Below are 140,853 nucleotides of genomic sequence, written 5' to 3'. Positions count from 1 at the left end.
TAAGGAATAAACACATGGTCTGTAGTGGATTTATCAGGTTTATTTCAAAATGTGGAAAACCATAAATGTGAAATCAGAGGTTCTATCTTCTCTTTGTGATTAAAAAAAAAAAAAAGGCTATATTTCTGTCAGCCTTGGAACAAACCCTAAGAAATATTTTATATTTATGTCATTATTACCATGTTTTTAAATAATCAAAGTTGAAGGCTAGAATACTGTGCATGTTTTATGATTATTAATCTGATTTGGAATTTTTCAATGAAGCACTCTTATAAAAAGCAAGCAGCATTGTGAAACTCTACTTTTTATTGAGCTTTTCTTAACTTACGATATTTAAAAATTTATATGAAGGTTAAGAAAAATCTCTACTCAACATTTAAAAATGTGATTTGGCACATTTCAGGGACATTTCTGCTCTTATATGAATAAATTTATGTTCTTTTTATGCATTTTTATAATGATTACTGTGGATCTAGTTATGTTGCACAATATTAAAAATAATGCTTAATATAATAGAAAAGAAGAGAGTGTATCAAATCAATGAAAATATGCTACTGATGACAGAGATCTATGAACAAGTCTTGCCTTACCTCTTACTCTGTCACTTTACATTTGCTATTTAAAAGCTCTGAGATTCAGTTTATTTATCTGTAATATGGGGCTAATAATAATCAAAACCATAATAATAAAAAATAATAACACATTGACCTTGGCACTCACCATTTTTATGAGATTTATTCCTCAAGTACCTAATCATCTATATACACACAGTAAAATAGGCTTTGAGTAATTCAAGTATTTAAGAAAGTGAGCTTTTCATAATGGTAATAATCACTTCCACATTTGCTTGTTTTGGAAACTGACTTTTCCTGCTGGTTTTCTCAGATGGAAACAAAGAACCTTGCACCCCTGTTTTGTAGATTAGAGTGAGTTTCAGTGAGGAGTGTGATTAGGCAGTGAAGGGCTATCGAATATTATCATTGTTCTGAGAAGGTACACACAATGATACCAACATCCAAATACGTGTCCCTTCTATCTATATATAGCAAGAAATGCATGTCCTGTGTCAAGATGCTAATTCTAGCAACTGACACCAGGAGGCTTAGGGGGAAATGGTTGTAACGCATTGTTAAAGGGACTGTCCCTGGAACTTGGGGGCCGGGAGGTTTGGGCAGCACTGTATGGTAAACTCCTAGGGAGTGAGATGGCTTCCTGGCCTTCGTGTTTAAGACACGCATGCTGCCACACTTCTCACTTGCCCACAGGTACTCTGTGTTCCTGAAAACTGGCGCGGGGCTTGTGGGCCTTTGACTGTGACTTTTAACATACACTCTTGCAGTGATAAGCTATATAATGCCATCTACCCCACAAGGCCATTACCATATTCCCTTTCAATATATCCCCTTATTCATAAAAGCCTTATCAGAGCACAGCTTTATCTTTGCCTCCGGAGCAAAATGGGGCTGTTCACACACCTTGGAGAACGCTACTTTGTTCTGTTCTGTTATTCTGTAGTTTAGTGAGTGGTTCTGTGTACCTCACTCTGTTTCATTTTTACTTTAGGATAGCTCAGATTTTCTTCTCCTCCTTCCCCCCTTTCTACACTTGTTCGTTAGTTTGGTCTTGGGGGCTGTTATTAAAAAAATGCACATTTTATTTCAGTTGGGTATAAAACAGGGTAGAAAACTGTGAGAAAAGTATGCTTTTTATTTTAGTGTGCTTCCTAGCACTTTGATAATCGGTTGTTTGTATTTGTTGTGCTTTCTATTGCGGTGGTTGTTTTCTCCCAGACTGAGAAACGACTTAAACTGAGTCAAATGTGTTAGCGCTGCCTTCCATCAGTAGCGCTGATGTCACAGGCCCCTGGGAGAACCTGCACTGTCGACATCACTGTCATTTTGTTTCCACGCGGAGGGACAAAGGCAAGTGACGAGAAGGTAGTTTTTAGTAAGACAGTGCTGTAGATGGCACACTGAACTAATGAGGGCAAAAAGCGGCAGTATTCTGCCCTGGCTCCCGGTTATACTTACCACTTCATCAACAGTGTCTGGTAAAGAGTTTGCCACGTAGAAAGCACACACCAAATATGTGCTAAATGTTCTGCCAAACACTGGTGACTTATTATTGCCTAACACTGGGTTAGCAGTTACTTCCTGTCTCACTTAACTAAAGGCTGATTCAGTTAAAACTTAAGGTGAATTTTAAGAAAGCGAGTTGATCTTTCTTTCTTTCTCTCTTTTTTAGAGCAAAGCTCTTAATTTTCAACATCACGAGAGACATTTCAATGCATCTAAGAGAAAGAACTCTAAATTAAAAGAAGGCAGGGAATTTCTATTTTAGCCTCAGATCTGTCCATAACTTTGTGAATTAAGGCAAATCACTGAAATGCTTGCACTTTAGTTCCCACCTGTGTAAATGCTGCTCTCTACTTCCCACCATTGTGAGAATAAAACAAGAGCATAATTATGGAAATTCCTTGAAAAATAGTAATCACTGTACAGACACAGTACATACTAATAGTATCATACTTCTGGGATATAAAATGAACATAAAGCAACTGTCCATTTGGTTATCTATGCTATAAATGCAGAGATTTTAGTATACGCAGAATGTGGTGCTAGGCCGCTCAAGGCATGCACACCAAGATGGCTGGGACATGCAGCTCTAGTCCTGAAGAAGTTTACCATCTTGCAGAGAAAAATAAGTAGCAAAGAGGCCCAAATTTGGTAAGAGAGATAAGACATAAGTAGGCTACAGAAGAGGGGGTCAGAGAATAAAAGACTCATACAGATACACGTTTGAGTTTTTAAAAGAGAGATCAGTTTTACATTAGTGGATAATCGAAGTATTTTGAGTCCTTTACTTCTAATCTTTTCTAATTCTAACCTCTTACATATCCTAAATTGATAGTGACTTAAGGAGACTCTCACTATTCTTGGTATCTTTTTATATCAATTGAACATAATCATAATCAAGACTGTATAACAGAGCTTCATATTGACAACCAAAGTAAAACTTGAATTATTGAAAATTCAGTATTCTGCTCTTTCTGAAAAGAATCGCGCTTGTTGTATGTTTTGATTTTTGAAGTTGCTAGTGTATGACGTTTCCCCAATTAATAGTTAATTATGAAAAAGAGCATTTTGACATTATCTGTTATGGGAAAATTATAAGAATTTGATGAATAAAAACTACCATGTTAAAATTTTAAAATTTCAACATAAATTCATTGCCATTAAGAGATACATTAATACCCCACTTGCATTCAGATCTTTTATTTTTTACATATCAAAATTGACTTACCATTTTGTTCAAACAATTTCAATATAAAAGTTAAGCTTAGTGATTCTTTCAGGAAACTAGAAAAATGTGATTATTTCTGCTAGACTTAGATTTACCTCTAGTAAATAGTGTCAGTCCAGGAATAAAACACTCTGATTTTTCCAAAATGGAATGTCTACTACCATATATTATATGCAGCTTAGTTGTAACTTGATTTGAGGATTTAATGTGCAGTTACAATACAAATAAGGCACATTTCCACATTTCCTTCACTTGGGCTATAATTCAAAACTGTTAAAATCAAGTTGAGTTTTGAGATTTGGTGCAAATGTTTGGATGCAGTTTGGAATGTCTGGGTAATTCTCCAGTCCTGAAGATCTGGAGCATCCAGGGTCAGGTAAGTGAATACTTTCTAGGGGGCTTTCTTTTCTGGGTACTCAGGATACAGGAGGGCTTCCCAGATGGCTCAGTGGTAAAGAATCTGCCTGCAGTGCAGGAGATGCAGGAGACATGGGTTTGATCCCTGGGGTCAGGAAGATCTCCTGGAGGAGGAAATGGCAACCCACTCCAGTATTCCTGCCTGGGAAATCCCATGGACAGAAGAGCCTGCCAGGCTATGTGCAGTCCATGGAGCTGCAAAGAGTTGAATGCAGCTGAGTGATTGAGCACAGGACACAGGAAAGAGCATAATATTTCACCAGCTAATATGAAGGTATTTTGCTCTGTTTGAAGGTAAAATTTACAGACTTTGTCTTACATTTGATGTCAGGTGTACGAGGTGGAGAAAGATAGAGCCTAAACTACCAGAAGGATAGGGTTGCCATCAGCTGAGATGAAAAAGGTCCCAGAAAGAGCAGGTTTAAAGAGGAAGAACAGGAGTTCAGCATGGATCATGTAAAGCATGAAATACCTGTTAAAATTCAAGCAAGAGGAAAGGTTAAGGAGGCAGGTGGATGTGAGTCCACATTTAGGCAGGGGAGTCTGAGCTGGTAATACATAAAGCCGTGAGGTTTGGATAAATTCACCAAATGAATATACAAAGGCATAAAAATGCAGGCATTCAAGGGATTAGCCTTGTGCTAACCAAAGTCTCAGGATAGAATAGAATGCAAGCTTGGGGAAGAAAAATATTTGCAGCAGGAGAGAGCAATTAACTGTATCAAATTCTGTTGCCAGGCCAAGTAAGATAAGGACTAAGAACTGACCATGGGACTCAGCAAACTGTCAGTTTGTCTTCTATTCCAGAATCATCTCCCTAACTGACTTCATTCCAGAGGTTTTCCATCTTTTCTCCCCCCTTCTTCTCAGTATAAAAGACACAGGGTTCTTACATTGAGGGGCTTTTACGACCCACGTACAATTTCCTTAAATTTAGGAACATTACTTTCTTTACTCCAGAGAAGGCAATGGCACCCCACTCCAGTACTCTTGTCTGGAAAATCCCATGGATGGAGGAGCCTGGTGGGCTGCAGTCCATAGGATCACAAAGAGTGGGGAATGACTGAGCGACTCCACTTTCACTTTTCCCTTCCATGCATTGGAGAAGGAAATGGCACCCCACTCCAGTGTTCTTGCCTGGAGAATCCCAGGGATGGGGGAGCCTGGTGGGCTGCCGTCTATGGGGTCGCTGTTTCTCTCTGAGAAAAATCTCTCAGCTCATTTTGTTTGTCTCGCTTTGTGAAAAAGGGCCATTGATCTATTAAAATCAGTTCTTTTAAAGTTTATATCAGCAGCTACTTGAGGATTAAAAGGATGTCAAAAAGCAGAAACTGAAGTAGAATTGAAAACTGTTGTATTATACTTCCGAAGAAAAATCATCAAACACAGGAGAAGCAAACACAGTCCTGATGTTCGAGGTGAACGTCAGGACTGTGCCATGGTGACCGCCGTGCAAGAGGATTTCTTAGGCTTCTTAGAATTTTGCTGTGCTTCACGGCCCTTACTTCCAGCTTGTCCTGAGAACTCACTTTCCATATCGCTTCCTGTGATATAAGATCATCAGAAAGGAAAGCTCCGAGATTCTTTGAAATGGGTCAGTCTCTTACTTCTTGGGATCCTCTTTCTCAGCTGAAATATTGAAATTAGGCTTGAAACTACATGAGCTTGAATTTCTCTTTTAAGAATCTGTAATGTTATCATTTCATCTTCTATAGCCTGAATGTTTTACTTTCAAAGTTTCAGATCCTGCTAAAGTATTTCTGTTTGTGATGCGTGCCATCTCTTTGCCTTCTATCTAAATTAGATTTTAAAAGGCTAATTAATTCTTAAATAAGATTTACATTGATTTCTTTCACAGTCCTAAGTTATTATTATTTCTGAGTAAACTAGATGACATGTATCCCCTTTGAACAGCACTACACTCATTTATTCACTAGTCATGTGTTTATTTGCTATTATGTTCCTGGTACATTGATAATACTAAACAAGGCCATTTTTAGTATCAGTTAATGGAATAGATAAAGAGATGACCAAAAGAAGGTGATAAACAGCCTCCAGGAGAGGATAAGAGTGTGTCACAGAGAAGATAAAGGCTTGAGACTTGAAGGATGAGGTTTTTTTTTAATAATCTAAAAAAAGGACAAGTATTCAAGGCAGGAAAAAAAATGCACATTGATCTAAAGGAAAACACATACATGGCGGGTAATTGTGAATTACCCCAATGGGGAAAGGGAGGCCTGGCGTGCTGCAATTCATGGGGTCGCAAAGAATCAGACACAACTAAGCGACTGAACTGAACTGATGGGTAATTGCTGGTCACAGAATGCAGTGGGAAGGAAGCCTGCAGTAGACAAGCAGGAGACTTAGGCAGGAGTCATAATATGTAGGGTGTTATATACTGAACTAGGGGAATTCAGGATTTTATTTCTTCTTCTAGGGCAGTGGAGATGAGAACGGGCTTTCTCTCTGGGGTGAACTAGTGTATGTGGTATTATTCACCAGAATCTCAAAGGCTGTGTGTATGGTCTGAACATTTTGAACATACACTCCCTTTCAATATTCTAATATAACCTAGTCGCTCATCCTTCCTTCCACAAAGATGTAAGCTTCAAATGCTAGGGAATGAGTCTATCCTGCAAGCATCTGAGTCTGAGAACTGCCCCAGCAAGAGGAAGCTACAGGAGCATTCCAGGCAGGACAATGCCCTGATCTGATTTCACAATTTTTCCTCCCTTTTCTCATTTTGCAGATATTTAACCACTAAAATTGAGATGTAGATTTTGTTCCAAATGAATAAGAGGTGCTCTGTATGCTAATGGACCTGGAGCACCAGCAGCACAACATACACCTCAGCATTGCCTTGGCAGGAGCAGTCAAAAGGCTCTTTACAGTTTGTTAATCCATTTGCTTTACTTAAAAATGTAATTCATTTTAAGTGGTCTGCAGTAATCTTTTGAAAAATACCCACAAAGTTTTGTATTTTCCACTCCAAATCTGTCAGACTTGAGATTGAGAAAAAGACAGAAAAAGACAGAAACTATGAAACATATATGTTGTATTCACAACTAGACCTAAACAACAATAAAAGGAAAATTTCAGTTTATAGTTTATTAAATAACTTAAGTAGCAAGTTATCCTCATAATTTGATGTATATAACTTTAACCGAGAGTTCCCCCAAACTTATTTTATGTGTAGTGAAGCTCACAAGTGCTTTAGAACCAAAAACATTTAAAAATGATAAAGATAATAATAACAAAAACACAGTTTTAGGACTTTAGTTGAGCAGAATCTTCTTCTGGTGTTGAGACTAGGTATTGGAGATTGACTTTTATAACCACACAGTTGAATTATCATGTCCTGCCTCCACACTCACACTCTAGCAATGTCATAGGTCGTCAGATAGTAAAGTGGTTCCGTTACTTGTAAAAGAAATTATTCACAGCATTCTGGTTTTGAATCCAAAGAGTTAGGAAATTAATGGAGCTTTTTTTCACAACAATTGATAGCCTTCCCTCAGCTTTCCACTATCTAGTGAGACTCTTCTTGAAGCGCTGTTTAAGTATACACTTTGAGACATAACACCTCCAAGGAGTTGAAGGAAGCCTGTGGGTCACAGATACCAAGTCGCTATTGATTGAACGATTGGTAAATAAAGCCATTTTCTAAACGGAGGTGTTTCAACAAAGCAAGCGGAAGCGGAAACTGTGTGGAAGACAGCGCCACCTAGTGGGAGGAGAGTCACACAAGAAGGCTACTTAGGGATTTGCTTTCCAATTCTGCGTTTTGGCTCAGATGGTAAAAAATATGCCTGCAATGCAGGAGACCCCAGTTCGATCCCTGGGTCTGGACGATCCCCTGGAGAAGGAAATGGCAACCCACTCCAGTATTCTTGCCTGGGAAATCCCATGGACAGAGGAGCCTGATGGGCTACAGTCTATGGGGTCATAAAAAGCCGGTCACATCTTAGTGACTAAATAACAACAAATCCTCACAACATTCCTGCAATGTAGGAGGAAGGAAGACTTTCAAGGAGGAAGCAAAACTTAGGGGGCTAAGTAAATTGCCCAGGTTTGCATGGCTACTAGGGGCAGAGCTACAGTTTTAACATAGTCAGGCTGGCCCACGTGCTAGAGGCCTCCCAGGAATGTGACTGAGGGTGTGTGTGAGTGTGTGCACCCAAGCTCTCATGTGGAATCACTGCCCTCTCCATTCCCATAGTGGAGCAAGAGATGTCACTCAGTGACTGCACTACAGAGTAGCCCCTGCTCAACTGGCCCAAAGCAGAGGCAAGCTTAGAGCTATCCCTGTACCCAGCAAGTTCAATCCCAGCAAGTTTGATTATACTGTAATTGCTTTGTTCAGTAATTCAAGCAACTCAACCAAATAGCGAAACCACATTCTTACCAAGCACTGCAGTGGAGACCCAAGGGTTTGCTATGCCCCTCAAGTCTTCCCTGGCTCCCCTAGCTCAACTTGCTTGCTCTCTGATCAGGCTCTGCACATTCTTCCCTCTGGGTCCTACTCACTCTGTGACCTGTCTCAAAGGCCCTCAGTGCCACTCCCTGTTTCTGCCTGCAGAGCAGAGGTTCTGCTCGTTTAAGACCCAGCCTAAATCTTCGCTCTTCATCTCTATGAAGTTCTAACCCTGTCAGAGCCCATCTGTTTTTCTTTTTTATTTTCTGATGATGTATTTTTTGTTTGCCTTGAATTGTAGTCATTTATGTACATTTCTTACATCAGCTGTTATTTGGAAACTCTGAGGACAGAAAATATAACACATGGGATTTGAACAACACGGGTGTTCAATAAATCTGAATTGAATTGAAGGCCTGGGGACCTAAACAGCAGCCAGAGAAACCTGCAGCTTCACCATATGCTTAAGGTTCTCACTTAAACTAAATGTCTAACTACAAAGTTTGTTGGGAAAGACAGCTGGGAGTTTCAAGGCAAATCCACAATGCATTGCTAAACATAATAGATTTGTTTTTAATAAAGACCTTGTAAATAATTTAATTAGTGTGATTTGCCATAATTAACTCAGCTTCCAAGAGCTGAATGAGTTATAGATTTGCAAAGCCCTTGGTATCAGGGAGTTACAAACCAGTTCTGAATTGATTTTAAACTTCTATTTTGACTACAATTACCTTTTTGGCCCTCAAGCTAAAGCCAGGTAGGGTTAAAAAGAAGAAAACAAACAGAAAAGCCATTCAGAATATTTTTGAACATATTTATGGAGGATTTATTTTGCATAAAAATGGATTGGTAATAAAAAAGAATTCAGAGAACATAACTATTATAACCTCTTCAGTGAGTACATAGCAATGTAGAAATTTAACAGTAGATATTCATTTAAAAAATAAACTTAAGATCCTTATTCTTCAATCCTAGCTAAGAAGATATTTTTCATCTAAAATTTTTCCTCATTAAGCTTTGAAATTATCAAAGAAAACATGCTGTTACTATGGAATCAATGTACTCAAATATAATTGGTAAAATAAACACGACTCACATTTTTATATATTGTATAACATCTACTATTAACACTGTTACTTGATTCTTAATCTTTACATATAAAATACATCATATATAAATTGTGTTACCACAGATTTACACTAAGGAAAACAAAAATTGTATTTTTCAGAAAGGAAATAAGAGGACCTAGAATTCATACAGTTTCCAGATGACAGTGATTCAGTTGTCCACAAGGAGGAGGGAAGACCATAGGATAGAAAATTCTAACCAAGCAAACAAATTTGACTGAGAAAGGAAAGGGTGAGGCATTGCAAGAAATTCCTGGGCTTCATAGCAATCTCTTTAATGAGCTCAGATATTAAAAGGGCCTGTATAAAAGATGACAAAGGCCCCTATAATATGGATAAATATAAAGACTGGTGCTAATAATGTTAAAAGCTAAAGCCTCAAATTAACTGAGATGGCATAAATGAAGGAATGATTGAACAAGTACTAAAACTACGGAATTTTTTAACAGTTTAACAGTTTATTAAAGAGAAAGAAGTAGAAGCAGGAAAGAATAGTATGTTCACAGTTTTGTTGTTGTTTAGTTGCTAAGTGGTGTCCGACCCTTTGCAACCCCGTGGACTGTAGCCTGGCAGGCTCCTCTGTCCATGGGATTTCCTAGGCAAGAGTACTGGAGTGGGTTGCCATTTCTTTCTCCAGGGGATCTTCACAACCCAGCACTTGAACCCACATCTCCTGCATTGACAGGCGGATTCTTTACTGCTGAACCTATGTTCACAAATCAGGTAAATGGCGAATATTAAAATGACAGGTATCTAAGCTGAGGGGAGTTATTTCCTGTAGACTGAAGAACAGTCAGTTTGATCAAAGAACTACTTTTAGTAAAGTCTGAACAAGACAGAGAATGAAAAAGGCATCAGGAAGCTTTGGAAGGGAAATTGCCATGATTTTTTTAAGCTGATGCAAAAATATAAGCAGATGGTTTGTGAGCAGTTAGGTCTAGATTATCCAGTATGGATTGTGAATAATTTTTATCATTTGAACTTGATTTTATTATTCATATATCCATTTCTTCACTCAGTATTTTAATAGCAGTTTCTATGTGCAAATTATATATGCTTGGCATATGTATCACGGCATATAATCATGGCTGAACATCAGAAATTCCTGACACATATAAGAACCAGCATAAATTCAGATGAGATCTGATAATAACCTATAGAGAAAAAAAAGAAGTGTCTGAAGGATTAAATCTGCCAAACAATAAATGACAGGGGTAAACATGGCATATGGATTAGCAGTAATGGAGGTCAGGGCAGGATGCCCCCAAATATGCCACTTTGACATGTTGATTATTTTGAATTAAAGTTACTTAAGAAACAGCTGGTGTGAGGAGGACCTTCTGACTCTCTTTTGCTCCCTTGAAAGTAGGAAATAAATCTCCCCTGTGAAAGGAACCTTCTCTGAACCAGAAGGCAAAGAGACATCCTGATCTCCAGAGATATGAAGTTCAGGGCCAAGAAGGCTGTATAAACAAAATATGTTACTTCTTTACCAATTTACTACCTCAAGTCCAAACTTCTTTCTCTTTTCAATTCTTCACAAATTTATTGTTTTTTTTTGTCTAAAAGGTGTAATAGCTGCCTGCTTTGGTCACTTATTTGAGTCTATATTTGTATGAACTCCTGTACATACAAAATTATTTCTTTCCCCTGTTAATCTGCCTCATGTCCATTTAATTATTAGACCAGCCAAAATAACCAAGAGGAGTAAGGAAAAATTTCCCATCCTTGATGGCACAGAATATTGAAAAAATATATTGACTGTAGAAAAAGAAATGTAGGAATTAGGATGACAGAATGGAGTGTTGATATTATATGCCCTGACAACACAGATAGGAGACAATTATTTGGAACATAAATTTGGGACAGAAAGGAAAAGAAGGTAAGTAGCAGAGATTGCTTCCTCTGGTGTAGCTGGGAGTTAAGTGATAAAAAGCAAATCTGACATACCAAATGTCAGAGTATAAAAATATTTAACATGTGAAGGTGAACACTGAGAAAAGTAATTTTGTGTGTGTGTGTGTGTGTGTGTGTGTGTGTGTGTGTGTGTGCTAAAATTGAATAGGAGAGGAAATGCAGAGCAGAGGAGACAAAAAAGAAACCTCATAATTTTATCAATTTTTCCTAGTAGAAAACTGACAGTAAAATTGTCTATGAAATTGTCTAGGAAAATTGGAAACCAAGAGAGACACATAATAATATTATAAACGTAATCATGAAACAAAAACTAAAGTCGTCTTCCTAAATATCTGAACAACATAAAAAACAGAAACAGATTCATAGGAAAAGATCATTTTAAAAACTACAAAAACCAGAACAAACATATCTGTTATTCATTAAATGAAAATGAGCTTACCATTGATTAAGGAAAAGAATCAGTTTGACATATTTATGGTGGTTTCTTACCTTTCTCTCCGTATTTTTTTAATGTGTCTTAAATAGAGTCCAAGGGAGCAGGCAGGAAATAGAGTTGGATCTAAATCCAATCAAGTCTTCAAGACTGAAACAAAAAAATAAAGTAAAAGTAAACTAAAATAGGGGCTTTCCCTGGTGGCTCAAATGATTAAGCATCTGCCTGCTGCTGGTGCTGCTACGTCGCTTTAGTCGTGTCCGACTCTGTGCGACCCCATAGACGGCAGCCCACCAGGCTCCCCTGTCTCTGGGATTCTCCAGGCAAGAACACTAGAGTGGGTTGCCATTTCCTTCTCCAATGCGTGAAAGTGAAGTTGCTCAGTCGTGTCTGACTCTTCTCGACCTCATGGACTGCAGCCTACCAGGCTCCTCTGTCCATGGGATTTTCCAGGCAAGAGTACCGGAGTGGGATGCCATCGCCTTCTCCGAAGAATCTGCCTACAATGCAGGAAATCCAGGTTCAAATCCTGGGTCAGAAAGATCCCCAGGAGAAGGGAACGGCCACCCACTCCAGTATTCTTGCCTGGAGAAGTCTATCGGGTTGCAAAGAGTCAGACACGACTGAGTGACTAATACTTTCAAAGTAAACTAAAAGAGTCCTATGAAGGACAATGAGACTGTAAGAACTTAAACACGTTATATATAGTCTGTTCCTGGATAAGAAATGAATTCACTCAAGAAAAAATATTGAAGAGGTACAAGGTACAAGGTCTTCTGAACAAAACACAGTAGGTGAAGGAATCAACTGTCTAGCTGTCTGAATGAACTGCTAGAGCAAATAGAGATTACTAAAAAATAAATAAATAAAAATTAAATAGTGCAGCCTCAGGCCCAAGATGTGTTTGTGAAGAATAGAGAACAGCTTATGCCCAAGCTCCGGAACACTTCTTCAGAGCCTGGATGAATATTTTCCTTCAGTGATCTTTAAGCCTGAAATACTAAAAGTAAAAATAAATACTGATGGTAAAACAACAATGGTTCTCCAATCTAAGTTTCTTCCATCACTTACAATTGCTGAGGACTCCCTCAAAGCTTCAACAATCTATTCATTAATTTAGGTATATTTGTTAGGCACACCTACTTTCTGACTAGCTCTGTAGAAAAATGTAATGGGAAAGTGCAAGTAGTAAAAATCATGCTTTCTGCTCTCAAAATTAGGAAAGAGCAAGCAGAAATCAAACTATTTTTAAGCTGCATGGTACTAACTTAGGAGTACAAAGGAAATCAAAGAAGTGAGAAATTAGCACGTTAAATAAAGTTAGTGGTGTGCTGGTAATTTTTGTTTTATTGATGTATAATTGACAAAACTGTATAAATTTAAAGTGTACAGTGTGATGATTTGATGAACGTATATACTATAAAATGATGCCATAAGCTAGTTAACATACCCATTACTGATCACTCATACAGCTACCTTTTTATTTTTTGAGTGAGAAGAGCCTATACAAATGATAAAATGCATGAAAAGATGTTCAACATCAATAAACCTTTAAGGAAATGCAAATTATACCCACAATGAGATATAATTACACATCTATCAGAATGACAAAAAAACAAAAACAAAAACACAACAAAACCAAAAAACGGTAACAACACCAAACACTGGCAAAAATATAGAAAACTGGATCCTTCATGCATGGTTGGGAGAGATGTAGAATAATATAGCCACTCTGGAAAATAGTCTGATAGCTTAACAACTTAAACATATAGCTATCATTCGACCCAGCATATGCACTTCTGAACATTTATATGGGATCCATGAAAACTTATGCTGACTCAAATATCTGAATACAAATGTTCATAGCACCTTTGTTTGTAATGGCCCAAAACTGGAAACAAGCTGGATATCCTTTGATAGGCAAATGGTTAAACAAACACTGTATATCCATAGTGTGGAATACTACTCAGCAATAGAAAGGAAAGGATTATTGATACACTAACACTCTGGATGAATCTCTAGAGGAATATTCTGAGTGAAAAAAGTGAATTCCAAATGGTTACATATTGTATGACTTCATTTACAGAACTTTCTCCAAATGAAGGACAGATTAATGGTTGTCAGGAGCTAAAGGGCGAGGCGGAAGCAGGGTGGGGGGTGGGGAGATGGGTGTTGGTGAATGAGAGAGAATTAGGAGTAGTTACTAAAAAGGTAACCTGAGAGATCCTTACAATAATGGAAGCTCCATATCTTAACTGTATAAATGTCAACAGCTTGTATAAATGTTAACATCCCTTCCACAATTAAAAACAAAAACAATACTGAATAACATTCAAAATTATTCAGAGTTTCTCTGTATAGGAGCAATGAACTGTTCCCTAATAATCTGACTTTCACGAACCACAGCACATAGTCACTTGCTGTGCTATTGGAGGAGCTCAAATATTTCCATTTTAATGAGAAATTTAAAAGAATTTTTATTACTTAAAAATATAAATTGAAACAAATATCATCATAACATATATTGATTGGAATGCCCGGGAACACAGTTTGGAACAGCTAGGGATTCTACCACTACTTGCTAGGAAATGAAGCCCGAGACCAACCATCATGAGCTTTATAGATGGAGATACTCGTCTGGATCCAGAGAAGAGAAAGGATCTTCCTAAATCAGAGCTGGGCTTCCTTGGTGGCTTGGTGGTAAATAATCTGCCTGCAACGTGGGAGACTTGGGTTCGATCTCTGGGTCAGGAAGATCCCCTGGAGAATGGCACGGGGACCCACTCCAGTATTCTTGCCTGGAAAATCCCAAGAGCAGAGGAGCCTGTCAGGGTACAGTCCCTGGGGTTGCAGGGTCAGACAACTGAAGTGACTGAGCACGCACAAAGGTCATAGAGCTGGTAAACAGTGCAGCCAGTATTCCTGCTTAGAGTTCCTTTCAGTTCATAATTATTTTGAGTAAATGGGTGGGGTATATGTTTCAGAAGGAATATATAAATTTCAGTGGGAATGGGGAATGGGCAGGGCTGAAGAAGTTAGATATATAGCTTACTTGATTCTTCCAAATTAAGATGGGGAGAGAGAAATTGCTTTGGTAACTTTCTTGTGTTGTGTCCCTTGCAGAATTAATTGCTGGTTAACTAAAGGACTCTACAGTCAATCTGCTCAGACCATAATTTGTCGAGGTGTATTAGTTTCAGCCAGCAGGTAAAGATGAGCAGGCATGCCTATTGCAGTAAATGAGTACATGGAAACCCAGTTTCTTAATATATTCAGCTTTCCTTTCCCATGCCTAGAATATCCTTCAAATAAAGGTCGGTCAAGAAGGCATCACGTGACTGCAGACATGTGTTCTGTGCCAGCAGCAGTCCTGACAGGTCTCTGTGGAAGGTGGACAGTCTGGAGGTTGAGGATGGAGATTATGCGAATAATTATTTTTACTCCCTTTTGAAAATAATCACATTTGGTAATTCTATTTATGAATCATCTTATATGTTTACTGTATGTCCAGCCACTAGAACAAAGCTCCTTGATAACTGAGACCTGGCCACCTGGTCCACTGACAGACCCTAGGACCCATGGTAGCTTCTGATACAAAGTAAGCAATCAATATACATTTGTTTAATGAATCATTATTTTATTTTCCTGTTGCTTGTCCAGTTTTTAAAAGCAGTCATATGCTTCTTCTCACATTTCTGAAGTTCTTGCTCTGCTTTAGTTAGTGCCTCCCTCCCCCACATTTTATCTTGGTTATTTTATTTCACTTAATTTGTCCTTTTACTTTGGAAGAACTAGTTAAAAAATACAATGTTGATTACCTTTTCACCATTTTCAACTTTTTTCTTGTACCTCATTTTATCTTCCTATTTCTAAATTGTGTTAAGAAATTTATTTTTAAAATAGTTTTATTACCATTTTTAGTATATTATTACCTTTTATATTAATAAATACTTATTTTAGTCTCAAACAACAGTTTTTTATCTCCTTAAAAAAATTCGTTTTTCATCACTTTTTTACTTTCTTTCCTGCTTTTAAATAAGAAGTGTTAAGTACACACTTAAGTACACAGACATGCCCCCTCAAACATCTTTATTATTCCTTCGTCCTGTAGGTTCTCTCTATTTTTCAATGGAGATATGCAAAGAGTCAGACACGACTGAGCGACTGAACTGAACTGAACTGAGCTGAACTGAACTATGTTTAATCTCAGTTGTTAAGCTTAATTCAAATCTGGGTGGGAGTGTTGTGTTAGTCATTCAGTCATGCCTGACTCTTTGCAACCCCATGGACTGTAGCCTGCCAGGCCCCTCTGTCCATGGAATTCTCTAGGCAAGAATACTGGAGTGGGTAGCCATTCCCTTTTCCAGGGGATCTTCCCAATGCAGGGACTGAACTTGGGTCTCCTGCATTGCAGGCAGATTCTTCACTGCCTGAGCCACCAGGGAAGCCCAGGTGGGAGTGTTGGATGGTCCCATTCTGACATGTTCGATAACTCAAACATCTGGAAGCCAATAGCCAGTCAGATAAAACTGGGTAATGGCTTTAATTTGACTTACAGCCCAATTTAGAATGAGGTTCTAAAACCCACCATACCAGAAACACCTAATTATCTGGTTACAAACACTTTTTAGAAGTATCCATAGCACAGATAGAGAAGAAGACAGGAAGAAATCCGAATTGTTATGGATGGAAGCATTAGAGATGGATAATATCCAAACTATTAGGATTTTAACACGTCAGTCTGTTCTAAGAACTCACTTGAGAAAAATGACCTTTTTTTGTTACAAAGTTAGAAGAGGAGAGAACACTCCCTAAATGGAATTATTTTCGCCCCGTTCCTGCCATGAGAACTAAGGTGAGCATGCCCAAGACAGGCCTCATCATTTCTCGATTTTGAAGAATGAACTCCTCCTGCTCTGAAAATTGAGGTGTTTTCTTCTTTCTCAGTCATTTGGTCTCATGGTTCTCTCAAGTAAGAGGTCCCTGAGCCATATCTTCTAAGGAAATACTCTAACTTTGGTAAGATCCAGCCCTCCACACAAGAGTTCTGAGTCATTAAGAAGCAGCGTGCGTGCACACGTGCTAAGTTGCTTCAGTCGTGTCTGATTCTTTGTGACCCCATGGACTGTAACCCATCAGGTTCCTCTGTCCATGGGATTCTCCAGGCAAGAATACTGGAGTGGGTTGCCATTCCCTCCTTCAGGGGATCTTCCCTACCCAGGGACTGAACCTGTATCTCTTATATCTCCTATACTAGCAGGCAGGTTCTTTACCACTACTGCCACCTGGGAAGCCCAAGAAGCAGTGTAGGCGGTTCTAACTCTCTTAGTTAATTAATTTTAGAGAAATAAGACCTTCAGACACGACTGAGCAACTTCACTTTCACTTTATTGGCTAGGCTAGAGTTCCTGCAGAGCAAACTGTGTTACAGATTTTAGCTCTAAGTCACCTGGCCTGCTAACTTTATTTGCTGAATAACTCCGCAACATCTATCTCCAATATTTACCCCTCTGGGAACTCTTACCCGAGAATATAGTGCATTTGATGCTCTTGCTACTCACAATAAGATATTCCCAAATCCCCTTCTGATATCATAGATGTCAAGGTTGATTTCCCTCTGTAGCTAAATCTACCGCCACCAGCCATGGGACACCACTATCAAACCCCTTCAGGCATAGCCTGGCAAAGGGTTAGTTCTGAAAATCTACACATTTTCCCACCACATAGAACTGATTAGCTGTGCAGTACCTTAGCCAGGATCAGCTAGGTCTGTTTAGCTGTGGTGTCTTTAGCAAAGGTGATACAGCAGAAGCCCAAACTCAAAGTTACAACCAATGAAAACACATGCATCTTTTATAATCACATGATTCTACATTCTAGAACACACCCTACAATGGTGAAAATTCTTAGAATCTGGAGGGACAGGGAACAAAGACTGTGACCTCATAAACTTCTATGTATCTAAGTTCCAGTCACTCTTTCAGCATTATCTGGTTTGAAAAAGGACATTTCCTCTTAGTCCTAATGCTGTTTCCTGAATCTAAACTAGTATGTCCAGATATACGTGTTACCTTTGTAGGAGCAAATGTGTGCATCAGGTGGTTTGTTCCAAATCAACAGTTTCTTTACATTTATGTATGTGTGTATGTCCATGCACATGTGTCTGTGTATCTTTAAAATGCCATTATTCATGCATATTTGTTTCTATGTATTTCCTCTGTCCTGAACGGTAACTGTGGATGATTTAAATACTAAAATATATGCAAAACCTATGATTGAAAGCTATTGGTGAATCTGAATTGTGTCCCCTCACCTCAAAATTCTGTTTGAAGTCCTAACCCCCACAACATCATAATGGGACCTTATATGGAAATAGCAACCCACTCCAGTACTCTTGCCTGGAAAATTCCTTGGACTGAGAGGCTCCTCAGAGCCTGGTAGGCTACAGTCCATGGGGTCGCAGAGTCAGACACGACTGAGCGAGTTCACTATACTGTACTATATGGAAATAGGGTCATTGAAGATGTAATTAGTTAAGCTGAGGTCATGGGAGTGGGCCTCCCAAAAGTTGGAAATTATGATGGAAGTTATGGTAAAGCCTAATTCTTGTGTGCTTCCCTGGTGGCTCAGTGGTAAAGCAACTACCCACAATGCAGGTGATGTGAGTTTGATCCCTGGGTCCAGAAGATCCCCTGGAGAAGGAAGTGGCGACCCACTCCAGTATTCTTGCCTGGGAAATCTCATGGACAGAGGAGCCTGGTGGGTTACAGTCCATGGGGATGCAAAGGAGTTGGATACAATTTAGCAATCAAGCAACAAAATAACAAATTCTTGGGTAATCTGAACTAGAAAGATTATATCCCCCTAGCTCATGTGTCTAGGAGCAGCTATCCTTTCAGAGAAGAATCATATGATTAAACTAATCTATTACTCAGTTTGTAGGTTTGCTGTAACAAAATACCACAAACTGGCTTAAACAGAATAAAAATTATTTGCTCAGCCATCTGGAGGCTCCTTGGAAGGAAAGTTATGACCAACGTAGACAACATATTAAAAAGCAGAGACATTACTTTGCCAACAAAGGTCCATCTAGTCAGGCTATGGTTTTTCCAATGGTCATGTATGGCTGTGAGAGTTAGACTATAAAGAAAGAATTGATGCTTTTGAACTGTGGTGTTGGAAAAGACTCTTGAGAGTCCCTTGCACTGCAAGGAAATCCAACCAGTCCATCCTAAAGGAAATTAGTCCTGACTGTTCATTGGAAGGACTGATGTTGAAGCTGAAAGTCCAATACTTTGGTCACCTGATGTGAAGAAATGACTCATTGGAAAAGACCCTGATGCTGGGAAAGATTGAAGAGGGGAGGAGAAGGGGAGACAGAGGATGAGATGGTTGGATCTCACCGACTCAATGGACATGAGTTTGGGTAAATTGCAGGAGCTGGTAATGGACAGGGAGGCCTGGTGTGCTGCAGTCCGTGAGGTTGCAGAGTCGGACACAACTGAGCAAATGAACTGAACTGAACTGAACTGGAGGCTGAAGTCCAAGATCAAGGAGTCAGCAGGGTTAGATTCCTTCAAGGGCTAAGAGAGAGAATTCATTCCTGGCCTCTCCCCTAATTTCTCGTGGTTTTCTGGAGATCTTTGGTGTTCCTTGGCTTGTAGAAACATCATCTCGGTCTTTGCTTTCATCTTTGCATGATGTTCTCCCTGTGTGTATCATTTATGTCCAAATTCCCCCTTTTAATAAAGACACCAGTCATTTGGGACCAGGGCCCACTCCCATGACCTCAGCTTAACTAATTTACATCTTCATTGACCCTATTTCCATGTAAGGTCACATTCTGCTGTTGTGGGGGTTAGGACTTCTAACAGAATTTTGAGGGGACACAATTCAGATTCACCAATAGCTCTCAATCATAGATTTTGCATATCTTCAACTAACTCCTGCAAAATTATTCCCCAAAGTGATTATACTAATTCTCTCCCATCAGCAGTGTATGAGTATTCCTGTTGCTCCACATCCTAGTTAACAATTGGTCCTTAACTTTTGCCCATAAGACAGCAGTGAAATTATTACTTCGCATTTTCCTTTTCATGTCTATTGACTGTTCCTGTTTCCATTTCTGCCAATGGTTTATTTCTTTCTCTTGCCTATTTTTTCTATTGTATTCACTAAACCTGTATTAACTGGGTGTCCATTATGTACTAAGTACTATTTCAGGCCCTTGAGATATGGTAGGAAAAAAAATTCCAACCCATACATGGCTTATATTTTAGAAAATGATGATACATAAAAACAATATAAGATAACTAGACAGCATATTAGAGGGTGAAAAGGGCTACAAAGAAAACTGCAACAAAGAGGGTAAAGAGTGTCTTTGTGATGATTTGCAATTTTAAATCTCAAAGCCAGGACAGGACACACTGGGAAGGTAACAGTGCGCAAATATTTGAAAGAGGTGAGAGAATGAACCAGGCACCCATCTGGTGGAAGAGTTTCCCAAGAAAAGGGTTAGAAGAGCAGCTATCTGGGTAGGGAGAGGGGAATAGGAGGTTAGGTCTGAGGGGAGAAGGGCAGAGGGAGCAACAGTGCTGGACAATGGAGGCAGATGCAAGGAATTTGGTTTCTACACTTTGAGTGAAAAATCACAGAAGAGCAAAATACTTTCTAAAAGGATTAGTCTAGCTACTGGGTTGAGAATAATAACAGCAAAATAAAAACACAGTCACCTGTGTGTTGCTATGTTCCATGCATTGAGCCAGGCCCTTTATATATTTACAAACTCATTTGATATATAATCTCCCTCTGACGAGAGAGAGAGGCAAGAACTGAAGCAGGAAGACTTGTTGTGGTTATTAGTTCTTTTCTTGCTGTTTGAAGAAAATTCCTTATATATTCTAGGCACCACTTATCTTTTGGTGATTGTATGTGGTTGCAAATATCTTCTCCCATTCTGTGGGCTGTTTTATTATTGATGCTTAAGCTATATGCAGGAGAGGAAGGGGACGACAGAGGATGAGATGGCTGGATGGCATCACTGACTCAATGGACGTGAATCTGAGTGAACTCCGGGAGTTGGTGATGGACAGGAAGGCCTGGCGGACACGACTGAGTGACTGAACTGAACTGAACTGAAGCTATATTTAGTCTCAATTTTTTGTGCTCTTCTCTCATTGACTTTTTAAGCAAATTCCCCTTTTAACAACAGTAGCCCTACAATTTTTAGTCATTTCCTCTTACCTGCTACCACTGCACTTGGCACAAACCTCTTTTGGAACACTTAGCCCATTACTTATTAAAGCATGTTTTGGTCATTGTTCTGTGAATTCCGGGATGTGAGATCCTGTTGTACAAAATCTGTCCCAGAAACTAACACACAATGGGTGTTCAATAGATCTTTGTAAAGGTACAGGAACTGAGACGAGAGACATCTAAGAGAACTCTTTCCCTGATTGTGCTTGATTGAGAGACTGGTGCACTCCTTACTCAGGCATCAATTTTCCTCATAGGAGTGGGCGGTGCAGCGCCTTTTGCTCCCCGGCAGAGCCTCAGGGGGCGGGGCCAAGCTGTTTCCAAGGTGACGGAGCGGCGGCCTCGGCGGTGGATGGAGCGGCGGCCTCGGCGGTGGATTGAGCGGGTCTGAGAGAGGTTCCCAGAGGGCTGCGCGTCCCGGCTTCTCGGCGCCGTCATGGCGGGCTTGCTGAAGAAGGTGAGACGGGTGGAGGTCACTGCTGGAGTTTAGACTGGGGGAATGGAGTCAGTCCGCGGGTGGTGGCCTGAACTGGTGCGGGCTAGCGATACTTCTTGGAGACTCATTTTGCTGTGCCCCTATGGGTGACCAGTTTAGCGGCCTCGATTGAAGAGGCAGGAAAAAACTCCGAACCAGAGGTTCTGAGACACCGGTAGCTGGTTTTAGGCCAGTTTTAGCCAAGACAGTGATGGTTTTGCTTTTCTTAGCGTGGGAACCCTCAGAATTGTAGTTAACAGCATGACTCTTGTTTGGTTTTTGAATAGACCACTGGCCTGGTGGGATTGGCTGTTTGTGAAACTCCACATGAGGTATGTACCTCTTTCCTTCCTTCTTGAGTTTCCAAGGAAGCCTAGAGCCCTTCTTTATTGAGTGGTTAACGGAATACGGAGAAGGCAATGTCACCCCACTCCAGTACTCTTGCCTGGAAAATCCCATGGACGGAGGAGCCTGGCGGGCTGCAGTCCATGGGGTCGCTGAGAGTCAGGCACGACTGAGCGACTTCACTTTCCCTTTTCACTTTCATTCATTGGAGAAGGAAAGGCAACCCACTCCAGTATTCTTGCCTGGAGAATACCAGGGACGGGGGAGCCTGGTGGGCTGCCATCTATGGGGTCGCACAGAGTCGGACACGACTGAAGCGACTTAGCAGCAGTAGCAGCAGCAACGGAATACGATGTTTCCGGCTCCGGATTTCAAGTCGGCGTGAACTCTTAAGACAATAGCGGTATTTAGTGCTTCGTTGATTTGGTGCCACTTTTTATTGTTTTTGTTGCCATGATCTCTTTCTCAAATCACTTTTCTTGTTGACTTTTTCCGTGGCATTCTCGTGTTGTCACTTGTACTTTTGTGTGTGTTCTCCCGAGTCTAAATCGCCATTTTTCCACCTTTCTCCTCTGCCTCACTTAAATGCCCTAGATTCTATACACTTTCGATTACCTAAGATAGCACTCTAGGCGGAGAAGGCAATGGCACCCCAGTCCAGTACTGTTGCCTGGAAAATCCCATGGATGGAGGAGCCTGGTAGGCTGCAGTCCAAGGGGTCGCTAAGAGTTAGACACGACTGAGCGACTTCACTTTCACTTTCATGCATTGGAGAAGGAAATGGCAACCCACTCCAGTGTTCTTGCCTGGAGAATCCCAAGGACGGGGGAGCCTGGTGGGCTGCCGTCTATGGGGTCGCACAGAGTTGGACACGACTGAAGCAACTTAGCAGCAGCAGCAGCACTAGCACTCTAGGAATTGCACCCTTTTGTCATCAGTTTTCTCTTCTAGTGGGACTTTCCTGCTAATATTGTCATGCTTCCATAAAAAAAACCCAAAAAATAAACAAAAAACCTCCCTTGATCTTTTTCCTCCCTCCATAATCACGCCATCTCTCCTCTTTTTTTCCGTTTCCTGCTGTCATTACCAGTTTGGTCCCTTGTTCTTGTTTAGAGAATTGCAGCAACTTTGTTACTGGTCTTCTTTGTTGCTCCTTTATCATTTTATTTTAACTCACTAGTGCCAGATTAATTTTTCTGAGGCACACATCTAGTCAGAATTCCCAAAAATCTTTTAATTGCCCACAGAATAAAGCCCAAATGCTTTCTGTGACATGCAGAACCCACATACAACCTGATTCGCTTTTTCTCTAACCTTATCTCCTAAGCATTTCCTATGTGTACTAAACTCTAGCCTCATGCTGTCCAATGAAAATATAATGCGAGTCATAAATGTAAACTATGTTTGTATTAATAATTCCAAATTTTCTAGGAATTACTTTTTTAATAAAGGATTAATATATATATATTTTTAACCAATATATCAAAATATTGCCATTTCAATATGTGTGTGTGTGTTATTTGCTCAGTCATGTCCAACTCTGTGCTTCCCGGGACCTGTCAGGCTCCTCTGTCCATGGAATTCTCCAGGCCAGAATACTGGAGTGGGTAGCCACTTCCTTCTCCAAGGGATATTCCCCACCCAGGGATCGGACCTGGGTCTCCAGCTTCACAGGCAGATTCTTTACTGTCTAAGCCACCACGGAAGCCCATTTCAATATATAATCAATATAAAAAATTAATATTTTATAGTCTTCTTTTCATGCTAAATGTTCGAAATCTAGTGTGTAGTTAACAGCATGTTCAGAATCGTCACATTTCAAGTGCTCAGTGGCCAAATTTAGTTAGTGGCTGCTATCTGAGCGACTGAACTGAACTGAACTGATATTGGACAACACAGTTGTAGGGAAGTAGAGCTAGGTACTAATTACTTAAGGCTCCCTATATTTTCTGCCATTCAGTCTTTGTATGTATGCTGTGTGTAAGATTGCCTTTTCTGACATCTTCAAGTGTCTCAGTCCTGCCATCCCTCCAGTCTGTCTCAGATGCTGCCTTTCCTAGTAAACCTCTGATATCTACTGATGGACTCTCTTTCCCCAATAGAATAAAAATGCTATTATTTATTGAAACTTAATGTGTGCCAGGTACTGCTCTAAGTTATACAGTATCCTTTGAAATTGGTGATATTAATTCCCCCATTTTAGAACCTAAGTCTCTTACAAGACCTTGTATTGTCATGCCCTTAAATTAAAAAATGAGGCTAAACCGCCCCCCCCCCCGCCCCCCGCCACAACACAGTTCAGATTATATGTTATCTGACAAGCTCTACGTTAGTATAGTAAAATACTATTATGGAACATCATAGTCAAGTATAAACTCTAAATATGCAGAGTACTTTTTAATAAAAATGATTCTTAGAGGCCCTCAAGGTTGGTTTTGTTTATTCATATGTATGGTGAATATATATGAATGAAATTAGGTATTGCACCTATGATGTTACACAATTAAAGTAAAACAAATTTCAAATGCAAAGAAATAATAAGGAAAAATTTTTCATTGCTTGGTATGTTTATGATTTTACTTACTATTAATGTACTGTTGTGAATTCGGATCTTCTAAATTAACTTTCCTGTGGCTCAGTGATAAAGAATCCACCTGCCAATGCAGGAGACCAGGGTTTGATTCCTGGATGGGGAAGATCCCTGGAGGAGTAAATGACACCCACCCCAGTATTCTTACATGGGAAATCCCATGGACACAGCAGCCTGTGGGCTACAGTCCAAAGGGTCGCAAGGAGTTGGACACACCTGAGTGACTGAGTGGCAGCATCAAAAGGGTATAGACAAGCATAAAGGAGAAGAAATTGCAGCAAGGAATAATTAAATGCTTTCTTTAAAAACAGATGTGAATTTTTTTATTTTTTTTTTAGTGTCATCTGTGAAACTTTTAAATCTTTGGTGATATTTTAAACTGGAAATATGTATGTTGTCTTTTCAGAGGCTAAAAATATTGTATACAAAAATTCTTGATGTTCTTGGACACATCCCTAAAAATGCAGCTTATAGAAAGTATACAGAACAGATTACAAATGAGAAGCTGAGTATTGTTAAAGCGGTAAGTAGCTAACTTGGTTTCTCTTTCTAGGATTTTTGGTATGCAGTGCAACATTTAACAGAGCAAATTAACTTGATTAGTTTTTGCATATTCTGCACACTTTCCTCTCTCATTTCTATTCTTCCTTTCGTGTGTTTCTTCCATTGTTTCTCCCTTTCATTCATCAGACTCCTGTCTATCTGAATACTTTTTATATCACAAGCACTACTAAACACAGGATTGAAAGAATACGATCAAGTCCCTTCCTTACATTAACATTATAACTTTCTTTTACCTCTGTTACCTGTCGAGTCCTTTATTGATCTTTACCTCTTATCTATCGATACGTCAATCTTTATTTCATGGTTTTAGTTTTAGAGTAGAGAAGAATGAAAGCAAAACGGAAAAAAAAATATGTATGTTGTGTTTAACACCTGTCAAGACTAGCTATTTTAAAAAGGGCTTTGTTACCAAAAAAAAAAAAAGGACCAAGTTAGTTTCTTAACTGCTAGAAATTATATTGAGCATTGTTATGGACTGAGTGTGTCCTCCCAGATTTGTATTTTGAAACCCCAACCACCAGTGCAGAGTAATTAAGATTAACGAGAGCATAAGAGTGGTACCCGATCCAATAGGATTAGTGTCCTTATAAGAAGAGACACCAGAGAGTTGGCATTCTTTGCCATGTAAGAACACAGCAAGAAGGTCAATGTGTATAAGCCAGGAAGAGAGCTCCCACCAGAAACTGACTCTGTTGTACCTTGGCCTTGGACTCCAGTCTCCACAACTGTGAGAAAATAAATCTTGTTTGAGCCATCCAGTCTGTGTGTGGTATTTTGTTATGGCAGCCCAGGTAGACTAATAGAAACATTTTGTAGCTTCTAAATCATAGACCCTAGACAGGCACACAATAGACTGCTGCCAGTTCTTTTATACCAAACTATGCACTCTTGGTAAATTTCCACACTAGCAGTTATTTCACGGACTTTTGTTATTATCCCAAGTAGTGTCCATAAACCCCCAAAGTAATTTACATGCATATAGTAAGTGGCCCTAATAAAGTTTTCTTATTATTAGATCACCAACCTCTGTAGTCCAGAGGAAATTCTTGTATTTTCTGCAGGTATATGGCAAAACAGTGGAATTTGATTTGGAATTTCTGTTCTTATCTTGGCAGGTATGAAAGTAATTTGCAGATTTTATATATCTAAGGGAGATATTAACATTTCTTTTCAATTCTTTTTAAGGAAAATGGGCTGATGTATTTTCTCCCATCTCTAAATAAGAAATTTCACTTTTTTTATTTCATGAGGTGAACCTCTTCATCTGTGTATTCTCTTTCTTTGCCTTTCCTTCTCGATAACCTTCAGTTCAGTTGCTCAGTCGTGTCTGACTCTTTGCGACCCTATGACCTGCGTCAGGCCTCCCTGTCAATCACCAACTTCCGGAATTTACTCAAACTCATGTTCATTGAGTTGCTGATGCCATCCAACCATCTCATCCTCTGTCTCCCCCTCTCTTCCCGCCTTCAGTCTTTCCCATCATCAGGGTCTTTTTCAATGAGTCAGTTCTTTGCATCAGGTGGCAAAGTATTGGAGTTTCAGCTTCAGCATCAGTCCTTCCAATGAGTATTCAGGACTGATTTCCTTCAGAATGGACTGGTTGGATTATCTTGCAGTCCAAGTGATTCTCAAGAGTCTTCTCCAACACCACAGTTCAAAAGCATAAATTCTTGGCCCTCAGCTTTCTTTATGGTCCAACTCTCACATCTGTACATGACTACTGGAAAAACCATAGCTTTGACTAGATGGACCTTTGCTGGCAAAGTAATATCTCTGCTTTTTAATATGCTGTCTAGGTTAGTCATAGCTTTTCTTCCAAGGAGCAAGCATCTTTTAATTTCATGGCTGCAGTCATCATCTGCAGTGATTTTGGAGCCAATAAAAATAAAGTCAGTCACTTTTTCCATTGTTTCCCCATCTGTTTGCCATGAAGTGATGGGACCAGATGCCATGATCTTAGTTTTCTGAATGTTGATTTTTAAGCCAACTTTTTCACTCTCCTCTTTCACTTTCATTGAGAAGCTCTTTAGTTCTTTGCTTTCTGCTATAAGGGTGGTGTCATATCTGAGGTTATTGTTATTTCTCCCAGCAGTCTTGATTCCAACTTGTGCTTCCTCCAGCCCAGCATTTCTCATGATGTACTCTGCATATAAGTTAAGTAAACAGGGTGACAGTATACAGCCTTGACGTACTCCTTTTTCTGTTTGGAACTAGTCTATTGTTCCATGTCCAGTTCTAACTATTGCTTCTTGACCGGCATATAGATTTTTCAGGAGGCAGGTAAGGTGGCCTGGTATTCCCTTCTCTTTCAGAATTTTCCACAGTTTATTGTGATCCGCACAGTCAAAGGCTTTGGCATAGCCAATAAAGCAGAAGTAGATGTTTTTCTGCAACTCTCTTGCTTTTTCCATGATCCAGCGGATGTTGGCAATTTGATCTCTGGTTCCTCTGCCTTTTCTAAATCCAGCTTGAACATCTGGGAAGTTCACGGTTCACATACTGTTGAAGCCTGGCTTGGATAATTTTAAGCATTGCTTTGGTAGCATATGAGATGATGTAATTGTGCGGTAGTTTGAGCATTCTTTGGCATTGCCTTTCTCTGGGATTGGAATGGAAACTGACCTTTTCCAGTCCTGTGGCCACTGCTGTTTTCCAAATTTGCTGGCAATTGAGTGCAGCACTTTCACAGCATCATCTTTCAGGATTTGAATAGCTCAGCTGGAATTTCATCATGTCCACTAGCTTTGTTCGTAGTGATACTTGCTAAGGCCCACTTGACTTGGTATTCCAGGATGTCTGGTTCTAGGTGAGTGATCACACCATCGTGATTATCTGGGTCATGAAGATCTTTTTTGTATAGTTCTTCTGTATATTCTTGCCACCTCTTAATACCTTCTGCTTCTATTAGGTCCATACCATTTCTGTCCTTTATTGAGCCCATCTTTGCATGAAATATTCCCTTGGTATCTCTAATTTTCTTAAAGAGATCTCTAGTCTTTCCCATTCTATTGTTTTCCTCTATTTCTTTGCATTGATTGCTGAGGAAGGCTTTCTTATCTCTCCTTGCTATTCTCTCGAACTCTACATTCAAATGAGTGTATCTTTCTTTTTCTCCTTTGCCTTTCACTTCTCTTCTTTTCTCAGCTATTTGTAAGGCCTCCTCAAACAACCATTTTGCCTTTTTGCATTTCTTTTTCTTGGGGATGGTTTTGATCACTGCTTCCTGTACAGTGTCAGAAACCTCCATCCATAGTTCTTCAGGCACTCTGTCTATCAGATCTGATCCCTTGAATCTATTTGTCATTTCCACTGTATAATCATAAGGGGTTTGATTTAGGTTATACCTGAATGGTCTAGTGGTTTTCCTGACTTTCTTCAATTTCAGTCTGAATTTGGCAATAAGGAGTTCATGATCTGAGCCACAGTCAGCTCACAGTCTTGTTTTTGCTGACTGTATAGAGTTTCTCCATCTTTGGCCGCAAAGAATATAATCGATCTGATTTCGGTATTGACCGTCTGGTGATGTCCATGTGTAGAGTCTTCTCTTTTGTTCTTCTCTGTAATGTTTTTCCCCTTTAATTATTTCTTTGTTTTTCTTTTAGTCTCCCATTTTATCATTATCTTTCAATTAACCTCAAAATGTAGCTTTTTCTTACCTTAGAGAAAACCTGTCCTTATGTTTTCTTTACTTTTGCCAATGTTAGGCAAAGAATAGTTCAGTGTTACTGCTTTCACTTAGTTCTAAAATTCTTTTCTCTGACCTGTTGTCTTATTTCAGTTGTCTTACAACTAAATTGACTGTGTATAGTTCCATCATTTTTTATTTTGGTTTACTCTGGTTTCCTGTTTGGTGTTTTCTCAAAGGCTGAGTTTAAGAATTTATGCTTGGCTGGTTTAACCATCCAGCTACGTTTATCTGCATGATGTTGCTGTACAGCCAGGTTTGGGAACCAGTGGCATAGAGGATAAAGCCCTTATCATCATTTGGAAGCCCCCTAAGATCTGGCTCTCAGTTATCTTCTCAATCTTACTTTGTCATTTCCTGTTTTGTATACTATCCTTCACTAACACAAGACTGTTGACCGTTACATGAATTCCATGCGATTATATCTTTGTATTTTCTGTTCCTCTTTCCTGTAATACCCTTACTTTCTCTGCCAGGCAGTTCTCACTCAGCTCTCCAGATCTGTCGCTTCCTCTGGGAAGCCTTTATAACGTCTCTAGTAGTCTATAAGGTACTTGTAGATTGCATTTTTCTTTTTATCTCAAAAATCTAGTTTAGTGCCTGACATTTAATAAGTTCCTTAGAAATGTTTGTTTATCCAAAGTGCCTATTACAAATAGTTTTTAAGAACATCAAGCACTGTGTATTAATAATATCTGTATTGCTGAATCCTGTTTGATAAAATCAGCACGGATTTTATACTCTCCCAATAGAGCCATAGAATCTTCACTGACTGTTGTAATGTTGATAAAGTTTGTATTTACTAAATTTAAAATGGAAATAACAATAAATTTTTTTCCCCCAGATTATACTAGGGAGATAGTAATAGCATAGTGGTGAAAAGCATTGGTTTGTGGTCTTTGCAAAATTTTAATCTCAGGTCTAATACTTACTTGGTGAGTTGGCATATGGCCCATTTTCTGTCTCAATTTCATCTATAACGTGTGTAATAATACCTTCATTCATCACTTGTTAGCACTGAATGGGTGATACATGTACAGTTGCTTAACACAGTTGCAAGCATATAGGGAGCATTCAGTCCATGGTACCTTATTAAGCTTGATGGCATTACACTGTTAGTAAATAAAAATCACATTATTGACTCAAGTAAGACAAATTTTGAATTGTTTTTCCAACACAGGTTTTTCCTGAGTTGAAAATGATGTTGAATATTCCTTGCCTTCTTTATATTCTTCCCTTTAGATCTTTACAATAATGACCAGCTTCCCTGTTTAGGCTTCGTAGCTCAGTCATTTTGAGTTAAACAGTCTATCATATCTATTCATCTGCTTTCTTTTTCCTTTTCTATTTTGTATGTATTCAGGAGACGCTTACTGCATGTCTGTCATATACCACATATGGTTCTGGGCAGGGAAGCTAGTGCCTACATGGCAATGAACAAAACATAAAAATTCCTGCCTTGGAGATTATACACTAATGATGGGAGGCAAATAAATAAATAAACAGTGAACAAAGAACTGCATTGCATAGTATGTTAGAATATAGTATAAAGCGAAGGAAATTAAAGAAGAATGATGTATAGGAGGTACTAGGGTGATGAGGGATGTTACAGTATGTATTAGTTTCCTATGACTGCTATAACAAATTACAACAACCTTGGTGAGTTAAAACAACAGAAATGTATTGTCTGGAAACTAGAAGTCTAAAATGAGTAATATCGGGGCCCAAGTCAAGGTGTCAGCAGGCCTGCACTCCCTTTGGAGGTTCTAGGATAGAATTCATTCCTTGCCTCTTTAAGGAATGGTGGACTTTTGGTTCCTTGGCTTATGACGAAGTCTTTCCAGTCTTTGCCTTTGTGGCCACATTACTTTCTTCTCTGCCTCTATCTTACAAGGACACATATGATTGTATTCATATTTAGGGCCCACTCAGATAATCTAGGATAATCTCCCTATTCCAAGATCTGTACTCACATCTGCAAAGTATTTGCCATATAAGGTAACATTCACAGATTCCAGGGACTAGTTCATGTGCATTTTGTGTGGCATTGTTCCAGCCTACCACTGTATACATTATCAGAGTACTCCCCATTAAGAAGATGTATGAGTGAAGACCTTGATGAAAGTGGAGGAACATGGCATACAGATACCTTGGGTCAGCCAGCAGATGCCCTAATACAGATGTCAGTCCTATAGAAAATAACTTTTTTTCCCCTCCCTCTTTTCATTCTATTTATTAAGGCAAGAAAATAGCGTGTTTACATTTGCACATGTATATATAGGACATGGTTTCTGACTCTCAAAAGTGTAGTCTACTAGAAAATAAATATATGTTATTGGATGTTCTAGTTACTATATTAACATCTCTCTTTACAAAACCTTTTATTGAATAATATACAGAAATAAATGTGCAGAAGTCATAAGTATAGAACTTGATGTATTTTCACAAAGCAATTCATGTATCAACACCAAATCAAAAAAGAGAACAATTCCAGAATGCCCAAACCCCCTCTTTCCCCTCAAGGTTATTACCCTCCTAAAGATAGCTACTTCTTACCTCTGATACCACAGATTCATTTTGCCTGGTTTGAACATTTTATTAGTGGAGTCATCAATATGTATTTGGTTTCTTTTGCTTAATATTATGTTTGAGAGAATTATCTGTGTTGTGTAGTTTTAGTTTGTTCTTCCTCATTGCTCTATGGTATTATATTCAAATATTATAATTCTGTTATTTATGGTCATTTGGATTGTTTTTAGTTTGGAGCTGTAATTTGTGCTACTTTGAACATTCTTGAACCTGTCATTTGGTTAACGTACTATGCATTTCTGTTTGATATCTATCTAGGAGTAGAGTTCTGGGTCATAGGGTAGCATTTATTTGTAGCTAGTGTTTAAAGGATAGGAAATACTCAGAGAATAAAGCATTATTTAAAATCTGTATTTCAGAAAAACTGAATTAAACATCATATTCTTACCCTTGATAAGCATATCATTGAATGTTTAACCTTTTTAATATTAAGACAGAAAAGCAATAAAATAGTAGAGAGACAAAATGGCTCTTCACCAGATATTTGGTGAAAAGTAGCAACAGTACAGTGAAAGAAAAGTTAATTATGTCTGTCACATTAATTGCTTATGTGCTGCTTTGTTTAAATATGTTTTTCTCTTTTCTCCTTAAATTATAGGAACCAGATGTTAAAAAACTAGAAGAGCAACTGCAGGGTGGCCAAATAGAAGAGGTGATTCTTCAGGTAAAGAAAAAATTGAGCGTTCAGATATTTGGCTTCAAGTGTGCAAAGGCACAATATATAGAGGTATAAAACTGACTTTCCAGAAAGAAAGGAAACCTAAAACTTTTAATTTATATCATCTCATCAAGTATAAGACTAGTCACACAAGAACATACATACTTCTGACACGCTTGTCAGTTAAATATTTATTATCATTTTGACTATTGAAGGTTAAATTTTTATAGCACATTGTCTTTCTTTTGTATTTCATATTTTGTAAATTATATCTTTAATGTTTTTGTTGTGTTTCTCTTTATGTTTTCTTTTTGAGTTTTTTTTTTGACTGTGTTGCATGGCATGAAGGTATCTTAATTCCCCAACCAGGGATCACACCTGCACCCCATGCAGTGTCTGTCTTTGCCTTTTGACTTCAGTTAAATATTTTCGCCCATATGTAGAGATTTTTAAATTTTTTATTTGGTAAAATCACCTTCCCCTTTCTCACCTCCCCTACAATCTGCCCTCCTTCCCAATATTATAGGTTTAGAATGTCTTCCCCTTATAAGAATCTAATAAACATTCAACTATGTTTCATTAAATTTTTTTTATATTTAAAAAAAACTAGAGCCATTTCTTATTTTTTCTTCCTTTGTATCAAAGTGTATTACCAATGATATACAATCATATATAATTGTACAGTGATATACGTGATATACAGTGATATACCAATGATACACAAATTCAAAAGAATTGTTGGAGGTGTCTCCTAAAAGAGGAATGGAGCATTCACATAGTTTTCTATGAATGTAGACTGTTTCAGTCACTCAAAGGCCTGTTGTCCTGGCCTTTCTATTCCTTTGCTGGGTGGGATATGGTACTCTAGATATAGTATTGTGGGAACTTGCTGCACGCTTATTATTTTCCTCCTATTCCTCTTTTATACCTGATTTCACTTGGATCTTGACTTTAGTTGATACATAAATTTATCATGCAATTAAAGTCTTAGGGTACACTAAATATTTTTAAGTTAGCTGTGTAATTCTCACATCTTCATGGGCATTATTAGGGTCAAATTAATTTTAATAATGTTTTATTTAAGAGATCTAAAATATCATTGAAACATATCAGCAATCTAGAAAGTAAGACACTGAAAAACGTTTTTTGAATACTAAGTGTTTAAAATCTGGGGTGTATTTTATACTCTCAGCCCATCTGAATTTGAACTAGCTTTATTTTTAGTGCTCTCTCAATAGTCATAGGTAGGAAGTGGCTACGTTACTGGACAGCCCATTTCTAGAGGGACAGTATGAGAGAAATAAGGAAAGGATGGTGTGTTGAAGGCTGGAGAAGAGGGAGGGAGTAGAGCTCCATGTAGCTGAGTTGAGCTCTGTGAGATAGGGCTGACCTCAGTGATGTTCAAGGATATGGACTTTCCCCAGCCTGGGCTTCCCAGGTGGCTCAGTGGCAAAGAAACCACTTGCCAATGTAGGAAACAGAGATTCGATCCCTGGCTTGGAAAGGTCCCCTGAAGAAGGAAATGGCAACCCACTCCATATTCTTGCTTGGAAAATCCCATGGACAGAGGAGCATGGTTGGCCACAGCTCATGGGGTTGCAAAAGAATTGGAGACAACTTCTCTGCCAAACAACAACAACCCTTTGCAGCCTGCTGTCACTTGGGGAAATAGAGAAAGATGAGTGTTTGAGAGAAACAGGCCACAGGGCAGTCAGAAAAAGAGTACTCCTTAGGGATATCTTTAATCAATATTTTCCCAGTTTCAGCAATAAATACCTCTGACCCCAGATAACTCTGGAGTTCTATGAAGACCTATAAGACTTTCTAGAACTAATAGCCAAAAAAAGATGTCCTTTTCATCATAGGGGACTGGAATGCAGAAGGAGGAACTCAAGAGGTACCTGGGGTAATGGACACATTTGGCCTTGGAGTACAAAATGAAGCAGGGCAAAGGCTAACAGACTTTTGCCAAGAGAACGCACTGGTCATAGCAAACACCCTTTTCCAACAACACAAGAGAAAACTACACATGAACATCACCAGATGGTTAATACCCAAATCAGATTGATTATGTTCTTTGTGGCCAAAGATGGAGAAACTCTATACAGTAAGCAAAAACAAGACTGTGAGCTGACTATAGCTCAGATCATAAACTCCTTATTGCTAAATTCAGACTGAAATTGAAGAAAGTCAGGAAAACCGCTAGACCATTCAGGTATGACCTAAATCAAACCCCTTATGATTATATAGTGGAAATAACAAATAGATTCAAGGGATCAGATCTGATAGACAGAGTGCCTGAAGAACTATGGATGGAGGTTTCTGACATTGTACAGGAAGCAGTGATCAAAATCATCCCCAAGGAAAAGAAATGCAAAAAGGCAAAATGGTTGTTTGAGGAGGCCTTACAGATAGCTGAGAAAAGAAGAGAAGTGAAAGGCAAAGGAAAAAAAGAAAGATATACCCATTTGAATGTAGAGTTCAAGAGAATAGCAAGGAGAGATAAGAAAGCCTTCCTCAGCAATCAATGCAAAGAAATAGAGGAAAACAATAGAATGGGAAAGACTAGAGATCTCTTCAAGAAAATTAGAGATACTAAGGAAACATCTTGAGAAACCTATATGCAGATCAGGAAGCAACAGTTAGAACCAGACATGGAACAACAGACTGGTTCCAAATAGGAAAAGGAGTACGTCAAGGCTGTATATTGTCACCCTGCTTATTTAACTTATATGCAGAGTACATCATGTGTAATGTCGGGCTGGATGAAGTGCAAGTTGGAATCAAGATTGCCAGGAGAAATATCAGTAACCTCAGATATGCAGATAACACCACTTTTATGGCAGAAAGTGAAGAGGAACTAAAGAGCCTCTTGAAAGTGAAAGAGGGGAGTGAAAAAGCTTGCTTAAAACTCAACATTCAAAAAAAAAAGATAATTGCATCCAGTCCCATTACTTCATGGAAAATAGAGGGGAAACAATGGAAACAGTGAGAGAATTTATTTTTTAGCTGGGGGAGGCGCTCCAGAATCACACAGATGGTGACTGCAGTCATGAAATTAAAAGACGCTTGCTCCTTGGAAGAAAAGCTATGACAAACCTAGACTGTATATTAAAAAGCAGGGACGTTACCTTGCCGAGAAAGGTCTGTCTAGTCAAAGCTATGATTTTTCCACCAGTCTTGTATGGATATGAGAGTTGGACTATAAAGAAAGCCGAGTGCTGAAGAATTGATGCATTTGAACTTTGGTATTGGGGAAGACTCCTTGGACTCCAAGGAGATTCAACTATCCATCCTAAAGGAAATCAACCCCTGAATATTCATTGGAAGGACTGATGCTGAAGCTGAAACTCCAGTACTTTGGCCACCTGATGCAAAGAGCTGACTCATTTGAAAAGACCCTGATGCTGGGAAAGATTGAAAGCAGGAGGAGAAAGGGATGACAGAGAATGAGATGGTTGGATGGCATCACCGACTTGATGGACATGAGTTTGAGTAAACCTTGGGAGTTGGTGATGGACAGGGAGGGCTCGCGTGCTGCACCCCATGGGGTCGCAAAGATTCAGACACGACTGAGTGACTGAGCTGAACTGATTCTTTAACTCATTGTTTGTATACATTTTGGACTGTTACCACTAAATGTATTTGCCTGTTCTGCATCACTGGCATAGAAACTAAGCACTCGTTCTGTGTTTGAATTCCTTCTCTGATGTTCTGACAGATGTTCAGCAGTGTTCTTCTAGTGGCCAGAGGTGTCATAGGTTTTTTGCTATAGAAAATGCGAAGCAAAAAGATAGCTAAAATATATTTGTTAAATATGTTATAAATTGTGTTTAAAAGGACAATAAATGTAGCATAATCTGATTAAGGAAACTGATTCAATTGATCAATAAAAATATACCTGTTGTGTTCTATTATTATATTCTGTAGCGCTCTGCTTTACAAATTGTTGGTCTAAAGTTATTATGGATCATGAAATCAATTAGGTAGACTGTGACTAGTTTGTTTGTTTTTTTTTTAACATTCATCAGAAAATTGAGTATGACAGCTAGTAAAGGTAATGATATTTTTAGTTTTGTTTTAGTTATATGTGTATGTCATGAATCCTTTACTCACCAACTAAATTTTGAACACTCTAATAGCAAATTTTAGTCAAATAGAAAAAGCCATCCTTTCTCACTCATGATGATGAAGGTAATTTATTTAAGTATGTTCCACATTTGATGATGAAACAGCTTATCAGGTATTAACATGTATGAAGTAGTTCTAATAGTTATATTTTAGTTATTAGCTATGATTAATACCTACTAAACAATCAAATGATCTTTTAAAAATCTTTTATTAACAGGCTGAAAACGAACTAAGTCTGGCAAGAAAAATGATCCAGTGGAAACCATGGGAGCCTTTAGTGGAAGAGCCTCCAGCCAGCCAATGGAAATGGCCAATATAAACAGCATTAACTAACTTATCTGTTGATAGGAGACTGATGTCATTAAATATTCTGTTATATGTTAAAAAATGTTTCCATATTATCTTACCATCAAGAAAACTGATACAGAACAAAAGCGACTTGTTAAAGTTGATGATGATGGTAATTTGTGAATTCAGTTTTTGATTTGTAGAGCATTCATTCAAATTATTTCAAAGGTAATTAACAAAAAAAGGTTGTGGGAAGATTGAAACATAATTGGAAAAATTCCTATAGATATTCAGTGTAGGGGCCATATTTGAAAGGTGAAGTATTTTAAGTAGTATCTTTTTTATTCTGGAAAAACAGAAAAGATAATTATTATTATTTAAACAAATTAATAGGTCACCATTTAAAGTGAAGTAGTAAGGAAAAAACCATCAAATTAGAATTGATCATATACTTGGAAAAATTGATTTGGTATTTGAAAGGAAGATTATAGTAGTAGTTGGAAAATCTTTTCCTTTTGTCTCATTTAAGGAAATTAGTTTTCTGGCCCTTAGTCCTTAGTTTTTTTGATAACCAAAGTATATCAGGATAGAGAGAGAATTTCTGTAAAAGAAGAGACACTAAGAGTTCCTAAAGTTTATCTGACATACAGATAGGCTTATATTCAGAACATCTTAGTTGTATGCTTATAACTTCAAAGTGGAATTGTTAAGTAGTTTTCACTAATTTTAAGTGAAAACTAAGTTTTCACTAAGTATAAGTGCAGTTGGATATCAAACAAGATAACTGCTGTTCAAAGAAAGAAGCAGTTTGGTAAGTTTAAGGTTAAACAAAAATAAAATTACTTTTCATTTGTCCTCACCTTTTGTTTTTGCTAATAGCTGCCTCTCATGTCTAAATACTTAAATTTGGTAGATCTTACTTCAAAGGTAGTATTTTTATTTTTTTCACCATTGAAGGCAACTAACATTATTCTGTGATGCTGGTGGGGCCAGGAGTGAGCAACCTGTTGGCCTCCATGTCTGAGCTGGCTTCCCTGAGGGCTCCCTGGTCCATATTTGCAAAGTGGGGCACAAGTGGGTCAACAAGAAGTTGACCGTCTTCTCTGTGGTCAACCCAGCTGTGGACCTGCCTCTCACTTGCTCCAGGCGGCTCCCTCAGGTCCACCTTGGTCTTGTCACCAGATTCTTCCCGTAGCAGATCTGGGGACCTGTACTATAAGGGGAAGACTTATTAGGTTGCCTTCAGATGTTAAGTTCCTTTACCTGCTGCTTCAGCAGGCTTTTCAAATGAGCCTTCCCACAGGACCAGCTCTTCTAATGCCTTCTGACAAGCAAGATGGTATTCTGGAGAGTCTGTCCTGTTTCATAAGGTTCTCTTCCATAAATTGAAGATCATTTTCATTATTCTCAAGAAGCCAAAATCTGTAGGTCTTGTGGGACTTAATGTTTAACTGCAGAAAGAGGACTTTAGATCCTGAACCCTTGCCAATTCTCCAGTTATCTATTAATATTATCAGATCTCAATCACTGGAAGGTAGTTGCTAATCTTTTTTTTTTTTTTTTTTTTTCCCTTCTTCTAAGGGAGAAAATCAACACTGCTCCATAGAAGAAAATTCCCACATGTAGGCTAATTAGGCTGATATTAATCAGCCTTTTCATTTTCTTCCAGCTTCTATGGTTATATCAACAAATAGAAGTTAAAGAAACCACCAGTGCAAGTGTGTTCTGGGGTCTAGGATAGAACAGCAAATCATTGAACATACCATGAGTATTTTGCATTTGAGGGCGGAATTTCCTTTGAAGCTCAGTACTTAGTGGGATTACAGCCTAAAATACAATTACAGTAATTTTATGAGACAAAAGTAAATTGAGAAGGTAAGAGTTGGTTTAAAGGAGGATGAAGAGTTTTTATTTTAAGTAGAAGTCACAAATTGTAGAGGAGTAAAACATGCTACCCCACTAAGTCTCTGGTATGCTGATTATTTTTGAGCTGAAAACAAGGCATAAAGACTCAAGAAGAAATTTTGAAGGAGGCTATCCCCATACATAACTATAATACGAACTAGGTGTGCAGACAGGGAGGAACCTAGCAAAGTCTGTTAAAATTCCGGTATCATACTCTGCATGGCCTAACAAACATTTACCAAACATTTATTTTTCTATATACTTGTGCAGTGCTGTCTTCCCCATGAAGTCCCAACCCACACCTGCAGTATCCTCTTTTGTCTTTCAGTTCAGTTGCTCAGTCGTGTCCAATGCTTTGCAACCCCATGAATCGCAGCACACCAGGCCTCCCTGTCTATTACCAACTACTGGAGTTCACTCAAACTCAGTTCCATCGAGTCGGTGATGCCATCCAGCCATCACATCCTCTGTCGTCCCCTTCTCCTCCTGCCCCCAATCCCTCCCAGCATCAGAGTCTTTTCCAGTGAGTCAACTCTTTGCATGAGGTGGCCAAAGTAATGGAGTTTCAGCTTTAGTATCATTCCTTCCAAAGAACACCCAGGGCTGATCTTTAGAATGGACTGGTTGGATCTCCTTGCAGTCCAAGGGACTCTCAAGAGTCTTCTCCAACACCACAGTTCAAAAGCATCAATTCTTCGGTGCTCAGCTTTCTTCACAGTCCAACTCACATCCATACATGACCACTGGAAAACCATAGCCTTGACTAGACAGACCTTTGTTGGCAAAGTAATGTCTCTGCTTTTGAATATGCTATCTAGGTTGGTCATAACTTTCCTTCCAAGGAGTAACTGGTGAAGATGGTATGCAATGTGAGGTTTTTAGCCATTTTGGTTGAGTTACTTGGGTGTTTCTGGGTCACTCCCATGAATACATATTAAAATGTGTCTGATTTTTCTCTTGTGTCTTCAGTCAGTTCAGTAGCTCAGTTATGTCTGACTCTCTGCAAGCCCATGGACTGCAGCAGGCCAGGCTTCCCTGTCCATCACCAACTCCCAGAGCCTGCTCAGACTCACCGTCAAGTTAGAGATGCCATCCAACCATCTCATCCTCTGTTGTCCCTTTCTCCTCCTGCCTTCAATCTTTCCCAGCATCAGGGTCTTTTCCAGTGAGTCAGTTCTTTGCATCAGGTGGCCAAAGTATTGGAGCTTCATTTTCAGCATCAGTCCTTCCAATGAATATTCAGGACTGATTTCCTTTGGGATTGACTGGTTTGATCTTGCTGTCTAAGGGATTCTCAAGAGTATTCTCCAACACCACACTTCAAAACATCAATTCTTTGGCACTCAGCTTTCTTTATAGTCCAACTCTCACATCCATACATGACTACTGGAAAAACCATAGCTTTGACTAGATGGACCTTTGTTGGCAAAGTAATGTCTCTGCTTTTTAATATGCTGTCTGGGTTTGTCATAGCTTTGCTTTCAAGGAGCAAGCATCTTTTAATTTCATGGCTGCAGTTACTATCTGCAGTTATTTTGGAGCTCAAGAAAATAAAGTCTGACACTGCTTCCATTGCTTCCCCATCTATTTGCCGTGAAGTGATAAGACTGGATTCCATGATTTTTGTTTTTTGAATGTTTTAAGCCAGCCATGTTCCCATTCCCCTGCTTCTGTGTTTATAAAAGCATGTGTTGAAATGTCACTATTTTTAGCCTGAATCCCTTGTGTGTCTCTTGAGCACTGCCACCCCATAAGAAAACAAACTTCTTGTATTAAGACAATTAGGATTTAAGGAAAGCCTATTCCAATTCACGATTTTTCTCATAATTTCCTTCACTAAGAAGTGGCTGCTGCTGCTGCTGCTGCTGCTAAGTCGCTTCAGCAGTGTCCGACTCTGTGCGACCCCCTAGATGACAGCCCACCAGGCTCCCCCCAGTCTCTGGGATTCTCCAGGCAAGAACACTGGAGTGGGTTGCCATTTCCTTCAATAAGAAGTGGCTAATAACTTCTAAATAAAAACATACAAATAAATTTCTCCAGTCCCCATCAATAATTCCTATATTACATTCCCACTTTGACTTTGTCAAGGAGGAAGACATTTTCCTCTAGTCTTCTAGGTTCTTCTGACTGGTCTAAGACTTAAAATGACATGACATGGAATGGTAGTGCTCAAGAGTCACACAAGGGACCAAGCTGAAAATAAGGACATTTCAACACATGCTTTTTATAAACACAGAGGGAGGGGAATGGGAATATGCAAAGCACATATAGAAACATGAAACAGAAAAACAAAATTAAAAAATTTGGTATATACTATAAAGCTCAAATTTAGCTTGCTATGTACTGCTAATGAATTTTCCAAGTGGTCTTTCAGCTTACATTAGCTGCTCAACTATTGTGGTGTGCTTACATGAAATGTATAGTGGATTAGCTTCCTTCTATACATAACTAGCTGAAAAGTATCTTAGGGATTTCTCATAATCTTCGAATATGTTGGTTTCTTTTTCAAGTGAACATTTTAGCCATTTTAAAAGATAAACATTACTGTTTTATGATAGAATATTTCACTTCTTTAATAAGCAAAGGAGGCTTAATTCATTTTCTTAGGGTAAATTCCCTGTCTATAAACTTCAAAAATTTTTTAAAAATGGAAAGTTTTTTCATAACTCATTTGCAAGTAAAACCTGATTGCATTGATATAAGGCTGTTTATGGTCTTTATCCCACTTTAATGTGATTATGAATATATTTTGCCACAGAAGTATTAATATATTTGATTCTGGAGTATTTCCCCAGACCCATTGAATGTTTTACAGAATATATAGTATATATCCGTGTGTGTTTTAGTCACTCAGTCGTGTCTGATTCTTTGCTACCCTGTGGACTGTAGCCCGCCACCAGGCTCCTCTGCCCATGAAATATTTCAGTCAAGAATACTGGAGTGTGTTGCCATTCCCTTCTCCAGAGGATCTTCCCGACCCAGGGATCGAATCTGGGTATCCTGCATGGCAGGCAGATTCTTTTCAATCTGAGCCACCAGGGAAGCCCAGTATATATTCATATTGCCATTCAAAATAGTGTAGGAAATGGAACCCCACTCCAGTATTCTTGCCTGGAAAATTCCATTGGCAGAGGAGCCTGGCAGGCTGCAGTCCATAGGGCCCCAAAGAATCAGACACAACTGAGCATACCAAAAAATCTGAAAGAACCTAGATTTCAAACACATCTGTCCCTTACGGTTACAGAAAAGGGACTATGTACTTCTAGCCTCTTAAGCTCATGAAGGTATAATGATCCAAATTCAGTTCATAATGATAATTTCCAAAGGATAATTTTCAGGTCCTTGGCTTAAATTCTTCTAATGCTTTTTTTCTCTAATTCAATCATTTACATCAAAATATATTTTAGCCTGATGTAACAATGGGAATATTTTGAAATGCTTGATTTCATAAAGCCACTAGATGGCATCTTTGTAAAAATAAATGTTCGTTGAATAAATAAAGGCTGAGATAAAAGTGGATTCCTATTTCATGAGAAACAGTGGTAAGTTATTTTGGGCAATAAATCCTGAGAAAACTACATAGATTTATTGTGAAAAGTAAAATGGAAAATGGTATTTTGAATTACCTTTCCATCTCCAGACTTGAGGGTCTGATTGGTTGTTTTCAGCTGGCATTTACATCTATTTTGTATAACCAAACAATCATATACTTGTGTATGTATGTATGTGTGTATATATACATGTGAAAGTGAAGTTGCTCAGTCATGTTCGACTCTCTGTGATCCCATGGACTGTAGCCTACCAGGCTCCTCCGTCCATGGAATTTTCTAGGCAAGAGTACTGGAGTGGGTTGCCATTTCCTTCTTCAGGGGATCTTCCCAACCCAGGGATCGAACCCGGGTGTGTGTGTGTGATTTTGATGTGCTTTGCAACCCAAGTAGACACCAATTAAGTTAGGCTTATATTGTAAAACTGAGTTGTATAACATTGCCTCCATCAGTTCAGTTCAGATGCTCAGTCGTGTCCAACTCTTTGTGACCCCATGAACCGCGGCTCGCCAGGCCCCCCTGTCCATCACAAACTCCTGGAGTCCATCCAAACCCATGTCCATTGAGTCGGTGATGCCATCCAACCATCTCATCCTCTGTCGTCCACTTCTCCTCCTGCCCTCAGTTCCTCTCAGAATCAGGGTCTTTTCAAATGAGTTAGATCTTCACATCAGGCGGCCAAAGTACTGGAGTTTCAGCTTCAACATCAGTCCTTCCAATGAACACCCAGGACTGATCTCCTTTAGCATGGACTGGTTGGATTTCCTTGCAGTCCAAGGGACTCTCAAGAGTCTTCTCCAACTCCACAGTTCAAAAGCATCAATTCTTTGGTGCTCAGCTTTCTTCACAGTCCAACTCTCACATCCATACATGACCACTGAAAAAACCATAGCCTTGACTAGACGGATCTTTGTTGGCAAAGAAATGTCTCTGCCTTTTAATATGCTGTCTAGGTTGGTCATAACTTTCTTTCCAAGGAGTAAGCATCTTTTAATTTCATGGCTGCAATCAACCATCTGCAGTGATTTTGGAGCCCAGAAAAATAAAGTCAGCCACTGTTTCCTGTTTATTTGGCATGAAGTGATGGGACCAGATGCCATGACCTTAGTTTTCTGAATGTTGAGTTTTAAGCCAACTTTTTCACCCTCCTCTTTCACTTTCATCAAGAGGCTCTTTAGTTCTTTTCCTGCCATAAGGGTGGTGTCATCTGCATATCTGAGGTTATTGATATTTCTCCTGGCAATCTTGATTCCAGCTTGTGTTTCATCCAACCCAGCATTTCTCATGATGTACTCTGCATATAAATTAAATAAGCAGGGTAACAATATACAGCCTTGACGTACTCCTTTTCCTATTTGGAACTAGTCTGTTGTTCCATGTCCAGTTCTAACTGTTGCTTCCTGACCTGCATACAGGTTTCTCAAGAGGCAGGTCAGGTGGTGTGGTATTCCCATCTCTCAGAATTTTCCACAGTTTATTGTGATCCACACAGTCAAAACCTTTAGCATAGTCAATAAACCAGAAATAGATGTTTTTCTGGAACTCTCTTGCCTTTTCCATGATCCACTGGATGTTGTCAATTTGATCTCTGGTTCCTCTGCCTTTTCTAAAACCAGCTTGAACGTCTGAAAGTTCACGGTTCATGTATTGCTGAAGCCTGGCTTGGAGAATTTTAAACATGATTTTACTAGGGTGTGAGATGAGTGCAATTGTGCGGTAGTTTAAGCATTCTTTGGCATTGCCTTTCTCTGGGATTGGAATGAAAACTGACCTTTTCCAATCCTGTGGTCACTGCTGAGTGTTCCAAATTTGCTGGCATATTGAATGCAGCACTTTCACAGCATCATCATTTAGGATTTGAAACAGCTCAACTGGAATTCCATCACCTCCACTAGCTTTGTTCGTAATGATGCTTCCTAAGGCCCACTTGACTTCACAAACCAAGATGTCTGGCTCTAGGTGAGTGATCACACCATTGTGATTATCTGGGTCGCATGTAATCTTACATCCTTTTAAAATATCAAACAGTGTTAGGTCAAAGGCAGCATAGAATAGTGGTTTAAAATGGAGGATGTGCTGCTGTCAGACTGCTTGGGTTTATTTCTGGCTTCCCTACCAAACATGTCTGGGCTTTAGTTTCCTTCTTAGAAAAACGAAGCTGATCACAGTTCTTCCTTAGTAAAATCTTTGTAAAAATTAAATTAGAAGTATAGGTAAAGTTCTTAGCAACAAATAACACAATAAATGCTAGCTATTATGAAGCACATGAGGTTATTTTTTGCTAAATTTACATTAGAAATAAAATTGATCTTTTCCCTCAATGATATGTGCTTCTTTAAAAACCTATAAATTCAATTGAAGGAATTTATAGTGATAGAGAATAATTCTTTTATAATCCAATGATTAACAATAGCTTTGCTTCTTCAGACTTAAAAGAGGAATTATTTAATAGCACCTATCTCCCTTTTGTCTTTGGCTGCCAGGGAAGCAAGAGCCAAGTTCTTAGTTTAACAAAAGCAAGTAGGCACCTGCTGTTGTACCTGCCTAGGTCTTCCCTCTCATTTCATAGTTACATTTCCTCTTACATTTTTCATAAAGGGCAGATTGATGTCAGTATTTGTTTTGGAGAACCGTTCCATTTCACAAGTATGAAAAGACATCTTAGAGAGCGGTTACTGTCAGAACCACTTTAGTATCTAGGTAATGAGTAGATTAGTTTGCCAAGAAAGGTCCGCCTAGTCAAGGCTATGGTTTTTCCTGTGGTCATGTACGGACGTGTGAGTTGGACTGTGAAGAAAGCTGAGCGCCGAAGAATTGATGCTTTTGAACCGCGGTGTTGGAGAAGACTCTTGAGAGTCCCTTGGACTGCAAGGAGATCCAACCAGTCCATTCTAAAGGAGATCAGTCCTGGGTGTTCTTTGGAAGGAATGATGCTAAAGCTGAAACTCCAGTACTGTGGCCACCTCATGCGAAGAGTTGACTCATTGGAAAAGACTCTGATGCTGGGAGGGATTGGGGGCAAGAGGAGAAGGGGACGACCGACTATGAGCTGGCTGGATGGCATCACCGACTCAATGGACGTGAGTCTGAGTGAACTCCGGGAGTTGGTGATGGACAGGGAGGCCTGGCGTGCTGCCACTCATGCGGTCTCAAAGAGTCGGACAAGACTGAGCGACTGAACTGAACTGAATAAGTAGGTAACAAACCCCTTCGCTCCCTCGCCCCGCCCCTCCCCAGACCTCATTCCCTCTCTCCGCCCCTTCTCTCCCTGGCTCCGCCCCTCCTCTCTGTCTTCCCCCAACCCCCCACCCTTCCAGCGCGGGTACCGCCTCTTCTCGCGCGAACTGTGTCCTAGTGGGAGGGGGTGGTACCAGGGCCGTTGCTAGGAAACGGCCGGTAACAAAATTCGGCAAGTGTGGACTCCGGTTTTTAGGAGCCAGGAAACCGCTTCCGCTGGACTAACTGCGTTTCTTGGTCAGGTAGGAGGATAGGTTCTGGCTGCCCTCTACTGGCCCGATCCTAGACCAATTCTGAGCGGGTGGCTAAGGCGCGGACTCTGAGGGCTCTGTGAGGGGTGCTGAAGCCGACTGGGCCCTGGGGACTGGCCAGTCCGGAATGTTCCACCTTTGCCTAAACAACTGTGCAAAGCATCCATCTCTTGGTTCCTTTTCTGGCTCCGGATCTATAATTTGGGAATGGAAGTAGCAGCATCAATCTAGGAGGTTACCTCCCCTCCAACCCCAAGTGCTTATCATGGTTAATAACAGAGAAGCAAGACGTGTGTGCAACCCAGGTTTCCTATTAGAAACCGTTTGTTTAGCCATCTTTGTGGCCATTTACAGCTTTTAGTAAGTAGAGCGCTTCCAGACTCTCCTCTTTCACTTCTCTCCACCTAAGGTCTTTGCTGCACTTCTTAAACAACTTAAAAATTCAACAGGCTATTTCGTAGAAGGCAAAGCTGGATCTTTGTCTTACTACTTAAGCTTAGATATATCAACGAAATATACATTGTAGGTGAAAGGGGAACGTTTTTGTATGCAGTGAGAGTATTTTTTCTTTATAAACAGTTTTTGAAATTAGATAATATTTATGCTTGAATACATAATAATACAGTAAAGTTCAAACAGTAAAGAGAATGAATAGTGAAAATCTGCCTTCCACGCATGTTCCCCAACTCCTTGCCCTCCAGTTCATCTTCCAGAGTATTCTGAGCATATGCAAATATGTAGTTGTGTCTGTAACGTTGTATATAGTGGCATGTGCTTTTGTTGGGAGTCATTGAAAGGACATGACCGCGGGTTTACTCACTACCCAAGTGGGGGCAGTTGGAGACTCTCTCCCCCTCCAGTCCTTGGAATGTACCTTCCCCCATTGTTCCTGAAGGAGAGATGTGTTATTGAGACCAATGAAACTATACTATGACTGAATCCAGTTAAGGTCTCATAAACTCTTAGAATTTTGGTGGTGGATTTTGAGATTTACTTTCTTTAGGCTGTCCAAATCAATCCTCTTTGTAAGTTTCCTTGCCACTTAACAGCCTGAAGTGGTCTGCCTCTTTCTTCAGTTATCCTTATCCGCTGTGTACCAAGCTCACTTTCTTCTTTACCCAGAGAATTCTAGAGGTTTCGAACCAAGAGCTTTGTTTTTTCCGCTTAAGGGAACCATACAGTAAGTAGTAAGTTAGAACTGGCTTCTTCATTTAGCATAATTCACTGGAGAGTCACCCGTGTTGTTGTGTGTATCAGTGGTTTATTCCTTTTTATTGATGGGTGGTATTCCATTTTATGAATGCATTATAGTATGTTTATTCATTCCTTAGCTAAGGAATGTTTGTGTTGTTTCCTGTCTCTGGTGATTAAAAATAAAAACTTTAATAACTTTTGTGTTGGGGCTTCCTTGGTGTCTCAGGGGTAAAGAATTGGCCTCAGTGCAGGAGCTGCTGGAGATCAGAGTTTAGCTGATCCCGGGGTGGAGAAGATCCTCTGGAGGAGGGCATGGCAACCCACTCCAGTACTTTTGCCTGGAGAATCCCATGGACAGAGGAGCCTGGCAGCCTACAGTCCATGGGGTCGCAAAGAATTGGACATGACTAAGCACGCACACATGTGGAGGTTTTGAGTGATTGTAGTTTTTTATTCCACCTGAGTAAAGGACACAGAATTGCTGGGTCATATGATTAATATGTGTTTAATTTTACAAGAAGCTGACAGTTACCTCAAATGCTATATCCATTTTCATTTTCACGATCAAGATACAAGAGTTTTCCACTCATATTTATACTCACCAGTTATTGTTGGGCTGAAATTATTTTTGGACTAATTTGGAATCTCATTGTGCTTTGAAGTTTCATTTCTCCACTGACTAATGATATGGAGCATCTTTTCATGTGATTGTCCTTGAGGTCAGGATTAGACACAGGAAACTGAGGCAATTAGATTGAAAATTTTAGGTGGCATTTATTCTCAGGCACAGAAATACATATGGGGCAGAGCAGATGCCTCATTTGTCTCAGTCTTGTCCTGGCCCTGCTTATTTGTGTTTTTGTGTATATTCTTTGGTGATGGATCTGCTTAAATCTTTTACTCATTTTATTTCACTGTTTTCTTTTTCCCTTACTATTGAGTTTTGAGAATTCTGTATTTATTCTGGATCATGCTTGTGTTTAGTCGCTTAGTCATGTCCGACTCTTTGTGACTCCATGGACTGTATCTCCTCTGTCCATGACATTTCCCAGGCAAGAATGCTAGAGTGGGTAGCCATTCCCTTCTCCAGGGGATCTTCCTGAGCCAGTGCATGTCTCCTGAACTGCAGGTGGATTCTTTACCATCTGAGCCATGAGAGATGCCGCCATATATTCTGGATATGAGTCTTTTATGAAATATGAGTTTTGCAAAAAGTTACATCCGAGTGTACGGTTTGACTTGATTCTTCTAGTTGTCTTTTTAAGTTCTTGATTTGTTACTATTGCCATTTAGAAGATGCCATTGTGGCCATTTTTTATAGGGAGAATGACCCACCAGATAGAAAGCATTACCTCAGATTCTCCAAAAAGGGCAGATAATTATGTTACTAGGAGTTAAGCCTTCTTTATGCTGCTTTCTATTTATCTTGTTAGGTATATTTTTAAATTTTTCTCTATAGGAGAAAAAAAATCCAAAGGAAGATTTGTGGGTGACAGCCTAAAGAGGTTTCTTGAACTTCTTAAAACCTTGTTCAGCTTTGTCTCATTTCATTTTTTTCCCTCCTTTTCTGGAATTTTAAAACTTTATTTCAGTTCTTTTATTGGTTCTTGAAATTTAACTATGCATATTTAATTTAACGTATCTAGGATTAATACTATCATATGTCAATTTTGTAAATAGTATAAGGAATTGATAATAGTTTATTCATCTTTCCCTTCCAAGGTACCTGTTTTTATTGTCTCATATTTTAATTTTCTGCTGTTTTTATTTTGTGTTGACAGTATTTACTTGGGTTTACCCATAGGTTTATGGTTTATTTGTTTGCCTTTCCTTCTTGCACTTCAGACTTATACTTGGCCCATTTTACTCCTCCTCAAGCGTATCCTTTTAAAAGTTCCTTTACAGCAGATATTTTGGTGATAACTTGCTTGTAAATGTTGTTTTTCTCCTTTAAAGGTAGTTTTGCTTGGTGTACAATTCTGGGTTGATAGTTGCTTTCTTTTAATTAGCTCATTATTGCCTTGACTTCTGTTTTTCTGATGAGAAATTTGTAATGATTTCATTTTTCTTTCCTTTTCATTAATGCCACCAGATTAATATGATTCAAAAGAGAAGATGATATGTCCTTTATCACTGTTTGTTTTTCAGATCTTTGTCTTTGTTATTCTGTAATTTAGTTATAATATATAACTATATACATAATTATAGCAATGTTATATAACATTACTATAATTTATAGATATGAATTATTTCTATTTATCTTGTTAGGTATATTTTTATATGGTGCTTCCTGGACCTGTAGGTTCATATTTATAATTAGTTAAAAAATTTTTCAGTCTTTAGCTTTTAAAATATTTTCTTTCTTTCTTTTCTTCTAGGACTCCAATTTGCCATATGCCAGATCAGGGGCTGGCAGACTTTTTCTGAAAAGGGCTTCACAGGCCACAGGCAGTCTCTGTTTTACACTTTTTTTTGTTTTTTATTTTAATAGTACAAAGCTATTCTTAGCTCAAGGCAAGATATTAATAAATGCTTAGAAATATATGCTAGACTTTGTTTCTTTCTTTTTTTCATGGCCCTTAATCTCTTATATTTTTCATATCCTCTCTCTTTGCAACATTCTACATAAAATCTTTCCATTTATCTTCCAGTTTACTGCTTCTCTCTTCAGCTTTAATGCTGTTTTCATTAAATTCAACAAGTATACATTTTTATTCTAAATATTCTTTTGCTTTATTAATTTTTCATTAAAAATTTTTTTCTCTATATAAGGATCTATGTTTAAAGTAGAAGTTCCAAACACAGCTTTCCCATCTCACTACCGTTTCAAGTTTTAATCTTCCCTGTGGTGCTGCCACAGCAATCAGCCTCAAGTTCACCTTCCCATCCCCTCTTCCTGGCAGCATCTATAGGCAGGCTCCCAGCCACCCTGGGTCCTCAGTGCTCTGATCCATCTCTTGGCTCTGAAACCTGGCTCTGGGAGGCTCTGGTCCATCCTGGCCCAACCTTCTGTATACTGTCACACTGATTCCCAAGCCAAAGCATTTGGTGGCTGTGGTTAAGGCCTTAGTGAGCTCCAAGATCAACCCACATTTGTTTGTTGATGTGTGTGTTTTGTGGGCAGAGGTCATTGGACACCTCTGCTAGAGTTTGTGAGAGCAGAGCTGTATAGAGGGTGTGTGTGTATGTGTTAGTCGCTCAGTTGTGTCCAATTCTTTGCGACCCCATGGTCTGTCCATGGAATTCACTAGGCAGGGATACTGGAGTGGGTTGCCATTCCCTTCTCCAGGGGTCTTCCCAACCCAGGGATCCAACCCAGGTCTCCCGCATTGCAGGCAGATTCTTTACCATATGAGCTACCAGGGAAGCCCAGTGTATACTTTCCAGCATATAGTTGCTATGGAGATAACAGGTTTCTTGATGCTTCTATTCAGTTGTAACACAGAAGCATAAATCCTGTGTTAGTTTTGTATGAAAAAAAAAAAAAAAAGCTTATAGAGACCTCCCTGGTGATCCAGTGGTGGAGACTCTATGCCCCAGTGCACAGGGCCTGAGTCTGATGCCTGGTCAGGGACCTAGATCCTGCATGCTATAGCTAAGAGTTCACATGCCACAGCTGAAAGGTCCCACATACCACAACTAAGACCCAGTGCTGCCAGATAAATAAACAAATATTTTAGAAAAAGTTATTGAAAAGATTTTTCGCAAGAAGAATTGATTGGTCATTGAATAAGAAATGACAGTATATTTTAGAATGTTTTAAAATTACTTTCTTCACAGAAGATTTCTCTCAAATTTATTGTTTTGAGAGTCTCTTTTTTTGGTATACATTTTTACTTTCTGTGGTGTTTTAATTAAAAATTCACCAATGTGTTTTTTTACCTAATACCATTACTAAGAGAATATTTAAATATATAATGAGCCACATTATAGTATATTATAAGTATTACAGTATACCAGCAATTAATTTTATATTTGGTATAGAAGTTTTGTGTGTAGTGAATATACTTATTTATTTTTTCAATTCAGGACAATGTCTGAGCAGGAGGAAGAAGCTGATTCTCAGAATGCTGTTGACTCATCAAAACAAACAGAGGATGCTCTGGGGTCTATCGATATTCCAGTTCCCTCAGAGTCAGATCAAACTGAAGGCTATGAATCTGAACTAGATCCATCTGGTGGAGGCCGTGAAAAACGCGTTGAGGACCTGAGTGACCAGAGCGTTTCAAGCCTGGAACTGAACGATGTCCAGCAACTCATGGACAGCGTTATGATAGCTGAAGGAGCTGAAGATGGTGGAGGCTCTCTATCGAAATCTGGGAGCGCAGTGCAGTCAGCCAGACCATATTTAAAAGCGTCTCTGACATTTATGGAAAAAGTAAAGGCTGTGAGGGAATCTCTGAGAATACCAACGAAAGATTCTTTAGCAACAGGTATTACCTAGGCAAGACAGACTAATTTTTTTTTTTGCTTGATTTTTGTTTTTGTTTTTTGCTTGTCGATTTATTTTATACTTGGTATTACTTTCCCACTCCCTTATCCTATTCTGTGGCTGAGCCAAATGAATCTTTTAATTTTGTGTGAAGCTTCTCCTCTATGCTGCAGTATTTCCTTTCCCTAAATAAAGGAAAATCAATGAATCCTAAAGTGATAGTTAATCTGTGTTTCCCAAATAAAATAGATTCTTTAAATGTTTAGGGAGAAATTTTTGAGTATAATTGTAATTCTTTTGTGTGCCATCTTGGAATTCATGCTACACAGCCAGCAACAGGTGGGATGGGAACTTGACACTGTATTTTTCTAGTTTCTTCTCCAGTGCTCATTCCATATATCTTGTTGCTCTTATGTATTTCAATATTTCTTAGTGTTAACTTTATATTCAGCTTCAGAAAAGTCATTGTTGTCTTTCATTATGGATTAATATTAAAGACATAATGTTGATGGCATGGCATTTACAAGTTATTACTTTTTTGCTGGTAGCAAAGCAGAAGGGGAGCAGCAAGAAGGTGGTTACACAGATAATTCTACTTGGGTAGTAAAACTGACATCTCCTTCTCCTCGTTGTTCATAAGTTTTGAGAAAGTTTCCATCCATAGAGTGGAGAACATGGGCCATCATTTAACAATAACAGCAGCTTAGTCTGGCTGGTAAAATGTGGCTTCCAGGGAAGTATTAGCTCTTGCATGGTGTATCCCTCAAGTAAAGAATATAAAGGAGATGGAGGAGAAAGTAATCAAGCTCATTTATACCTCATTGAAGCTGTTATCCCCCAGTTTCATTATTTGGTGTAAATTTGGGCATCATTTTTTGGTATTTCTTCAATTATGATTATAGCTTATAACAAACACGTGGTGATTTAAAGAAGTGGTCTTGGTCCTGTACTTTCTGAGACTCATAGATTCCTGAACACTGTTTCCCTTCCCAAAGCTTAGGAAATCACTGCCATGAAAAGTTTAACATATATTACTTGTAGAACTTTGAACCCAGGAAACAATTAAAATAGCCTTCTGATAATTTAACATCTGTAAGACTGTTCTTCTTGAGAAAGAGCTGTGAAAATAAGCTTAAAGAACCTTAGCATCAACAATACCTTGTTACATTTCATGCTAGGATTACTGATAAATGTCTCATAGACCTTTATGAAAACTGTCATGTCAGACATCTAGAAATATACAAAACTGTTTTTGTTTGAAATGTGAACTCTTCATTCCATCTTACTTATGACATCTTCCCCATTAACATATAAAGTTTGTAGATATAAAAGTAAACAGTTTACCTCATAATAATTTTTGTACTTTATTTCCTTCCTACAATTTGTGAACAGATAATCATTTTACAGTAATAGTTTTTCTCAATTTTTGACATGTAAGTGCCTTGATTTTTATTTTGGAGTCAGAAGTAAACTACACAATGTCTATTTTTTTGTGGCAAGTAGATTTGTGCATAGTTATTCCAGATATTTATAATAAACAGTGATTTTCTGTTTTACATTCTGCCAGTTACAGACACAGATCAATTATGGAAAGAAGAATGGACTTAGATGATCTTTTGTCATTGCAAGGTCAAAGAAAATTTTCTCTGAAAATTTCCCTATTGGTTTTTCTTAACTTCATGAATACGCATTGATTTCCTGATGCCTGTTGCCGATATGTAATCAAAGCACGTACATTTCTAAGTTCAGGTCTCAGGTTCTCCCTTTGGAATACCACACAAAAACGCTTGATTTTTCTGAGACATTCCCTATGTTGATATCTGAATAGTATCTACCAGATATTGGGAATCTTTAAAAATTTAAATGATTTTAAAAGAATCTTTAAAAGCATTTTAGTCTCATTTCCTATTTCTCGTGGTATTCTGGGTGAGGAGGTAATCTCGAACATGCACAGATCCTCATAGTAGGCAGTGGAAGAGAGAGCTGAACTTCGAGCTGGAGCTGGGGGAGCAGGCGTTGACCATTGATGCTGTTTCTTGAGATTATGGATTGATTTGCAAAGCAAAAATGTTGCAAATGAATGTTTGTTACTTCTCCTCCTAGAAAGTGAAAACTAACTCTTATCGTGGAGGCATGATGGGAGACATGTGAAAGCAACTTGAATTCCTTTGATCACAAATTGTCCCATAATTCTCTATCTGTGTGTATACTATATGATGCTGACCCTTGCATTTAACTATGGCTCTTTCTTTCTCTTTTTATCTACAGTAAAAGTCGTACTTCTTCCTGTGGGCCAGGAAATTGTAATTCCCTTTAAAGTTAACACTGTTGTAAATTGCCTGAAGGATCATTTTTCTTCCCTGTTAGGTGTCCCAGCTTTTGTCCTACAGATAAGATGTGCAGGTAAGCTTGGAGGCTAATAAAACTTATAAAGACTTCTTTAGTCTTAACATGTAAATAAGCAAGATCTTTGATTTGTAAAACTAAATATCTTGATGTTTACTGTTTGAACATTATATTGCTGCTATATACATTCTTTCATTCAACGAATTATTACTGAGGACAAAGTTCTGAATACTTTGCTAAGAACCAAAGATAGATAGAAACATGAAATAAAATCCCTATTTTCAAGTTGCTCATAGACTAGGAAGGAAGAAGGCATATGCAGTGTTTACTACACATCGTGTAAATGTTTTAATGGAGATGTGCTCAAAAAAAACTGTGAGAACAAGGAGGAAGAAAACTGGGAGATTCTAGAAAGCTTCATCTAATTAAAGTGATAATACTTGTGTTAAGTCCGAAAGAGGTGAGAAAACCTGGGTCTTTGGGGAAATGGTAAGAAGTTTAGAGGTACTACAAGTAAATTATTTATGGAGAGTAGGAAGAAATGAGGTTAAAAAAATAAATGATGAATGAGCATGTATAGAAAGAGAAGAGGACTAAAAATGATTTATCAGTCTTCTGTACATTAAGGTCAATTCAGGTTCTGATGATGTTCAAATTTATTTATATTTTGTGGGCAGTATGGAGTACCACGTCTTATATTAGCCTTGTATCATGACAGGTTGTAGTCATAATAACTGTGATAGAATTAAACAGATTGGCATAGCTCAATAAATGTTTCTGTAGACTATGCCTACACAGATCATGACATTTTGTTTTTTAAAAGTTTTCATATTAACTTAAAAAGATGCCGCAAAGTTTCTAGGGCAATAATAAGAACATTTTTTGGGGGGAAATTCTAAGTGCTAAGTAGGAAGAAGCCATACCTATTAGGTTCTTCCTCCTTGTCAAATCAGAGAAACTTCAAGATTATTTTTAGAAAACTATTATAATGAATGTACCCCAATAGTAAGATGTCAGTGTATTCAAACAACTGGTTATTAAAGTTTGATGGAGGAAAAAAAAAGTTTGATGGAGAAAACAAAGCTAAAATTTAAATAGTTATTATAACAATGATGATACTGATGAAGATGATATTGATGATGATGATGGCTAATTTAGTGAGCTTTGGATCACAATAAACTGTGGAAAATTCTGAAAGAGGTGGGAATACCAGACCACCGGACCTGCCTCTTGAGAAACCTGTATGCAGGTCAGGAAGCAACAGTTAAAACTGGACTTGGAAAAACAGACTGGTTCCAAATAGAAAAAGGAGTACGTCAAGGCTGTATATTGTCACCCTGCTTATTTAACTTATATGCAGAGTACATCATGAGAAACTTGCTGGGAGAAATATCAATAACCTCAGATATGCAGATGACACCACCTTTATGGCAGAAAATGAAGAACTAAAGAGCCTCTTGATGAAAGTGAAAGAGGAGAGTGAAAAAGTTGGCTTAAAACTCAACGTTCAGAAAACTAAGATCATGGCATCCGGTCCCATCACTTCATGGAAATAGATGAGGGAACAGTGGAAACAGTGGCTGACTTTATTTTTCTGAGCTCCAAAATTACTGCAGATGGTGACTGCAGCCATGAAATTAAAAGACGCTTACTCCTTGGAAGGAAAGTTATGACCAACCTAGACAGCATATTAAAAAGCAGAGACATTACTTTGCCAACAAAGATCCATCTAGTCAAGGCTATGGTTTTTCCAGTGGTCATGTATGGATGCGAGAGTTGGACTGTGAAGAAGGCTGAGGGCCGAAGAATTGATGCTTTTGAACTGTGGTGTTGGAGAAGACTCTTGAGAGTCCCTTGGACTGCAAGGAGATCCAACCATTCCATCCTAAAGGAAATCAGTCCTGAATATTCATTGGAAGGACTGATGCTGAAGCTGAAACTCCAATACGTTGGCCACCTGATGCGAAGAGCTGACTCATTTGAAAAGACCCTGATGCTGGGAAAGATTGAGGGCAGGAGAAGAAGGGAACGACAGAGGATGAGATGGTTGGATGGCATCATCAATGGACATAGGTTTGGATGGACTCTGGGAGTTGGTGATGGACAGGGAGGCCTGGTGTGCTGTGTTTCATGGGGTGGTGAAGAGTGGGGCACGACTGAGCGACTTCACTTTCACTTTTCACTTTCATGCATTGGAGAAGGAAATGGCAACCCACTACAGTGTTCTTGCCTGGAGAATCCCTGGGATGGCAGAGCCTGGTGGGCTGCCATCTGTGGGGTCGCACAGAGTCGTACACGACTGAAGCGACTTAGCAGCAGCAGCAGCATGTGCTAGTCCTTTTACAAAATGTTCTGTCTACGTTATCACACTATCATTCAGTCTACACAACAATCCCTTGAGGTAGATATTACTGTTACCTTTTTGAAGGGAGATGGAAGCTAAAGCTTAAGAAACTTGTGCAAATTCCCACAGCTTATGAATGTCAGAGTCTGAACTTAACTGTAGGCATGATTCCAAAAAGGGAATTTGGAACTGCTTGGCATTAACTATAAGGTGAAGTTCAAAACTGGAGAAGGAGAGTGTTTTGAGACTGGAGTAGCTAGCCAGTGGTACCTAAGAATCTTTCTTTGCATTTCATGACCTTTCGTCTTTATGTGTAAGTACCATGCATCACTGGGCTTTCCTGGTGGCTTAGATGGTAAAGAATCTGCCTACAATGCGGAACACCAGGCTTCGATCCCTGGGTTGGGAAAATCCCTTGGAGGAGGTCATGACAACCCACTCTAGTATTCTAGCCTGAAGAATCATCATAGACAGAGCAGTCTGGTGGGCTACAGTCCATTGGGTCGCAAAGAGTAGGACATGACTGAGCGATTAAGCTCAGCACAGCACTGCACATTGCCACTGGATAACAGACTTACGTCAGCAGCAATAATAAAAGCTTGATTCTGTGCCAACCATACTCTAAGATAGGTACTTTCTTCTAGTACTATAACAAGTTCAGGTTTGGTGGGGCTAAGCCTATTCTAGAAACAATTAGAAGAATGAAGAGAGCTCTGTGTTCGTTTGGAGAGGATTCTCTATTAGTTTTCTATGGCTGTTGTAGCAATTGACAAAATTATTGGCTTAAAGCAACACAGTAATTTTGGTTACAGTTCTGGGGTCCAAATATCCTAAATCAATTTCGCTTGGATAAAGTCAAGGTGTCAGCAGTGCTTTTCGCTCTCTGGAGGTTCTGGGGAGAGTCTGTTTCCTTGCCTTTTGCGTCTTCTAGAGTTGCACTTCTTGCATTCTTGAGTTTCCTCATTTTCAAAGCCGGCTGCATAGCATATTTAAATCTCTACTTGTCGTATCATCATCTCAGGATAATCTACCCCTCATAGATTCTGGGAATTAGTACATGGATATATTTAAGGCCATTATTCAACCTATCACAAAAGCCCTATAATGTTAATTTTTTAAAATTAAGAATTTAAGGTGAAATTGAAACTCAAAACTTTTTGAATGTGCTTTCTTGAACATAGCTAAAATAGACTAGTGGTATCTGACATATTTCTAAGAATGAGTAAAACAAACCTTTGCTATGTTAAATTCCTAATTGTAATTTAGGATGAACATACATTGGAAAGATTGATATAGATTCTGTCAGTATACAAAGCAGCAGCCAGTAACATTGTATGTATTTCTGTATGCCTTAAAATATAGAAATAAATTTACAGTGAATTTATGAACTAAACCAGTGGATTGAAGGTGTAAGTTCAAGCAATAAACATAAAAATAAAGTGATCATGTACCCCTTTTTTTCAGCAAGAAACAGGCTTAGCTCCACCTTGGCATGAATTAATTTATATGAATTTCTGATAATAGAAACAGAAAGGAAGGGATTCTTTAGACTCTGAGTATATACTTTTCTGCATTCGAGAGAAGGTATGTTAAACTAATCAGGCTTTCCCAGATAAGGATATGATCTATGCTTAATGTATAACACATTGTGATTCTTTTTAGAGAATCATTGCGTAGAATATGATTTTGCTCATATTATAGAATGTGTTTTTAATTTTTAAATGTTTTTAGTTGCATGGTTATTGTATATTTGTATTTCTGATGAGTTGAGAGTTGTATTTTTACTTTCCTTTTGATGCTGAATTCTTGGTCAGGAATACCACCTTAATTTTTTCCATTGCGGAGTTTTCCATGCTAACAATACAGCAAGAGATGGACATCATCAATATTTTTATTTGGTAATTAAACAATATACATTCATATAGGCACCTTTGATGTTTAACATTCCTTAAAATGAGTACATATAATCGTTTCTTTATCATAATATTTCTTATAATTTTATCTCATTTTCAGGAACAGTTCTTAAAAATCATGAGACGCTACTACAGCATGGAATTAAGCCCCAGGATGTTGTGCAAGTGGAAATGTTTTCTTCACATCCAGATCTATACCCAGTCAGAAGAATAGCTAGACCAGCTGAAGCCTCTCAGATCATAACAGTCAGAGTACAAACTGGTTTGTTATTTGATATCTTTTAGATAAATAACTCTAGAGTCTGTTTGTAGTTGAACTTTCATTTAAACTTGGTTTTATCTCCTCAGGCATTGATCAGTACCAGGAAGTAGCTGTTGAGATGATAAAATCTGATTTTCACAAACCATTTCTTGGTGGATTCAGACATAAAATAACAGGAATAGAATATCACAATGCTGGAACACAAACTGTACCTAAAAAGATTCCTGAAAAACTGAATGCTTTTTGTAGGGATACGCAGGTAATATTTTTATTTTTTCATATAGATTTTTGAAGCTGCAGAATCAGCACAGGTTATATTGTGTAGCTCTCTAAAATTAAAATCTTCTAAGGAATTATATGGTGATTAAAATAATGAAAAATACTACATTAAATATGTACAAAATATGCTCTTTGCTCAATTTATGTGTAGTGTGTACTTAATTTTTTTGTTTTTATTTTAGACAGTTTTTCAGAGAGGAAAGCTCCAGCAAACTACAAATACAACGTCCACACAGATGACTAAAATTGGTGTGTATGTATCAAATATTACTGACAAACTGGTAGAACCAGGAAAATATTTTTCAGCAGCAGAATACCATGCTAAGAGATTACAGGCGGTAAGATAACTTATTAAAAGGGAAATATCAAAAAGTAAATTTATAAGCCAGTTGTTTTTTGTGTATCTCTGTGTGTATTTCCCTAAGCACACTTGCTTATGGAACTCACATGGGTGTTGTTGTTCAAGAAAAAATTATTCTTAACACTTGTTAACGATGGTAATCAGATAATTCAAAAGGGAATATTACAATGGAGTTTTGAAATAGGGAAGAGAGATTAGGCTCAACTTTGAGTGCAATAAGGAAAAGGGGGAAAATATAATCAAGGAACAGTGTAGGAGGGGGTCAATGAATGGAAAATTACAAAGAGAAAACATCTGGGGTATGGGGGAATCCTGGTTAAACCAGTCTAATAGGCCAGAGTGATTAGTCAACTAAGGATGATCAGATGTCAAAGGTGGGATTTCTGGTTAAGCTGATTTAGTTGGTATGTGTGTGCATACTAAGTCGCTTCATTGTGTCTGACTCTTTTGAGACCCTGTGGACTGTAGCTTGCCAGGCTCTTCTGTCCCAGGGATTCTTCAGGCAAGAATTCTGGAGTGGGTTGCCATGCCCTCCTCCAGGGGAATCTTCCTGACCTAGGGATCGAGCTCACATATGTTATGTGTCCTGCATTGGCAGGCGAGTTCTTTACCACTAGCGCCACCTGGGAAGCCCGATTTAGCTGGGCTCTTTCTAAAACTGAACAATTCATTGATGAACAGAGAAGGCCAAAAATCAAGGCCTCATTGGAAGAAAAGCTGAAGGGCACTTAATTAGAATGAGATCAAGAAGAGAAAGTTGTCAGTGTGTGTGTGTGCGTGTGTGTGCGTGTGCATGTGTGTGTGCGTGTGTGTGTGTACGCACACGCTAAGTTGCTTCAGTCGTGTCCAACTCTTTACGACCCTATGAACTATAGCCTGCCAGGCTTCTCTGTCCATGGGATTCTCCAGGCAAGAATCCTGGAGCGGGTTGATCCAGAATACTGGCTCCTCCTGTCTTCCCAACCCAGGGACTGAACTCACGACTCTTACAACCACCGGTGTTGGAGAGTTTTTCTTTTTTTCTTACCACTAGCACCACCTGGAAAGCCCAGTGTGAGTCAAGTTTTAATGCTACTAAAAAGCAGTCACTGTATACAGTCACACCCCGGGATAAGGAACCAGAATCCTAAATGTTCCTAATCCTTCCCTTTCCTTTAATAAATCCCTTTCCTTTTTATTAGCTTTGTCCTCTCTATCCCTTGGCTTCAATCTTCTGTCCTTTGGCCTGAACCCTCTGACATTTGAATCACCTATATGGAACTTTATAAACTAATAGGTCAATTGGATATTAAAATTATTTTATCTGATATTAAGAAAGTCACTCCATCACTTTTATATTATTGTTTACATGATCTGTTTTTCTTTTTTTATCCTTTTGCTTTCAATCTATTTGAGTCTTTGAATCTAGAGTATATTTCTTTTAGAGAGCATATAATTGGATCGTGTCTCTTTATCCAATCTGATAATCTCTGCCTTTTGATTGGAATGTTTAATAAATTTATATTTATAATGTGACTATTGATAAGACGAGTATATCAGCCATTTTGCTATTTGTTTTCTATATGCTGTGTGGCTCTCTGGTTCCCCTGTTCATTTAGTGCCTCCTTTTATGTTAAATAAGTGTTTTCTAGTACCATCTTAATTCTTTTTTTTTAATTAAAACTTTTATTTTCCATACAGTGTGTACTTTTTAAAAAAAGTGTACAATTCAGTAATTAAAAATTTTTTTTACTATGTAACTAGAGTTATGCAACCATTACCACATCAATTTTAGAATATTCTCATCATTCTAGAGAGCTTCCCTGGTGAGTCATTTGTAAAGAATCCACCTGCCAATGCAGGAGACACGACTTTGATCCATGGGTTGGGAACATCCCCAGGAGAAGGAAATGGCAACCCACTCCAGTATTCTTGCCTGGAGAATCCCACGGACAGAGGAGACTGGTGGGCTATAGTCCATGGGATTGCAAAAGAGTCAGACACAACTTACTGATGAAACAACATCATCATCCCAGAAAGAAAGACCGCATCTAACAGTAGCCAGACCCTGTCTCCCAGTCCTTTCTGCGTTAGACAACCACTCATATACTCTCTGCCTCTGTTGATTTGGCCATTCTGGATATTTCATATGCGTGGAATCATACAATGTATAGTCTCTGTGTTGCGACATGAGGAGCTCAGATAGTAAAGAATCTGCCTGCAATACAGGAGACCCAGGTTCGATCCTGGGTCAGGAAGATCCCCTGGAGAAGGAAATGGCAATCCACTCCCATATTCTTGACATGGATAGAGGAGCCTTGTGAGCTACAGTCCATGGGGTCGCAAAGATTCAGACATGACTAGTGACTAACACACGTACATTGTATATACCCAATTGTATATACTTACTGTAGGTAGGTCAATATATATACACCACATTTTGTTTATCCATTTTTCAGTTGATGGACATTTGATTTTTTTCCCACCTGTTGGCTATTAGGAATAAAACTGCTATAATCATTCACATAAAAATTTTTATACAGATATGTATTTTCATTCTCTTGAGTATATGCCTAGGAATGTATCTGCTAGATCAAATGGTAATTCCCTGTAACTTTTTGAGGAACTGCCAGGCTGTTTTCCAAGGCAGTTTTACCATATTTATATCACACCATCAGTGTGTAAGGATTCTAATTTCTCCATATCCTTATCAACACTTTTGGATTATTCCCATCCTAGTGAGTGTGAAGTGGTATCTCATTGTGGTTTTGATTTGCATACCCTGTGGCTAATGATACAGAATATTTTTCATGTATTTATAAACAACTTGCATATATACTTTTAGGAGAAATGTATATTCAGATACTTGGCCCAATTTTAATGAAGTTTTTTTATTACTGCTTTGTTGTGTAAGAATTAAAAAAAAATTATTTGCTAAGCGGTTGCTCCAAGTATAATTTAGGCCTTTGAATATATATCTCATTTTATAGCAACATACTTCATATTAATACTAACTGAAATTCAATAAAAATTGAAACTTTGCTTCAACAGAACTTTGTTTATCCCTTCTTTGTGCTAGCTCTGCTATCATCATACGAACATGTTTATTCTTTGTATGTTTTAAGTCTTATAATTCCTTTTATAATTATTGTTTCTATGCAGTTGACTTTTATTTTTTAAGTTTAAATGTATATATTTGTTTAAACATGCTTATTAAAAATAAGAAAAGCAAATAGCAATCACCTACATCTCACTTGAGTTAAAATTAACATCTCATATCATTTTCTTTCAGTTTGAAGACTTTTCTCTATATTTAAGTACACTGGTTTAGTTGATGGTATCCTAAAGGTCTCTGAGTCTCTTTTACTTTATCATTTTCCCCTTTTCTTCAGAGTGGATAGTTTCTAATGATTTATCTTCAAGTTCATTCTTTTGCCAGTTAAAATCTGCTGTTGAGCCTGTTTTTTTGTATTTTCATTTCAGTTTTTTACTGTCAAACCCCAAATTTCTACTTGTTTTTTTTTTTAAATTTCTGTGTCTTTATTGATATTCCCTGACAATATATTTTAAACAAAAATTTATTTAATTTTTGTTTAACCCTAACTCTAACCCTGAACATAGTCAGTATGGTATTTCCCTTCTGTTTTTCCAAATAGCATTGCATTTGGAATGCTAAGTTGTGTCCGACTCTTTGCAGCCCTATGAACTGTAGCCTGCCAGGCTCCTTTATCCATGGGATTCTCCAGGCAAGAATATTCCTGACCCAGGGGTCAAACCTGCATCTCATGTCTCCTGTGATGGCAGGTGGGTTCTTTACCACTTGCGCCACCTGGGAAGCCCTGCAAATGACATTAAAGAAAAAAAAAGTAGAAAATTTCTCAGTCAGATTTTTCTTTTTCTTACTTTCCATTGGGAGATAATTATGCACAGAATTTTATAGAAGTTTCTTGTACACATAGCATTATATCATAAACATTTCTCTACCTTTTATTATAAATAATTTAATGGCATTATATTATGCCACAATATAAACAGTGTAATTTAATTACTTTTGTAGGACATGTAGACATGTTTTAATGCTCCATAAATTGTAATGTGCATTTAAAAAATACTTAGAGATGTTAGAAGTTGAATTACTAGGAGAAAAATGACTTTTTTTGAAGTCTTAAGATATTTCCAGTGTTTTTCAGAAATATTGTACAAAAATATATGCCCAGAAACCATTTATAAGAGCCCATTCCATGCTGACTTCATAGTGAAGTGAAGTGAAGTTGCTTAGTTGTGTCTCACTTTTTTCGACCCCATGGACTGTAGTCTACCACACTCCTCCGTCCCTGGGATTTTTCCAGGCAAGGGTACTGGAGTACCCTTCACAGTAGCACGTAACATTTAAAATTTTTTGTCTCCTTATAGATATTACATATATTTTTATGTTTTCTCTCAACCTATCAATCATACTTACTTTATGATGTCTTTATTGTAAAATTTATTATTAATAATATTCCCTTTTATGGTTTTTGCATTTTATATATTGTTATAGAAGGCTGTATCACCCAATAGTCATAAATATAACTTTGTTTTAAAGTTTGTGTGTATTTGTATACACACAAATTTGTGTATCTGTATTTTTTAAAATTGACATCTTTACCCTATTAAACATTTGGAATTTCAGTTAAACATGACATATGAAGCAGATACATTTATCTGTGTTACCTCCTAGCATCATTTTGCTTCAGTAAAAAGAATTGAAAGTAGTGATTTTGTTTTTTGTGTGACAAGAAACCTGGATCTAAACTGCTGTTCTAACGCAATTAGCCCATAACCTTGAGAGATGAGGCTTTACTGTGTCTGTTGACTCATGGTACTGAGGGAGACTGCTCGCCAGGGGGACCACAGGACTAACTTTATAGCTGACTTTATCAACGCCTGAAGTTATTTCAACCTAAATAATTTTTATTTTTTCAGTCGAAACTAATTTTCACAAAAGGAGAAGATGGAGCTATTACAGAGATTTGGGGAGGAGTGACATTTTGGTGAAATTTAAGTGATACAGTATTTTGATATACTGTTTTGGTATAAAACAGGTTGTGTGTAGATGGATCAACGTCAGGTCTGGACTGAGACATGGACCAGAGTCCTGTTCCTTTCATAACAAAGTTAGGAGGGAGATATGGAATGTTGTTTCTTCTCTGAAGTTCAGCACGTTGGTTGAGAATCGAGGCTGCTTCTCTCTGTCAAAATAATGTAGATCCTCCAGGCAAGAGTGGGATGTTTCATTCTTAGTGATCTAATTTCAGACAGCAAAGTTTGTGATAGATTATGATTTTAGGAAACAAAGTTTCTCAGGGTAAGAAAATCATGACTCAAATAAGGGGTTTGTTATGACATTTTATAGCTGCAGAGTGTCCTTGGGAGAAATATTATTTCCTATTAACTTTGTAGCTGACTTTATTTATGCCTTGTATTTGAGCTCGATAGATTCTTATTTTCTCAGTCCAAACTAATTATTATTTTTTGTGGCTGGTGGCTCTGTGATGTCATTAGGAACCTGAACTCTTATTACCTTCCAATCCATTAATCTTATTATTGCTTCCCAGGCAGCACAGTGGTAAAAAATCTGCCTGCCAGTGTAGGAGATGCAAGAGACATGGGTTTGATCCCTGGGTTGGGAAGGTCCTCTGGAGTAGGAAATGGCAACCTGTTCAAGTATTCTTGCCTGGAAGATTCCATGGACAGAGGAGCTTGGTGGCCCCAGTCCATGGGGTCACAGAGTCAGACACAATGGAATGCATGCGCACGTGCACGCACACACACACACACACACACACACACACACACACACACACACACACACCTTATTATCGTGAGCTTGGTACTATTGTGATGATAAAATGGTTTATCAACCTTCAGCATAATGTCTGCATCTGCAAGAAGGAAAAAGTCATGGAGCATGTCTCATGGAGGCCATTCAGCAATTTCCCCTGAAAGCCAGTGATTCAGGTTATAGCTCATTGGCCTGAACTGGGTCATGTGATTGTCCATGTTGGGAGTATGTGATAATTACATTTTTAAAGATTTATGTTGTTGCTCCTGAGCAAGATTGAAGTTTATATGGAAATAGGAGAGAAAAGCTGTTAGGTTTTCTCTACAGGTTTTCACTACAATACTTTTCAGACTCCAATAAAGTGATATTAAAGGAATAAGAAAATTATAAACATACAGGAACAAAGAATATATGATAAGAGAGAACAGTAAATGTCAGTCGATTTTTTAAAGTTCTACAAAGCAGATGGAGAAGTGTTAACTTGACTTACTTGAGCAGAGAAAGTGAAAATCTAAATGCCTGCCAAGGGGGATGGCATCAAAAACCAAATTAGTTTGCCCCATAGAATCTTGAAAGTGAATTGGAGGTTCTGTGGAAGACAGAAGTGAAATGTGAGCTGTAGACAGAGGGATTGGTTAAAATAAGGAGTAAATTTCCATTTAATAAATTCTTCTATCTTGATTGATTCCTTTCTATATTTTGTTATGTTTATTTTATTCTTGAACTTCTAATACTAAGCTCAATGCTTAGTATTTAGTTTAAATCTTTCTTGTTGTGAATAAGATTATAGTGTGTTTGACTACTGATATTTTTCTAGTCATTCTTTCCATTCATATCATTTTGCTTTTTATTTATTTATTCTTGTTTGTTTATTACCTTTTTTGATTTGACTTAGTGACTTAGTTTACTTTTTTGATTTGACTAAACTTTTCATTTTTTTGTTCTTTCATAGTTTAGAAGTAGGTACTTTGTTTCTATTTTTTAGTGGCTACTCATAAAGTTTTTAATGCACCTAAAATTTTTGTGAAAAGTGAAAGTGTCGGTTGATCAGTCGTGTCCAACTCTTTGCGACCCCATGGACTACATAGCCTGCCTGGGTCCTCTGTCCATGAAATTTTCCAGGCAAGAATACTGGAGTGGGTAGCCATTCCCTTCTCCAGGGCATCTTCCCAACACAGGATCAAACCCAGGTCTCCTGTATTACAGGCAGATTCTTTACCATCTGAGCCACCAGGGAAGCCCCAATTTTTTTATACCAGATGCATATTTAATCAGGCTGTATATTTTTTTCCATGAATAAGTCAAGGACCCTAGCTGGCTTTTTTTCATTTCTTTATCCTTCTCCTTCACTCTTCCATTCAGTGAGGATTTGATATTGGAATTACAATTGTATATATATCATTGTAATTTACAATATAATTATGACTTCAGATTATTCTTATATAATTACATTGATATTATATATGATTTTTTCAAATAATAAAGGTTATAGCCTAAAACCTTTTTTGAAAGTTTTTGTTCACTTCTTTAAATTTTCATCTTCAATTTATTGTTCTTCTTAGTGCATATTTTCTAGTAATTGTTTCAGAGATTATTATGCATTTGAGGTGAACCATGTAAGTCCTATTGAATCAACCTCATTTTGGGTTTTAGTTTGAGTGGGTATCGTAGGTTAGATTCAAACTTATTTTCAGAATTATTTTCTTTTATACTTTTGTAGCAGTTTTTTATTAAAACAGGTACAAAGATAGTGTATCTGATGTAAATGGGATTCTCAGTTCTTTGTTTCCTCTTTGTGGAAGCTTTTAGGATTTTAATCTGTAGGCCTCCCCAATGGCTCAATGGGTAAAGTATTTGCCTATGATGCAGGAGACACAGGTTTGATTCCTGGGTTAGGAAGAACCCCCGGAAAAGGAAATGGCAACCCATTCAAGTATTCTTGCCTGAAGAATCCCACGGACAGAGGAGCTTGGCGGGCTACCGTCCATGGGGTTGCAAAGAGTTGGATGGATATGACTGAATGAGCACGAACTAATCTTATTGTGATGTGCTTTAGATGTGGTGATGGTTCCTTTCTTCCTGAGTCTATCTTTAGTTTGGTGAAATGTTCTTCCATTATATTTTGAACTATTTCTCTAATCCAACTTTCCTCGTTCTGTCTGAAACCTGTATAAAACATATTTTGGTGTGTCTGCATTTATCTTCCATGTTTCTCGATTTTCCTCCATTCTTTCTAATTTTTACAACCTTTCACCCTGTGTTCTAAAAGATTTTCTTGCCTAAGTTTCTTGCTTACTGATTCCCTCTTTAGTTTAGTTCAGTTCAGTCGCTCAGTTGTGTCTGACTCTTTGAGACCCCATGAATTGCAGCACACCAGGCCTCCCTGTCCATCACCAACTCCTGGAGTTCATTCAAACTCACGTCCATTGAGCCAATGATGCCATCCAGCCATCTCATCCTCTGTCGTCCCCTTTTCCTCCTGCCCCCAATCCCTCCCAGCATCAGGGTCTTTTCCAATGAGTCAACTCTTCGCATGAGGTGGCCACAGTACTGGAGTTTCAGCTTTAGCATCATTCCTTCCAAAGAACACTCAGGGCTGATCTCCTTTAGGATGGACTGGTTGGATCTCCTTGCAGTCCAAGGGACTCTCAAGAGTCTTCTCCAATACCAGAGTCAAAAGCATCAATTCTTCGGCGCTTAGCTTTCTTCAAAGTCCAACTCTCACATCCATACATGACCACAGGAAAAACCATAGCCTTGACTAGACAGACCTTTGTTGGCAAAGTAATGTCTCTGCTTTTCAATATGCTATCTAGGTTGGTCATAACTTTCCTTCCAAGGAGTAAGTGTCTTTTAATTTCATGGCTGCAATCACCATCTGCAGTGATTTTGGAGCCCCCAAAATAAAGTCTGACACTGTTTCCACCGTTTCCCCATCTATTTCCTATGAAGTGATGGACCAGATGCCATGATCTTAGTTTGCTGAATGTTGAGCTTTAAGCCAACTTTTTCACTCTCCTCTTTCACTTTCATCAAAAGGCTTCCCTCTTAGACTCCACATATTCTGCAGATTAGCAGAATAAACTTCTATTAATAATTATTGGCTGATACTTATTCTTCTCATTGTAGTAAATCTTTAGCTGGGCTTGAAACTAGAACAGGCTTCCCATGTGACGCTAGTGATAAAGAATCCACCTGCCAGTGTCGGAGACACAAGATACGCGGATTCAGTTGCTGGGTTGGGAAGATCCTCTGGAGGAGGAAATGGCAACCCACTCCAGTATTCTTTCCTGGAGACTGCCATGGACAGAGGAGCCTGGCAGGCTGTAGTCCATGGGGTCACAAAGAATTGGGCGCGACTGAGCACAGCACAGCACAGAAGAGGCTATAATGTTGAAAACTACATTTTACAACCTCTTTTCTATGTTGGTGAAGCCTGGGGAAAGAAATGGGAGTGGAAATGACATGTGCCCACTCTGGATACTGCTCTTGAAGTGATTGGGTTGCAGTTCTTTTGTCTTTTTTCCCTTTCGACAGGCTAGAAGATGATGATAAATTGACCAACCCCTAAGATATGCAAGGAGGAAGCCACCTGTAATATTAACACAGAGCTTCTTACTGGCCCTAAACTGATTGCCAATCCAGGCCTAATCCCTAGATTATCACATGAGAAGGGAAAAACTGTTGTTTAAACAACTGGGTCTTAGTATTTTTAATGAGTTCAATAAGTTTAATAGCCCCCAAGCTAAACCCACTATACTGATTTTTTTTTTTTTTAAATTTCAAAAAGTAAACTTTGGTCACAGTCTTTTGTTGCTTCCTTTGTGTTGATTTAGTGGCTTTTTCTTTCCCTCTGAAAATGTTAACTGTCTAGTTTGGTCTTGTTTTTTGTTTCATTTTTCTCTTTAAGAATGGTTCTAAGCCTTTGGCAGGCATCAGAACATCTGGAAAATGTGTGAATATACAGAATCCATGCCTACCCCAGAGTTTCCATTAAGTAACTCTGGGGTAAGGCCTGAGAATTTTCGTTTCTAACAATTTTCTAGTTGCTGCTGCTGCTGGTACTCTGATCATCATACTTTGAGAACCTTCGTTTTAGTGATTCTCTTCCACACAAATGTAATTTCTTCTACATTAAATGAAGAACCTTTTATATTGTTGTTTCCTCTCAAATCTTTGTCTATTCTTGGAGGTGTACTCCAGAGTATTTGAAATTCCTGATGTCCAGTGTGTTATAACATATTTCTTTACTGTAGCCTAACTAACCCCAGTGGCTTTAGGGGATGGGCAAGGCTTAATTCTGGATGGCATCTGGTTTTCTGGAGAGGAGGCTTGTATTCATCCTGGCTGTCACCAGCCTTCTGGGACCCTAACCACTCTTGTGTGTGCTAGTCACTTGGTCGTGTTCAACTCTTGCAACCCCATGGACTGTAGCCCACCAGGCTCCTCTGTCCATGGGATTCTCAAGAATACTGGAGTGGGTAGCCATTCCCTTCACCAGGCGATCTTCCAGACTCAGGGACTGAACTCACGTCTCCTTCATTGAAGGTAGAGTCTTTACCATCCGAAGCACCAGGAAAGCCCACTCTTACCTAACTTAGAGGCAGATACCTCTGGTAATCTCTGTCTGAGTTGCTTTAGAGGAGCCTGTCTCTTTTGCATTTATCAAGCAGTCATCTTTTTAGTTACCCTAAGGCTCCTTCTCCTCACAGGATCCATCAATTCTGGGACTGAAACATCTTAGATACACTTCTGTGTTTTCTAGCTAGCCTCTCCGGTACATAATTAGGCTGTAGATTCCTTCAGTGTTTTCTCTCCATGGCGGATTTTCCAGTACAGAGTGGAAATCCTGCTAGAAAAATTCTGAAAGAGCCGTAACACTAATTCCTTCTTCAATTTACTCCACTTGTCTCCTTTCTTAAAGGGATTTTTTTCACAGTTTCTGTTCTGTTGGAGGACTCCTTCAGTATGATCCAGTGTCTTTACTTATTTCTGCTCCTGTAATTTTTATGTAATTATTAGGGATTAGGATGAGGGGAAAGGATGTGTCAGCCTATTCTCTACTCTCAATCTTTATCTAACCTCTCTATATTTTACCTTTTTTAAAATGAGTTTCAGTTCAGTTCAGTTGCTGTCCGACTCTTTGTGACCTCATGAATCTCAGCATGCCAGGCCTCCCTGTCCATCACCATCTCCCGGAGTTCACTCAGACTCACGTCCATCGAGTCGGTGATGCCATCCAGCCATCTCATCCTCTGTCGTCCCCTTTTCCTCCTGCCCCCAATCCCTCCCAGCATCAGAGTCTTTTCCAATGAGTCAACTCTTCGCATGAGGTGCCCAAAGTACTGGAGCTGCAGCTTTAGCATCATTCCTTCCAAAAGAAATCCCAGGGCTGATCTCCTTCAGAATGGACTGGTTGGATCTCCTTGCAGTCCAAGGGACTCTCAAGAGTCTTCTCCAACACCACAGTTCAAAAGCATCAATTCTTCGGTGCTCAGCTTTTTTCACAGTCCAACTCTCACATCCATACATGACCACAGGAAAAACCATAGCCTTGACTAGATGGACCTTAGTTGGCAAACTTAGTAAGTAAAAAACAAAAACTCTCTCACTTACGTCACAAGCTTTTTTAGACTCTAGTACTATACTGTATCTCCAGACATATATATTTTTCTCACAATTTAGTAAATACATGTTTGCTTTGGTGTTTCCACCAAGTGTAACTTATGTGCTGTGTGGCTGCGTGCTAAGTCACTTCGGTTGTGTCTGACTCTTTGCAACCGCATGGACTGTAGCTCGCCAGGCTCCTCTGTCTATGGGATTCTGCAGGCAAGAATACTGGAGTGGGTTGTCATGCCCTCCCCAGGGGATCTTCCTGACCCAGGGATTGAATGTATGTCTCCCATGTCTCCTGTACTGACAGGTGGTTTCTTTACCACTAGAGCCACCTAGGAAGCCCTGCTATGTGCTTGTTGTTCAGTTGCTCAGTCATGTCTGACTCTGTGACCCCATGGACTGTGGCACACCAGGTCTTCCTGTCCTTCACCATCTTCCAGAGCTTGCTCAAACTCATGTCCATTGAGTTGGTGATGCCATCCAATGATCTTGTCCTCTGTCATCCCCTTCTCCTCCTGCCTTCAATCTTTCCCAGCATCAGGGTTTTTTCCAATGAGTCAGTTCTTTGCATCAGGTGGCCAAAGTATTGGAGTGTCAGCTTCAGCATCAGTCCTTCCAGTGAAGATTCAGAATTGATTTCCTTTAGGACTGCACCATTTTTAAAAGATATGAGCCTAAGCTAATGACAAGAAAAACTAGAGATAAATTAATATTCATAACAAGAGTGGTATTTATTGAGGACCTGTGGTGTACCAGGCTTGAGCTAAGCACTTATGTGCACAATACTGTTATTATCACTCTTTTGCAGATGAGGGTACTAAATCCGAGATGGCAGGTAACTTACCAAAAATTAACTAACTAGTGAGTAGTAGGAAGAGGGAAGATTTAAACTAATTTTTATTCCGGAGTCTGTGCTCTTAACATCATCCTAACTGTCTCCTATGAAGGTATATAAACTGGAAATTTCTGAAAGAGATGGGAATACAGACCACCTGACCTGCCTCTTGAGAAACGTATATGCAGGTCAGGAAGCAACAGTTAGAACTGGACATGGAACAACAGACTGGTTCCAAATAGGAAAAGGAGTACGTCAAGGCTGTATATTGTCACCCTGCTTATTTAACTTCTATGCAGAGTACATCATGAGAAACAATGGACTGGAAGAAACACAAGCTGGAATCAAGATTGCTGGGAGAAATATCAATAACCTCAGATATGCAGATGACACCACCCTTATGGCAGAAAGTGAAGAGGAACTAAAAAGCTCTTGATGAAAGTGAAAGAGGAGAGCGAAAAAGTTGGCTTAAAACTCAACATTCAGAAAACGAAGATCATGGCATCCGGTCCCATCACTTCATGGGAAATAGATGGGAAACAGTGTCAGACTTTATTTTTTTGGGCTCCAAAATCACTGCAGATGGTGACTGCAGCCATGAAATTAAAAGACGCTTACTCCTTGGAAGAAAAGTTATGACCAACCTAGATAGTATATTAAAAAGCAGAGACATTACTTTGCCGACTAAGGTCCATGTAGTCAAGGCTATGGTTTTTCCTATGGTCATGTATGGATGTGAGAGTTGGACTGTGAAGAAGGCTGAGGGCCAAAGAATTGATGCTTTTGAACTGTGGTGTTGGAGAAGACTCTTGAGAGTCCCTTGGACTGCAAGGAGATCCAACCAGTCCTTTCTGAAGGAGATCAACCCTGGGATTTCTTTGGAAGGAATGATGCTAAAGCTGAAGCTCCAGTACTTTGGGCACCTCATGCGAAGAGTTGACTCACTGGAAAAGACTCTGATGCTGGGAGGGATTAGGGGGCAGGAGGAGAAGGGGACGACAGAGGATGAGATGGCTGGATGGCATCACGGACTCGATGGACGTGAGTCTGAGTGAACTCCAGGAGATGGTGATGGACAGGGAGGCCTGGCGTGCTGCTATTCATGGGGTCGCAAAGAGTCGGACACGACTGAGCAACTGAACTGAACTGATGAAGGTATACTTGCTACTAGATTTCAAAGTCAGATAGCTGTTGTATTTCTGTTAGAATGTATGTGAGAATTTATGGCATAGAGCTAAAGCTGGACACTCAGTATTTTTTAGTACTTGTTGAATTGCAATAGAAATAATCATTGTTTCTTTTCCTTGTCTAATAAGGTTGACCATATTTTATTTTATTTAATTTAACTATAGATAATCATGATACAGACTTACTACAGACGATGGCATGCTAAAGTTGTGGTAGAGGATTTAAGAAGACAGAAAATGTTCAGATTGCAATGGGAAGCAGAGGAAGAACACAGGAAGATAAGAGAAAAAAAAGAGTGGATGAAACTGGATTATTACCGGAGGCATAATCCTCAAACAAAAGAAGATTTTGAACTTCTTTATAATGCACTAGAACGTAAGTTTGAAATAGCCTTTGCATAAAATATTAATTTTTCATTAGTAGGAAAAACAAGTTTACTAAAGACAAAAGGAAGACCTTGTTATTTTAAGAAGTTGTCTGGGGAATCTGGACTAGAAAATTTTAAAATATGAATAGTGTCTTAGATTTGGGACAGGAATTAAGGCCAGAGTAAAATTGAAAATGCTTTTATATTAACAGCAGGTAAATAAACTATTCAGTTTTAGTGTATTATCTCATTTGATCCTTATCCCTGTGAGATAGAAAGTATTGTCCAGTCTGATTGTCTTAATGGTCTTAGAAATCTGTGAACTCAGAGTTGGACTGTCTTGAACCCCTCAGTCCAGCATCCTGCCTCTGATTCTCCTCTTTAGAGGAGATACCTTTTCTATTCCCCTCTACAATGATTATACATATTAATATATGTGTGTGTATACACATACATAGGACTTCCTAGGTGGCAGTAACAGTAAGGAAACTACCTGCAATGAAGGAGATGTAAGAGACACGAGTTTGAGTCCTGTGATGTGAAGAAGTCCTGGAGGAGGGCACGACAACCCACTCCAGTATTCTTGCCTGGAGAATCCCATGGACTGAGGAGCCTGGCCTGAGGAGCCTGCGACCATAAGGTCGCAGAGAGTCGGACACAACCGAAGCGACTCAGCACACACACGCGCGCGCGCACACACACACACACACACACACACACACACATACACATATGTATTCTCTGCACGTTGGATTTTTATGGCTTATTTCTTCCACAGGATGTGTGCTAGTCATTGACACAGTTAAAAAGCCTCAGTTATTTGTACAAGCCAATCACTCCCTACTTTGGGCAGGATACACTATTTTTCTTGAAGCCTTTTCTCAGTGCCCAGCTTCTAATCTCATCTTAAATGTCACCTACACAAAGGCTTCTGTGACAGAGAATGCATCTTGGATATCCAAATTATTATATCATGGTTCTCACTGCACCCCCAATTTTACTTTATAATACCACAATTAGTAACAGTACATTTTTAATGTTAATTTTTACCACTGGATTGTCAGCTCCATAAGCAAATGACTCATTTATTTTTTTATATGATCTCTTTTTTTGTACTTACCTCAACAAATATTGGTAGAATGATTAAATGAATGAATGAGGGGGAACACAAGGATGTAGCAATTCAGCTGTCTCTAGCTTCTCCTTTCCCAGCAATACCTCTAAAGTGGAAGTAACCAGAAGAGTTATTTATTACCTTAGATACTAGAAAGTAAAGTTGCGCTCTTGGGATAACAGATAAGAATTTAAAAAATTAAAAATAGCCACAGTTTTTTTTTTTTAGTTGAATACAACCTTTTTATCCAAAGAAATAATAGTCTCTGACATCTCTGTAACTGCTCACAACACTAACTTCAAGCAGCTTTTCATACTGTCACTTTGTTTCTTTATATACTGTGTGCTTGTGGGTGTCATTTCGTGTTCTGTTACTCATGTCATCCTTTCCTTTCTAATCGAATACAATTTTAGGTGTCAGAGGTTGAGTCTATTTAAGTAGCTCTATGATACTGTGCTGTTTCCTGAAGATGAAACAATTAAACACCACGTTTAACAAAGCAATAGTATTAATACATCTGTCTCTTTTATAACATGCAAAATTGAATGGCTTTGGGAATGTGACAGTATTTGGAGGTAACAGTTAAACTTGTTCCTGAGGTTTCTGTGTTTGCTTTCCCTTTTTCCTAATCACTGACCTCTGCAAATACTGCTTTATTTTAAATGTCACTTCTATTTCCATCTTCTCTCAGATGAAAGCAAAGTTTGTTTCCTAGTGTTAATAGTTAAATAGTGAGCACTGCTTGCAAGTTGTCTGTGAAAGGTCTTATTGACAAGTATAAAAGTAAAGTTGTATTATAGCAGGGCTCTATTTGAATAATATTCTGAATTTATAAGGATAGACCAAAAGGTATCATTGTTATCTTGTTTGGTTAACAGGCAACTGTGTAAACTAGTGGAAAATATGCTTAATGAGATTCTACCATTTCTACTTATTAATGGTATTTACTTGGACAAGTTACTCCTTTCTACTAAGCCTCAGTTTCTTTATCTATAAAAGGACTTAATAATTTATGGCATATCTACTTCAGAGGGCTTTATAAGTGAAAAATACAAAATATTACATTTATGAGAGTACTTAAAAAATACGAAGATATATGCATCTGTAAGTTACTGTTATACAGTAAATAATTTTATATAAATTATCTAAATTAAAGAAGAACAGAGATATTTTATATGGCTAAAATTGCAACCCTCTCCAGCATTCTTGCCTGGAGAATCCCATGGATAGAGGAGCCTGGCGGGCTATAGTCGATGGGGTTGCAAGAGTTGGACGCGACTTAGATGATTTATGTGGAAGAAAATGAAAATGGAATTTCTTACACAAAAGAGACATCTTTTAGTTTTCTTCTAGGCCTAAAATTCTGAATAAGAACTTTAAGAATAATAATGTTAAAGTTCTGCTTTTGGGGGGGAATTAAAATTCTGGTTCACAAACTAATTTATAATAATTTCATTCTATATTCTTTACTCTGGTCTTTGAAACTGTTGCCCTCTTGTGGTTCGTAGTAACAATTGCATAGTTTTGTAAAACTGATATCAAAGTTTAACTTTTCTCCAGATAACCTGTTCCTCAGTAATAAAGCAAAATAAGTCAATTTAGGAGAATGGTTTTAACTATGTAAGTTAATATGCTATATCAAAGACAAGACTATCTTCGGGCAACGTTTGATTTTTATGTCTTTTTTTTTTATACATATATAGCAGTATGCTGAGGGTGACTTCTTTTGTTATCTAAACTGTTACTGTTATCTCAGTAACAGTAGATGACTTGTAGATATCAGCCTGAGGAAATTAACGGCATGGCTTGTGCTCAGAGATCTTTCCCTTGCCCTGTGACTCTGTACATACTGTTCTCTTAACTGTCCATGTCCGTACTTTAGGGCACCAGATAGAACCTTGCTCATTAGGTCTAGGCAATGTTTGTTGAATTGACTCTTCTACCCTTTGGTGATAGAAGCAAGGTCCGATGCTGTAAAGAGCAATATTGCATAGGAACCTGGATGTTAGGTCCATGAATCAACACAAATTGGAAGTGGTCAAACAGAAGATGGCAAGAGTGAGCATCAACATTCTATGAATCCGCGAACTAAAATGGACTGGAATGGGTGAATTAACTCAGATGACCATTGTATTTACTACTGTGGGCAGAAATCCCCTAGAAGAAATGGAGTAGCCATCATAGTCAACAAAAGAGTCTGAAATGCAGTACTTGGATGCAATCTCAAAACGACAGAATGCTCTCTGTTCATTTCCAAGGCAAACCATTCAGTATCAGGGTAATCCAAGTCTATGCCCCAACCAGTAACGCTGAAGAAGCTGAAGTTGAATGGTTCTATTAAGACCTACCAGGCCTTTTAGAATTAACACCCCCAAAAGATGTCCTTTTCATTATAGGGGACTGGAATGCAAAAGTAGGAGTCAAGAAACACCTGGAGTAACAGGCAGATTTGGCCTTGGAATGCGGAATGAAGCAGGGAAAAGGCTAATAGAGTTTTACCAAGAGAACACACTGGTCATAGCAGACACCCTCTTCCAACAACACAAGAGAAAACTCTACACATGGACATCACCAGATGGCCAGCACCGAAATCAGACTGATGATATTATTTGCAACCAGAGATGAAGAAGCTCTATACAGTCAGTGAAAACAAGACCGGGAACTGACTGTGGCCCAGATCATGAACTGCTTATTACCAAATTCAGACTGAAATAGAAGAAAGTGGGGAAAACCACTAGACCATTCAGGTATGACCTCAATCAAATCCCTTATGATTATACAATGGAAGTGAGAAATAGATCTAAGGGACTAGATCTGATAGATAGAGTGCCTGATGAACTATGGACGTAGGTTCATGACATTGTACAGGAGACAGGGATCAAGACCATCCCCATGGAACAGAAATGCAAAAAAGCAAAATGGCTGTCTGAGGAGGACTTACAAATAGCTGTGAAAAGAAGAGAAGCAAAAAGCAAAGGAAAATGGAAAGATATAAGCATCTGAATGCAGAGTTCCAAAGAATAGCAAGGAGAGATAAGAAAACCTTCCTCAGCGATCGATGCAAAGAAAAAGAGGAAAACAACAGAGTGGGAAAGGCTAGAGATCTCTTCAGAAAATTAGAGATACCAAGGGAACATTTCGTGCAAGGATGGGCTCGATAAAGGACAGAAATGGTATGGACTTAACAGAAGCAGAAGATATTAAGAGGTGGCAAGAATACACAGAAGAACTGTACAAAAAAAGATCTTCATGACCTAGATAATCATGATGGTGTGATCACTCACCTAGAACCAGACATCCTGGAATATGAAGTCAAGTGGACCTTAGAAAGCATCACTATGAGCAAAGCTAGTGGAGGTGATGGCGTTCCATTTGAACTATTTCAAATCCTGAAAGATGATGCTGTGAAAGTGCTGCACTCAACACGCCAGCAAATTTGGAAAATTTGGCCTCAGCAGTGGCCACAGGACTGGAAAAGGTCAGTTTTCATTCCAGTCCCAAAGAAAGGCAATGCCAAAGAATGCTCAAACTACCGCACAATTGCACTCATCTCACACGCTAGTAAAGTCATGCTCAAAATTCTCCAAGCCAGGCTTCAGCAATAGGTGAACTGTGAACTTCCAGACGTTCTAGCTGGTTTTAGAAAAGGCACAGGAACCAGAGATCAAATTGCCAGCATCCACTGGATCATCAAAAAAGCAAGAGAGTTCCAGAAAAACATCTATTTCTGCTTTATTGACTATGCTAAAGCCTTTGACTATGTGGATCACAACAAACTGTGGAAAATTCTTTAAGAGATGGGACTACCAGACCACCTGACCTGCCTCTTGAGAAATCTGTATACAGGTCAGGTAACAACAGCTAGAACTGGACCTTGAAAAACAGACTGGTTCCAAATAGGGAGAGCAGTACATCAAGGCTGTATGTTGTCACCGTGCTTATTTAACTGATATGCAGAGTACGTCATGAGAAACATTGGGCTGGATGTAGCACAAGCTGGAATCAAGAATGCTGGGAAAAATATCCATTACCTGAGATATGCAGATGACTCCACGCTTATGGCAGAAAGTGAAGAACTAAAGGGCCTTTTGATGAAAGTGAAAGAGGAGAGTGAAAAAGTTGGCATAAAGCTCAACATTCAGAAAATGAAGATCATGGCATCCGGTCCCATCACTTCATGGCAAATAGATAGGGAAACAGTGGAAATAGTGGATGACTTCATTTTTGGGGGCTCCAAAATCACTGCAGATGGTGATTGAAGCCATGAAATTAAAAGACACTTATTCCTTGGAAGAAAAGTTATGATCAACCTAGACAGCATATTAAGAAGCAGAGACATTACTTTGCCAACAAAGGTCCATCTAGTCAAGGCTATGGTTTTTCCAGTAGTCATGTATGGATGTGAGAGTTGGACTATGAAGAAAGTTGAGCACAGAAGAATTGATGCTTTTGAACTGTGGTGTTAGAGAAGACTCTTGAGAGTCCCTTGGACTGCAAGGGATCCACCCAGTCCATCTTAAAGGAGATCAGTCCTGATTGTTCATTGGAAGGACTGATGTTGAAACTGAAATTCCAGTACCTTGGCCACCTGCTGCGAAGAGCTGACTCATTTGAAAAGACCATGATGCTGGGAAAGATTGAGGGCAGGAGGAGAAGGGGACAACAGAGGATGAGATGGCTAGATGGCATTACAGATTCAATGGACATGAGTTTGGGTAAACTCCGGGAGTTGGTGATGGACAGGGAGGCCTGGTGTGCTGCAGTCAATGGGGTTGCAAAGAGTTGGACACAGCTGAGCGACTGAACTGAACTGAAGTGACCCTTTGTTTTGTTTGAACTTGTGCTAATGGTGTTCTCTTTTTTAATTATTACCTCTTAATCTCAAGGTCCCTTGACTTCTAGCCTCTGGCGACTCCATGGGCTCCATCCATTGACAGATCTGACCCTGGGATTCAATATGACTCTTTCTTGGTTCTTTCCATTCAGGGTTCCAGTTTGTCATGAGAAATTTAAAAGCAAATGCATAGAAATTGCCAGTGATGGGGACAGTATTGTATATTCTGCTGTTTCTTGCTTGAAAATAGCAAGTTAATTCTATATCAGAAATTTTAGAGTGTGTATGGACTTTATATTTTATTACTGCCCTTTCATTTTATAGTTAAACTTGAGACCGGGGAAGATAATTGCATTCTTTCAAATGAACCAGTTGCTTTAATATCTTTTTCTTTGAGAATACTGGAGGTTACTGACATCTGTTATGGGCTGCATTGTGTTCCCCTCAAATTCAAATGTTGAAGCTCTATCTTCAGTCCTTAGAATGTGACAATATTTGGAACTAGGTTCTTTAAAGAACTAATGAAGAAAAAGCGGGGTCGTATGGGACCCAGATCCAGTATGACTTTAAGAAGAGGCCATAAGGACACGTTTGCACAGAGGGATGACCGTGTGGAGACACTGGAGGAAGGTGCCCGTTTATGAACCTGGGAGCGAGGCCCTCAGGAGAGACTGATTTAGCCGTCACCTTGATCTTGTACTCCTATCCCTCAGAACTGTGAGAAAATAAATTTCTGTTCTTTAAGCCACCCAGACTGTGGTACTTTGTTATGACAGCCCTAGCAAACTAATGCAGGATTCCAATTTTTTTGTTTGTTTGCTTTTCTTATCATTCCCAGGGAGCAAATATTTTATAAGACTAGGAAGACTCTCTCATCTTTCTCATTGTCTTCTGTGTATAGTTCTAGAAACTGTCAAATCAGTTATAAAATCAGCTTTTTATAGCTGTTCCTGGTTCCTGTGTTTTTCTGTTCCTTATTGGTAGTTGAGTTATAGTATTTTTCTGATGCCATGTTTTAAGCTTTACATGGAGGTTGTTCATCTAATAGAGAATTTTATTGGAAATAAGATCCATTATTTTCATAGTTCTAATTAGCCTCATTGGGTTGTTTCTTTTTTTAAAGTCATACTAATAATTTAAACAAAATGTAAAATCTGAATATATATGGATATAAAAGTATTTGAAAACATATATATATAGGTATAGATTCACCTAGTTAATCTAACTAACCAGCATATTGCTTTTTGAGGTTGGCAAAATAGTTTAAATAATATTCTAGTGGCTTAAATATATTACCAGTACCAAAAATTTCTAATGTAAAACTAGGAAGTAAAATATGCTTACTAATACCATTCAATTTTTATTTGCTTTCTGGGAACATCCATATAATCCCATGAGGTAAATATTCTCAGTTATTTCCACAAGCAAGCAATTTTCATCTTTATTCATATACTGCCTTTTAGTATATAGATATTGTCAAATTTTAAAATTTTTTGGTTGGTAAAATTACTCTTAAAAACTACTGGTAAAAACTACTCATCAATCATGGATTTTCTGGACTTCATAACATAATTTAGTTCTTAAATTTACAACCCTTTTGCTGAATACAATTTAGCTTTTAAATTCACAAATAGACCAAGCTGTACAGTATCTGAATAATGTATTCCTGGTAAAGGACAGAATGGATTCTTATAAAGAGCATGACTGACAAGTCTTTGACCTTAGCAGGATGATTTCAAATTGAAATTTGAGAGGAGGAAGAAATAATCTGACAAAACTGTAAACTGGATATCATGAAAGTTAGTGGTTTTAACAGAAGAGGGCCAGAAACAACACTTAACGGCTTCAGATACTTAACCTTTCGATGCAGAGACTAGTGTTAAAAGTAAACCTAAACTTTTAATGAAAGGAAAGTGTAAATTCTAATTATGTAAGTTATATATAAATGTAATGTATTCTGAAATAACCTTGCAATGCAACGTGAGTAATAATCATGCTTGGAATGTAACAACTGAGAGTACACTGTACTTAATTGAATTATATGTAATAGAATGTAAGAGGAAGTAACCTTATGTCAAAGGATATTTACCCAAAGGAAGTCTTTAAACCTAATGATGAAAAATGATAGGCTTTTGGGTAAAGATAACTGAAATGAAAAGCAAAAATTCTGTCCCAGTGGAAGGATTTTATGGTCTTTCCAATGAGCGACAGGCAAAGAGACATGTTCACTTCTTTGAGAAGGCATTATACCTTTCTCACTTTTGTATGTACCATCAAACCTTATAAGGTTCCTTTCAGATAATAACTGTTCAAAAATTACTGTTGAGTATTTTGAATTGGCAAGGAAGTGATAGGATTTAGGCAAGTATAATACCTGATCAGGGAACTAGGCTTTTGAAGTTCAGAGAAAAAATAGGTTTGAATCTATGGCCAGAGTGCAGTTCATGAGATTCTGAAGCTTCATCATTCTGACAATAAAGTAATAAATCATCTCTATGTAAATAGAAAAAATTGCATGTTAGCAAGGAGATTATATACTTTTTAAATTAGTTATTACAATAAATCAAAAGAATGTCTGGAGGTCCTAAAGATCTTACTAGACCCACTCCCATAATTTACATTTTAAGATAACAGGATTAGCCAGAAGGTTTTCAGGAAGGAGAAACTGTCCTCAAGCAGGATACATTGTTGTTATATAATCCCAGAAGAGTACAGTCTCTCAGTCATGTCCAACTCTTTGTGACCCCGTGAATCGCAGCACGCCGGGCCTCCTTGTCCATCACCAGCTCCCAGAACTTAACCAAACTGATGTCCATCGAGTCGGTAATGCCATCCAGCCATCTCATCCTCTGTCGTCCCCTTCTCCTCATGCCCCCAATCCCTCCCAGCATCAGGGTCTTTTCCAATGAGTCAACTCTTTGCTTGAGATGGCCAAAGTATTGGAGTTTCAGCTTCAGCATCAGTCCTTCCAAAGAACACGCAAGACTGATCTCCTTTAGGACGGACTGGTAGGGTCTCCTTGCAGTCCAAGGGACTCTCAAGAGTCTTCTCCAACACCACAGTTCAAAAGAATCAATTCTTCAGCGCTCAGCCTTCTTCACAGTCCAACTCTCACATCCATACATGACCATTGGAAAAACCATAGCCTTGACTAGATGGACCTTTGTTGGCAAAGTAACGTCTCTGCTTCTGAATATGCTGTCTAGGTTGATCATACTTTTCCTTCCAAGGAGTAAGTATCTTTTAATTTCATGGCTGCAGTCATCATCTGCAATGATTTTGAAGCCCCCCAAAAATAAAGTCTGACACTGTTTCCACTGTTTCCCCATCTATTTCCCATGAAGTGATGGGACCAGATGCCATGATCTTCGTTTTCTGAATGTTGAGCTTTAAGCCAACTTTTTCACTCTCCTCTTTCACTTTCATCAAGAGGCTCTTTAGTTCTTCTTCACTTTCTGCCATAAGGGTGGTGTCATCTGCATATCTGAGGTTATTGATATTTCTCCCAGCAATCTTGATTCCAGCTTGTGCTTCATCCAGCCCAGCGTTTCTCATGATGTACTCTGCATAGAAGTTAAATAAGCAGGGTGACAATATACAGCCTTGACGTACTCCTTTTCCTATTTGGAACCAGTCTGTTGTTCCATGTCCAGTTCTAACTGTTGCTTCCTGACCTGCATATAGGTTTCTCAAGAGGCAGGTCAGGTAGTCTTATATTCCCATCTCTTGAAGAATTTTCCACAGTTTATTGGGATCCACACAATCAAAGGCTTTGGCTCAGTCAATAAAGCAAAAATCAATGTTTTTCTGAAACTCTCTTGCTTTTTCGATGATCCAGTGGATGTTGGCAATTTGATCTCTGGTTCCTGTGCCTTTTCTAAAACCAGCTTGAACATCTGGAAGTTCATGGTTCACGTATTGCTAAAGCCTGGCTTGGAGAATTTTGAGCATGACTTTACTAGCGTGTGAGATGAATGCAATTGTGCGGTAGTTTGAGCATTCTTCAGCATTGCCTTTCTTTGGGATTGGAATGAAAACTGACCTTTTCCAGTCCTATGGCCACTGCTGAGTTTTCCAAATTTGCTGGCATATTGAGAGCAGCACTTTCACAGCATCATCTTTCAGGATTTGAAATAGTTCAACTGGAATGCCATCCCCTCCACTAGCTTTGTTTGTAATGATGCTTTCTAAGGCCCACTTGACTTCACATTCCAGAATGTCTGGCTCTAGGTGAGTGATCACACCATTGTTATTATTTTGGTCATGAAGATCTTTTTTGTACAGTTCTGTGTATTCTTGACACCTCTTCTTAATATCTTCTGCTTCTGTTAGGTCCATACCATTTCTGTCCTTTATCGAGCCTATCTTTACATGAAATGTTCCCTTGGTATCTATAATTTTCTTGAAGTGATTGCTAGTCTTTCCCATTCTGTTATTTTCCTGTATTTCTTTGCATTGGTTTCTGAGGAAGGTTTTCTTATCTCTCCTTGCTATTCTTTGGAACTCTGCATTTAGATGCTTATATCTCTCCTTTCCTCCTTTGCTTTTTGCTTCTTTTCTTTTCACAGCTATTTGTAAGGCCTCCCCAGACAGCCATTTTACTTTTTTGCATTTCTGTTCCACGGGGATGGTCTTGATCCCTGTCTCCTATAAAATGTCACGAACCTCCGTCCATAGTTCATCAGGCACTCTGTGTATCAGATCTAGTCCCTTAAATCTATTTCTCACTTCCACTATGTAATCATAAGGGATTTGATTTAGGTCATACCTGAACCTACTTTCTTCAATTTTAGTCTGAATTTGGTAATAAAGAGTTCATGATCTGAGTCACAGTCAGCTCCTGGTCTTCTTTTTGCTGACTGTGTAGTGCTTCTCCATCTTTGGCTGCAAAGAATATAATCAATATGATTTCGGTGTTGACCATCTGGTGATGTCCATGTATGTGTAGAGTCTTCTCTTGTGTTGTTGGAAGAGAGTGTTTGCTATGACCAGTGCATTCTCTTGGCAAAACTCTATTAACCTTTGATCTGCTTCATTCTATACTCCAAGGCCTAATTTGCCTATTACTCCAGGTGTTTCTTGACTTCCTACTTTTGCATTCCAGTCCCCTATAGTGAAAAGGACATCTTTTTGGGTGTTAGTTCTAAAAGATCTTATAGGTCTTCATAGAACCTTTCAACTTTAGCTTCTTTAGTGTTACTTGTTGGGGCATAGGCTTGGAAAGTAAAATTGAAGTAGCTCAGTCATGTCCGACTCTTTGTGACCCCATGGACTGTAGCCTGCCAGGCCTGTCCCTCCATGGGATTCTCCACGCAAGAATACTGGAGTGGGTCGCCATTTCCTTCTCCAGAGGATCTTCCCAACCCAGGGATCAAACCTGGATCTCCTGCATTGCAGGCAGACACTTTAACCTCTGAGCCACTCAGGTGGGTAGCCTTTCCCTTCTCCAGGGGATCTTCCCATCTCAGGGTTCGAACCCAGGTCTCCCATATTGCAGGCGGATTCTTTACCAGCTGAGCCACCAGGGAGGCCCATAGACTTGGATTACCATGGTATTGAATAGTTTGCCTTGGAAATGAACAGAGACATTCTGTCGTTTTTGAGATTGCATCCATGTACTGCATTTTGGACTCTCTTGTTGACTATGATGGCTACTCCATTTCTTCTAAGGGATTCCTGCCCGCAGTAGTAGATATAATGGTCATCTGAGTTAAATTAAACCATTCCAGTTTATTTTAGTTTGCGGATTCATAGAATGTCGACGTTCACTCTTGCCATCTCCTGTTTGACCACTTCAAATATGCCTTGATTCATGGACCTAACATTCATGAGCCTAACATGGACCTAACATATAATCCTTAGTACAGAGTTTAAACTGAGTTGTTTGTTGTGTAATCATCAGTTCAGGGTTTAAAGGAAAAAGTTTTATGTGACTAAGACTAAGGAATGTAGAGATAAAAAAAAGAAAAAGAGTTTGTCCTTTCATCCTGCTTGTGAATTCCAGACCCCTATCTTCTCCTTGAGAATCCCAGACCCCTCTCTCCTCGGGGACCCCCAGACTTCTTATCAGCCTGGCTAGGAATTGACTCTCTCACCATCCTCCCTGCCCCAATTCACAATGTTCAGGTGCCTGATTTAAATTTGTGCTGTGCTGTGCTTAGTTGCTCAGTCATGTCCAACTCTTTGAATCCCCATGGACTGTAGCCCACCAGGTACTTCTGTCCATGGGATTCTCCAGGCAAGAACACTGCAGTGGGTTGCCATGCCCTCCTCCAGGGGATCTTCCACATTGCAGGTGGATTCTTTATCGTCTGAACCGCTGGGGAAGCCCGATTTATATTTGAGGCTTAATTATATAAAATCCTCCCAAATTGACCTTTTGCAATTTTTATTTCACCCCATGCATTGTGATACGTAGTGCTTTATTTTATTTTTTTTAATATTGCCTTAGAGTTCTCTAGGCAAGAATACTGAAATGCGTAGCAATCCCTTCTCCAGGGAATCTTCCTGACCCAAGGATCCAACCTGGGTCTCCTGTTTTGTAGGCAGATTTTACTGTCTCAGCCACCAGAGAAGCCCCTTTATTTCCATAATGGTTGATAATCATAGCTTTTTTTGATTAAGTATTATTTTTGATAGAATTTCTTACATTTCTAAGCAGATAGGAATATATTTCTTTTTTAAACTTTGTTATTAATTGTAGTTGAATTGCACTGTGTCCAAAAAAATGCAGTGTTTGTCATTTCTGATTTTGAGGGTTTATGTTTTCTTCCATTCCTACTCCTAGAATTTATTTCTTCTTGTTGTTCAGAGTCGTGTCTGACTCTTTGTGACCCTTTGGACTGCAGCACATCAGGCTTCCTTGTTCTTCACTATCTCCTGGAGTTTGCTCAAACTCATATCCATTGTGTTGATGATGTCATCCAACCACCTCATCCTCTATTGCCCCTTCTCCTCCTGACATCGGTCTTTTCAGCATCAGGGTCTTTTCCAGTGAGTTGGCTCTTCATATCAGGTGGCCAAAGTATTGGAGCTTCAGCATCAGTCCTTCCAATGAAAATTCAAGGTTGATTTTCTTTAAATTTAGTTAAATTTTTAGAATTTACTTGAATTTATATAAATGCTTCATAGAGCTTTGAAAATAAGATTACTTTCATCTTTGATGTTTAGAGCTTGATGTATATTAATTTCAACTTGTTAATCATACTGTGGCAATTTGATTTTTTTGTTTTGGCAGTTTGATTTTTAACTCTTTATTTGACTCTCATAGATTAACTCATTTATATTCTGTTTATATAAAATAAAATATACTCACCACAGTAGTGTTTATAACTGATAGAAGTTTTGCTTTATATGGCTTGATGGGCTGTGATTTTCAGTATAAATATTCATGACGGTCATCATAAAATTGATGAAAGTCATACCTTTCATCATAAAATTATCTTCTCCAAGGTTTGAATTTTTAGTCTTTTCCCTCCTATTTTCAAAATAATATAGCTGCATCTGTTTTTTTGTTGTTGTTCATATTTATCATCCTTTTGTGCTTAACCTTAGTCTTTGGCATCACTTTAAGTGTACCTTTGGAAAATATTATGTCATTGGATTTAAAAAAATACATAACATTTTATTTTTAGTCAAAAATTGAGCCGTTTCATAGTTTTAAATGTAACCATTATGCCTGATTTGCTTCTCTCATCTTGCTTTATGCATTTTTTTTCTAATTTTTGGGTCTTTTTCTGCACAAACATTTATGATTGTTAATATTTTCTGCAATGATTTGAAATGTAAGCATTCTTTTTTTATTTCTTCTTAAAAGTTTGTCAAAGATGTTCTTAAAAGAGGTAAAAGCTCAGATGGATTTATAGCCCCCCCTTTTCTCTAGTTCTGAGTCCTTGAATTAAGGTTTACTACCTTCTGCTAGAGCGTTCACTTTCTGAGATGAGACAGCAGCTGTTTGAGGGACACTTGTGCCTCCTTGAGTGTCTTCCGGTGGTAGCTGCAACTATGTCTTAAAGAACTTCCCTGAAAGTTTCTACCACATGGATCACACCTTTCTCTGATTTCTAGTATTGCTTCCAGTCTCTCCTTCTCCTCCCCCTATTTCATATTTCTTGTATCATTTCTAGAAGAACGTAGGAGAGGGCAGCTAGCAGCCTGTATAAAAACCTTCATCTTGTCAGAAACTTGGCTTGTCATATATTAAAAAGAAACTAGACGTGGATGGGACATGAAATTATGTCAAATTATATACAGTTTGAGAAAGGGAAGTGTTTTTGTCTGGAAAAGAGAAAATCTAAGTGGTCTCCGACAGTTATCTTTGGTGCCATGTTGTGCAGAGTAGACTGACTATGTTTTGCCTCACAGGCTAGGACTAGGACCAGGGTGAGCAAATTAAATCTGTCCACACTGCTAGGAGGAGAATCCATCCACTCGTCCATGGGGACGAGTGTTGAACTGTTTAATTTCTAAAGTTCTTTCCAACACAGTTTTTCCTTTAATGTAACTTTGACATTTTTTGCAATGTTGGATATAAAACAGTTTTCTTCCCCAGATTTAGCATGTATAAGAAATGAATGTAGTGCTAGTTAAAATAAGTATATCTGAGCCCAGAAATTTGATTTGTTTAAGTTTGGGGTAGGATTTAGTACTCTGTGTTTTCTCAGGTTAATTTTAAGTCTATAGCATAATCTTTAGGTAAATTAAGTCTATAAAAATGCTATTATTTGGCATTTTATGATTTATTTTTAGAGTGTATTTCATGTAACACATTCTTTAAAAACATTTTTTTATATTGGAGTATAACTGATTCACAATGTTGTGTGAAAGTCGCTTAGTCGTGTTGGAGTGGGTAGCCTTTCCCTTCTCCAGGGGATCTTCCCAACCCAGGGATTGAAACCAGGTCTCTCAAATTGCAGGCATATTCTTTACCAGCTGAGCCACAAGGGAAGCCCAAGAATACTGGAGTGGGTAGCCTCCCCCTTCTCCAGGGGATCTTCCCAACCCAGGAATCAAACCAGGGTCTCCTGCATTGTAGGCGGATTCTTTACCAACTGAGCTATCAGGGAAGCAATGTTGTGTGAGTTTCAGGTATACAGCAAAGTGATTTATACACACACACACGCATATATATATTCTTTTTCAGATTCTTTTCCCTCTCCCCTATAGATTATTATAGAGTACTGAGTTCAATTACCTCTGCTATGCAGTAGGTCCTTGTTGATTATCTATTTTATATATTGTAGTGTGCAATACATTCTTTGTTGATAATAACTAACACTTGTAGTGTGCAACACATTTTTTATTGATAGTAACCATCATTATGCACAAAGCTGGTGGAAGTTATGGAATTCTAGTTGAGCTATTTTAAATTTGAAAAGATTATGCTGTTAAAGTGCAGCACTCAATATGCTAGCAAATTTGGAAAACTGTGCAGTGGCCACAGGACTAGAAAAGGTCAGTTTTCATTCCAATCCCAAAGAAAGGCAATGCCAAGCAATGTTCAAACTACTTTACAGTTGCGCTCTTTTCACATGCTAGCAAGGTAATGCTCAAAATCCTTCAAGCTAGGGTTCAACAGTATGTGCACCAAGAACTTCCCGATGTACGAGCTGGATTTAGACAAGGCAGAGGAACCAGAGATCAAGTTGCCAACATCCACTGGATCATAGAGAAAGCAAGAGAATTCCAGAAAAACATCTACTTCTGCTTCACTGACTAAGCTAAAGACTTTGAATGTGTGAATCATAACAAACAGTGGAAAATTCTTGAAGAGATGGGAATACCAGACCACCTTACCTGCTTCCTGAGAAACCTGTATGCAGGTCAAAAAACAACAGTTAGAACCAGACGTGGAACAACAGACTGGTTCCAAATTGGGAAAGGAATATGTCAAGGCTGTATATTGTCACCCTACTTATTTAACTTCTGTGAAGGGTACATCACGTGAAATGCTTGGTTGGATGAAGCACAAGCTGGAATTAAGATTGTGGGGAGAAATATTAATAACCTCAGATACGCAGATTATACCATCCTTTAGCAGAAAGCAAAAAGGAACTAAAGAGCCTCTTGATGAAGACGAAAGAGGAGAGTGAAGAAGCTGGCTTAAAACTCAACATTCAGAAAACTAATATCATGGCATCTGGTCCCATCACTTCAGGGCAAATAGATGGGGAAACGATAGAAACAGCGAGAGACTTTATTTTGGGGGGCTCCAAAATAACTATAGATGGTGACTGCAGCCATGAAATTAAAACACACTTGCTCCTTGGAAGAAAAGCTATGACAAACCTAGACAGTGTATTAAAAAGTAGAGACATTATTTTGCCAACAAATTATAGTCAAAGCTATGGTTTTTCCATTAGTCACGTATGGATATGATAGGTGGACCATAAAGAAGCAGAAAGCTGAAGAATTGATGCCTTTGAACTGTGGTATTGGAGAAGACACTTGGAGTCCCTTGGACTGCAAGGAGATCAAACCAATCAATCGTAAAGGAAACCAACTCTGAATATTCATTGGAAGGACATGCTGAAGCTGAAGCTCCAGTACTTCGGTCACCTGATGTGAAGAGCTGACTCATTTGAAAAGATCCTGATGCTGGGAAAGATTGAAGGCGGGAGGAGAAGGGGACGACAGAGGATGAGATGATTGGATGGTATCACCAACTCAAGGAACATGAGTTTGAGCAAACTCTGGGAGATGGTAAAGGACAGGGAAGCCTGGCATGCTGCAGTCCATGTGGTTGCAAAGAATTGTACACAACTGAGGGACTGGATAACAGCAACAACATTTTGGTGGTGTCCAACACTAAGTCATGTCCAACTCTTGTGTCCCCATGAAATGTAGCCCACCAAGGTATCTGTCCATGGAATTTCCCAGGCAAGAATACTGCAGTGGGTTGCCATTTCCTTCTCCAGGGGATCTTTCTAATCCAGGGATCAAACCCTGCTTTGCAGGTTTGCTTTTTACTGAGTGAGCCACCAGAGAAGTCCTCAAACCCGCACTTTAAAATGTTGTAAATATTATTTTAACTTAATTCATTGGTTTGAGTTCAGTGTAAATGTAATTATTTTATAACATTTGCTGATACAATTAGGATTTTGTAAAGAGATGGAAAATGGTACTAAAAGTGCTAGTAATGAAGAAAACAATTGAAGTCAACAATTCTACATAAAACTGTCAATTTGGGTACTGGCAGAAGCAGACACTAGGATGGAGTTTGAAGTAAAGATAAAGGGAAGAGAGCAGGGAAAGACCGAGAGTCTTCAGATTGAGATAGGAGTTGACACCTGTGAAAGTTGAGAGAGGGAACGAAAAGGATGGGGGATGGAGATCCTCAGACAGACAGAACTCTGAGGCAATCTGAGCCGGCCAGATGGTCAGCTCTGATATAATAACTGGCCACAGAAGATGCCACTGTTGGGCAGCCGTGGCCAGGCCCTTCTCCCATGGTTCTTACTTTTTTGACTGACAGCTTAGTGAGAAGAGTATGGCCTCTGCTCCAACATGGTGCAGATCTGAAATGCTGTAGCTGATACTGTCAGCCACCTGCCTCCTAGCTGCAATCACTCTCTTAGAGGGAAGCTGAGCAAGACGCATTCGTGGCTGCTTTACATCCAGGCTGTCTTTTTCCCAATACTGGGGGTGCGTGTATGCTTACCTGGAGGCATAATTTGACATCATCTGTCCTGATGTCTTATGACTTGTGTTTGCTTGACTCTATTTTATTGCTGGGTCTCAGCTTCCATTTCATCCTGTTTTTTCATGTATCAGGTGTACAATATGAGTGATGCTATTCATGTATAATTTTATTTAAATTGATATAAAAATAAAATACTGCTTGTGAGGATGTGATAGTAAAAAATGCTCTGTAAAGATGTGGGTGTTTAAAAACTCAAGAGTCTCTCATGTTATTCCTCTAGTCTGGCGGCAAGAAGAACTCACACGCATTAACCAATTTTTGACTGGAGCTGAAAGGAAAGCTGCTTTGTGTGAACTTCTGGAAAAAGAGACGCAGATAATTGCTTCCATTGGGAGACATAGATATATCACTTACACAGAGAACCAGGAAGCAGAGATACAAAGTTTTTTGGATAAGGTTAGTGAAGTAACATTATTTATATATGAATGTGTCCTGAGTTTAAAAATATAGAGGAATGAACTAAAGAAGACAGTTACATTGTAAGAATTTTCATGAGTTTTGTTTAGTATTTTTGGTGACATAATTTTTGAAATTTTGTATAATTTTGAAATTATTGAAATTTTGTATAATTTTTCTTCTTTTCTTATACAGCTTTAGATTTTCACTGCAGCCTAGAATAATGGTTGATAAGTAACATGAAATTAACATGTTCTTAACAAACGAGCTTTGGCTGTGAAGGAAAACATGGAGACACCATCCTAGTGACTCTGTTCATTTAGACTTAGGCTGCCTATAGAAATTAGGTGAATTGCACACCCCACTGAAATGTAGACTATAGCAGTCACAGAATGTATGGATCTGTGGTGCCCATAGTAAGCAACCTGGGCAAAGAGCTATGGATTAGTGTTTCTACTTTTGCTTATCAGGTCATTAACTGACTGAAAATTTCTAACCAAAAGGATATGTGATTATTGAAAACCATGAAAACATACAATTAAGCGAAAAACTAAAGTAATTACCCTTTTGTGGTAAAACTGCCTGTTTGATATTGGATAGCCTGTTTCCATAGTGACCAATTTCCTTTTATAAACTTGATCTCTCCAAACAATTAAAAGCCTATGCAGCCACAAGAAGAAAAGGGATGGAGTTCTTTAAAATATTTGCCGGTAATGATTCTAATAGTTATGTGATTCTTGTTATTTGAGAACATTTATTTAAAAAACCATAATTTTTGATATTATAAATGCCTCCTACTCATCTCGTATGCTCTCCTGTTTGATCTCAGTTTTTCTTTTGGCTTTAACTCCTACCTGCATCCTGGAGCTCCCTACAGTTGCAGGCCAGAACTCTCTTCAGTTCAGTTCAGTTCAGTCACTCAGTCATGTCTGACTCTTTGCAACCCCATGAATTGCAGCACACCAGGCCTCCCTGTCTATCACCAACTCCTGGAGTTTACTCAAACTCATGTCCATTGAGTCAGTGATGCCATCCAGCCATCTCATCCTCTGTGTCCCCTTCTCCTCCTGCCCCCAATCCCTCCCAGCATCAGGGTCTTTTACAATGAGTCAACTCTTCGCATGAGGTGGCCAAAGTATTGGAGTTTCAGCTTTAGCATCAGTCCTTCCAATGAACACCCAGGACTGATCTCCTTTAGGATGGACTGATTGGATCTTGCAGTCCAAAGGACTCACAAGAGTCTTCTCTAACACCACAGTTCAAAAGCATCAATTCTTCGGCGCTCAGCCTTCTTCACAGTCCAACTCTCACATCCATACATGACCACTGGAGAAACCATAGCCTTGACTAGACGGACCCTTTGTTGGCAAAGTAATGTCTCTGCTTTTTAATATGCTATCTAGGTTGGTCATAACTTTCCTTCCAAGGAGTAAGCGTCGTTTTTAGGAGCTTGCAAATCATGTACTGAATTGCCTACTCTCTTGCTCCTTGGTTGTCCCACAGTACAACTCAAGCTGACATGTCAACCCCTGCTTCATCTTGTCTTACCATTCCTTGTCCCCTCACCTCCAAACTGAGGCTCCTATTCTGTAGCACTCACATAGTTTATCTCCATGAAGGTTTCATCGTGCACTTAAGTTGCTTCAGGCAGAAACCTGGGCGTTATTCTTGATGTCCTACTTAGTCACCATCTTCTCTGGTCTCTTAGTTTAATCATTGCCTCAATTCTTTACTTCTTCCTTACTAATGGCCTACCACTGCCTGCAGGGAGGTGGCTCTGCCATGCCACATTGATGACCTTGCATGTCTCTAAACAGGCCATATAGGCAGAGACTTGAACTGCAGCTAATGTGAGTCTTGGTGGAGTGCCTTGTTCTCCTGCTGGAACTCAAGAGGGTGGGAAGCTTCTGAGATGTTATGGAGCACCTCGGCTTTCCTGCTTCCCTCTCTCTCCCTGGGAGGCTGTCATGGGAAGGTTTCACCTTGGCTGTGAGAGCTGGATACTGATTTACTTGGATCTTGGTTTCTTTCCCTTCTGGATTCCTTTATGTCCCCAAATGAGGCTTTCAACCTCCAGGTTCACTTCTTTATTCCCTCCCCCATCCTCCATATTGCTGCCATAGGGACCTCATCCCACACAGCTCCTCCCTTGCCCTCTGGGAACAAGGACGTTTATTGTCGATTCTTGGCACACTTGACCCATCCCATCATCCCTGCTCATGCACCACAGCCAGACTGTTCCAATTTCACTCAGTTGCACATTCACAGAAAAACCACATGCTCTCAGCGCTTTTGCTTCTTCTGTGGCCTCTGCAGGTAGCATCCTTTCTTTCCTTCCTCAGTAACCGGCTACTCACCCTTCAAAACAAGCCCAGAGACCCCTTCTTCCGAAAAGGACTACTGACCCTCCTGCTTTAGCCTGTACTGTATACCTTCATGGTCTTCCCTGGTGGCGCTGGTGGTGACAAATCCATCTGCCAGTGCAGGAGACATAAGAGACACATGTTCTTTCCTGGGGTTGGGAAGATGCCCTGGAGAAGGAAATGACAACCCACTCCAGTATTCTTGCCTGGAGAATCCCATGGACAGAGGAGCCTGGCGGGCTGCAGTCCACAGTGTTGCAAAGAGTCAGGAATGACTGAAGCGACTTAGCACACTTGCGCGCATATACCTTCACAAGACTTCCTTTCGCTTCTGTCTTAGTGCATAGCGCTCAGTTTTATCGTCAGGAGTATGTCTGAATCCTCCTGGATCTGAGCTTCTTAAGGCAAGAGCTATCTTTTTATCTCCATATCCTCATATCCTAGCTCAGTAGTCATCACAGAGTATCAATACATGCTTGTGGAGGAAGGTAGGGAGGAAGAATAAGGAACAGAAATAATCCTTTTGTAGTTATATATTTCAAGTACTATAAGAAAATATGCAATGTAGATGCTATCGTTTCAAATGCTTAAATATCTTCATTCTAGAAACGATGAGTCCTACTGTATGGAAGCCATAATATTCACACTTCTCCTGAGTCATATTTTGAACTAAACATAATTCCTTTTAGCATGTTGCTTTTTGTTGAATCCAGCATCATCACTGGGTACTGTGATCCTTATGTATCTGATTGTTAACTATAAGAGGACAGCATGAACCCAGGGCTCAAGAAGGAGCTAGAGGCCTCTGAAGTGCCAGTGGACTGGGAAGAAGGTGACACTTACCTGCCTTGTTTAAGACTGAACCTTGTGCAGGGTTTCCTGCTTGTGCTTTATCTGCTGCTTTATTTCCTTTCAGTTCAGTTCAGTGCCGTCACGCAGTGGTGTCCGAACCTTTGCAACCCCATGAATCGCAGCATGCCAGGCCTCCCTGTCCATTACCAACTCCTGGAGTTCACTCAAACTCACGTCCATCGAGTCGGTGATGCCATCCAGCCATCTCATCCTCTGTCATCCCCTTCTCCTGCCCCCAATCCCTCCCAGCATTAGGGTCTTTTCCAAAGAGTCAACTCTTCACATGAGGTGGCCGAAGTACTGGAGTTTCAGCTTTAGCATCATCCCTTCCAAAGAAATCCCAGGGTTGATCTTCAGAATGGATTGGTTGGACCTCCTTGCAGTCCAAGGGACTCTCAAGAGTCTTCTCCAACACCACAGTTCAGAAGCATCAATTCTTCGGTGCTCAGTCTTCTTCACAGTCCAACTCTCACATCCATACATGACTACTGAAAAAAACCATAGCCTTGATGAGATGAACCTTTGTCAGCAAAGTAATGTCTCTGCTTTTGAATATGCTATCTAGGTTGGTCATAACTTTCCTTCCAAGGAGTAACTGTTTTTTAATTTCATGGCTGCAGTCACCATCTGCAGTGATTTTGGAGCCCCCCCCGAAAATAAAGTCTGACACTGTTTCCACTATTTCCCCATCTATTTGCCATGAAGTGATGGAACCAGATGCCATGATCTTTGTTTTCTGAATGTGGAGTTTTAAGCCAACTTTTTCACTCTCCTCTTTCACTTTCATCAAGAGGCTTTTTAGTTCCTCTTCACTTTCTACAATAAGGGTGGTGTCATCTGCATATCTGAGGTTATTGATATTTCTCCCGGCAATCTTGATTCTAGCTTGTGCTTCCTCCAGCCCAGCATTTCTCATGATGTACTCTGCATATAAGTTAAATAAGCAGGATGACAATATACAGCCTTGATGTACTCCTTTTCCTATTTGGAAACAGTCTGTTGTTCCATGTCCAGTTCTAACTGTTGCTTCCTGACCTCCATATAGGTTTGTCAAGAGGCAGGTCAGGTGCTCTGGTATTCCCATCTCTTTCAGAATTTTCCACAGTTTATTGTGATCCACACAGGCAAAGGCTTTGGCATAGTCAATAAAGCAGAAATAGATGTTTTTTCTGGAACTCTCTTGCTGTTTCAGTGATCCAGAGGATGTTGGCAGTTTGATCTCTGGTTCCTCTGCCTTTTCTAAGACGAGCTTGAACATCCCGAAGTTCACGGTTCACATATTGCTGAAGCCTGGTTTGGAGAATTTTGAGCATGACTTCACTAGCGTGTGAGATGAGTGCAATTGTGCGGTAGTTTGAGCATTCTATGACATTGCCTTTCTTTGGGATTGGAATGAAAACTGCCCTTTTCCAATCCTGTGGACACTGCTGAGTTTTCCAAATTTGCTGGCATATTGAGTTCAGCACTTTCACATCATCATCTTTCAGGATTTGAAATAGTTCAAATGGAATGCCATCCCCTCCACTAGCTTTGTTTGTATTGATACTTCCTAAGGCCCACTTGACTTCACATTCCAGGATGTCTGGCTCTAGGTGAGTGATCACACCATTGTGATTATCTTGGTTGTGAAGATCTTTTTTGTACAGTTCTTCTGTGTATTCTTGCCACCTCTTCTTAATATCTTCTGCTTCTGTTAGGTCCCTACCATTTCTGTCCTTTATCGAGCCCATCTTTGCATGAAATGTTCCCTTGGTATCTCTAATTTTCTTGATGAGATCTCTAGTCTTTCCCATTCTGTTGTTTTCCTCTATTTCTTTGCATTGATTGCTGAAGAAGGTTTTCTTATCTCTCCTTGCTATTTTTTGGAACTCTGCATTCAAATGGGAATATCTTTCCTTTTCTCCTTTGCTTTTCACTTCTCTTCTTTTCACAGCTATTTGTAAGGCCTCCTCAGACAGCCATTTTGCTTTTTTGCATTTCTTTTCCATGGGGATGGTCTTGATCCCTGTCTCCTCTACAATGTCACAAACTTCCGTCCATAGTTCATCAGGCACTCTGTGTATCAGATCTAGCCCCTTAAATCTATTTCTCACTTCCACTGTATAATCATAAGGGATTTGACTTAGGTCGTACCTGAATGGTCGAGTGGTTTTGCCTACTTAGTCTGAATTTGGCAATAAGGAGCTCATGGTCTGAGCTTCTGGAGCCAGTTGATGATGGTTACTCCTGTTGTCAAGTATAGCTAAGAAGTTCTTTAAATTTTTCCAAGAAAGATGAGATGGGGACATTTTGTTCATGAGAATTCCTGTGAAGATATTATTTTGTTGTATTTGTTTTGTTTTGTTTTTGTTTGGTAAATATGTTGATTAGTTTAGGGGTAAAATCTGAGACCCTCAATGATCCTGAGTATAGGAAGAATTGCCAGGTAATTGTGCCAGAAACATGGACGTCTTTGAGTGTTGCTGGAGAGATAGGAAGGGCAGAATACAGTTAGAAGTCAGTGGAGCACAGTGTGGCTTCTGTAATTTCATTAATTACATCACTAACTAATAGAAGTATTTAGTGCAAGAAGATTCTTTTTTTTTTTTTTTTTTTTTAACGTAAGAGGAAAAGGAACAAGAGAATGACTAGGCCTTAACATCCAGACTGATTCAGGGCAACATACAAAGATGCAAGATCAGAAGATTGCAAAAAGGATGAAAAAGTTGGCCACAAGAACTTGTAGAAATTACGAAAAAGGGTTTTCTTGGGTTGGAGGTTTTAGAATTGGGGTTCTGAACCTATGGTTACCCCAGCTGATAAACCACTTAATCTCACCAATCTCCAGGCTAAGACTCAGAAGAAATGGACGTTTTAGCTGATGAAAGAGAACTTTGCCTCAGTTTTGACCAAAATGTTATATAGGGCAAGAAGAACACACCATGGACTGGAACAACTTCACCTGAAGTCAATCCTCATTTTATGAGATAACATAATTCATCCATTCTCTAAAAATATTGACTAATGGTGGCTTTTGGCCTGCTTTTAACCTCCTACAGTAAATTGTGAAATCTTTGTTATTCTAACACAAAATTAATTTAAATTACCTTTTTGTATATGGTGCCATAATGAACATCGTAGAAAACAGTTAAGGTGGATTTTACAGTTAGTCCTTTGTTATGAATTCTGATACCAGTTCTCCTCCTTTTCATGCCTGTCTGCCTCTTCCCACCCAACCCTACCCATGCCTGGCAATGACTCTAATAAGTATTCAGGAGGAGTCAGCACTGATTTCATAAAACTTGAAGTAACTTATTCTATAGGGTTTTTTGATTGCTAAGAAAAAAATAGCTTGAATTAATCCTCAAGGCTAGAGCATTTTGAAATGTAAATACTAACAACCAGGGTCATGATGTAGATTTTAAGATTCACATTTAGTGCCATAACATACAGATATGTAAAGAGAATATTTACTTTCCTGTAATTTGAAAATAACTTTGGAAAATAAAATTTCATGGTTTGGTTTTAGTTTAATTTCAATGTGTCTAAGTATTATATAGTATATTGAATTAATAGTTATATTTTATCAAGGATACAGAATTTCTCTTGAGTAATGAATGATTATTGTTTTGAATTAGTCCAATAAAAGCACTGAACTAATCAGCTATTAGGGGTTCTATACTAAGCCTATATTCTCCATAAAAGGGTTAATCTATTTAACCCTTTAAGATTTTTGAAGCATTATTTAAACAGTCTAATTTTATCCTATCAAACATTGACAGCCACAGATTGTCAAATGTTAAAAACTCATAAATTGACAGAGGTGAAGAAATTCAGGTCAAGAAATTTTAAAGAAAAATCATCAACCAGTTTCTAATATATCTTGGGTGCTGCTTATCCAAACTGTGTAAAGAGACAATTTGAATTTGAATTTCTGCAAGAGGTTTTCCCTGGAGTCAAGGCCATTTATTTCTTTGAATCTCTTTGATTCACATGCCGTGTCTCAGAATCACAAGCTGAAAAACTGCAGTCTGTTAACTGTGTCATTTAGTTTTGTTTTTCTCCTCACTCAGGTGGCCAGCAGCTGATGGGATGGGAAAATGCAACCAGCTCTTGGCTCGCTCTCAGCACCACAGTACACAGGGGTGTCCTCTGTGGATGAACAAAATCCCTTGGCTGTGTAAAAGAAAAGTTGATCACTACCCAGTAGCTCTGGGGGTTAGTGTTATTCTTAATTTGTGCCCTGAGGGACTAGAGTATTAATTTAGGGAAAAGGAAAGACCTCCTCTCACAGTGTAGCCATTTCTTCTCTTTGGTGGAAGCTTGCTGCTCTCAAGGTTTTTGTTATCTCACCACCATCCCATCCTCAAAGTGTGTCTTCCTGCTGTTCTTCTGTTTCTCTCCTCCAGAATCTATGCTGTCTCATTTGTTGGCACCTAAATGGAATTTATTATGTTCTTGTTTTCTGAAGCAATTTAACAACATGACTATTGTACATCTGTTATTACAGCCACAGCATTCAAAGGAAAAAAAAATAGAAAAGAGAAGTAAGGAAAGTTGACATTTTCCTGCATCAGAGTAATTTAAAAAAATACCTTAAAGATTGAAATCAAAAAAGCTTAGACTTGAAGACCATGTTATCTGTGTTGACAGTAATATATCTAAGTATCAAAACAACTTTGCCAAAGATTTTTTTTTAAATATCTTTTCAGTGTTGACAGTAGGGAACTCAAACTTTGAATCTAGGACTCTTTGATTGTATCACACAGTTTACTTTTAATCTGGCTAATTCTTAGTTATTCTTCAGTTTTATCTTAGATATTATTTTCTTTTCACCAGTTAAGCGCTTCATATCAACTTGAAGTTACCTGTTTACCGGCATCAGAAGCATAATCAACTTTTATTTCAATTATTTTTAAATTTTTCTATGCCCTTAGACTGGAGTTCCTGAAATTGAAATTTATCTACTTGCTACCTAGTACATGGAACAATATACAGTAAACACAGTAAATATTTCTTGAATGAATGAGTGAATATTTTAGGCCCTGTGAAATACATAAAACTACATAAGAAATTTATTTCTTATACTCTGCAAGAAGAAATAGAATTAGCAAACAAAATAATTATGGAACTATTTGGACCCAAATTGCATTGCCCTGAGTTATTGAAACATAGATACTGCATATTCTGTGTGTGTGTTTGTTTTTAACACATACAGTAGAACGTTGGATAATAGTAATTTCAGTGGTTTCATACCACAGTAGTTAAGAATCTTTACAAAAAAGTTAGGATTTAAGTTAAAAATTGAACAGTAGAAAGGATTTGATGTTGAATATATTTGGAAACAAAGATCATTCTGTTGTTTTTGAGACTGCATCCAAGCACTGTATTTCGGACTCTTGTTGACCATGATGGCTACTCCATTTCTTCTGAGGGATTCCTGCCTGCGGTAGTGGATACAATGGCCATCTGACTTAAATTCACCCATTCAGTCCATTTTAGTTCGCTGATACCTAGAATGTCAACGTTCACTCTTGCCATCTCCTGTTTGACCACTTCCAATTTGCCTTGATTCATGGACCTGACATTCCAGGTTCCTATTCAGTGTTGCTCTGTATTGCATCGGACCTTGCTTCTATCACCAGTCACATCCACAGCTGGGTATTGTTTTTTGCTTTGGTTCCATCCCTTCATTCTTTCTGGAGTTATTTCTCCACTGATCACCAGTAGCGTATTGGGCACCTACTGACCAGGGGAGTTCCTCTTTCAGTATCCTATCATTTTCTCTTTTCCTACTGTTCATGGGGTTCTCAAGGCAAGAATACTGAAGTGGTTTGCCATTCCCTTCTCCAGTGGACCATTCTGTCAGACCTCTCCACCATGACCCGTCCGTCTTGGGTGGCCCCACGGGCATGGCTTAGTTCCACTGAGTTAGACAAGGCTGTGGTCCTAGTGTGATTAGATTGACTAGTTTTCTGTGATTATGGTTTCAGTGTGTCTGCCCTCTGATGCCCTCTTGCAATACCTACCGTCTTACTTGGGTTTCTCTTACCTTGGGCGTGGGGTATCTCTTCATGGCTGCTCCAGCAAAGTGCAGCTGCTGCTCCTTACCTTGGACGAGGAGTATCTCCTTACCACCGCGCCCCCACCCCCGACCTTGAATGTGGAATAGCTCCTCTAGCAAGAAGAAATAAGAAAGCCTTCCTTAGTGATCAATGCAAAGAAATAGAGGAAAACAATAGAATGGGAAAGACTAGAGATCTCTTCAAGAAAATTAGAGATACCAAGGGAACATTTCATGCAAAGATGGGCTCGATAAAGGACAGAAATGGTAGGGACCTAACAGAAGCAGAAGATATTAAGAAGAGGTGGCAAGAATACACAGAAGAACTGTACAAAAAGATCTTCACAACCAAGATAATCACGATGGTGTGATCACTTACCTAGAGCCAGACATCCTGGAATGTGAAGTCAAGTGGGCCTTAGAAAGCATCCCAACGAACAAAGCTAGAGGAGATGATGGCATTCCATTTGAACTATTTCAAATCCTGAAAGATGATGCTGTGAAAGTGCTGCACTCAGTATGCCAGCAAATTTGGAAAACTCAGCAGTGGCCACAGGACTGGAAAAGGCCAGTTTTCATTCCAATCCCAAAGACAGGCAATGCCATAGAATGCTCAAACTACCGCACAATTGCACTCATCTCACACGCTAGTAAAGTCATGCTCAAAATTCTCCAAGCCAGGCTTTAGCAATACGTGAACCATGAACTTCGGGATGTTCAAGCTGGTTTTAGAAAAGGTAGAGGAACCAGAGATCAAATTGCCAACATCTGCTGTATCATGGAGAAAGCAAGAGAGTTCCAGAAAAACGTCTATTTCTGCTTTATTGACTATGCCAAAGCCTTTGCCTGTGTGGATCACAATAAACTATGGAAAATTCTGAAAGAGGTGGGAATACCAGAGCACCTGACCTGCCTCTTGACAAACCTATATGGAAGTCAGGAAGCAACAGTTAGAACTGGACACGGAACAAGAGACTGTTTCCAAATAGGAAAAGAAGTACGTCAAGGCTGTATATTGTCACCCTACTCATTTAACTTATATGCAGAGTACATCATGAGAAACGCTGGGCTGGAAGAAGCACAAGCTGGAATCAAGATTGCTGGGAGAAATATCAATAACCTCAGATATGCAGATGACCCCACCCTTATGGCAGAAAGTGAAGAGGAACTAAAAAGCCTCTTGATGAAAGTGAAAGAGGAGAGTGAAAAAATTGGCTTAACACTCAGCATTCAGAAAACTAAGATCATGGCATCTTGTCCCATCACTTCATGGCAAATAGATGGGGAAATAGTGGAAACAGTGTCAGACTTTATTTTGGGGGGCTCCAAAATCACTGCAGATGGTGACTGCAGCCATGAAATTAAAAGGCGCTTACTCTTTGGAAGGAAAGTTATGACCAAACTAGATAGCATATTCAAAAGCAGAGACATTACTTTGCCAACAAAGGTCTGTCTAGTCAAGGCTATGGTTTTTCCTGTGGTCATGTATGGATGTGAGAGTTGCACTGTAAAGAAAGCTGAGTGCCAAAGATTTGATGCTTTTGAACTGTGGTGTTGGAGAAGACTCTTGAGAGTCCCTTAGACTGCAAGAGATCCAACCAGTCAATTCTGAAGATCAGCCCTGGGATTTCTTTGGAGGGAATGATGCTGAAGCTGAAACTCCAGTACTTGGCCACCTCATGCTAGGAAGGACTGGGGACAGGAGGAGAAGGGGACGACAGAGGATGAGATGACTGGATGGCATCACTGACTGGATGGGCGTGAGTCTGAGTGAACTCCGGGAGTTGGTGATGGACAGGGAGGCCTGGCGTGCTGGGATTCATGGGGTTGCAAAGCGTGGGACACGACTGAGTGACTGAACTGAACTGAAGTGAACTGATATTTGGAAAAAATACAGAGTATTACTATATTGTAATATCTTAAATGGGACCAAAAACTTGGAGGAAAGGTCGAATTAAATCAACAGCCCAGCTGAGAAGAACCAGAATAGAGTAGATGAACTAAGCATTTCATTAAAAGGTTATTGTATTTGGATTATTACAAATGAAATAACTTATCAGCCTGCAGAGCTGAAGGTATTGTTCACATTACTGGAAGAAAAGAAAAGAAATTACATTTAATAGCATTTCCCTGAGTAAAACTCTGCAGATTAAGGCTTTAGACTTTAAAAGATTGCGATATGAAATGTAGCCTAAGATTGCTTATTCCTTAGAAGTTTCAAAAAGAGCTTTGCAATAAATATTGTATTTCAATAACACTCTGAGATCTACCCCAAACAAGAGTATATCCATGAAAACAATATATTTAAAAAATTTCCAAGTGATAATAATTAAATCATAAAATATTTTTATTGAGTTATTTCCCTCTTATAATCTTAATAATTCTTATTAATTCTATCTATCTAACTTTACATTATTTAATATTAGATTTGTGTTCTAAAAATAGAAATTAATCAGAGAGCTGCAGCTTTTCATTTGCTAGATTGAAACTAGAACTGAGGATCTAAAGTTTCTAATGAAGATTCCTAGCTCTGCACAACATCCACTTTACCTTTGATCAGAAAATGATGCCATTACTTTGAAAACATATCAAATACATTTGTTGTTAAATAGTAGTTTGGTAGTTTTCAATGTAATTGAGCTAATATGAAATGTAAAAAAAAAGGTAAATTGAGGCTGTAACTAAGAATTCCTCATACTATTGTCATACTAAATAAATACAGGCTTGAAGAGTTTCTCTATCTGGCTATTCTACATTCCTGATGATTTGTTCCAATATGTGGGCTTCTCTTTAAGCTTTAAACTGAATCAAATTTGAGACTGAAATGCTTGCAAGTATGACATAAATTAAACTACAGGTCTCCCAAGCCTCAAATTATCAGTCTACAAAAAATAGAGCATTGAATGGTTAGAAGTCCTGATCAACATAGTCACCTTTTTTGATAAATTATAATCAGGGAAAGAAACTCAGCACCTTTATGCCTTAAAATAGAAGAGTCACTGAGTTTTCACTATGCTCTTTCTAGGTCAACAAATCTTCCCTTAAAGTTGTGGTAGTCTTGGCAGGAGGGAACAATAGCACTGGCAAACATAGTCTTTAAATATTCTGTGGTGTGCTGAGTCAGCTAGGACTCACTATTTCCTGTCTCTGAATTCTTAGAGTGGGACTCCCTATATGAGCTTCAGGAAAAATTAACTCTGTCTTTGACCTTCAGTTCAGGAGGTGGGCTAGGTTGAGATGCACCAAGCCAGATCTGGAAATAGAAAGTGAGAATCTTACCGATCACCAGGGAGGCAGGGGCCAAAGCACTGCTAAGATAGCTAAATACAGATGTTTTACTGTGGACATCTGCTTTGTAAAGAACTGTGAACTTGTTATGGATTTATCTTTATGGGAAACGGAACTATAACTGAGTTCCATTTCACTATAGTTGTAGGTCTGACACATTGAGGATTGTAACAATTGTTCCACAAAGGTTTTTCTCGATTGTCAAGGCACATTCATCCAATTCAATATAATTGAACCAAGTGCACTATCTTTTTAGCATTCTAAATAGCATGTTTTTCCCAAGGAGGTAATGAGTTATGTCACAAATCCGTCAAGCTAGCCATCATGCTTTGTTGTTGTTTAGCCACTCAGTTGTGCCCAACCCTCTTGCAACCCTATGGACTGTAGTAGTGCCCCAGGCTGCTCTGCCTATGGCATTTCCTAGGCATGAGTACTAGTGTGAGTTGCCATTTCCTCCTCCAGGGCATCTTCTGGACCCAGGGATCAAACCTGAGCCTCCTGCGTCTCCTACACTAGCAGGCGGATTCTTTACCACTGAGCCACCAGGGAAACCCAGCAATCATGCTAGTTAGTACAAATTAGTAGCACATTCTGAATCCTGAGAAAACATTTGCACTTCTGTAGACTGAAGCCCTCTGATATTTTTCCTCCTAAATTGTTTTACTTTCCTGTGGTCTACCAATTATTTAATTAATTTCTAGTTAGAGCTGACTTAGTGACTGAACAACAAAGTTTTAGTAATATTTTTATTCATAAATCACCTGATAATAAGGTTAACTTACAGTAGACAGAATAAGATTATTTTTGAAACTTTAATTAACTGATAGTTATAATATTATTTTTTTAAGTGTTCAGCTCCAAAGACATGGAGAAGATTTGATGGCAAAATAATTGACATGGATACACAATTTACCATCAGAGCCAGAGAGCTGCAAAACATCTATAGCTGCATCATGCTGAAGAATGTCTCTCAAGATGAGAGGCTGGACGTACTCTTAACGCTTAAACATACAGTAAAGGTACATTAACCTTCTCTTAGGTTTTGGGTGTCATATCACCAGTAAAAATATTGAATACTAAAATAAATAAGATGCTTTCTATTAAGTAATTATAAAGATAATAAATTATTAATTTTATTTTGTCAACAATATATCATTTGGGTACAATTTGGGGAGGATATGGTTTATGCATTAGTATTTATCTAAAAGTTCTTAAACTATGTATTATGATACATACTAATGTAAATATCACACAGTGAATAGTCTAAATATAAATGTCTCTCTAATGAATGCAGATATATATAACATGAGATTAATACTCAATGAAACAGCAATTATTGTCTAGATATTTTGACATTTGTGATGAAAATTTTATTTTTATCCATTTTAAAGCAGAATTTGTATATAAGTATTTTTATTTCTTTTTCCTTATCAGTTATTGACTTAAGGCACATTAAGTAGTTGAGTAAATGTGTCTGATCGAAAGGTCAGTCTCCATAGTTCTTTCACATTACTGCCCATCTTGAAAGCAAAGGCATGAACTCAAGTACTGGCTGCCTTTTCAGAGATGTGTGTCTTGTAACTATGTCTTTGAAGTTAAAGATGGTTAGGAGGAGAGGGAGAAGCAGTAGGTTCAGAGGTAGGAAATAAACATGATATCTCTAGAGGGCAATAAAATGACCAAACTGGAAAAAAGAGAGTTCCGGAAGGGAGTACAGTAGAAATCCTCTTACCTGATGTAATTAGGACCATTAGCTGGTTAATTAAAAGAGTCAGAGGATAGACTCATAAAAGATAAGTTGTGCATATCTTAATACATTTAACCTAACATAACCACATACACATTTACTGAACGATATTTGATAAAGGATCAAGGTCTTTAAGCATAATTTGAATTCTGATTCTATTTATTGTGGCTGTACAACCTTAGATAAGTTATTGAATATTTCTGAAACTATTGTTATCTGTAAAATTAGTTGCTTTGAGGATATAAATATATACCTGTGTATATACTTATACATACATCTGTATATACAATATAAATAAAATATATAATTTGTATGTCTCAATATTTACAAATAGGGAGCCCTCAATAAGTAAGAAGTATTATTTTGATGACAGTTACTCATACAGACCAGTGAATCTTGAACTTGAATATACATTAGAATCATCTGGACAGCTTGAAAGAGATAAAGAGTTATATAGAGAAATGGGGAGAGAGAATATGAGAATAAATTAATAGGAATGATGTCTAGACCCCATTTCAGAACAGGTCAATCAGATACTCAAGTGTGATAGCAATGTTAAGATTTTAAAAAATCATTCCAGGTCATTGTAATGTGCTCTCAAAGACCACCGATGCAGATCCATTCATTAGCCATACTAAGTATGCATTAAAAAAAACAGAACATTTTATAATTACTGACTTTACCTTCTGATTCCTTCATTCAAACTATGTTTCTTGTAGTCCCTCTTGGGAAGTTGGAGCAACTTAATTCTATTTTATTAATTCTAAATACTTCTACTTTAATCACTTAACTCTTATTTAGCCTTTCTTATTCAATCATTTCAAGTATTTTATTTAAAATGATTGTGAATTATGTAAATATATAGAAATAAACATATCAAGTATATATCTGCAAATGTAAAACTACCAACCCTGTTGCCATCTCCCTGGGCCCAAAACAGGACTTTGTCAGCATCGTCCTTTCTCTTCATATTTTCAATTTACTTTCTCATCCTCTAAAAATAATTACCATGCTTTCTTTTTTTTTTAAAATGTTGTTTATTTATTTATTTATATTTGCTCTGGATCTTTGTTGCTACATGTAGGCTTTCTCTAGTTGCGGCAAGCGGGGGATACTCTCTAGTTGAGGTGTGCAGGCTTCTCATTACGGTGACTTCTTTTGTTGAGGAACACAGGCTCTAAGTGTGTGGGCGTACTTGCCCTGCAATTTGTGGAATCTGTCTGGACCAAGGATCAAGCCAGTGTCCCCTGCACTGGCCGGTGGATTCTCAACTACTGGACGACCAGAGAAGTCCCATACTTACTTTTCATGGTAGCCATTTCCTTGATTTTTCTTCCTATTTACCAAACATTAGAATGGGAGAGACTAGAGATCTCTTCGAGAAGATTAGAGATAACAAGGGAAGATTTCATGCAAAGATGGGCTCGATAAAGGACAGAAAGAGTATGGACTTAACAGAAGCAGAAGATATTAAGAAGAGGTGGCAAGAATACACAGAAGAACTATACAAAAAAGGTCTTCATGACCCAGATAATTACAATGGTGTGATCATTCACCTAGAGCCAGACATCCTGGAATGTGAAGTCAAGTGCGACTTAGAAAGCATCACTACAAACAAAGCTAGTGGAGGGGATGGAATTCCAGTTGAGCTAATTCAGATATTAAAAGATGATGCTGTGAAAGTGCTGCACTCAATATGCCAGCAAATTTGGAAAATTCAGCAGTGGCCACAGGACTGGAAAAGGTCAGTTTTCATTCCAATCCCAAAGAAAGGCAATGCCAAAGAATGCTCAAACTACCACACAATTGCACTCATCTCACATGCTAGTAAAGTAATGCTCAAAATTCTCCAAGCCAGGCTTCAGCAGTACGTGAACCGTGAACTTCCAGATGTTCAAGCTGGTTTTAGAAAAGGCAGAACCAGAGATCAAATTGCCAACATCCACTGGATCATTGAAAAAGCAAGAAAGTTCCAGAAAAAAAACATCTATTTTTGCTTTATTGACTGAGCCAAAGCCTTTGATTGTGTGGATCCCAATAAACTGTGGAAAATTTTGAAGAGATGGGAATACCAGAGCACCTGACCTGCCTCTTGAGAAACCTATATGCAGGTCAGGAAGCAACAGTTAGAACTGGACATGAAACAACAGACTGGTTCCAAATAGGAAAAGGAGTACGTCAAGGCTGTATATTATCACTCTACTTATTTAACTTATATGCGGAGTACATCATGAGAAACGCTGGGCTGGAAGAAGCACAACCTGGAATCAAGATTGCCGGGAGAAATATCAATAACCTCAGATATGCAGATGACACCACCCTTATGGCAGAAAGTGAAAAACTAAAGAGCCTCCTGATGAAAGTGAAAGAGGAGAGTGGAAAAGTGGGCTTAAAGCTCAACATTCAGAAAACTAAGATCATGGCATCCAGTCCCATCACTGCATGGCAAATGGATGGGGAAACAGCGGCTGACTTTATTTTTCTGGGCTCCAAAATCACTGCAGATGATGATTGCAGCCATGAAATTTAAAGACGCTTACTCCTTGGAAGAAAAGCTATGGCCAACTTAGACAGCATATTAAGAAGTAGAGACATTACTTTGTCAACAAAGGTCCATCTAGTCAAAGCTATGGTTTTTCCAGTAGTCATGTATGGATGTGAGAGTTGGACTATAAAGAAAGGTGAGCACCAAATAATTGATGCTTTTCAACTGTGGTGTTGGAGAAGACTCTTGAGAGTCCCTTGGACTGCAAGGAGATCCAGCCAGTCCATCCTAAAGGAGATCAGTCCTGGGTGTTCATTGGAAGGACTGATGTTGAAACTGAAACTCCAATACTTTGGCCACCTAATGCAAAGAGCTGACTCATTTGAAAAGACCCTGATGCTGGGAAAGATTGAGGGCAGGAGGAGAAGGGGACGACAGAGGATGAGATGGCTAGATGGCATTACCGATTCAGTGGATGTGAGTTTGGGTAAAGTCCGGGAGTTGGTGATGGACAGGGAGGCCTGGCGTGCTGTGGTTCATGGGATCACAAAGAGTCAGACACAACTGAGCTACTAAACTGAACTGATACATCTCTAATTAATATACTGTAGTTTTGCTTATTTTTGAATTTTATTTAAATGGAATGAGACAGTAAGTATTATTTTGTGCCTTGCTTCATTTGCTAAACATTAATTTGTAAGATTTAAATTTGGTGTTGTATATAGCTCTAGTTAATTCATTTCTGTATATTAGATAATACTTTATTGTATGAACCAAAAGTGTTAATCACTCACAGTCACTCAGTTGTGTCTGACTGTTTGTGAACCCATGGACTGTAGCCTACCAGGCTTCTCTCTGTTCATGGCATTCTCCATGCAGAAAAACTGGAATGGGTAGCCATTCCCTTCTATGGGATCTTCCTGACCCAGGGATTGAACCTGGGTCTTCTGTGTTGTAGTGGATTCTTTACCATCTGAGCCACCTACTTTTTCACTTATTTATGCAATCAATTTATTTATGGATATTTGGTTATTTCTGATTTTGAACTGGTTTGAACAATGACTCCGTGAATGTTTCTTTAAAGCACTTTAGTAGAATTGCTGGGTTGTAGAATATGGATATCTTAAATTCCAGTAGATAATGTCAATTTCTTTTCCAAATTAGCGGTCTCCATCTATACTTATGGGATTTCCTGGTGGTTCAGCTGATAAAGAATCCACCTGCAATGCGAGAGACTTGGGTTCAATCCTTGGGTTGGAAAGATCCCCTGGAGAAGGGAATAGCTACCCACTCCAGTATTTTGGCCTGGAGAATTTCATGGACTATTCATGGGGTCGCAAAGAGTTGGACATGAGTGAGCGACTTTCACTTTCACTTTTGTCTATACTTATGTTAGCAATGGTTCATTACTTTTGGAATCTAGTTTTAGCTTGTTTGGATGATAACTTTAGAAACTAACTTGATGATGTTTAATGTTCTATACAAAATATGTGTGTGTATTTTACACAGGAACATGAATGTAAACTGACTCAGGAAATCCTGGAATTGATTGACAGGGAGGTGGACCTTATGATGAGAGGAGTCAAACATCAGAATCTTGAAGGACTCAGAAAAAGGATCGCAACACTCTTTTTTCATTACATCAAAACACCTCTGTTTAATCCAGAAGTTGCAAGATACCTTAAGGTACTCTACCCTTTCCCTGCCCTGTATTCCATTATTAGAACTCTATGCTCAGAGGAGCCTGGTGTAGGCTCCTGTCCATGGGGTAGCGAAGAGTTGGACACAACTAAGCGACTTCACTTTTCATGCTGTAGTAAAATGAGGTATATTCCAATTTTGCTTTAGTACTCTACTAGGGGTCCATGTGGAAGATCATCTTATTGATGAAATTTTCTTTGAATGATATTTTTTCTGTTGATAAATGAACCATTTAACATTTTCTGTTTGTGTTTCCGACCTTGAATTCTCTCCTACTCTCTGGATCAAGTGTCCACTTGAATACTATACTATGTTGAATACCTCACAGTCTCTCACACCTTCCAGCTTTTGCACATTCTGGTGCTTCCACCTGGAATGTTGTCCCTGACTTTACGCAGCCAGCTCCTCTTTATTTTTTAGGACTCAGTTCACACGTTCTCTTCTTCATTAGGCCTCAGAGAGAGTTAATCTCTTCATTTCTGAGATTCTACATGCACCTTTGTGTTCCTTTATAATACTTACCACATAGTTATAATTATTACTGAGCTGATTCACGTAGATATCCTGCAAGAACTTCAAATGTAATAGGTATTTGAATTAAATTGCTTTTTCCAACTCCAATATGCTTAGCCGTCTTTGGAGATTTTTCTTTCTAAAAACTTTGCTGTCTTACTTTGCAAGACTATTTAAAACACGTTTAGTAAATTTTTTGAGGTGCTTGTTAAAGAGTTTGAAATATTAATAGTGTTGTTCCAGTGATTATTTTTAGAGTAATAATCTCTAATAATTTAAGAAGCTGACCAAACATCTATTTTGCTTTTAGAAACTTTTAGAAAAAGTAAAAGTGTTTGATTTTTATATTCTTTCTTTTAATGAATTTTTGAAACTTAGTTATATTGCAGGAGAACTTTAAAATGTAACAAAAGTTCAAGAGAAAAGTTGACCATCAAAATATTTATCATTGTTCTGTGTTTCCAAACTACTTTTTAGTCTTCTGTGGACTTATACAATTTTCATATGCTTGCGGTAGTATAATAGAATTCAATGTTCTATACATTCACATAACATTATACCATTTTATTCACTTTTTAAATTTACCTTTGGTAAAATCCAACGTTTTTGATAAGTTTTGACAAATGCAGTGTTGTGTAATCAACAGCCAATAGCACAATCAAGATAAAATAGTCTTTTCACCTCCCTGAAATTCCCTCATTATGCTACTTTATAATCAGTCCTTCCCCTGGATGTCTAACCCTTGGCAAACACTGTTCAGCATTTTATTTCTGTAGTTATACCTAACCCTGTCCTATAAATGGAATCATATGATATGTACAAGCATACCATGTTTTATTGCACTTTGCTTTATTGAACTTTGCAGATGCTATTTTTCTTTCTTTCTTTCTTTTGAATAAATTGAAGATTGTGGCAACCCTTCATTGAGCAAATCTATTGGCACAATTTTTCCAACAGCTTTTGCTCACTTTGTGTCTGTGTCACAGTTTGGTAAATTCTTTGAATGTTTCAGACTTCCTCATGTTTATTATGTTTGTTACAGTGATTTGTGGTCATTGATCTTTGATGTTGCTATTATAATTGTTTTGGGACATCATAAACCTTGCCCATATAAGACAGCAAATTTAATTGCTGTGTGTATTCTGACTGCTCTATCAACTGGTGGTTCTTCCTTCTCTCTTCCTCTCCTCAGTTCAGTTCAGTTCAGTCACTCAGTCATGTCCAACTCTGCAACCACATGAATTGCAGCACACCAGGCCTTCTCCTCAGACAACCCCTATTCCCTCAGACACAACATTATTGAAATTAGGCGAGTTAATAACCTTACAAAAGCCTCTAAGGGTTTAAGTGAAAAGAAGAGTTGCACACCTCTCCCTTTAAATCAAAAGCTGGAAATGATTAAACTTAATGAGAATAGGCCAAAAGCTAAGCCTCTTGCACCAGTTAGCCTACTTGTGAAAGCAAAGGACAAGTTCTTGAAGGAAATTGAAAGTGCTACTCCAGTGAACACATGAGTGATAAGAAATTGAAACAGCCTTATTGCTGGTATGTAGAGAGTTTGAGTCGTCTGGATAGAAGATCAGACTTACCATAAAATTTCCATAAGCCAAAGCTTGGTCCAGAGCAAGGCCCTAATGGTCTTCATTTTCTTGAAGGCTGAGAGAGGTAAGAAAGCTGCAGTAGAAAAGTTTGAAGCTCACAGTGGTTGGTTCATGAGATTTAGGGAAAAGAGCTCTCCATAACATAAACGTAGAAGCAACAAGTTATCCAGAAGATCTTGCCAAGATAATTAATGAAGATGGCTACACTACACAGTAGATTTTTAGTATAGATGAAATGGCCTTATACTGGAAGAAGATGATATCTAGGACTTTCATAGCTAGAGAGAAGTCAAATTCCTAGCTTCAAAGCCTTAAAGGACAGGCTGACTCTCTCAGCTAATGCACCTGGTGACTTTAAGTTTAAACTAGTGCTCATTTACTATTCTGAAAATACTAGGGGCCCTTAAGATTTATTACCAAGCTGTTCTGCTTGTGCTCTGTAAATGGAACAACAGAGTTTATATAACAGCACATCTTTTTCTAACCATGGTTTAGTTAATGTTAATATTTTAAGCACACTGTTGAGACCTACTGCTCAAAAAAATAAAAAGATTCCATTCAAAAGAAAAACAGAAAAGCAACTAGTAGCATACAAGGAAACTCTTAAGACTATCAGCTGACTTTTCAACAGAAACTTTGCAGGCCGGAAAGGATTGGCATAATATAGTCAAAGTGAGAAAAGGGGGGAAAAAAAACCCTACCATCGAAAATATTCTACCTGGCAAGGCTATCATTCAGATTTGAAAGGGAGATAGAGTTTTACTAACAACCAAAGCTTAAATAATTCAGCATCACTAAACCACCTGTATAAGAAATTTTAAAGGACTACTCTAAGCAGAAAAGACTACAGCTAGAAATAAGAAAATTATGAAAGCAAAGATCTTGTTAGTAAAGGCAAACATATAGTAAAGATAGTAGATCAACCACTTAGACAGCTAGTAGGAAGGTTAAAAGACAAAAGTAGTAAAATCATCTATCCACAATAAGTAATTAAAGGATACAAAAAACAAAAGATGTAAACTATAATGTCAGAAATATTAACAATGGCAGTGGTGGCTGGTGGAATAAAAATACAGGGATATTAGAACATGTTTGAACTTAAGGGAACATCAACTTAAAAATAATACATGTTGTTGTATATTAACCTCATGGTAACCACAAGCCAAAAACCTATAATAGATAAACACACAAAAGAGAAAATTCAAACATAATACTAAAGAAAGTAATCAAATCATAAGAGGAAGAGAACAAAAGAAGAAAAGAGCAACAAAAATAATAATAAAAACCATAAACCAACCAGAAGACAATAAGCAAAATGGTTATAAGTGCATCCCTATCAATAATTTCTTTAAATGTAAATGGACTAAATGTTCCAAATAAAAGATATAGAATGGCTGAATGGATAAAAAAATACAAGAGCCATGTATATGTTGCCTACAGGAGACTTTCTTCAGATCTAAAGAAACAGACAGACTGAGAGTGAAGGGATGGAAAAGGGTATTCCATGCAAATGAAAGCAAAAAGAAAACTGGAGTGCATGCTTAGTTGTGCTTATTTGCTCAGTCATGTCTGACTCTTTGTGAATTCCATGGACTGTAGCCCGCCAGGTTCCTCTGTCCATGGGGATTCTCCAGGCAAGAATACTGGAGTGGGTTGCCATGCCCTCCTCCAGGGGATCTTCCCAAACCAGGGATCAAACCCAGGTCTCCTCCATTGCAGATGGATTCTTTAATGTCTGAGCCACCAGGGACAAGATAGAATTTAAAACAAAGATTGTGCTAAGACAAAGAAGGACATTACATAATTATAAAGTGATCAATCCAACAAGAAGATAACAATTGTAAATATATATGTATCAAACCAGGATTAGCTAAATATATAAAGGAAATGCAACAAACATAAAGGAAAAAATTGACAGTAACAATAATAGTAGGGAATTTTAACACCCCACTTCCATCAATGGACAGATCATTGAAACAGAAAGTCGATAAGGAAACAGTGGCCTTAAATGACATTTGAGACCAAATGACCTAATAGATATATGAATATGAAACGTTCCCTCCAAAAGCAGTGAAATACACAATCCTTTCAAGAGCTCATGGAACATTCTCCAGTATAGATCTCATGCTAGGCCACAAAATAAGTCTCAACAAATTTAAGAAGACTGAAATCTATCAATCATCTTTTCAAACCACAATGGTATGAGAATAGAAATCAGCTACAAGAAAAAATAAAAACTGCAAAAAACACAAACATTGGGAGGTTAGGCAATGTGAACTAAATGACCAATGGTTCACTGAATAAATCAAACAGAAAATTCAAAAAATACCTGGTGACAAATAAAAATGAAAAGACAATGATCCAAAATTAATGAGATGCAGTAAAAGCAGTTCTAAGAGGAAAGTTGATAGTGATACAAACCTACTTCAGGAAATAAGAAAAGAATAAGCCACCTAACATTACACCTATGCAAACTAGAAAAAGAAGAACAAACAAAACACAAAATTAGTAGAAGGAAAGAAATAATACAAATCAGAGAAGAAATAAATAAAATAGAGATTAATAATAAATCTAAGAGCTGGTTCTTTGAAAAGATAAACAAAATTGATTAACCTTTAGACAGACTCATCAAGAAAAATAGAGGTACCAAGTCAATAAAATCAGAAATAAAAAAGGAAATAAAGTTACAACCAACACTACAGAAATACAGAGGATTGTAAGAGACTTTACTATGAACAGTTTATATACCAATGAAGTGGACAAACTACAAGAGATAGAGAAAATCTTACAAATATACAGTCTCCCAAGAATGAATCTGGAAGAAATAGAAATAGTGAACAGACCAATTACCAGTAATGAAATTGAATCAATAATCAACAAACAAAAGCTCATGACCAGACTGCTTCACAGGAAATGGTACTAAACATTAAAAGAATAATTAGCATTTATCCTTCCCAAACTACTCCAGAAAGCTGAAGGGGAAAGAATATTTCCAAATTCACTCTTTGAGGCCAGCATCACCATGATACTGAAACAAGGCAAAGACATCACAGAAAATTACACACAGATATCACTCATGAACATACATGCTTAAGTCCTCAACAAAAGATTAGCAAACTGAATTCAACAGCACACTAAAAGGATCATGCACCGTGATCAAGAGAGATATCTCTGGGATGCAGGAATGTTTCAACAGTGTAAATCAGTATCATATACCACATTAACAAATTGAAGAATGAAAATTATATGATCATTTCAATAGATGCAGGAAGAGTTTTGACAGTCTTCAATGTTTATTTGTGATTAAAATTTCTCAACAAAGTGGATATAGGGGGAACACACCAACATAATAAAGGCCATATATGACAAACCTACAGCCAACATAATACTCAATAGTAGAAAGCTGAAAGCATTTCCTCTGTGATCAGGAACAAGAAAAGGATGCCCACTCTTGCCATTTTTATTCACCATGGTATTGGCAGTTCTCACCAAATCATTTTGTCAAATCATTGTGTAGAACATCTGAAACTAACATAATATTGTACATCAACTATATATTTCAATACTTAAAAAATATAATAAATACAAGACCTTCCACCAGAAAAAAATAAGACTCAGATGATAGCATCTTTGAGTAAGAGTACTTTTAATTAATGTATCAGATGAGGTAATATCCAAAACAACTTGTACAACTCAATAGCAAAATAATTTTAATCCAATTTAAAAGTGGGCAAAGGAGCTGAACAAACATTTTCCTGAAGAAAGCATACAAATAGTTAACATATATATGAAGAATTGTCACTCATTATCACTAATCATCAGAGAAATGCAAATCAAAACCACAATGAAATATCACCCCCTCAATGTTGAAATGTCTATTATTAAAATAACAGAAGATAACAAGTATTGGCAAGGATGTGAAAAAAAGGGAATCCTTGTGTACTGTTAGTGGAAATGTAAATTGGTACTGCCATTATGGAGGTTCTTCAAATAGTTCTAGAAACAGAACTACTATATAATGCAGAATTTCAAAGTTTGAACACTGATGAATGAGCCAGCCCAAATTTAGTGTGGAGTTGGAATGAAATGAGAACACTTGTTTTAGTGGGCTTTTATTTATATATGAATTTATCTGTTGCCTGTAAGAAAAATTAATACAGAATACCACCAAAAATCTAAATTCTTCTATAAATAAGTGTCAAAGGACTTTTTTCCTGTTCTTTCTGGAAGGTTTTCTTACTATTGCAACTCAAAGCCTCTAACTACTCATTTTTTTCAGCCAGTTAATTTTCTAGGTGATTTTACCACATGTATCTAAAAGTTGATGAACAATAGATTTTTAACATTTTGACAGAGTGAATGAATATGACTTGAAATTTAAATTTTTCATAGAGTAGAAAGTTAGGGAAAAATATAACTTTAAAATTAACCAACTATTTATCTCATTCTAAGATAAGTTAGCCCTTAACATTTGGCCTGGCTATTAAACTTTTCTTTCTTTGTTTCTTTTTTTTTATTGTTTAGGTCCCGCAGGACCCATTGAAGTTCTATAGGAAAATTTACTTTTGCCACAGTTGCCAGCTCTATTTGCCTTCTGCAGAGTTTCCTGTATCATCCACCTCACACCGCATTTACCAGTGTCGTCAGTGCATTAACCTTGACAATGAGAGTCGAAAACGAGAATCATATTTGAAGTACAAATGTTTACTTCAACGGCTCTACTGTTCAGAAGCTGATTATGAAGATGGTTCTGAAATTGCTTTCCTGATACAGGTATGATGAGTAAATGTTGCCAATCATGGATGAAACCTGTTCATTGATTTTACAGAAAAGATTTCTGCTTTCCCATCCAAACCTTTTAAAATAATGGTTCTTCTTCCTGTGTTTATTCTTTCTGAAGCTTGCCCCTCTGGCAGTCCTAAGTTTATATATGCAGTCCTCTTGATAAAAAGTCATTTCAAGAGCTGTAGCTAATATGGTTTAAATTTTTAAAAAGTTTATAAGCAGTTATTTTATTTCCCCCTTGTTCTCTTTTTTTTTTCACTGAAACGATGTTTTTAATAACACTAAATAAATTGCTTATTCTTTTTCACATCTTAATTTCCTAATTTCTAAAATGGGAATAAAATGATCTGCAAGTAACCCTGAGGATAAGCTGAAAGTTACTAATGAATTTTAGAAAGTACTTAATACCATATAAATATAAGGTAAAATTAGCATGTTGGAAGAAATACACACTGCTTTCTCTGGATGCAGTCATGACTGTGAGACTGGTAACATAGTTTGGGCAGAGTGAGCAGAGATTGGGTTTCCCTGGTAGCTCAGCTGGTAAAGAATCCACCTGTATTGCAAGAGACCCTGGTTCGATTCTCTGGTTGGGAAGATCCCCTGGGGAAAAGATGGGCTATCCACTCTAGTATTCTTGGGCTTCCTTGGTGACTCAGCTGGTAAGGAATCCACCTGCAATGTGGGAGGCCTGTGTTCGACCCCTGGGTTGGGAAGATGCCCTGAAGGAGGGCATGGCAACCTACTCCAGTATTCTTGCCTTGAGAATCCCCATGGACAGAGGATCCTGGTGGGCTACAGTCCATGAAGTCACAAAGAGTCAGACACAACTGAGCAACTAAGCACAGCACGCACACATGGGCACTGAAAGGCTTCCCTGGTGGCTCAGTTGGTAAAGAATCTGCCTACAGTGCAGATCTCCTGCAATGCAGCAGACCCAGGTTTGATCCCTGGATCAGGAAGATCCCCTGAAGAAGGAGATGGTGACCCCCTCCAGTACTGTTGCCTGAAAATTTCCATGGACAGAGGGGCCTGGCGGGCTAAGTCCATGGGGCCCCAAGAGTCGGACATGACTTAGTGATTAAACCACCAGCACCACCATGTGTGCTGAAAACCTCATGAATAATGTTTCCCTTTAAAAAATACACTGAATTTGTTTTCTCAAGGAATATAATAGTCTTAAAGAAATTTTATGGTTATAATAAAATTTTATGTTTAGAATATTTTTATTTTAAAAATATGTTTTGACATGCAGCTACAAGATATTCAGTACCTGACAGAGAATATCTGGGCATCCCAGTCTGTGCTCAGTGCTTGGAAGGATCTCAATGATCTGGTCATGGTCAGATGGGATAAGTCTGTGGAATGGTCTCCCTGGAACTGCATTCTTCTTACCAAAGATGAAGGCGCTATTCATCTCAAACTAAAGAGTATTGAAGAGGTAAGAAAGTCAATCTGTGACCTTAGTTAGATCACTGGAATTATTAGAAGTACCTTGATTGCCTTTTAGGGCTTCCCTGATAGCTTAGCTGTTAAAGAATCCACCCACAATGCAGGAGATCTGGGTTTGATCCCTGGGTTGGGAAGATCCCCTGGAGAAGGGAAAGGCTACCCACTCCAGTATTCTGGCCTGGAGAATTTCATAGACTCTATAGTCCATGGGGTTGCAAAGAGTTGGACATGACTGAGCAACTTTCACTTTCACTTGACTGCCTTTTACTACATTCCATGCATAATTTGAATGGTTTCATTGGATTAAGCAACAGAGAACCCATGGATAACAGCAACAAATACCTGGATGGTATGTATGGCAGAAATTGAAATTTAAAGGAGGTTAAGGCACATAAGGGAAAAGGCAATGGCACCCCACTCCAGTGCTCTTGCCTGGAGAATCCCACGGATGGGGGAGCCTGGTGGGCTGCAGTCCATGGGGTTGCTGGGAGTCAGACATGACTTAGTGATTTCACTTTCACTTTTCACTTTCATGCACTGGAGAAGGAAATGGCAACCCACTCTAGTATTCTTGCCTGGAGAATCCCAGGGACGGGGGAGCCTGGTGGGCTGCCGTCTATGGGGTCTCACAGAGTCGGACACTACTGAAGTGACTTGGCAGCAGCTTGGCAGCAAGGCACATAAGAGATAAAGATAAGACATCCGGAAGTCTTACAAGTACCTCATATGAAACCACTCCCTCCTAATAATAGCAAGTTCAAGCACATTAGTCCCACAGTAAATTTCACAAGAGCCAGGGACACTGTTTAGTTTTTTTGTGTCTATATCTCTAATACTTACAACAGTGTCACAGAGTAGATAATTAATATGTATTTGTTGAATGAATAAATGAATACTATCACCAGATAGGTATTATGGAACCTAGAATCTGTCCTTTGATTATTCTTCACAGGTCTGCCTAAAAGCACACTAACTTCTCAGATAAATTCTGTTCATAATTTTGTGTCCTAAACGGCAGTCCTACCAATGGAGTGTAGTTCTGAGGCTTAATTTTTCATTTTCTTTCAACTAGCTAGAAGTGGGAAAAGTGCTATAAAAATTAAACACCATTTAATTTCAGTAACTTACAAGATGCAATCTGTAAAACATTTTGATGAATAGAATTGAGGGGTCCCTGATGAGTTCTCAGAAAGCTCTGTTTGCACTAAGTAAACCTATGATCCCAACAGCTGATACTGAATCTCTGCTTCCCACTGATTAAATTGCTGTACTTACTCGATACAAGATGTCAGCTAAGGGAAAATAAAGAAATGACTTCAAACATAATAGTCATTTTGAATCATGCTCTTCCCTGTATGTGTTTTTATTGGGGAGGGGGAAGGTGTAAAGAGGAGGAAGTAATTAAATTGTTCGCTTTTTTGAATAATTTTCCAGTAGATGCCAGGATAAGAAAAATTTCACCCTAGGGACTGGAGGAAAGGGTAACAAACTGAAGCCATGTTAAATATTATATTTAGTGAACTAAGCTGCCCCATAAATATTCAATCACTGGAAACCTAGCCAATACTAGCAGAATCATTTCATATAGGAACCATAGTGGAATTGAAATTCATTCCCAAAGGTGATATTCCGCTGCTTCTTCAATTAATGCGCAAACTCCCTTTGTGCATTTAATCAAGTTACTGCAGTATCAAATTAAATGTTTTATTCACATGCATTTCTAATTTCAGGATCTTACTGAATTTCTGTAAATAGAGCTCCATTTACACTAAGTAAGCCTAGTGTAAATAAAGAAGTAACTTCAAACATAATTGTTATTTCAGACAAACTAAATTGCTGTTTTATGGTTTGGGGCTGGTGTAATCTTTTAAGTATTAATATTCATCCTAGTTAAAGAACAGTTTATGTCTTGTGGCAAAGTAAAACATTTCCAGAATTTCCTAAATACACAGAGCTATTTGCTATCAAAGGGCTTCCCAGGTGGCACTAGTGGTAGAGAACCCACCTGCCAGTCCAGGAGACATAGGAGAGGCAGGTTTAATCCCTGGGTTGGGAAAATCCTCTGCAGAAGAAAATGGCAACCCACTCCAGTAATCCTGCCTGGAGAATCCCATGAACAGAGCTTGGTGAGCTACAGTCCATAGGGTCGCAAAGAGTCGGACACTACTGAAGCGACTTAAGACACATTTGCTATCTCATTGAGAAAAAAATTACTTAACAGTTAAAATAATCTTGACTCCTACAGTCAGTCATGACACAAATTGTAGGAAAAGCATGGAAAAAGGTTTCTGTTCTCTGAACTGTATATGAGGTAGTTCAGTTTCTCACAGTGTGTACATTGGCCAAAGTAGGAAAATGGTGGATTTAAAGTCAGAAGATCTGACCTAGTATTTCCCCATCTGTCACTGAGGATCCACAGGACATTAGGACCTGCCTTCTTTGCTTTGTAAAATTTTATAAAAGTTAGCTAAAAACATGAATCTGGTATAGAAGATTAGAGTGCTATGCTTAATCACTCAGTCGGATCTGACTCTTTGTGATCCCATGGACTGTAGCCTGCCAGGTTCCTCTATCCTTGGGATTCTCCAGGCAAGAATGCTGGAGTGGACTGCCATTTCCTCCTCCAGGGGCTTTTCCTAACCCAGGTCTCCCTCACTGCAGGTGGGACTCTTTACTGTCTAAGCCACCAGGCAAGTCACAGAGGGTAAGAGTAGCCTTAGCTTTAATTCTGACTCTATCACTTATGAGTTGCAAGAAGCTGGGCAAGTTTGTTGCTGACTCAATACCCCAGTTTTTTCATATATAACGTAGGGATGATGAATATTGGATATTTTTCCATATTATATTATTCTTTAAGAGTTACTTATTGTTCTTTTTATTGTTTGTAACATAATGTGATATTCTCTTTAATGATTGATTTGGCTTTGTTTATGCACTTTGAAAATCTATAAGGTTCTCTATGTGTATTGTTTAATGTTGTATTAATATTAATATAACATAAATGTGTCAGTACTCCTTGAATGAAATATGGGCTAAGAAGTGTTGGAAGGAGGTTAGATGAGGGTTTTTTTCTTTTTTTTTGTCACACTATGCATCGTGAGATCTTAGTTTCCTCATCAGGGATTGAACCCGGGCCCCCTGCTTTGGGAGCATGGAGTGATAACCATTGGCATGCCAGTGAACTCCCTAGGTGAATTTGTCTGTAGAGAAGCATTTTTTTTTTAATTAAAGTATAGTTGATTTATAACATTATAGTTAGTTTCAAGTATAAAACATGTTTCAATAGTTTTATAGATTATATTCTATTTAAAGTCATTATAAAACAATGGCTATATTTACCTGTGCTGTACAATATATTCTTGTTGCGTATCTATTTATACAAAGTAGTTTGTGTTTCTTAATCCTGTCTTGCCCCGCACCTTCCTTTTTCCCACTGGTAGTCACTAGTTTGTTCTTTGTATCTATGACTTGTTTCTGTTTTGTTTTGGTATGTATATTTGCTTTATTTTTTAGATTGCACATGTAAGTGATAATATAAAGTATTTTCTTTCTCTTTCTGACTTCTTCCTCTAAGCATAATGCTTTCTAGGTCCATCTGTGTTGTTAATTGCAGCTTTTCTTTCTTTTTTAATTGCATATTATTCCATTGTGTATATATGTATATATACCCTGGAGAGGAAACCTTAAAATAAGCCCAGGATACTTCTATGTAATGCTTTCTGTAAGAATGTCGTGTCCTCTGGCTCCTTTTCTCGAGGGCTTTATTTACCTTGACACTGTGGAAGCATCTTTAGGAAGGAGATATCTGGCCTTTCAGAAAACAAATTTTAGGAGGAGGCACAGATAGTCTTTGTGATTTGGTTGAAAAGAGTCAGGTAAAATTAATAAAGAAAATAAATGGTGTTTGTTAATTCAACCAGAATTTGCTTTTGAATCTGAGGGTTACTGTGATGAGTGCTTGGGGAAAAACAGAGAAATCTAATGGACACAATTCTTGATCATCTCAGTTGCATTTGAGCTTAGCTGTAAATAACAAATTAAGCAATTTGCAAGCAAGTTAATTTAACAAATTAACCAAATATGGGGCTGCTTTTCTTATATAAAAGGAATCCAGAGTTTGGCAATGACAGGGTGGTTGTATGGTAGCTCTACAGTGTTCTCAAAAATTCAGGCCCTCTAACTTCTTCCACAGCCATATTTAAACTGGCTTTAATCCTAATGATTGTGTACCCTTAGAGATAGATAGCTACTTTATCTCCTGCATTATACCCAACTCCTAGATACAGCAAAAGCCTAAAGGTACTTGACAGGTGAGGCTTCCCACTCCCAAAGAACGTCCTTGTAAGCTTTATCCAGTGACTTCTTTTTAAAAAATGTACACATATACATATGTGTGTGTATATATATTCACATATATATATTTCTGCCATGTATATATATGTGTGTATGTGTATATATGTGCATATATATATGTATCTACACACATGTACATGAAAGTGAAATTCTCTCAGCCATGTCCGACTCTTTGCAACCCCATGGGCTACACAGTCCATGGAATTCTCTAGGCCAGAATGCTGGAGTGGGTAGCCTTTCCCTTCTCCAGGGGACCTTCCCAACCCAGGGATTGAACCTAGGTCTCCCACATTGCAGGCAGATTCTTTACCAGCTGAGTCACCAGGGAAGCCCAAGAATACTGGAGTGGGTAGCCTCTCCTTTCTCCTGTGGCTCTTCCCGACCCAGGAATCCAACCTGGGTCTCCTGCATTGCAAGCAGATTCTTTACCAACTGAGCTCTCAAGGAATGTCAGAAACTTGTCATATGATCAACCCTAGCTATAATAAAGGCTAAGAAAGCTAAGCATGTCACAGAATACACAATCGGGCCCATGTGTAAAATCAGGCCTCTAAATATGAACGGAAGAGAGAATGAATATTGGGTTGGCAACTTGGCAGTGTGCCCCTTTTATTAGAAAACAGATGTTTTCTTTGTCTGTAGTGTGGCAAAGCTACCTGACAGAGAAAGTTCAAAGTGCTGTTACAGCTGTGGAGAGACAGGAAGTGTAAATATTAGTTAATAACAAAGAAAAATGGAAATGCACAAAAATTTGTTAGAGGCAGGAAGATTATTTTCTGTTTAGAAGACAGAAGAGAAATAGTTCAGACACATCTGTGGGTAGTAAAAAGAGTGACAAAAAAGAAGTTTACATGGTCACAGCACCATTGTTTATTTATTTAATTTTAATTTTATTATTGGAGAATAATTGCTTTACAATGTTGAATTAGTTTCTGCTGTACATTGTGATCTTTATTTTGAACTCTGGAGATATAGGGAGAAGGACTAATTTTAGAAAAAACTTCAAGTTGGTAATTGTATCAGTATTGAAATAGATTTAAAGAGAACCAAGGTGACAAGAGCATTCACACAAAAATATTGATTGACTGTTTACCTAAGGTGCCCAGAGACACATGTATGAAAAAGACCCAGTTTGAATCTCTAAGGAGTCTTCTTTGTTATCATGGAAGAGACTTGCAAGTAGATAGTGAAGTCCAAGGCAGAATGAATTAAAAATTACATTAAAAAATACATGAAAGTGCTTGCAGGTATGGAAGAAGGAGGGGTTTGTTTGGACTCAGGTCAGAGAGAAAATCTAGAAAGACTTCCAGGTTTAAGTATTGAAAGCTGAGCCCTGTAAAATGATGGACAAAGTGAGGGGAAAAAAAGTTTAAGAACTGACAAGCAAAGGCACTGAGGCATAAAAGTGTTTTTGTTTGGCAAGATTTATCTATGACATTTAATACAATCTGACTTTTTGTCTTTTCAGGGATATGAACCCTTGTTTATTCACAAGATCAAACACAAACACTTCCTGGCTAAGAACTATTTTTCTCAAATTCCGCTACTGGCTTCATTTTTACTTGATGATGGTGAAGTAGAGGAAATCAGAAAGAAGCATCAGTCAGAACCAACAACTAAGATTTTAGAAGTCCACAGGCCTGGTCCTTAGAAGATCCAGGACTCTGTTTGATGATCAGAATATTTGTCGACAGCTAATAGAGTAATACAGAGGTCACACACTACAGAAGTAGAATTTTATCCTTTTACTGATTTTAATTGTTATACTGTCATAACATGTTTTATGGAGAAAACATCCCCATTGCTTTATTGTTAGATAGTGTGAAATTTAAATATAATTTTGTTACTGAAATTAACATTTCAAAGAGAACATTTTATTTTTACTTTTTCTACATTAATTTATTTAAAATTTCATGTACATCATATTAGAGGTAAAATCAATATACAAACAATCAGAGAAGGGCAAGTAGAGTACTGTGAGCATTCCTCTGTTGCCCTGGAGTAAGGCTTCTGACTATATAGCACTTGCTCACAGTGATGGGAGAATGAATGGTGGAGCACAACTGAGGTGGGGGAGCAACCAGAGCTGTTGGATCATACATGAAAAAGGGCAGCACCTCAATTTAGGGCTAGGAAAATAACCACAAAGAGTGAAAAAGATAGGCTCAACAGCAGAGAGACTTTCCTTAATAAAGTCAGGTCTTCTGGTAAATTCTTTTCCATCTCGCTAAAACTACAGCTCTCTTTTTATATAAATGTCCAAATATCCATAGCAGAAGGGGCAGGAGATGGTGTCAGGCTGGAGGGCAGTCAACAGGGAAGAAGTTCAGTTGTGGCCTGCTATTACCGAACCCTGGCCTCAGGATACCTGAAAGCAACTAGCTAAGAAGTTAATTCCCATGCCTTTGAAGTAAAGTATCTGCATTCTATCTGCATTCCTCTAGTTTATTACCTGATGAGCATGCCTCCCCTAGCCCACTAACAAATGAAAACCCACAGAAGGGGTTTCCTTCCCTCCTTACACGACTGAAGCGACTTAGCAGCAGCAGCAGCAGGAAGACTATATTATATGGATAAAGGCCTAAACCACAGAACAGAACAAAATGTTATATCCCAGTGTCACAAAAACAAGCTGATAGGGAAAGGAGAGTCACCATATACACAAAGATTCAAAAATCAAAGAGATCCTTTTGAGGAGTGAAAATACGTATTTATTTAACAAATCTCTTAACTATGTTAAGGACATTTAATAGCATTTTTCATCCTTTGGAAAAATACTAGGAAAAATTACTATTACTTAAATAATTACAATAAATAAATAGATACAATAAAATAGTTGCTGAATCACAAAAACACACAGATGGCAATGGAGAACAGATCTGGTACTTGAAAGCTAAAACTAACACGGAGATTGGGTGATTTAGCATAAGATAGTCCCCTGGAATTCAGAGGAAAATTCCGAGAAATGAGGTAAATGAGCAAAACAATAAGTTTAACAGATTTCTTTTTTTGTCCACCCTAGAAATAGCATAAGCCTAAAATGGAGTATAGAAGGAGAAACAACGAAGATTTAAAACCGATTTCCCTAACTAAAAAGACATATATCCTTAGCGGTATAAAGTGTCTACCAAGAACTGGGAAAATTAATGTAGAGACACACATAGACACAACTTCATGACATTTCTGGATTTCAAAAATTTTGGACAAATTCCAAACATTCAAGTTGGAGAGGAAAAACCACAGACACACACACAAAGTCAGTAACAATAACATTAGATTTATCTTCCCCAGTGCTAAATGCCAGAAGGTAAAGGAGGAACATTTCTGTTGAAGAATTTTGAATTTTGAGTGTAAAAAAATGAGTTGAGAGTTTTACTTTCAGGCAATTTTTTTTTGGGGGGGGTGGGGGATGAAAACAACAGGAAGACATTGTTAGGCAAGAGGCATGTCATCACTCTGTGTGGACTCATTCTGTACTCCAGCTGACCTTGACACTGTGGAGGAATGACTTGGGCATGATAGTCTGTATGAGAATTGGCGGTGAGCACCAAAATTTCAAGATTCTTTCTAAAGGATCATCACTTGAATGGTTATGGAACAATGTAATGAACACAAATAATTTTTCAAAAAAGTCTCCACTGCAAAAAACAAAAATCTGAATCAGAAACACAAAAATAACCTGAGTGTTCTAACTAAATTCTGTTGTAGGAAGATCCAGGGGGGTAAAGTGTTCCAGATCTTTTCAAGGGGAGATGAGCAAATGGATAAGTATGTAGGAAAGAAGATACTCAAATATGTAGTTAAAAAATTTAAAGGCAACTCCTATCTGAATGAAGATGGAATTATAAACCCCACATTTCTAGAGAAACGAGGGAACAGCAGCAAACAGAACTATTGTGAAATAAAGAGGTTTTGTGTGTATGCTTGTCTTTTAGGTTAAGAGGAAGGAGGTATACATGAGAGAAAAACAAGATTAAAAATATCGCAGTGCACACATTTGAGTGGGTTAAAATTCTAGTAAAGGACAGTTATTCTCATGTGGCTTCAAAGGAGTGAATTATGTGTGCCAGATATTTATCCCCAATAAAATGACATTTAAGGGTACTTAGCAACACTATTCTAAAGGAGATCAGCCCTGGGTGTTCTTTGGAAGGAATGATGCTAAAACTGAAACTCCAGTACTTTGGCCACCTCATGCGAAGAGTCGACTCATTGGAAAAGACTCTGATGCTGGGAGGGATTGGGGGCAGGAGGAGAAGGGGACAACAGAGGATGAGATGGCTGGATGGCATCACTGACTCGATGGACGTGAGTCTGAGTGAACTCCGGGAGATGGTGATGGACAGGGAGGCCTGGCGTGCTGCGATTCATGGGGTTGCAGAGAGTTGGACACAACTGAGCGACTGAACTCAACTCAACTGAGCAACACTATATCAGTCATATGGAAATAGACACCTCCTATAACTCCAAAATAATTGGCAATATTCATTTCAAGGATAAAATTGAGAACAAAAATAACAGAGCAAAAGAAGTTACTTAATTTTGGTAAATTGTTTTTCAGAATATAAATTAATAATCTGTACATTAGGTATGAAAGTAGGTTTAAAACAAAAAGTCAGTTGGGAAACAATTCTCCACAGGTTTTTTAATGTTTCTGCATGTCTTTTGAGTAGAAGTACTTAGTTCTTTTTTTCCAAGGATATTTGTAAAACAAGCAGTCTTAAAAGACAGAGGTAGTGTTTACTGTTCACTGTAAAAGACTCAGCATCTCTTAGCCTGCATTCTCAGCCTGTAAAGCAGCTCACTGTGTGCTGCTGAGGGAATGTGTCACCCTGAGGGAATTAGGGCAAAATGCTGAGATTCTGGCTGCTGTTGTTTCTGTGAACAATAAATTGTGCTTTATCTCTGACCCAGGAGTTTCATGTCTTCTATCGTTTATGAATTTGCAGCACCAAACTTGTTAGCTTGCAGTTAGTGTAACATTTCAGATACTTCACAGTTCTTGACTCAGAAAACCTTCAAAATGAAAAAAGAGAGAAATGAGTCATTTCCTTCTCCAATGCATGAAAGTGAAGAGTGAAAGTGAAGTTGCTCAGTCGTGTTCAACTCTTAGCGACGCATGGACTGCGGCCCACCAGGCTCCTCCGTCCATGGGATTTTCCAGGCAAGAGTGCTGGAGTGGGGTGTCATTGCCTTCTCCGGAAATGAGTCAAGAAGTAGAAAATACTGTTTTTCTTGTCTTTCCAGGAACACTGGGTGGGTGATGGCAATTCTCTAACCATTTGAAGTGAGGCAGGATTATGTAACAATGCTTTTGCTTTATGTAATTTAGGTAGATTATCTCATGTCACTTTTGAGCAATGATGGAAGGAAAGATTCTGATTCTACGAGATATTCTTCTTCTAATATATATAAAAATAATGAATACTCCCCACCTCATGAGACCAGCGTATCCCTGAAACCAAAATTGGACAAGGATAATACAAAAAAGAAAACGATAGGCCAATTTCACTTTGAATATAGATGCAAAAATCCTAAACAAAACATTAACAAACCAAATCCAAAAATGTATTAGAAGGTAATAGTATTTGGTTTCCCTGGATAGTCTTCATGTGCCTCTTCAGCTCTTCCTTCCTTCCTTCCCTTCTCAGTTTTGTGCCGTCGGAGGCTGATCTTTACGCACTGCCTCAATGAGTGCATCATATCACTTAGTAGGATTTGGTCAATAGGAAGCATCAGAAGGAAGTTTGGGGTCTGAGAGAAAGAGGTTGGGATATTTATTCCCCTGGTTTTTGGTCAGTTGTTGGCAAGTGACTTCTTTTATCGGCCCGAGATGCCAGCTCTGGTTGGATGGCCAACCCTCCTATTCTACAACTCTCTTTGAGTTCTGGGGATCATTCCTTCTTTTTACTTCTTCAGCTTATGGATCATAATGATGTTCTTTTGTAGCTAGCTTAAGGTGCTTCACTTTTTTTATTTCCTTAAACCATGTCATCTTTGTAAATAGTCCTTTTATTAAGTACTTCTTCGATTAGCCAGTTTGAGTCTGCCAACAGGTTCCTTCTAGACCCTGAACAAAACAGAAATTGGTACCAGTTGTAGTCCCAGCAAATGGATTTTAAAATGTAATCCTAGGTGTGGGCCGCTCACAGTTTTGAGGAGCAGGAAGGTACCCTCCATCCAGGAAATGGTACACTAGTAATATGTGGAATATATAGAATATGCATACTATAAAGCTGAGAACCAAAAATTTGGTGCTTTTAAACTGTGGTGTTGGAGAAGACTCTTAAGAGTCCCTTGGACTGCAAGGAGATCCAACCAGTCCTGAATATTCATTGGAAGGACTGAGGCTGAAGCCGAAACTCCATTACTTTGGCCACCTGATGCAAAGGACTAACTCATTTGAAAAGACCCTGATGCTGGGAAAGATTGAAGGTGGGAGAATAAGGGAATGACAGAGGATGAGATGGTTGGATGACATCACTGACTCAATGGACATGGAGTTTGAGTAAACTCCAGAAGTTGGAGATGGACAGGGAGGCCTGGCATGCTGCAGTCCATGGGGTCGCAAATAGTTGGACATGATTGAGCGACTGAATTGAACTGAATATGCAGAGTGCAATAACATCATGATTTCTCAGTGCATCACCAGTGGAGGAATGGAATGGGGTGAAGATGGAAGATAAGCTTAGGGAGGTCAAAGGGCTGAGGCAATTAGTTTGATGACAAAGATTGTGTCATAAGATGGTCTTTCTTACGCTAGAGGGAATCCATAAAGAAAAAGATATATTGAAAATCTTCAATGTCCAACACAGACCCAGACAGAAATTTGGAAAGCCCTTAAGAAAACTCTAAAGAAATTATCTCCTGTATATAGAGGGAAGAAATGGCTAAGGATTAAGTCTGGAACCTGATTGTAAGGTGTGTAGAGTTGTCACAGATGTGCACCTAGGTTAGATTTCCTGCTAAGGTAAGTATACTAGTGAGGAAGAAAAAGGTATGGTCTGGTATGAGTTAGCCTGTACTGTATACCGAAAGAGTTGCAGGATTATGTAAATTCTTACTTAGAGCCAGGGGAGTCCACACAAGAATTTTTGTAAGGGTATGAGCTTGAAAAGGGTAAAACACAAGATAGTATCAAGCCAAATTGAAGTTCTTGCCTAGAATTCAGGATTTAATGTGTTGGCTTGAAGCCATGAGAATTGCTGGATATGTTACCTGGAGGCTAAACGCAAAAGTAGCCTATATCAGTGAGTTTGAAATGCCTGAACTTCACTGGAAAACATTACTCAGGAAATTGAGTTGTCGCAGTGTTATGTGCAGCTTTCTTAGACACTTCTTAAAGGTGTCTACACTGCACAAAAAGAGGATCTTCACCAAGGCTTTAAGAAATACGAGCATAAATGGATTACTAGCATCCTTGAAAAATTTGTGGTGGTTGTTCCATGAAAACTGGAGATGACTGTGGTGGCTGCAGTGATATCTGACAGCCTGATTTAAAGGGAATAATGCAATCCTCAGTGCTAGAAGCCAGGTTGAAACTTAACCATCAGGAAACTTGTGGGCAGAGTTATAATAAGAACCCTAGGGGCAGAGTCCCTGCAAGGATTTATAACAATGGTTAATTGGTAATCAGATCCACAGGCATGAAATGGACAGCTGTATTATTGAATAGTTTCTTAGGGAGTCTGTAACAAATTACCATAAATTAGGTGGTTTAAAGCAACAGGGATTTCTTCTCTCATAGTTCTGGAGGCCAGAGGCCTGAAATCAAGGTGTGAGCTGAGCCTCTTTCCCCCTCTGTGTCCTATGGGAGAATTCCTCTGGCTTCTGCTGGCTCCAGGCGTTCTTTCCAGGCTGTTTAGACCACATCACTCCAGTTTATACCTCTGTTGTCACCTCGTCTTCTCCTCTTTGTGTGTCTGTGTCTTCTCTTCTGTCCTTTATCAGGATGCCTGTCATTGGATTAAGATCCTACCTGGCTAATCTGGGATGATCTCATCTCAAGATCCTTCACATCAGCACATGATCACATCTGGAAATATTCTTTGCTCAAATAAAGTCACACTTACTTGGTTTTAGGAACCACCATTCAATCCACTATAGCAGCCTACTATGGTTCATTTGACATATATGAACAGAAAAAGTCTAGTCCTGAAGGGCAGAAAAATTTTATTTAAGGTACAGTAGTGAGGCATCATGGACTCTTACAGAGTTCTCAGACTTAAACTATTTCACAGTTAAAGAGGTATATTAAAAATTTTAAGAGTTTAGCAAAAAAAAAAAAAAGAACAAAAGAAAATAATGTAGTAAATGCTCTTGGCTTGAGAAAAATGTATATCCTGTTGGAGAATATAGTCTGTAGATATCCATTATATTCAGGTGATTGAGGGTGTTGTTGAATTCAATTATGTCCTTACTGAATTGCTGCCTACTGGATCTATTTATATAGAGGGGTATTGAAGTCTCCAGCTGTGAGAGTGGATTCATCTATTTCTTGCAGTTCTATCAGTTTTTGACTCATGCAATTTGAGGCTCTGTTGTTAGGTGCATACACGTTAAGGATTGTTATGTCCTCTTGGATAATTGACCCCTTTATCACTATGTAATGCCACTCGTTATGGGGCTTCCCAGGTGGTGCAGTGGTAAAGAATCTGCCTGCAACGCAGGAGACGCAGGCAGACAAGGGTTCTATCCTTGGGTCAGGAAGATCCCTTGAAGTAGGAAATGGCAACCCGCTCCAGTATTCTTGCCTGAATCCCATGGACAGAAGAGCCTGGAAGTCTGCAGTCCATATGGTCGCAAAGAGTCAGACACAACTGAGCATACACGTATGCATGCACACACACACAATGCCGCTCTCCATCCCTGAGCTTTCCTTGTTCTGATGTCTGCTTGATCTGAAATTAATGTAGCTACTCATGCTCTCTTTTGATTAGTATTAGCACAGAGTAGCTTTTTCCACTCATTTACTTTTCATCTGTATTAAAATTGTCTTTGTATTTAAAGTGAGTTTTATGGAGGTGAGTTTTATGAATCCACCTGCAATGCAGGAGACCTGCAATCCCTGTGTTGGGAAGATTCTCTGGAGAAGGGAATGGCTACCAACTCCAGTATGCTGGACTGGAGAATTCCATGGACAGAGGAGCCAGTCCATGGGGTCGCAGAGAGTCAGTCATAACTGAGTGGCTTTCACTTTCACTTTATGGAGGCAACATATAGGTGGGTATTGTTTGATGAAACACCTTGACAATCTCTGTGTTTTAATTGGTGCATTTAAACCAGTGACTTTCAAAGTGATGGTTAATGTAGCTGGAGTAATTTTAATATCTTTCATGTTTTTTACTACCTTCTTTCTGTTATATAAGTTCTATGTTCTTACTCTGTTTTCTGTTCTTTTTCTGCTGTTTTTGGTTTTAACAGTATTTTATATGGATCTATTGTCTCTCTTTTCTTAGTTATATTTACTCTAATATTCTTATGGTCTCATCAGATACATTTGTTGTTTAAATTTTCTCATAGTTCGCATATTATTTAGTGGTTTACTTCCCTGGTGGTTCAGGTGGCAAAGATTCTGCCTTCAATGCAGGAAACCTAATTTTGATCCCTGGGTTGGGAAGATCCCCTGGAGAAGGCAATAGCTACCCACTCCAGTACTCCTGCCTGGAAAATTTCATGTACAAGAGGAGCTGGATGGGCTACACTCCATGCGATTGCAAAGAGTCAGACATGACTGAGTAACTAATCTTTTCACACTTCAGTGATTATCCTAGAGTTGGCCATATACCTTTACAACTAATTTGAGGCCACTTTCAAATACCACTGTACCACTTCACAGGTAGTTGTAGTGACTTATAACAACAAAATAATCCTAATTCCTCCCTTTCATCCATTGTATTGTGGCCGTCATTTGTTTCCCTTATGTAAGTATCCAGTTCAGTTCAGTTGAGTCGCTCAGTCGTGTCCAACTCTTTGCGACCCCATGAATCGCAGCACGCCGGGCCTCCCTATCCATCACCGACTCCTGGAGTTTACTCAAACTCATATCCATTGAGTCAGTGATGCCATCCAGCCATCTCATCCTCTGTCGTGTCCTTTTCCTCCTGCCCCCAATCCCTCCCAGCATCAGGGTCTTTTCCAGTGAGTCAACTCTTTGCATGAGGTTGCCAAAGTATTGAAGTTTCAGCTTTAGCATCAGTCCTTCCAATGAACCCCCAGGACTGACCTCCTTCAGAATGGACTGGTTGGATCTCCTTGCAGTCCAAGGGACTCTCAAAAGTCTTCTCCAACACCACAGTTCAAAAGCATCAGTTCTTCAGTGCTCAGCTTTCTTCACAGTCCAACTCTCACATCCATACATGACCCCTGGAAATACCATAGCCTTGATTAGACAGACCTTTGTTGGCAAAGTAATGTCTCTGCTTTTGAATATGCTATCTAGGTTGGTCATAACTTTCCTTCCAAGGAGTAAGCATCTTTTAATTTCATGGCTGCAGTCACCATCTGCAGTGATTTTGGAGCCCCCCAAAATAAAGTCTGACACTGTTTCCATTGTTTCCCCATCTATTTGCCATGAAGTGATGGGACCAGATGCCATGATCTTCGTTTTCTGAATGTTGAGCTTTAGGCCAGCTTTTGCACTCTCCACTTTCACTTTCATCAAGAGGCTTTTTAGTTCCTCTTCACTTTCTGCCATAAGGGTGGTATCATCTGCATATCTGAGGTTATTGATATTTCTCCCAGCAATCTTGATTCCAGCTTGTGCTTCTTCCAGCCCAGCTTTTCTCATGATGTACTCTGCATATCAGTTAAATAAGCAGGGTGACAATATACAGCCTTGATGTACTCCTTTTCCTATTTGGAATCAGTCTGTTGTTCCATGTCCAGTTCTAACTGTTGCTTCCTGACCTGCATACAGATTTCTCAAGAAGCAGGTCAGGCGGTGTGGTATTCCCATCTCTTAAAAAATTTTTCAGTTTATTGTGATCCGCACAGTCAAAGGCTTTGGCATAGTCATTAAAGCAGAAATAAATGTTTTTCTGGAACTTTTTTGCTTTTTCCATGATCCAGTGGATGTTGACAATTTGATCTCTTGTTCATCTGCCTTTTCTAAAACCAGCTTGAATATCTGGAAGTTCACGGTTCATGTATTGCTGAAGCCTGGCTTGGAGAATTTGGAGCATTACTTTGCTAGCATGTGAGATGAGTGCAATTGTAGGGTAGTTTGAACATTCTTTGGCATTGCCTTTCACTGGGACTGGAATGAAAACTGACCTTTTCCAGTCCTGTGGCCACTGCTGAATTTTCCAAATTTGCTGGCATATTGAGTGCAGCACTTTCACAGCATCATCTTTCAGGATTTGAAATAGCTCAACTGGATTTTCATGGAACTGTTCAAATTCAGCTTCTTCAGCATTACTGGTCGGGGCATAGACTTGGATTACTGTGATATTGAATGGTTTGCCTTGGAAACGAACAGAGATCATTCTGTTGTTTTTGAGATTGCTTCTAAGTACTGTATTTTGGACTCTTTTGTTGACCATGATGGCTACTCCATTTTTTCTAAGGGATTCCTGCCCTAGGTAGTAGATATAATGTATCTCAGTTCAGTTCAGTCATTCAGTCATGTCCGACTCTTTGTGACCCCATGAATCGCAGCACTCTAGGCCTCCCTGCCCATCACCATCTCCCGGAGTTCACTCAAACTCACGTTCATCAGGTCAGTGATCCCATCCAGCGATCTCATCCTCTATCGTCCCCTCTTCCTCCTGCCCCCAATCCCTCCCAGCATCAGAGTCTTTTCCAGGTAGTCAACTCTCCGCATGAGGTGGCCAAAGTACTGGAGTTTTGCTTTAGCATCAGTCCTTCCAAAGAACACCCAGGGCTGATCTCCTTTAGAATGGACTGGTTGGATCTGTTTGCAGTCCAAGGGACTCTCAAGAGTCTTCTCCAACACCACGTTCAAAAGCATCAATTCTTCAGCACTCAGCTTTCTTCACAGTCCAACTCTCACATCCATACATGACCACAGGAAAAACCATAGCCTTGACTAGACGGACCTTAGTCAGCAAAGTAATGTCCCTGCTTTTTAATATGCTACCTAGAATGTATCTAGATATTATGTATATAAGTAGTAGATAAGGACTTCCCTGATGGCTCAAAGGGTAAAGCGTCTGTCTGCAATGCAGGAGACCTGGGTTCGATCCTTGGGTTGGGAAGATCCTCTGGAGAATGAAATGGCAACCCACTCCAGTACTAATGCCTGGAAAATCCCATGGATGGAGGAGCCTGGTAGGCTACAGTCCATGGAGCCTCAAAGAGTCAGACACAACTGAGCGACTTCACTTTCACTGTCATACATAAGCATATATATGTGTGTATAGTCAATACATTTTGCTAATTAATTATTCTTAATTAATCTAACAAATTTATCTGTTAGATTAAGAACAAGAATAACAAAAGTTTTAATTTTATCTGCAATTATTATAGTGTTTTTACCTCTAGCATTTTGTTTTGTTTCTCTCTTAGGATTTCCATCTCTCTCCTTACATTGCCCATCTATTCATGCATATTGTCTACATTGTCCACTAGAGCCCTTAGCATATTAATTAGAGCTGTGTTAGTTTCCTGATCTCATAATTCCAATATCCCTGCCATATCTGGGTCTGGCTTTGATTCTTGCTCTATCTCTTCAAACTGTGTTTTTTGTCTTTTAGTGTGTGTTGTAATTTTTTTTTAAATTAGTAATGGGGCACTAATTGGGTAAAAAGGACTGCTGTAATGTGGGACTTCAGTAATGTGGTGGTAAGGTGTTGGGGGAGGGGAAGTATTCTCTGGTTGCATGACTGAGTGTCAGTCTTTTAGTGAGGCTGGTTTGTGACTTCACAGGTATTCACTGGTTTCTGTTTTTCTTTCTCACTTAGTGGGACAGGATGGACTAGAGTGAGACAAAATTGGGCATTTCCCTTCTCCCAGGTCAGTTAGGCTCTGATAAAGTCCTAGTAGATTTGCCTCTGGTTAGTTTCTCCAGAGGGCAGACTATGTTCAGAAGAAAAGAATAATCTGGCATATTTTGAAATGATTCATTTCCCTATGCAGCTTTCTAGAAGCATGAGGGGTTTTTTTGTCTCGTGTTCACTGTGAGAATCTTGTAAAGCTCCAGGAAATAAAACTTACAAATATGTGGATATCTCTGATGATTTGGTCCCATGAATTTTCTTTCTTTTTTTCCTTTACTTCACAATATTGGTTTTGCCATACATTGACATGAATCCACCACAGGTGTACATGTGTTCCCTATCCTGAGCCCTCCTCCCACCTCCCTCCACTGGGAGTTACTGTTGGGCACATAATCTGTGGATTTTAATTATTTATTTATTTTTCCTCCCAGTTATGTTGCCCTCTGAGGTTCCAAGGCTTGCCACAGACTTGACAGTGAGAGTGTTTCCTGGTGTTTGGAAACTTCTCCGCTTTTGAAGACTCCCTTCCCGTGACGGATCTCTGTCACTACCTCTTTTGTCTCTCTTTTTATCTTTTATATTTTTTCCTACCTCCTTTCGAAGACAATGGGCTGCTTTTCTGGGTGCCTGATGTCCTCTGCCAGCATTCAGAAGTTGTTTTGTGGAATTTACTCAGTGTTCAAATGTTCTTTTGATGAATTTGTTGGGGAGAAAGTGGTCTCCCTGTCCTATTCCTCTGCCATCTTAGGACCACCCCCTGGATTTTCTGTCTCTCAGACGGGGTCCACACTGAGCTTGTAGCAATTCATCAATTATAATTCAGGGTCCCTGTCCAGGCACTGGTTCCCATAGAGGCTTCTGCTCCAATAGGTTGTAATTTTCTGTATTTGTCTGTCATTCTCTCCATTATTGGGGGTGGGGGTTCATCCTGTGACCTTACTTTTCTTACAGATATAAGAAGACCTGTTGATTTTTCAGTTTGTTTAGCTTTTTACTTGTTAGGGCAGAATGCTGACTTCTAGACTTTTACATGCTGCACTGGAAATTAGAAGTCCCCTGGATGCTCTTGACTTGGAGAGAATTCTGATAATCCTTTTACCAACTTAAATTTAATGCACTGTCAATATTTCAAAACATTTCTTATACAACATCTGATGCACATAAAATAGATTAAAATATTATCAAGGAATGTTAACTTAAAAAATATATACTTGTACTCAACTTTCAATCTTAATGGTTCAAAGGAAATATTTTCATCTTTTTAAATATTTTCATTCATAAATATGTATTTATATAATCAGGAAAGGAAAATATATGAATTATGAACCTCTTAAACATGAACAGTTTGTGATAATTACAAAGCCTCAAAATCTGCTTTTCATAGGATCTTGTAGACAGCTGTTGCAAGATGTTTGTGAAATGTAAACTGAATTTGAATTTCTTCTCTCCCACATACAATTCAGAATTAAATTATAATCTTAACAAATACATGCAAAGAGTGATTGTTCTCAGATTCTAGAGAGTTGACGTTTTTACATCATGTCAAAACTGAAGTAAGAGCGTATCAAAACTGAATTCAGCAATGTTTAATCACTGCTGATTCAAGTTACTTGATGTGAAGATGAATATAGGGGATGCAGACACAAATCAATCTGAACAGAATATAAGTTTTGTACAACTCAGAAGTCCTTGTTTTTTCTGACTCTCCAGCAAAACAATATACTGGAATTTGGCATTTCACATCAGTATTAGATTTGTGAATTGAATTAGGTATAAGAACAAGTAATGGAAAGAAGGAAATTGGGTTATTTTTTCCTAAGAGCTCTTCAAATTGTTCTCATCTCTACTTATAAGCCTGTCTCTCTTTGATAGAATGCTTTTTCACGTGCTAGATATTCACCGGTTATCTTTTCTACCTTCACTTCCCTGCTTCTGCTTATTCCAGTCCTATGTTATCTTTCAAGGTCAGCCCAACTGCACTTCATTCATTTATTTACTCATTTATTCAACATATATTTCTTGAGTTTAATATGGGTTAGTTATTATGCCTTGGGGCCATATGTCAAGCAAAACAATATGCTGATAGGAGACACACGATATTAGGCTTACCCTTCAATGACTGGTCATTTTCTTAGCACGCTACCTGGTTATTAATGTACAATAGTGACATGGTGCAGTGGGCATTTGTCCAAAGCCGTTGTATCCTAGTTCGGCCCAAGTGTCATCCCTTGTCCTCACTGTTTCCTTTTAATGTACACGAAAGTGATTCAAGAGAATTGAACTCTACCTTCTGGAGGTGAAGTTTTCAGGTGTAGAAAATGTGACTAGCTACCGCTGAGATCTTGCAGCTATAAACTGTACAAGTGTTCAAGAAGTTATTATGAACTCTCAGTGGCACTTACTCAGAAAAAACCTCCCCAACTTCACAGGGGCCTTATCTGCAGATGGATTGCTCTGTCTCTCCTCCCACTCAGCTTGGCTTCCTGCTAATGCTTCTGTTTGGCAGCTCCCAATGGTCTTCCTAACCTGCATTTATCTTTCCCAAATTAGAGGCAGCTGGGCAATTTTAGGAAGACAACAACTCGCTAATTCTCTCTTTTCTAATTTGTAAAGCCGGTAATTCTCTCAAACTTCAGGAGGCTCTGAAACAAAGCAGTGCATGTGGTCTTAAAGTTTTTAGGCTTTATTAGTTTGCAAATATTCTCTGACAATGTAAAAGTTTTTAAAATATCGATTATTAGAATAAAATGTTATATATGGTGATAGCTCTATTCTTCTTACTTGTTTTTAAATTGATATGAATAAAACCGACTAGAGTTGCTTTCCCAGTGTAAGAAACTATTTAATTTCTGTCAACAAAGGTCCGTCTAGTCAAGGCTATGTTTTTTCCAGTAATCATGTATGGATGTGAGAGTTGGACTATAATGCAGTGCAGAAGAATTGATGCTTTTGAACTGTGGTATTGGAGAAGACTCTTGAGAGTCCCTTGGACTGCAAGGAAATCCACCAAGTCCATCCTAAAGGAGATCAGTCCTGGGTGTTCATTGGAAGGACTGATGTTGAAGCTGAAACTCCAATGCTTTGGCCACCTGATGCAGAGAGCTGACTCATTTAAAAAGACCCTGATGCTAGGAAAAATTGAGGGCAGGAGGAGAAGGGGACGACAGAGGATGAGATGGTTGGATGGCATCACCGACTCAATGGACATGGGTTTGAGTGGACTGTGGGAGTTGGTGATGGACAGGGAGGCCTGCTGTGGTTCATGGGGTCACAAAGAGTCGGACATGAGTGAGTGACTGAAGTGAACTGAACTGAACTGATGCATAGCAAGTAGCCAGAAAGACCTTTGAATTGAAAAAAAAAAAAATTAAGTTGCTTTCTAATAAAGAATTTAAAAAATGCTTATTTGCTTACAAAATCCTCACCTTTTTTATATAAACAATATATTTTTGTAATTGTTTTCTTTGGACAAAATTCCAAAGATACTACTTTTATCACAGTTTAATGTCTGCTATTTTTTCCAGCTTTTAAATGACATTATTATTTGACTTAACTCATTTTGATCTGCCATTTAAACCATCTTTTCCTTGTGACTAACGCTTAAGGATAAACTTTCTTATGTAGGCCAAAATGCCACATACTCTTCAGTCTTTCTCCATGAGTTACGGAAGTGCAGAAAATGAAAGTGACCTGGGGTATTTGACACATCATAACAGTACTTTGTTTTAAAAACATCAACATGCTAATAAAAATGCTATGATAAAAGCTAGCAAAAAACTGTTCTTTTTTTAAAGTAAAAACTGTATTTTAAAAGACATAAATCTGGCAACCTCTGACTCATGAAAAGGATCCCAAATCCCCCAATAATACCTATAATAACAATTTTTATTTTCAATGACTTGAGTGTGTACATAAATTAATTTTACTGCCTCATTTTATTGTTGAGGTAAAATTTGCAAGCAGTGAAATGTGTGGATCCCAAATGTATTATTCAATGGATTTTAAAAAATATGTACACCTGTGTATACAATAAGACTGTCAAGTTATAAAACATTTATTTTACCTCAGAAAGTATTTTCATGACTTTATAATCAGTTCCTACCCACCATAGACTATCACTTGTCTGATTTCAATCATCCAATAATAGCATTGCCAGTTCTTAGGTTTTATAAAAGACTCTTGTGCTTAGTTTCTTGTTGCTCAATATAACATTTCCAAGATTCACTAATGGCTGTCTCAGCAGCTTGTTCATATTTATTGTTGAGTGATATTTTATTTGGATTATTTCCAGTGTTTTTTTTTTTTTTTTTGGCTGTTATAAATAAGCTTCTATGAACTTTCTTTTCAGTTCATTTCAGTCATTCAGTTGTGTCCAGCTCTTTGTGACCCCATGAACTGCAGCACGCCAGGCCTCCCTGTCCATCACCAACTCCCGGAGTCCACCCAAACCCATGTCCATCGAGTTGGTGATGCCATCCAACTGTCGTCCCCTTCACTTCCTGCCTTCAATCTTTCCTAGCATCAGGGTCTTTTGAAATGAGTCAGTTCTCTGCATCAGGCGGCCAAAGTATTGGAGTTTCAACTTCAACATCAGTCCTTCCAATGAACACCCAGGACTGATCTCCTTTCTTTTATCAAGCCTTTTAAGAGACATATGCTCTCATTTCTGTTGACTAAATATAAAGAATTGAAATTGTTAGGTTGTCGGCTATGTGTATCTGACTTTAGCAGAAAATGCTAGTTGATTTTCCAAATTGGTTGTATTATTTTATACCCCCACTAACAACATACACGAATTTTCTTTGCTCAGCATCCTCACCAGCAGTTGGTGGTGGTGGCCTTTTTGTCTTGTTGCTGGAGATAGGTGACATCTCTTTGTAATTTTAATTTGCATTTCCTTGATGGCTAATGATGTTGAACAGTTCTCAGGTTCATATTGATCATTCTTATGCGTTCTATTGTAATACGTATTTTCAAGTGTTTTGCCCACTCTTTAATTAAATTGTTTTTCTTATTATTTAGGTGTAAATGTTTTTTTTATAAATTCTGGATACAGGTCCTTTGTTAGATACATGTATTTTGGATATTTTCTCCTAGTTTATGGCTCTCTGTTTAATCTTATTAATGATGTCTTTTCACAAGTAACAGTTTGCAACTTGTTAAAATCCAACTGATCAACTGTTCCTCTGGCAGTTTATACTTTTTGTTTCCACTCTAAGAAGTTTTCCTTCCTCAAAGTTGAGTAGATATTATTTCTTTCTACTTTCTAGTTTAAGCTTTATAGTTAGGTCCTTGATCCATCTTGAATTAATTTCTGTACATTATGTGAAATAAGGATTGACTAAAATTTCTTTTTTAAATTTTTTATTTGTTTGGTTTTCAATTTCTTCTTTTGAACTTATAAAGGAAATTTATTTTATATAAACTCATGCCTGTGATGAAAAATATTCAAATAATAATACAGATTAAATATTTATAATAATTTATATTGGATACTAAGTTTATACATGCAATAGTTTTCTCTCTTCCTTCACTTTCTCTGTCCTTCATCTTACACCCCCTTCCCTAGAATGTTAACACTCTTGAATAACACGTGGTAAAACTCTCAATGAATTGGTGTTTTCTGCATATCCTCTTTTCAAACTCTATTTAAAATGCTTGTAAATCATATATAAAAATCAATGATCCTGTGCATAATATCAAAGTTTGAATGATGTAACTCAAATGTAATAGGCTAATAACTGGAAATTACTCTAGTTCTAAAGTTTTCTGTCTTTTTTTATTAATATGGAAGATATCTAGTTGTTCTTATATCATTTATTGAAAAGATTTTTCTCCCTTCTTTTATTGGTAACTTAATTGAATTTCTCTATTGTTTGCTGTATATTTCATTGGCACTTGCTCTTTTATTGATTCATTGTTTCTAGTTTTGAGGGGTTAATTTACTTATTTTTTCCTAATCTTCAAGTGAAATTTAGTAAATTGATGTAAAATCTCTTTTCTCATAGATTAGTTTCATCTTATAAATTTCCCTCTAGGCAGTGCTTTAGCTGTATTCAACAAATGCAATATGTTGTAAATGCAATATAGTTTTATTTTATAAAAATGCTAAACAGCCAAGTGCTGCTCTTTGAATAAAATCATTATTTTCCAAGATGAAGATTCAGTCATATATCTTTTATTTATTTGACTCTGTACATAATATTACCCAGATTCATATAACCTAAAGGCACATTTCTAAGAAGAAAAGTTTGAGGCAGGTTCTTATTCACATGCAATTATGTATACAATGCGTGATTTGACTTTGGGCATAAAATTACATCCTCTGAAATAATGCATGAGTATATCAGACTGACTGAATTTATTAGGTTTTTAAAATTATTCAATCTAAGAAAGGAGTGTTCACTCAAACAAAATTTATTTTAGTAGTTTATTCATCTATGAAATCTAGATGTTGAATGTTTTAAACTGTTAATGTCAAATCATTCCAAGTTTTCTGCCTTTTCTCTCTCACTTTCTCTTCCTGTTCTCTGAATTGTTCTGATGAGATATTATGAGCAAAACTAAATATGCCTCTGAAAAGTTCATATTTAT

General features: G+C 38.5%; 2 protein-coding genes and 1 non-coding gene across 6 annotated transcripts; 2 read left to right on the top strand and 1 right to left on the bottom strand.

The window, feature by feature from the left end:
• The first annotated feature begins 21,293 nt into the window (after window positions 1-21,293).
• Window positions 21,294-39,666, top strand: NDUFA5 (NADH:ubiquinone oxidoreductase subunit A5). 2 transcript variants are annotated; one of them, XM_027968769.3, is made up of 5 exons: window positions 21,294-21,323; window positions 21,629-21,673; window positions 24,683-24,799; window positions 31,713-31,778; window positions 36,121-39,666. In XM_027968769.3, the coding sequence occupies exons 1-5, from the start codon at window positions 21,303-21,305 to the stop codon at window positions 36,220-36,222; spliced, it is 351 nt and encodes a 116-aa protein (XP_027824570.1). In that variant the 5' UTR covers window positions 21,294-21,302; the 3' UTR covers window positions 36,223-39,666. The 2 variants fall into 2 exon arrangements, with proteins under 2 accessions (XP_027824570.1, XP_027824571.1); XM_027968770.3 differs by lacking the exon at window positions 24,683-24,799.
• Window positions 39,667-45,028: 5,362 nt separating this feature from the next.
• Window positions 45,029-126,209, top strand: IQUB (IQ motif and ubiquitin domain containing). 3 transcript variants are annotated; one of them, XM_042248759.1, is made up of 13 exons: window positions 45,029-45,123; window positions 50,356-50,759; window positions 53,126-53,161; window positions 57,462-57,623; window positions 57,710-57,882; window positions 58,085-58,240; window positions 71,870-72,080; window positions 89,942-90,117; window positions 103,512-103,682; window positions 108,405-108,581; window positions 115,235-115,483; window positions 116,751-116,936; window positions 122,769-126,209. In XM_042248759.1, exons 2-13 carry the CDS (start codon window positions 50,360-50,362, stop codon window positions 122,949-122,951), a joined length of 2,280 nt encoding a protein of 759 aa, XP_042104693.1. In that variant the 5' UTR covers window positions 45,029-45,123; window positions 50,356-50,359; the 3' UTR covers window positions 122,952-126,209. The 3 variants fall into 3 exon arrangements, with proteins under 3 accessions (XP_042104693.1, XP_012032448.2, XP_042104694.1); XM_012177058.4 differs by having other exon boundaries at window positions 53,027-53,161; XM_042248760.1 differs by lacking the exon at window positions 103,512-103,682 and having other exon boundaries at window positions 53,027-53,161.
• Window positions 68,887-68,949, bottom strand: LOC114114640 (U7 small nuclear RNA). Its single transcript, XR_003589260.1, has one exon. It is a non-coding gene; the product is annotated as a U7 small nuclear RNA (small nuclear RNA).
• Window positions 126,210-140,853: the final 14,644 nt, after the last annotated feature.

This window comes from Ovis aries, chromosome 4 (assembly GCF_016772045.2).
Source record: "Ovis aries strain OAR_USU_Benz2616 breed Rambouillet chromosome 4, ARS-UI_Ramb_v3.0, whole genome shotgun sequence".
Classification (NCBI taxonomy): domain Eukaryota; kingdom Metazoa; phylum Chordata; class Mammalia; order Artiodactyla; family Bovidae; genus Ovis; species Ovis aries.
This window is presented reverse-complemented; position numbering and strand designations above follow the sequence as displayed.

Bases quoted from the DNA above. Each gene is read 5' to 3' on its own strand.
- NDUFA5 (XM_027968769.3), top strand. From the start codon at position 21,303: ATGGCGGGCTTGCTGAAGAAG. The intron at 21,324-21,628 runs GTGAGACGGGTG...GTTTTTGAATAG, and splicing joins TGGCGGGCTTGCTGAAGAAG to ACCACTGGCCTGGTGGGATT. The intron at 21,674-24,682 runs GTATGTACCTCT...TTGTCTTTTCAG, and splicing joins TTTGTGAAACTCCACATGAG to AGGCTAAAAATATTGTATAC.
- IQUB (XM_012177058.4), top strand. From the start codon at position 50,360: ATGTCTGAGCAGGAGGAAGAAGCTGATTCTCAGAATGCTGTTGACTCA. The intron at 108,582-115,234 runs GTACTCTACCCT...TTTATTGTTTAG, and splicing joins AAGTTGCAAGATACCTTAAG to GTCCCGCAGGACCCATTGAA. The intron at 115,484-116,750 runs GTATGATGAGTA...TTTGACATGCAG, and splicing joins AAATTGCTTTCCTGATACAG to CTACAAGATATTCAGTACCT.